Source organism: Colossoma macropomum, unplaced genomic scaffold (assembly GCF_904425465.1).
Source record: "Colossoma macropomum unplaced genomic scaffold, Colossoma_macropomum, whole genome shotgun sequence".
In the NCBI taxonomy this organism is placed as follows: domain Eukaryota; kingdom Metazoa; phylum Chordata; class Actinopteri; order Characiformes; family Serrasalmidae; genus Colossoma; species Colossoma macropomum.
Window position 1 is genome coordinate 32215214 of NW_023494803.1, and position 142934 is coordinate 32358147.

The 142934-nt window shown below is 38.4% G+C and overlaps 11 protein-coding genes across 13 annotated transcripts; 4 read left to right on the forward strand and 7 right to left on the reverse strand.

Moving 5' to 3' along the window:
* Positions 1–1295: 1295 nt before the first annotated feature.
* On the reverse strand, positions 1296–18332 carry prox2 (prospero homeobox 2). The gene is made up of 6 exons (XM_036593444.1): positions 18229–18332; positions 14784–16399; positions 13053–13160; positions 7629–7823; positions 1930–2093; positions 1296–1531 (listed from the first exon to the last, which is right to left on the reverse strand). The coding sequence occupies exons 2-6, from the start codon at positions 16296–16298 to the stop codon at positions 1522–1524; spliced, it is 1992 nt and encodes a 663-aa protein (XP_036449337.1). The 5' UTR covers positions 16299–16399; positions 18229–18332; the 3' UTR covers positions 1296–1521.
* A 947-nt stretch (positions 18333–19279) lies between these two features.
* dlst (dihydrolipoamide S-succinyltransferase) lies at positions 19280–31211 on the forward strand. The gene is made up of 15 exons (XM_036592592.1): positions 19280–19470; positions 21814–21847; positions 22088–22127; positions 22251–22312; positions 23484–23558; positions 23669–23724; positions 24103–24211; positions 24489–24662; positions 24990–25069; positions 25527–25624; positions 26688–26818; positions 28705–28778; positions 29125–29208; positions 30078–30245; positions 30356–31211. Exons 1-15 carry the CDS (start codon positions 19408–19410, stop codon positions 30488–30490), a joined length of 1383 nt encoding a protein of 460 aa, XP_036448485.1. The 5' UTR covers positions 19280–19407; the 3' UTR covers positions 30491–31211.
* Positions 31212–33447: 2236 nt separating this feature from the next.
* Positions 33448–47653, reverse strand: rps6kl1 (ribosomal protein S6 kinase-like 1). Its single transcript, XM_036592593.1, has 12 exons — positions 47378–47653; positions 46290–46382; positions 45300–45592; positions 41577–41701; positions 40186–40278; positions 39393–39440; positions 38725–38857; positions 36666–37982; positions 34802–34891; positions 34614–34696; positions 34294–34389; positions 33448–34175 (listed from the first exon to the last, which is right to left on the reverse strand). Exons 3-12 carry the CDS (start codon positions 45433–45435, stop codon positions 34065–34067), a joined length of 2232 nt encoding a protein of 743 aa, XP_036448486.1. The 5' UTR covers positions 45436–45592; positions 46290–46382; positions 47378–47653; the 3' UTR covers positions 33448–34064.
* A 4191-nt stretch (positions 47654–51844) lies between these two features.
* LOC118824044 (C-C chemokine receptor type 6-like) lies at positions 51845–53348 on the forward strand. Its single transcript, XM_036593951.1, has one exon. It carries the CDS (start codon positions 51904–51906, stop codon positions 53008–53010), a length of 1107 nt encoding a protein of 368 aa, XP_036449844.1. The 5' UTR covers positions 51845–51903; the 3' UTR covers positions 53011–53348.
* A 401-nt stretch (positions 53349–53749) lies between these two features.
* On the reverse strand, positions 53750–58231 carry si:ch211-173a9.6 (olfactomedin-4). The gene is given in 6 exon segments (XM_036593950.1): positions 53750–54683; positions 54950–55094; positions 57592–57804; positions 57917–58063; positions 58065–58085; positions 58178–58231. Coding segments are annotated over 6 exon segments (1383 nt in total). The 3' UTR covers positions 53750–53880.
* Positions 58232–62495: 4264 nt separating this feature from the next.
* On the reverse strand, positions 62496–65420 carry si:ch211-173a9.7 (olfactomedin-4). The gene is made up of 5 exons (XM_036593221.1): positions 65291–65420; positions 65047–65208; positions 63704–63916; positions 63437–63584; positions 62496–63361 (listed from the first exon to the last, which is right to left on the reverse strand). Exons 1-5 carry the CDS (start codon positions 65342–65344, stop codon positions 62529–62531), a joined length of 1410 nt encoding a protein of 469 aa, XP_036449114.1. The 5' UTR covers positions 65345–65420; the 3' UTR covers positions 62496–62528.
* A 1172-nt stretch (positions 65421–66592) lies between these two features.
* LOC118823994 (leucine-rich repeat-containing protein 74A) lies at positions 66593–75537 on the reverse strand. 2 transcript variants are annotated; one of them, XM_036593878.1, is made up of 13 exons: positions 75193–75537; positions 74781–74956; positions 74502–74609; positions 74059–74152; positions 73930–73979; positions 73760–73841; positions 72478–72563; positions 72122–72316; positions 71775–71870; positions 70263–70406; positions 69988–70092; positions 69797–69882; positions 66593–67421 (listed from the first exon to the last, which is right to left on the reverse strand). In XM_036593878.1, the coding sequence occupies exons 1-13, from the start codon at positions 75296–75298 to the stop codon at positions 66821–66823; spliced, it is 1929 nt and encodes a 642-aa protein (XP_036449771.1). In that variant the 5' UTR covers positions 75299–75537; the 3' UTR covers positions 66593–66820. The 2 variants fall into 2 exon arrangements, with proteins under 2 accessions (XP_036449771.1, XP_036449770.1); XM_036593877.1 differs by having other exon boundaries at positions 74781–74959.
* A 1287-nt stretch (positions 75538–76824) lies between these two features.
* Positions 76825–88135, forward strand: angel1 (angel homolog 1 (Drosophila)). 2 transcript variants are annotated; one of them, XM_036593874.1, is made up of 10 exons: positions 76825–76958; positions 79195–80025; positions 80840–81075; positions 81214–81283; positions 81937–82373; positions 83605–83737; positions 84749–84859; positions 86813–86843; positions 86998–87164; positions 87457–88135. In XM_036593874.1, exons 1-10 carry the CDS (start codon positions 76895–76897, stop codon positions 87591–87593), a joined length of 2217 nt encoding a protein of 738 aa, XP_036449767.1. In that variant the 5' UTR covers positions 76825–76894; the 3' UTR covers positions 87594–88135. The 2 variants fall into 2 exon arrangements, with proteins under 2 accessions (XP_036449767.1, XP_036449769.1); XM_036593876.1 differs by having other exon boundaries at positions 87001–87164.
* A 2118-nt stretch (positions 88136–90253) lies between these two features.
* vash1 (vasohibin 1) lies at positions 90254–103550 on the reverse strand. Its single transcript, XM_036593879.1, has 7 exons — positions 102470–103550; positions 99926–100014; positions 99286–99342; positions 98003–98077; positions 95648–96029; positions 92236–92345; positions 90254–91947 (listed from the first exon to the last, which is right to left on the reverse strand). Exons 1-7 carry the CDS (start codon positions 102806–102808, stop codon positions 91875–91877), a joined length of 1125 nt encoding a protein of 374 aa, XP_036449772.1. The 5' UTR covers positions 102809–103550; the 3' UTR covers positions 90254–91874.
* A 429-nt stretch (positions 103551–103979) lies between these two features.
* On the reverse strand, positions 103980–108002 carry fcf1 (FCF1 rRNA-processing protein). Its single transcript, XM_036593880.1, has 8 exons — positions 107903–108002; positions 106502–106566; positions 106279–106350; positions 106034–106182; positions 105872–105944; positions 105263–105350; positions 105064–105158; positions 103980–104476 (listed from the first exon to the last, which is right to left on the reverse strand). Exons 1-8 carry the CDS (start codon positions 107903–107905, stop codon positions 104428–104430), a joined length of 594 nt encoding a protein of 197 aa, XP_036449773.1. The 5' UTR covers positions 107906–108002; the 3' UTR covers positions 103980–104427.
* On the forward strand, positions 108002–126632 carry arel1 (apoptosis resistant E3 ubiquitin protein ligase 1). The gene is made up of 22 exons (XM_036593873.1): positions 108002–108150; positions 109098–109417; positions 109863–110031; positions 111166–111386; positions 111869–111940; positions 112314–112540; positions 113189–113426; positions 113895–114064; positions 114215–114395; positions 115851–116095; positions 116185–116262; positions 116349–116490; positions 117102–117223; positions 117330–117405; positions 117511–117620; positions 117847–118026; positions 120576–120701; positions 120910–121039; positions 121127–121185; positions 121393–121482; positions 122323–122498; positions 123893–126632. Exons 2-22 carry the CDS (start codon positions 109270–109272, stop codon positions 123993–123995), a joined length of 3063 nt encoding a protein of 1020 aa, XP_036449766.1. The 5' UTR covers positions 108002–108150; positions 109098–109269; the 3' UTR covers positions 123996–126632.
* Positions 126633–142934: the final 16302 nt, after the last annotated feature.

Genomic DNA, 142934 nt, shown 5'->3' on the forward strand with positions numbered 1-142934 from the left:
CAAAAAAGATGAAAAGATACGGAGAAAATGAGACTAACAACCATGCAAGACCTGGTAGACCACCAAAACTGTCCCTATCAGATAAACAGAACTGTTGTCTTTGAGAGATCAAGCTCCACTCTTGCTTCAGATCTGAAAAAATCCACAGGTGTTTCTGTCCATCCTTCCACTGTGAGAAGACAATGCAACACTATGAGTGTGAAAGGTTGTGTAGCTGTCAAGAAGCCCTTACTGAGAAAATGAAATCGAGAAAAAAGATGATATGTACATCAAACAAAGAAGCTGCTGGTGTCAAAACAATGGACAGAGTCCAGTCCTCAACATTGCTGAATGTGGGATAACTTGGATCATGTGAAGCAGAAAATGTAACCAACTGAACTTTAGAGGTGCGGAAAATATCCTGGCAGTTTTCTTTGAAAACCTAAAAGCGAGGATCCTGAAAAGAATGAAAGCTGTAATAAAGGCAAAGACCAGACACACTAAATACTGAAAAGGGTCTGTCACTTTTGCATAATGCTGTTGATACAAGTAGTAGTTCAAAATCAGATTAACACAGTTAAAGTAATATTTATTAAATTAGGGTAAAATTGAGAAGGATCCTCCAATGTCTTTAATGAACTCCTGTTAAAATCAATCATAAAAATTAAGAGTTTTGACACACATAAGTTTATTTTTCACATACTATTGCCTGTCTGCATACTCAAATCTAGTATACATTGAATGATTCATTTGTCATAGAATACCATACTACACAACTACATTAAGAAGCATATATTCAGACATATTTAGAATTCAGTACAGACACTTCATGAGATAAAAGTCGCAGCCTATACACATTATATCACAATCATTAAGAATTCCACAGATATATCCCAACTTAAAGGTTCACATGGAAATTACTTCATCTTAAACACATTTAATTACTTAAACACTTTTCTTTGTTTTATTTCAGACAAAAAATAAAACAACACAAACGAAACTTCAAATAAACACTCCAGCAGTATAAAAGCAAAGTACAATTCACTTAAAAAATAAAATAAGGGAGAACAAAATTAGCTTACGTTTTCTGAGATGATCTGGGATCACCCAAGTTGGCAGAGTCAACATGATGCAACATGACTACTGTATGGAATCAATCTGCTACATATATAATCATTTAAAGATGCATTTAAACAGTTTATTGAGGATATATTGACTTTCCAGTTTGCAGCAGGTAACACTTCACATGATCCCTGCTACATACATAACATTTACATAACTATGCCAAAAACATGTCATGTTGGATGTTATAAACTGTGATGAGTTGTCATGATACATTTTGTCCAGTAATATAAATGTCATGTTAGACACTTATGACATGTCAGATGTCATAATAAGTGGCCGGTAGCCAGCGACCAGAAGGTTGTGGGTTCAAATGCCAGGACTAACTGAGTATTCCGGACTGTGCCCTTGGTCAAGCAATTACAATCCCCACTGTCCCAGGAAGCGCTGCTCTGCTGGTGATGCTGTGCTGCTCCCAGACTAGGCATAGCTAGGCAGCGAAATAACAAATTTACCTTGTAGGATCAATTAAAGTATAACATAACATGAAACATGTTTAATGTCATGAGCACTAGCTAGAATACACAACAAATAGCATGTGACTTAAGCTGACATAACATCAAACATTATGGCATCTGTCATGGCAGTTATCGCTAATGGTAACATGCTACTGTTATATTACTAAACCAAAATTGTCATGACGGCTCATAACCACATATGACATCGCATATGACATGTTTATGGGATGGTTATATCAGGGTTCAGATATGGTATAACCACTACTACTTCCAAAGTCAACATGAAGCTGAAATTATCAGACTCCTCATCAGCTAGAAACCCTGTGGCCCTACAGACATCTTCATGTTTCAGTCAAAAAAATTTACCTACAGGTACGAAGGTGACTTGAATTCCTCAGGAACATCGCTGTCCAGTTTACAGATGACTTTGTAAATGGCTTTTTTCCAGGAGGGGTCAGTGTCTTTGTTGAGGGAGATGGCGTTATAAAATTCATGAAGTGTGATTTCAGCCACCTCCAGGAACCTGTCAGGGACCTGTCGTTCAGAGGATTATAAAACAGAATGTCTTAGTGATGGGCAGCTATGAAGCCTAGCCTATATTTTAGCAATGTAAAAATGAAAGGAGCCCAGTTCTTAAAAAGGGAGCGGGTGAATCGCATGCAGGCATCTGAACGCAAGCTCATAATATTCAGCACTGGTAGCAGTTGAAGCCAGTGGCAAACCACTCCTGGTCCAAATCAATAAATGAACCTCCAGCCTTTGATGTTGCAGCATGATGGCATGAAGTGAACGGCGAAAGGCAAGAGTGTTCTCCCTCTCTTTTAAACTGTTCATCAGCACGGCACTCTAAACCAACACGGTAGATCTCCCCATATTTATGTGCAATCTTTAATGCACTCACTTCAAAACAGACTGCTCCTTTCGCCTTTGTTCTCGGTGTGTATAAAACAAATACAGTGTCAGAATCATTAGCGGAGCGGCGTGGACGGATGCTTTGATTTTTGGTAGCCTGTTGCTTCGAACTTAACTGTTTGGAAAATGAATGAAAGAACTCCGGCCCTTCCCAGGAATTTAGTCTGTACTTTTGCGACACATCATTTGGTGAGATCAGACTGGTGGTGGAGGGGGCAGTGGGAAGATAGAGGATCTATCTGGTGCCATTATTTCCCATAGAATAGCTAAGCGAGCTGTTGATGGTCAGCACAGGCTATTTTCTTTCCCTGAGTCTCCAAGCACAAAAGCAGGCCCTGGGAAAGGAATGTCTTAGTCCCAAGGTAAAGACAACTGTCTCAGCTCGTTCCCATCGGCCGGCCCTTCGCCCTCGGAATCTGCGGCTTCTTTCTCAGCATTCCGCATCAGTAGCAATCCCAGCCTCGCTCAGGCGTGGCCAGCTCCTAATCCTGAGTTGTTTTAGCAGGATTCTGTGGCTTCCTCTTCCCACAGTTGGCTAAAGCGGCGCTGGGCCCTTGGATAATGGCTCCCGAAAGGCCGCACAGCCACAGGTGCAGTGACACACAGGTCAGGCCGAGGACACTGGCCATACATGATCACAGACTGACTGCACCAGTACCTGGTACTATAGTACATCACTGCTCAGAGGAACTGCATCTTACATATACAGTAGATCACCTGGAAGATACTGACTGGAATGAAAGTAATCAGCTGATAATCCAAGAAATCTTGGAAGTCACTTTTATCCCAGCTGTTACTGTTTACTCAGTAAGACTTCACTAGAGTCAGGAAGATCATCACTAACAGAGCCCTCTTTATGGGCCCATATCATAGAAAAACAAACAAAAAGTGTTCAATGTACTATGTGAACATTGTTGAAGTTGTGATGTCACAGAAATCCTCGTATTCAGCCTACAGTAGTTTAGCCCCACCCATTTATGCAGAGGCTATAAGATGCGTGTCAGCCGGGACTGCTTTTGAATGAGGCATGATATAGGGCAGCCAATCAGAACAGAGCTCATTTACATACATCATTCTTACAGGCGCATTAACAAAAATAGCCTGAGTTTGGAAAACAGTCCTGTAAAAATGAATTACAGGAGTTTTTGTTCATAAACCCACATAAACGTGAGTGGACCTCAGGGAAAAAACCAGAATACAAGAAATATGTAGAATATGGGCCCTTTACTGTTTCCTCTGAGTGCTAACTGCATATGCTGATGTACAGTCGTATGCAAAAGTTTGGGCCCCCTGGTGAAATGACATTTTGGTGATATTCTAAGTGGAAAAAAGTTTACACATCCTCTACAGAGAACACACTTTGTAATGTACAATTACTACTTGTTTGTTGAATTTAACATATAAGAAAACACAAAACTATTAAATCTGAACATTGTTCATCTGCATCACACTATACTGAGTTTTTCACATATTCATACTAATGTGTCATCATGATAGGCTTCTAACAGCAGTCTTTGGTTTTCAAGGATTTCATTTTCACTGTGATAAGATTCTAACTGTAGTCACTTGTTTTCATAGATCATTTTCTCATTTGTTACTTTTACAGGCCTCTAAACGTAGAAGTTTAGGTTTACCTAAATACTTCTGTCCAATGACAGGCTCATTTTTTCTTGATTCCATATTCACTGTTGTATATTCATTGTTAATTCTTTTTTCTTTATCACATTGCGTTATTGTGTTGTTTTGCTATCTGGTGTTAATCAGAGGACGATTCCTCTTTGAGTTTTGTGTGCTCTAAAGTTTTCTTCCTCTTACTCTTAGGGAGTTTTTCTTACCACTGCCACTCAGCTTGCTCATCTGTGGTTTGGACTGGGATGTAAAGCTGGTTCATGATGACCATTCAGTGCTACATAAATAAATCTTGAATTGAATTAAATTAAAATATGGCACATTTTGTATTTTATATTTTGTTTTTCCAATTTGTTAAACTCAGAAAACAAACAGAAATTGTGCACTAAAATGAGCAGAAAATGCCAAAGTGTGTTCTCTGTAGAGGATGTGTTAACTTACTTTCACTTAGAAAATCAGCAAAACATGTCATTTGAATGGGGATGTTCAAACTTTTACACATGGCTGTTTACATTTTAAAGCACTCCCTTTTCCCCCTCTGTGATCTTTGCCATGACTTTCTCAGATTTGAAGGCCCCAGTGTGGATACTTTGAGTATCAACTCTGCTTTGGGCTCTTAAACTTGTTGTAGACATTACATCTACATTCTCAATTGTTTGCATATTTGGATAATGCTTTTGCTGTATGGTTGTAGTATGGGAAGATGCTGTGTGACTGAAGGAGAACTTTGGCTGGAGTTCTGCTTTAAGCTAAAAGGCTGGATCCTCACCTTTTGATGAACAGAGATAGGACTGAGAGAGCACCGAGGAACAGACAGGAGATGAGTCGGGAGTGGGGTGTGAAAACTTCGTCACAGGAAATGGAAGGCAGAGATGAAAATTTATAGGATATTACATTGGAAGAAGTAGGAGCTTGAGGCATGGCCCTCCTCCCAGACTTAAGTTATTTAAAAACTTTATTTATTTGTTCCAAAGTATTTAGCCAGGACTGGATTTTTAGACAGGAGTGGATTTATTTACGCTGTATATGTTCTTGCCTTTTCTTATATATCTTATCTTATCTTATATCTTATAGGCTAATGATCATTTACACAGCAGGCCAAAAGAATAGAAGCAAGCTGTGACTTTTTAAAAAAATTAAAAAATAAAGTCAAATTGGTAAAACAAATTACTAACACTGACATCTTGTTTAACCAAAGACGTTTATGTAAAATATTGCATTGGTGCAGTGATTGATTTTAGTATTTTACTCTAGTCTATTCTATGGGAAAAGGCTCCACACTGTCTGTTGATAACAGCCCCTCACATTCACCAGTTTTTAATTATTTACAAACTCCTAATTTAATACTCATGACTGATTAAGCCTTCAGGAGCATCTGATTCAGGGAATCTAGTGAATATAATTAGGGCTGTAATAAAACTTTGCAGACATTTAGTCAGTTAGAGTTGCTTCAACCTCTTGGCCTGTAATGTACATCTAAAAATGTCAGCCTGTATTACCTAAGATTCTGTTTGTTTGATTGGATGGTTGGTCATTTTTTGGTGGAGGTGTTTATCCTTAATATACATATCTCCATTTTACAGATATTAGTTCACTTATTAGAATCAGATATAAATCATTCTTTTCCAGTTCACTGAAAACCATCACACAAAATTCTCCAAAAATGGACGTCATTCACACCATCTCTCATACGGCCTAATCCTGTGTTTCCACTATGTTACTACTCAGCTCTTGCAGTAGAATGGTTCACTTTGGGGTTAAATTTTACTGGGTAACCTTTTATACAAAATAGTTAGAGCTCATTAGATAAACTTTAAATGTTGATTCACATTTGTATTTTAAACTTCATTCTGCAGTGTACGCCTACATGATTTATGAGAAAGAGAAAAACATTCATTCACTTCATGCTCATTCAAGCTAATTCACTTCAAGCTGCCAATCCCACCTCTTTGATTGTACTGCCATGCATGTAATGCTGGAACACCTCGTACACCTATAGACATTTTAGGATACACCATTTTTAGCATTTAGAACACTGCAGCCAGTGTCACACAAGCTCCTCTACCTCTCTTCTTTTTTTTGTATGATGAGTCTGTACTGCATAGAAAAAGATCTTACAGCAAGGAATTCTCCTGATTTACTGTTAACACTTACAAGGATAGTTAGTCATTGTGCTGTTCATGAAATATATACAGTGAAAAAAACAAATGTAATGAAATTAGTTGGTTTCCATATGGATGAAATATATTGCATCAACACAATTTTGTCTTTGTTTACTTATATTTGAAAATAATGGCATTGATGTAATAATATGATGTACAGTACCGTGCAAAAGTCTTACCTGAGCACATTTCAAACCATTAATCTGGGCAATAAGTGTGTTTTTCTTGCAAAAAACACCAGAAAAACAGTGAAATGTAACAAAAAAGCAGTTGATATCTTGTGAACTGATCAGAAGAACAGTTTTGTTCTAGATTTCTCCTCAATGCCTCCAGCCATCACATGCACTTTGATAAAATCCATCACCAGCACACTTGATTTAACACAATGAAGTATTGCTTAGCCAAACCAGGTTATTGATGATAACTACAAATAGCTTGCATTAATTGTATTACTGTTATATTAGTGTTTTTTCGGGCAAATAAACACTCATTTCCCATATTAATAGCTTTTTAAGTCTATTTTCTCCTATTTATTGTAAAAATACACTTATTTTAAGTCTTTGCACATGTATAAGTAATTTTAATGCATCACTTGTTTTAGTGCACTAGGATAAGCAAACAGCAAAACCATCAGGACATGCAGACACTTTAATTCTGCTTTGAAGCTTCAAGGGAAACTCAACCAATTTTTCAAAATGTCTGCATTATTAAATTATTTTGGCGTAATTAAATGGCTGAGACATTCAGAGTGGTCTGGTGTGAAATGTTTCGTTCTAGAGAAACTGGTTGAGTCAGAATTGTTCAAAGTAGTGCTGACAGAAACCAGACGTTCACCTCACAGAAAGTTATTACCTTAAATGATGGTGAATACTCAGCCTGATGTCTGAGACAGTAGTTTAGTGATAAAGTTTTACTCTAAAACGTAATCAATTGATTTTAATCTATGCATGGTGGAAGGATACATGAAGGGTGTTCTAAGGCAAAATAGTCCCAAAGAAAACTCTTTTTCAGATTTATTTTACCATCACCAGCATTACATATAAAAAAAACTGGTGGTTTTGGATGGTAAATAAAATTGCTATATTTGTGTTGTAGACGTCAGGACCCCTGGTTCCCATCACTGTCAGTAAGTCAGTAAGTTTCTCTACAAATTAACCATTTCACATCAAACCACTCTGAATGACTATGTTTACATTTCAATCACTGAATTATGCAGACATTTTAAAAATCATTGGAATTCCCCTTTAAATTCTGAATTGGTTCCAAAACCAAAAATGAATACAGCGTGCCATAATACACGCAGTATCATTTGTCTTAATTTGTAATGTAACTGACTCATTACAGCCTGTAGAGAAGGAAGAAGTACCTGGAAGTCATTGGCTTTGTTGTAGTGCATGTTGAGAGCGCGGAAAAGTTCAGAGTCTCTGGTAACAGCCAGGTCTTTCACATCACTCACACCATCCACAATGGCCTGGCGGGCAAACTTCTCCATCTGTATGTAGTAGAACTCTCTGAAGTTACTGAACCACTTAATAAGCTGGGAGGTGATGCAGCGATTAAACTGAAAACAGATAAGAAAAGAGAGGGAAGACAAGTCAGATAACATCAACAAAAGCCAAAAATGCATTAAATAATAACTCCTTCATTAATTAGGTAACTCATATTGCTCACTTTTCCTTTCTGTGGTCAAGTTCTTCTTTTGTGGCCAAAATGAATGCAAAAGCATTTGCATTCTTATCTGTCACACTGTTATCATTGATTATATGGTCTGTTTCATGAGTGCTCATCGATCTTTTTAAGTCATTACCCAATTCCTCGTTCCCACCAGCTTATTGCCCCTAAACTAGCAGCTATAAAAACACTGGGCTAAACTCAGTCTTGACATTAGCCTTGTTATTATATCTGCTCATCCAAAAACTGAGAGAAAGAAAAAAGGAGGGAGGAAAAAAAACGCCCAAGGGCTGAACCGCCATCAAAGACATTTCTTCCCTCGCTGTGCACCGGGTGAGAAAGCCACTGTGTAAGAGGCCAGAAGGAAGCTTCCCTCTCAGTGACTTTGGCTGATAGGAATGGAATCAGACACTGGGATTAGCTTTGCCTTTGTTCACCGTCACTTCCCACACAAGGGTCGGCCCTGGACAAGGAGGAGACTCGGCCAGGCTCTCCTCGCCGACCTCTGGAGGTCAGGGGAACCCAACAGTCCCATCAGCCCCAGCAGGAAGTGCTGCAGGGGTGGAAGGAGCCACACCAGACAGGATGCTGTCTGCCAACCTGCTCTATAGCAGTCGCCCTACTCACTATTCCAAAGACGCGTCTGTAAGAGCTAATCGTTTAATGACATGGAAAGTTCGATTGCAGTCACATTTTGCTGCAGCCATGTCAAAATGTCATAAATCCATTTTTCCCGCTATTGAAAACACCAGCTGCCTTTTACATCATGTGAACACTTCATGATGAATGTGCCAATAGAAACTGTCTCAAATTAGTTGATAAAATCTTGTTACATTAATATATATGTACATATTAAAGTTAAAAATGTTGTTCCTTTTTCCATAATGTTATTTCACAGATAAAAGTTTCTGTTATAAATGACAATACGATTAGATAATCCACTTGCTTAAAAGAAGGGCAACATAAGGAAGAGAGAAAGGAAAAAAAAGTGGAAGAACATAAAGCTTTCATCTTTAAGAGAGAGGAGAAAATCAAGCTCCACTCTTGCTTCAGATCAAAAAAAATCACAAACATTTCTGTCCGTTTTTCCACTGTGAGAAGACAACTCAGCACTATGGGTCTAAAAGGATGTGTTAGCTGTTAAGAAGCTGTTACTGAGAAAAGCAAACAAATTAGACAAAGATTACTTGGATTGAGAACTTCTAAGACTGAACTTTGGAGGTGTGGAAAAATATCTCTGCAGATTCTTTGAAAAACTGAAAGAGTCTCCTGAAGGAATGGAAGCTGTAATGAAGGCTGAGAGTGACCACACTAAATACTGGAACACTGATATTATATTCTGCTTGTTTTCCTGATAAAGAAAAGTTCATAGTTGTTTTGTTTGGAAATTTAGGAAATAAAGTGTCGTCTCTGATTTATGGACAATAATGTATGTAGCTCCTTTGTGCATAACTGAGCTTAGTAACATTTTAATAATACAATATGAGTTAAAAGACACACAATTCAGTGTATATTTATTTATAATTGCCATTTAAGGCTTATTCTTAAATGCTTGAAACCTATTTCTAAGACAAATGTCAATTTCAATGTTTATATGTATGTATAAAGTTGTTTACAAAACAAAACCTCTAAATTAAAATATATGTATGTTTTTTATTATCTGCTCCAGTCAAAGCAGCTAACAAATGCTCAACATGTGCAGGAATTTCTTCAAGACTGCTGGAAAAGCATCCCAGGTGGCTCCTTGTGAAGCTGCCAAGAATGTGCAAATCTGTCATCAAGGCAAAGAGAGGCTACTTTGAAAGGTCTAAAATATAAGATTGTTTTGATGTGTTCAAGAGTTTTTTGGTCAATGCATAATTCCACATGTGCTCGTTCACTGCTTACTATTACTCTAAAATATGGGAAATAGTAAAACTAGTGCATCGTGCTATGCAGTTGGATAGAAAATACCAGTGCTGTTACTGAGCCCTGAAGGTTTTAATAAATGGAAGCAATATAAAACAAAATTCTGTCTGCTCTCTACTGTAAAGCACAAATATAGCTCACTAAATAAAAAAAAATAGTCACCACATTTCCAAAGCCCAGCCTTCCCTGTTTATAACGTTTATAAGACCAATTATGGAACACTACACCTCTGAGTATGTGACAGACAATAAACCCTTCCAAAAAAGTGTTGCTTTTTGCCGGTTTAGATGAGTCATCCCCAGTTTTGTGCCTCAGGACGTATAGCACACTCACAGGATGTTATGCTAGTACAGGTTGTTGTTGCAGGGCCTAAACTCCTCTTTTCTTTCCAGCGTTCAGCACAGCTCTATTGTTGCCTATTGAGAGGTTGCTGGCTGCACAGCACTGAGGGGTTAACTCTGAACACAGAAGGCAGCAGCCTCATCTCCTTTCTCTTTTTGTCTTCTTTTGCTGACTTGAGGAACTTTTTTAAACCTGTGTTAAAGATAAACCAGGAGCCCCTGTCACCTAAAGTCCTGAAGCCCTAAAGCCTTTCAGTGAGCCTTAAACTCATACCTGATATTTAGTTTGTGAAGTTCTGTGTTGGAAAACAGTGTAATTGGGACTGATTCAGTTTTAAATGCAGTAATGACACTGAATTTAGTGACAACAGTTTACATTTTGTTAAGCTGCAACTACAATACCAGTCAAAAGTTTAGACACACCAAACAATGTCTGCAAATTTGTCTTTTTTTGTGAAAATAACTCTACAGGGAACAAACTTAAATATGACATTTTTCTGCAAAATTTAGCCCACAATTTTTCCAAACAGGGGCTCCTTTTTTTCATAATCATAAAGACATACTGACTTACACTTAAATGCTTGGGATTTGTTTCTAAGACAAATAAAGAGATTCATTTCAAAATGCTGTATATCCATCATTTTTTGAAAAGAATAACAGTTGATGAATAATGTAAAACATCTTTATGTCCCTAATAAAAGTAGCATTAGAAATAATATTGATATTTCTTTTACATGTAAAGCCCACTCTCGACATACTGTATATCATGAAAAAAATCTTAAACGTGGCCTATAATGTGTTTTGGAATGAAACCCTTTAAAATAAATAGTGCTGTTGATTGATCAAAACTAAATATTATTAATATAAGTTGAATAAAAGCAGTTAAATTGCTTGTTTGTACATGTGTATATGAAACAGGAGTGCAAATTTGGTCTGACAAGTGGGCGGGACCAGGGAGGCTATAGAACACATACAACAATTCATACACAAAACTTGGTGAACAGAATACACCAAAATATTTTAGCTAAATACCTAAATAAAGATAAATTTGATCATAATTAAGTAGAAATAAGAAAGACTATTAATAACTGTTATGATGATCAGCCATGACATTAAAAACCACCTCTTTGTCTCTGTCTACACTCACTGTCCATTTTATCAGTTCCACTTACTATATAGGTGCACTTTGTAGTTCTACAATTACAGACTGTAATCCATCTGTTTCTCAGCATGCTTTGTTAGCCCCCTTTTACCCTGTTCTTTAATAAAGTCAGGACCACCACAGGTCCACCACAGAGCAGGTATTATTTGGTGGTGGGTCATTCTCAGCACTGCAGTGACACTAATGTGGTGGTGTGTGCTGTGCTGGTACGAGTGGATCAGACACAGCAGTGCTGCTGGAGTTTTTAAACACTGTGTCCACTTACTGTCCACTCTATTAGACACACTTACCTTGTTGGTCCACCTTGTAGATGTTAAGTCAGAGACAGTAGCTCATCTGCTGCTGCACAGTTTGTGTTGGTCATCCTCTAGTCCTTCATCAGTGCTCACAAGAACGCTGCCCAAAGGTTGTTGCTGGCTGGACATTTTTGGTTGGTGGACTGTTCTGAGAGTATCAGTGACAGTGAAGTGCTTAAAAACTCCAGCAGCACTGCTGTGTCTGATCCACTCGTATCAACGCAACACAAACATGCTACCACCACCACATGAGTGTCACTGCAGTGCTGAGAATGACCCTTTTTTAAAAGATTTTTTTTAACATTCCACAATGTTCTTAAATTGCCTCATGCTGAATTTTTTGAACGTGTTGTCGGCATCAATTTCAGAATGAGTGTATATTTATAAAAAATAATGAAGTTGAAAGGGCAAAACATTACATATCTTGTCTTTGTACTGTTTTTGTTCAAATACAGGTCAGGGAAGATTTATAAATCAGTGCTTTTTGTTTATTTAAAGGATACCTACATAATGACTTTATGAAATATGCATAGGCATTTCAGATATTTAAAAAGTAATATTTGCATGTTAATGAACAGCTTTAATTCCTTTAATTAGGTATATACCTTGTAAGCTCAGTTACATGAGAATGATGCTTCATAACAGTGTTATAAATAGAACAAATGCCTTTCACTGTAACCCCATTACCCCAGGCTTATTACATACTAAGGCTTATTATTTAGTAACTACAGGGACTTCAATGCAAACTGGCTGAGCTAGGCCCAGGCCATTTAAGGGGTTCATTTAAGACTTGTAATGTCAATTCAATGTCATTTACTTACTAAAACATCTTATGTCTTCTTGCTCATACGAACATAAGTGGTTTATAAATAAAAATAAAGTATTAGTTTCTAAATGTTATGTAGTGCTCATGCATGTGACATGAAGTCCTTATGTAGGTCTCCTTCAAATATTGTCTCAATATTTTTTTAAACAAACTGTAGTTTTCAGCAGCTAACAAATGCTCAGCATATGTGGAACTTCTTCAAGACAGAAAAGCGTCCCAGATGGCTCCTGATGAAGCTGCATAAGGGAATGCCAAGTGTATGCAAAGGCAAATGGTGAGTTACTCTGAAAAAACTAAAATAAAATTTTTGATGTAACATTTTTATTGTCACCACATAATTGTTTGTGTTATTTCATAGTTTCAATGTTATTCTAAAATGTGGAAAATAGTAGAAATAAGAAAATCTCTTCAACAAGCAGGCACATCCAGACTTTTGACTGACCCAGTATATGCTTCTGTGATAGACTAGACAGGAAAAATCCATAAAAAATAAATCACATCTATATAAAAATATGTATTTGAAGTTAACAGAAAGGAAGCGGCTTTGACAAAGACAAAGGAGATTGTGTGCAGATGTATGGTGTACCTTGACGTCAGGGAAAAAGGTCTTCAGTACGTTTGAACTTGGGTAGCGTGTGTAGAAGAACATCAGTTTGGCTTTCTTCAGATGGTTGGGGGTTAGACCCTCTTGGATGTAGCACAGTTAAGGACCGAACAATCGCTTACAGAGATACATATTCATTTTGCAAAGGAAGAAACGTAAAAATAATTTACTTTGAGACATATTTAACAATGCATGAGATGATTCACTCAACCAAAAAAAGTGTCAGACCTGTATACTTCCGTTAGATGCAGTACATTCACTGGTATTAAATTTAGTCACGCAACCACATATGCAACTCTCTTTAACTCTGGAGGATTTAATTTGACACTGGTGACTTTACTGTGCAGCACAAATGAAATATATTTAGACAGCCCTACTCCAACCATAGAGTCAATTAACACACAACAGCATGTGCTAATTGGAAAAAAGAGCTAAACAAATTAGATTAGGGACTTCAATTAGAGACTTCCACTGAACGCATTTAGTTTCATGTCCACCAATAGTAACTGATTTGTTGCCAAAACACTGAGAAGACCAAACGCAATTTGGATCTCTTACACCCGCAGCAGCACTTAAAAACTCTCTAATTGTTTAAATCGAGGAAGGGTCCGCCTGCATTCTTCCCGTTCACTGTATAGAAAGGAACCACACCTCAGGTAATAGCTTCTTATCCACTGGAAGGTCATAACAGAGCAGGCATTTATTAGGAAACAGTGCCTTTGAAATGGGGATACTGAAATAAAAGATTGATGAGAATTTGTTCAAAGAGAAGCATGCTGTAGCCCAACGCAGAGGAAAGATAAAGCACATCCTGAAAGAGAGCTGATAATGCATCTTAAATCACTCCGTCCATGGATGGAGTCCAGCTCTGACCACTCGCTGGAGCTGCAATAACAGTGAAAAAAGTGAAATTCACCACTGTGGTAATCATCCTTTCAAAAATACTCTCGTGTGGAATTTAATGATGATAAAAGGCCAAACGTCCAATGCTCTGAAACATGTGTACATAACAATATATGCTGTATGCCAGGCACCAAGGTTGAAGAATAATGACAGCGGAGAGCTTCCTTTTCACAAACAACCGAAAGTGACCTCTCTGATCCATTCCAATCACATTGAGAGTACAGAAACATATTCCGCACCTTTTCAAGTCAAGAGAAAAAAAATCAAGAGAATTTCCTGAACAGAAACTGCTGCTTTTTCTGCCTTTGAAAATTGGCTTTTGTTCCTGACAATTCTTATCAAAGCCTTGTATTCCTTTTTATTTGTCTTTTTCTGGACTTAAAGTCATTACTGGGCCCAGATTAAAGAAGATGCTACAATTTTCTTTAGGGTTACCGAGATCAAAGTAAAAATTCTCCTTGAAGTCTGTGTTAGTGGAACTGCTCAGCGCAGCACTCAATTCAACGAGTCATTGTTCACCAAGGTAGGGTTCAGAGCTGGTAGTTTGTTCAGCTGTTCCTCTGTGTTAAATCTCATATATACTACCACATGGCAAATAACAGTAAATTAAAGAACAAGCAAGGCAGTTTCAAAGTAGTTAAGCCAAATGCATGGGTATTTGCACAAGTATTCACTTAAAAGGATGTGCAACACAACATTTTCTTGCAAATAATGCTGCTAATAATATACTGCATATGGTCAATTTGTCACTGCTGTTTCATTACAAAACAAAATGTCAGCCTCCACTGAGTGAGCTTTGAAAAAGGATATATTCAGTGACATGAAGGTGCTCCTCTCTGCCATGCTCTGCAGGTCACCGCACTCCATCTTAACGTGAGGGAGGCACAGGCTGTCTACTGTGACTTGTCCGAGTGCCCCAGGGCGATGGTGCTGGCCAAGGTGCCCAGAGCTTACCTTGGACCTCATGGCAATGCTTTCCCAAGGAAGGTCCATTGAATCTGGGGACGACCGGTCCAGGGACGGGGGGAGGCAAGGGATCCCACCGAAATTAGCATGAGGTCCATACTTCAGGAGATGCTCCAAGATCTGGCTGTCATGGAGGGGGGCACTGTAACTGAACTGGAAGGGAGCCTGGTGGAGTGGATATGGCCTCTTCACCTGCTGGCTTACTGAGCTCAACTGGTTCAGAGTGGGTTTCCGGACCACTAGGGACAAAGCTTCAGTCTGGTGCTCTGGGCTGGGGGCGGGGGTGCTCTCATAGAACTCCAGAGGCCTGGACTTTGAGACATCTTCAGAGTCGGACAGCTCTGGAGCGCAGGCTTGTTGGGCTCGTTTCTCCACATTTGTGTATTCTGGGCTTTGACATACTTGTGGCTGTGGCGACAGGGTCATGGAGAGCTTTCTGAACACCATATCAACACTTTCACTTACAGCCCTGGACAGCTCACACTTCAGCATCTCCTGTAGGCTCTTTTGATCTCTCTCTGAGCTCAGATAGCTGCCGTCCGCTTTCATTCTCTCCTTGTTGCCAATCCTTTTGTTGTCAGAGTCGATGCTCAAATCCAGCTGCGCCTCACTGATGTCTTCCTGAAAATCTCCTTCCCCTTTCTCTTCGTTCTCAGAGTTACCATGGTCATACATCTGGAGGAATTTCTCCTGGAGTTGGCGCAAAAGGCGCTGCATGCTCTGGAGTTGCTCTCTCAGCTTGTGGCACTCTTCATCTTTGCTTGTATTAGCGCTGCTAGTCATGGTCAAAGTTGTAGAATGACTGTGTTCCTGGTGCTGCGGAAGCTTCCGCTTGCGCTTGCTCTCCTTGTAGACTTCTGTGCCGTACCTGCCGGCTTCACCTTCCACGCCATCTCCTTCTCCATGTGATCTGTCACTAGGGGAACCTGCCATGCCACGTATGATGTTCTCCACTCTGGCCCGTTTGGCCTGGAGGTGCTCGCTCAGTGGGCGTTCAGGTTCGGCGCTCATTCCAGATGGGTGACCCCCAGGGGACGATGACTCCCCCAGGCTGTCCTTGGAAGACATGCTACTCCGATCCTCCTGAGCAGACTCAGCCAAGGTGGATCCTGAATCAACCAATCCAGCTCCAGATACGGAGGAGGGCGGCAAGTAGAGGTGGCCGCTGTTGAGAGCGGGCCGCTTGCTGTGGATGGTTTTTCGCAGGAGATGAGAGATCAGGGATCCACTGTGGTAAGAAGAGAGAGGTTCCTCATACATGCCTCTGCGAAAACAGGGCAGCATCAGGTCTGCTTTGCTGTCCTCCAGACAACCATCATTAGGCTTATGAATGCTTTGGTCCGGTGGAGTTAGATTCATGTTTGCAATCAGTTCAATTCAATTTTATTAAACTCAATACTTCAGTTAACCAACGAATTGCGCAGTACAGTGACTCCAAATAGGCTATTAATTTGGTGTACCTAAAACAAAAAGCAATTTAAATAAATAAATTAGTTGTTATTATTAATATTAGAGGCATTTTCACACTCTTAGAAAATCACGTACAATACCAGTCAGACATTTGACCTGACTGAAAGTATGTTTTTCATAATCTTCAAGACATTGTGATCTAAGGGTTTACACTAAAATGCTTGAATTTTGTTTTCAAAGGCAGCCAACAAGTGCTCAGCATATGTGGGAATTTCTTTAAGACTGCTGGAAAAGCATCCCAGGTGGCTCCTCATAAAGCTGCTTGAGAGAATGCCAAGAGTGTGCAAAGCTACATTAAGGCAGGGATTCTTCTACTTTGAAAATTCTAAGAAAGAAGATAGTTTTGATTTCTAATACTTTTTTCCTCATGGCATAATTCCACCATGCATGTTATTTTACAATTTTTATGTCTTTGCTCTTATTTTAAAGCATGGAAAATATTAGTGTAAAATAAAGAAAAACGCTTCATAAACAAACCTGTCTGCAAGCAAATGTAAGAGGTACTTTACCTTTATGAGAAACACGAAGATGTGTTTCATTTTATCAGTGTTAGTAAGACACACTGTTAATCCTTTTTAACTTAGTTTACAATGCCTTTTACCAGCTACATACAATTTAGTTTATACATATTATACAGCAGAAGACAAAGTTGTATTTAATAAATAGATTTTTTTTATGTAAAAAGACAAAAAAGGAGCTAAAGCAGCTGTTTTTTCTCCAGCTTTAGGTAGACTGAATATAGAATACAGAATGAAATAATAGGTGAGTACGCAGTGACAAAAAAGGGATCAATGATTGTTGATGATGAACCTTGTTCATACAATTAATAAGCAAGTATTAAGCTGATAAAACAATTAGATGAAAGGCTACTGAATAACTGAAGTGAATAAAAAAATAAATTTCTATTTTACAAATAATCAAATCCCATTTTCTCAAATGTCTGTAAATATCAAATTAGTAATATTTAAACATTTTTATCTCTTTTTCTCTCTTCTACCACAGAATGTATTTAAGAAATGTGGAATCACTTGTGATGTTTAAATGGAATATCATAGCAAACATGCAGGGAATGATCGGTTACCAACAGGGACCTTAAACGAAGAGACTTACAGAAAACAATGCGGAAATGAAATGTACACCTTTATATCTAATTCAGTATAACTCTTAAACCTAAACATATATACATATATACATTTATATGTTTAGGTTAACAGTACATAGAAATCTATTTCTTTGAATCTCTATAATTTGCAACTGTTTTGTATTCTGCTTTGAGAAGCAGTATGTTATGTTGTATAACATACAACAGTAAATCTGTAACTCATTTGTAATGCTCAGCAAAATGGAATACAGCACATTCAGTGAATTGTAAATTCATATTCAGTTTTCCTCAAAAGAATTACTGCTTGTAGATTAATAAATAAATGTAGAAAATAAATTTCCAGCAATGATCACTGACCACACTGTGTATCCACAATATTATTATTATTATTATTATTATTAATAACAATAATAATAATAATCTTCAATAACAACAATATTCTTCATTGTTATTGCTTATATTCTCTGTAAAGCATTTTCAAAACTGTGCCATATATAATTTAGCTAAAATATGCTCAAGATAATAGTTCACTTGCAGATCGTCTGAAGGCTTTGAAAATGGCAACAAAAATTTCCCAAAGTCTACAAAGTATGCAACATAATTTTAACATGCAAACCGCTATGAAAACAGCTAAAGGCTTTCAAAGTTGCACAGGCCATTGATGAGATAAAACAGCCTCGGAAGAGCAGGGAAGAGCGAGGAGAAAGCCCGTCTTACCTGTTGCTCTGCGCGGTGTGAGTGGCAGTGAGAGCCGGTGGGCTGCGCCTCCAACCCCTCTGCAGGATGGAGAGGAGGAGCCTGAGCATCAGAGCACAGGCAAGGCCAACTCACACGGGGCCTGCCTTCACATCACTCTGCTCACTTTACTGCTTTACGAGGACAGCCTATCATATAATGTCGTCAACGAGGAAGGACCGTAATTCTAGATTACTGCTCATTTGAAGCGCTCTGCTATGATTTAAAGAACATGTTATGTACGTGTAGAAACGTGGGAGCCCTATTTGCGTTGTAGCACCAGATTCAGATATTCTGTAGTATATAATTTATAAATTATATAAAAACTATTTTGCAAACGTGTTATTTGAAATACATTTACGTCTTACTACAGGGCTAAAACACATCACATGTTTATTGCAATATAATCTGACCAATTCGTTTATTAATAGGTGTCCTACATTTTGTACAAAAGTATTTGGACACCCACTCCTAATCAGTGAATTCAGCTGCTTAAGGTGCACCCAATGTTACAGGACCTGTTTAAAAAAACGTTAAGATGACTGTATTAAACAGCTCAATAGTAATACAACTTAAAAGTAAATAAAAACTAAAAATAATGTGACGAAGACCGAGAGAAGTAGCGTGAACCTACTCAAATGAATAGCCAATAGAATGGGACGCTCTGCTCTGGAACAGCCACACATGAGCCTGTGGTCACCATGTGCAATGCCAAGGGTGGGAGATGAGATGAGTGTAAAGCCCCCCGGCACTGGGATGTGGAGCAGTAGAAGTGCGTTCTCTGGGGTGATGGAGCTCCAACCAGTACCTTTGGGATGTTAGAGATCCAATATGAGGGTCTGGCTAATGCTCTCGTAGCTAAATACCATCAATTCCTCACAGTATTGTTCCAACATCTAACTTGAAGAGCCTCCTTAGAAGAATAGAGGCTGTTACTTCAACAAAGTGGTGACTTTGATTTCGCTGGCTGAGCTGGTGTCTACAAACTTCTGGACACGAAGTGCATGTTGGTATAATCCACCCTGTTCCCATCCTCCCCCTTCCGCCGGCTGATGGTTCACCCCGGCGTGGTTGTGCCGCTGTGCCGCTTGTCCTGTTCCCTCCTGCGGGCCTTTACCGCTCTGTGTACGGGAGGCGCGGATTGCTGGCTTCGCAGCCGACATGTTTTCCCGTTCCCGCTGCCTCACTCGCACCTTCGGCCGCTCCATCTCCGCCCTCCGGCAGGTACGTATCCGTAGCTTCTCATATTTGCGCCTGGTTTTGTGCATTTTGCGGTCAGCTTTACTGGCAGCTGCTAAAGGCCATGAATGAGTTAGCGTAGGCCTCGCCCGCAGGACCAAGGACAGCATGTCACCGCTACTTATCTGCTACTGAGGCTCGTTGTTAACCTTTAATTTACAAGTGCAAAGTGTTGTACTGACATTAGAGTCTCCGTTATTTATGTAACGGAAACGAGAGCCCCCCTTTCAGCCTTAAATTCAATGTAGTCAAGGCTTTACTGAGGTCATTTTGGGAAAAAAATGAATGTGCCTTCTACGTTAGCTTGCTAGCCTAGCCACCAACCTTAAATCTTCCTGTCACCTCCCGTTTGTGTCCACTCGCAGAGGTCAGACATGACTGCGTTAGATTACACTGGTGGTCATATGTGTCCACAGTGAAGCAGCTTTTGGTTTTACTCTTTAAAATGTGATATTTTATATCCTGCTTTGTGTTGTGTACATTGGAGTCAACTGAGAACACGATAGCTAGTTAGCTGGCTAGCTAGTTTCACAGGCTGGTGGATAGCTAAGGCTAAGTTTGTTTGAGTGTACGTTGCTTTCACATATTCACGGTACCTTGTTTTTAAATATGTTGATAGAGCAGTTGTTTGCCTTTAAAGTCAAAAGTAAATGTTTAAACAAGCACTTAGTGTCCAGTAGGTCCAGGTTACTTCTTCCTGTCCGTTTTCGTAGGCCCACATGTCAAAGTCTTCCCGGTCTTGGTTACCTTATTTAAGTTGTATTACAATTGAGCTGTTTAATACAGTTCTCTTAACGTGGTTTTGAACCAAGACCTGTAGTTTTTGGTTATGCATGACGGAATATCGGTTACCACCAGTGTAAACTACAGCGCTTGGTTTTACATGTCAGTATGTTGAGTGACCTCTTAGCCTCCTCCATGTCTACCCATTACACTGCTTAGACGAAGTCGTATGGCCTGAATGGTTAACCTGTCAGCTAAAATGCCTTTTCTCCATTGTAGTTTTGCCTGTAGGCTGCATCAGTTTTTGACAAGTCCAAACAAAGTCATATGACTTCTGTCAGTGACCGGATAACAGATTGTAAAGTGACACATACACAGATTAGAAGCCTTTGTTTGCTTTTAATTAAGTTAATTTACATCTTCAGAAAAACAAATGTTCTGAAACGGCTGGCAAGGAATATGTCAGCAAAATCATTGTTCTGCTAAGTAACGTAAGGAAGTTGTCTGCATCACTATTGATTACAGTGCTCAAGTTTGGTTGAATAGAAGATGTTAGTGTTTAAGTATGCATACAGGGGCACTTGAAAATAGGAATTACTCTGCCATCTCCATCTGTCTATCTCCTTCATGACCTCTGTACCTCTGACCTCTGTACCTGCCGCTGGAGCTCATTCCAGCTGTGTGCTGCAGATTTGCAAGCCTTTCAGTCTTGTGTTGTTTGTTTCTAAAAGGAAGATGGTGTTCAGAGCCAAAAAACATTCCTGATATTTTACATGTAGACGTACCGTTTGCCTTTACTTTGAGAAGAAAGCATTGTTATTTAATTCCCTACTCCAGGGGCAGGGGCAGCGGCAGCATGTCAGCTGTGCAAGTTAAATATAGTTTGGTGGCTGCAAGAGTTTCCTTAGGTTAAAGTACATGTGCCTTCTAGCAGAGTGGTGTTTGTTTTGTAGCAGATTACATATATTATATGACCATGTTATGCTGTGGTTAATATGGTTATTAAGGCTACAGTGGTACACTGAAGTGATTAAAGATTAGCTTGACAACAATGCTTGACCAAAATATTTTTATGTACGTTTTATCTAATATATCACTGCTGTCGGAACAAAAGCTCTTATCTCCATTTTTGTTGTTTTTCAGTTTTGACATAATTAAAAAAGATGCCTGTTGGTCTTTACATTGTGTGTAAATTTCATGATTAATGAACCAAAAGGAGCTGGCCAGAATTACTTGGAAAAAATTCTGGATCCATTGACTTACATTAAAAGTAAAGTGTTTTTTCTTTATCCTGTAAATTTACCATTTTGGAGATACAAGGTTTTGTTCTGACAGCAGCGAAATATTGGTTATGTCAGATCAAAACCTTGTAGCTCCAGTTTTTTTTCATGCATCATTTGTGCACATGGATAGACCAATTGAAGTGGTCCAAAATTAGTTTTTGTTGCATCAACCAGCATTACAAGCTAAGAATGTTTGGTCTCCTCCTGTAAGATTACCATTTAAGAGAGACATCAGCAACAATAAAATCTATCACCCATAAAATGCAATGCTTAGTACTGGTTTGGCATAGATTTTGATGCATTAATGGCCTTTCATTTATAGGGGAACAATGTCCTAGCAAGACGAGCTGCCTCGGGTAAGTTCCCCGTTTTACTGAACTCCAGTTCTTTTAGTACATTTAAGTTTACCTATACAGCATTTAGCAGGCGCTCTTATCCAAAGTGACTTACAAAAGTGCATTACTGTCTACTTGAAAAATGTATCCTTAATCTAGTAGACCAGTGCTTGTAAGAGTTCACTGCAATTCCATTTTCCAGATAATTTTTGTCTTTCACCAGTTAAAATTCTTAAGTTCTTGGGGTTGTTTGTCTTGCAGGCATATCATCTTCTCAGTGTGTCACCTTCAAGAACAGTTTGTGAGTATTTTATTATTATTGTTTTTATTTTTGCTTAGGATGTTTATATCTGACTTGCGTAAGTTTTTACTTTATGATTGATAATGAGATTTCATATTATTAACTTTGTACCTTGAATTGTAGGAAGTGTGAGGCCAGACCGAGCATCTTTCAAATCAGATACTTCAGGACCACTGCAACCCACAGTATGTACAGCATAATGTTATGGCATTGGGTGGGTGCACCATTATCCAACACAATGTAGTTTTGGTAGAGTTTTGTTTTTTTGTGGGGGAAAAAAAAAAAATCCTATGTATGTTAAACTCTCCAACTGTACTCTTAAAGTGCTGTTCTATTCTTGTCAGTGAGATGCTCATTTTTCTGTGGCATATATTGTCATGGTTTCCTCCGAATAGAGTTAACTAATATGACAATGCGTAAAACCTTAAAGTTCCCATGATTTTCTTAACATTGCTTTATTTACTTTATCCACTACTTGCAAAAAAGTCATTTGTACCTCTTGGTGAAGTTGGAGTCGTCAGCTGCTATATTTTACTATGGGCACTCACCACTCATCTGTTTATAATTATTATTGTAGTGATTCATATTATTCTGGTGAATCACTCTATTGCTGCATGAAAATCCTTTACGTAAATTATTTTCTTTAGCGGGAAGAGCGAACATGTTCTAGTGGCAGTTACTCTGCAGGTTTTTTAAGCTACATACTGTTAATTTTTATTTGTTTTTTTTTTTTATTTCTTGTTAATTATTGTAATTATTATTGAGTTAATGGACAGAACATGTTCTAGCTGCATAGTTAATCTGAAAGCCTGATCTACACACTGTTCATTATCATTTCTAGTTAATTATTATAATTATTTTTAATAGTTGTAGGACGCTCAGCAGATCTGTACAGAATTTTGCATGAAATCATGTCAGCAACTTTTGTCATTGCCTCAAAAATTGAACCAATGAAGGTTGTTTACACATTACAGGAAGATTTAAGTTCATTATGGCTGATGCTAGACAATAACATAGAGAACCTCCAGTGCCAGATCATCATGCTAAATGTACAGCTGTGAATAAAATGTGTAAAAAGTTGATACAGTGTCCCTTTCAGTTGACCAGATTTACAGATACTGTGTTTGAGTGGTTCCATTGCTCTCGACTCTTAATGTTTGGTTCAGTGTTCTACAAGCCATGCCAGAACAATATAGACATCAAGCTTCTACCATCCAGACTTGTAGTTAGCAGTTTGAAAAGTATTGACAGTAGAGGGACATTTCCTGCTGCTTACTCAAAGGAATGGGCCTTTAAGGTATGTGAGTGGTAAGGGCATCTAAGTTAATCATATGTGTTTATTTTTATCTTTTGCAGGGAATGAAGTTATTACAGTCAACACACCTGCTTTTGCTGAGTCTGTCACAGAGGGGGATGTGAGGTGGGAGAAAGGTATAAATGTTTAATTTTACCTCAGCCCTTTATAACATTCATAGCATGTGTTAACATGATAGCATGATGGGTTAATTGGGTATTACTCACTATTTTGTCTTGTCTCCTAGCTGTTGGGGACACAGTCACAGAGGATGAGGTTGTTTGTGAAATTGAGACTGATAAGGTAAAATGTTGAGCTTTTTTTTTCCCCAAGGATATGATTTTTTTGTAGCAGAGATTAAGCATTAAGGGTCTAGAGTTATCGCTGTTTTGCTTTGCTTTTGAAATGTAGTTACGTAATTAGTTACATTGTTACAGAGTTACGTTTTCTTTTGCTTTCGATTTCATTGTCTTTCGGTTTGCCTTCAGTAGTGAGAGGTTTGAGCTTGCGCTTGTACAATGGCAAACAATGTCAAGCTGGGCAAAAATAATTGTATTACTTTAAGTTACGCCATTAACTTTACTTCGGCTTCTAAAGATTAATTTCAGCAGGCAGTGCCTATGCAGTCATTTATACAGAAAACATCTTAAACGTTAAATGCTTTGCTCTCCTTTCACGCAGACATCAGTGCAGGTGCCCTCTCCTGCTGCTGGAGTGATTGAGGAACTTCTAGTTCCTGATGGAGGCAAAGTGGAAGGAGGCACTCCCCTGTTCAAACTAAGGAAAGGAGGTTGGTATCTGAGCAGCAGTTCACCATATTGAGAGTTTTTCCAGCTCCTCTACTGACTGTCATACCATCTATACTTAAACAAAATACTGTGCATTAAGCTTATGGTAGGGTAGTACAATAGTAAAAGCTTAGTGAATACTTAAATTATTATATCATTATAGAATATAATGTATTGTATAATGATTTCTTCACCTTATCTGGATATACATTGTCACCAAAAAGTAGAGAAAAATTGATGTGCCTGATGTCTTGTTCTGTGGTTTCATGCTCTCCTCAGCTGCTGCTGCTAAGGTGACCCCTGCACCAGCTCCAGCAGCAGAAGCACCTGCGGCTGCAGCACCTCCCCCACCCCCTCCACCTCCTACCCCTGCTCCTGCTGCAGCCGGGCCCATCCCAACCACCATGCCCCCTGTGCCGCCAGTGCCAGCACAGCCTATCGCTTCTAAACCAGGTGAGCCAGACACAGGGCTGAGAGGAGCACTGCATGTGCCATTTATTCACCAAGCAGTAATCCTGGCTTTATTACGAACGATATTCCCTTGACCTTGCTGTATGATCATAAAAGTGACTTTAACATGTTTTACTGTCCTGTGTAGTCAAATCTGGACATTGTCTGTACGTTATGCAGAAGCTTTTGAGTCATATGGGTTTCATATTTAATCATATGGGAAATTATATTGGGGCGTCAAGTTGAACGGATTTTGATACATGATTTTGTTGCAATGCCATGTCTCAGGGCTGCAAAAGAAGCTATTAATCAATTTTTTTTTTCCTGAAGTTTCAGCCATCAAACCAACTGCAGCTCCTGCTGCCACACCCACAGACACTGGAGTCAAGGGGGCCAGGTCAGAGCATAGGGTAAGAAAGCAAATAACATAAGAATCTTTCCTTAACGCACATGCTCATTTATAAAGCAACTGTAGAGATAGAGTTGAGCAATGTATTGAATATTTGTGATGTATTTGCAGTATTTTTTAATACAGCCCTATTAACAAAATGATCAAGCGATATTGTAACGCATGTAAAATGACTAGATAGCACAGTGCATTACTCCACCCCCCCTCCCTGCCCACAGGAGTGTGGGGTTCAATTCACTGTTCAGGAAGAAACCCAGTACTGTGTTTATCTACCATATTAGGCTTCACTGGAGAAGTATGTCTGCTAGAAATGTACTGAAAAAGGCTAAAAAAAATTGAAATACATTTTTAACCATTTTGCCCAGCTGTATGTAGAGTTTACTCTGATGCTAGAGCAGTGAAATAAGTAAAATGTTTCACATAAATTTACAAACTACAAACTTTTCTTTAAACTGCAGGTTAAGATGAACCGTATGAGGTTGAGGATTGCTCAAAGGCTAAAGGAAGCCCAGAACACCTGTGCCATGCTGACAACTTTCAACGAGGTGGACATGAGGTCAGATTCACCACCAGCACTCCTTCTTTTTGTTTAAAGGGACAATTATTGTTTTTGCCAGTACAGAACAATAGATCTATCTTAGAGTCACAGACAGAGGTCTGGTCAATAATATGGAAAGAAGTCTTGTAACAGCGCAGTGAAAATCCTGCTTGTTGCCCAAACCTGATTAGAACTTCAGCAATGCTAACACAAATGGTTATAGATTGGAATCTGCCCTACAGGAAGAGCTTTTTGAAACCCAATGCCCACTTAAAACACGGAATGTAAATATTTGGTACTAATGTCGGTAAAAACAAAGATAAGATTTGGGTAAAACATGGTTTATTAATTTACAAGGAAACGTTAATGTCCTCAGAGCCCCTCCCTCACTCCAGAAGATGACACTTTGAGGATTTCTCCCCGGCGCAAATGGTGGTGTCAGCTTTCGGCTGCTCAGGGGTTTCGTACTCGCACAAATCTAGTTGGCATTGATGGGATGGAGGAAGACTCCGCAGGCCAGGGTTAGTCTGGAGACGAAGGAGCACGGTCGGTCAGGGGCCAAGAGCATCTGCCCAGCTCTCCCCTGAGAGTGGCCCTCAGAGAGCGGCCAGTCTGCAATGTTATGGGCTTTTATGACAGGCCAATAAGATTTGAGAGGTTTGGAAAGTGAAGATTTTTATCTCTTGTTCTCTCCTTTCTCGGAGAGTGTGTGTCTTGGGACGGTGCTAATTCCGTTAGCGGAGAAACCCTAGAGCCTGAGCGGAGTTAGAGACAGGAAAACAGACAATTAAAAAGAGCTGGGCAAGTGCCCCATTTTTATCATACACTCAGACTACTGTCAGTAACATCCCTGGTGTAAGACTCCAAGGTTGTTGCTTCTACTGGAAATTTTGCTTTGCTGTCAGTTGCAACCATGGGAACTATTTATCACAAGAGTCTATCTAGCTCATTTTCTATATACTAATGCTAATAAAATGTAAGAGCTACTTTAGCCATTGAATGTGACTCAAGTAGCTCTTTGCTGCAGATGTCTGATGTTTGCTTTCCATGTTAAATTCGTCCTTTTTGTCCCTGACTCCAGCAATATCTCAGAGATGAGGAAGGTGTACAAGGATGTGTTCCTGAAGAAGCACGGCATCAAACTGGGCTTCATGTCTGCCTTTGTGAAAGCTGCTGCCTATGCTTTGACAGACCAGCCAGCAGTCAATGCTGGTATGTTTCCCCGCCCCAGCAAGTCGTGTTTTTAATGTCACCACTTCAGAATCGACTGATAGCAAGTATGCGTGGTTATTGTGGTTCTGCATTCCGAGTCTAAGATCACGATTTACAGACTACCTTTACCCCGCTGCTTCCTTCTGAACCGCAGAAGCCTGGCCTACATAGGCAAGCCACACTAAACCAGGTTTCATCTTAGTAGCAAACCAGTATGTACAGCAGCTGAAAACGGCCAGCGGTTTTCCACTCAGAAGTTGTATCTGATCTTTTTATTTTCTTAAATATAGTCATAGACAAACTTAGGCAGTAATTGCATTTATACGTCGATAGATTTGGGTTCTTAAGATTATCATGGCACTTAAATAGTGCATTAATTAACTGTCATAAGCCTGCTGAAAAGCCAAGATAATCCCACAGATATGTCAGTCATTTTGTTCTTTGAAATTACATACTTCATGAATTAAACATGTTTTTAATTATATTAGAATCTTGGTGTAATCTGAAGTTAACTAATCAGATTTTTATCCAGTTCCAGAGTAAAAGTAGTTTTAGATATCAGTTTGGAATTTACAATGATTGTCTAACTACTTGATTCCTAAGCTTATTATTTTGTTATTTAGCCCCTGACCCTTTAGGCTTTATAATTTTTAAGAATAATTCCGATTAAGACTATTTAGTAGCTACTTAAAAATGTCCAGGAACTATTGTGGAATTAATATGTGCTTTGCTGTCAAAAAGTATTTGCCCCTTCCCTATTTCTTCTATTTTACGCTTATTTGTCACACTTGAATGTTTCAGTTCATCAAATGCTGTTTAGGCCTACCTGGCCCTGTTTGAAAAAGTAATTCCTCCCTTAGCTACTCAGTGAACCAGTTAACCAAATTTAAATGACTGTTGCGTTCAGTTTCACCAGCCACACCCAGGCATGATTATTGCCAGACATGTTGAATCTAAACATCACTTAAATAGAACCTGTTTGGTAATTTGAAGCAGGCTAAAAGGTGTCAAAAAGCAGCACATGATGCTACGTTTTAAAGACATTCAAATACAGATGCAAAAAAAAAAGTCATTGAAATGGAGAAAACTTGGAACAGTGGTGAACCTGGCACCCATTGGAGAATTGCAAGGCATAAACCACTGCTCACCAAAAAGAACACAAAGGCTCGTCTTGCATTTACCAAAAAACATCTAGATGTCCCCCAAGACTTTTGGGGTAATATTCTGTGGACTGATGAGACAAAGTTGGAACTTTTCAGAAGACATGGGTCCCACTGCATCTAACAAAAAGCTAACACAGCATTCCACTATAAGAACATCATACCACCAGTCAAACATGGTGGTGGTATTGTGATGTTCTGGAGCTGCTTTGCTTCTGCAGGACCTGGATGATTTGTCATAATTGATGGAACCATGAATTCTGCTCTCTGTCAGAAAATCCTGAAGGAGAATGTCTACCTGTCAGTTCATGACCTAAAGCTCAAGCACAGTTGGGTTATGCAGCGGGACAACAGTTCAAAGCACACAAGCAAGCCCAGCTCTGAATTAAGGTTTTGGAGTTGCCCATTCAAAGTCCTGACCTGAATCCTAAGGCAAAACCTTAAATTGGCAGTTTATGCTTGAAAACCCTCCAGTGTAGCTGAATTAAAACAAGTCTGCAAAGAGGATCATTTAGAAACTGCATTTTGTATTTACTCATGTTGTCTTTATCTTTTTATTACAATTAGTTGGATGATCTGAAACATTTAAGTGTGACAAATTAGCAAAAAGAAAAGAAAAAAAAATACTTTTTCACAGCACTGTTAGTTATGTAGATATGAGAGTTTAATGGAGTTGAAAAGGAATTATGGTTGGAATTTTTATGTATTTATTTATTTACTTTTTAGTCATTGATGACACAACCAAAGAGATTGTTTACCGGGATTATGTGGACATCAGTGTGGCAGTAGCAACACCAAAGGTAAATTGAAGAGCTTGTCTTATTAACCATTCTTTGGAAACAGATTGTACTAATACACTACATCATGTAAAGACTCGATGTGTGAAGTTAATAAATGTTTTCTTAGTCTTGTGAATGATAGTTCATTTGATGTATTTTTGTAGTAATGCATTATACCTTTGGTACAAATGACTCCCAGTTTGACTGGAGATCCTCGGTTTCTAACTTGCTGGTGATTACTTAGGTTGGAAGCATTTGGAAGTACTATTCTCATGTGGGCCACCATACGGAGTCCTGAAGAACTGTATATGCCAAACGGTTCAAAACCCATGCATTAATCTGTGTCGTCTGCCTCTGTTCCTTACAGGGACTAGTGGTACCAGTAGTTAGAGGAGTGGAAGGAATGAACTTTGCTGACATCGAAAAAGCCATACATGAGCTAGGAGAAAAGGTAGGAATCTTTCTCCTCCCTGAAATGAAAGGTTTTCAAATGTGCGTCAGACTCAAATGCCATAGCTAAAATGATATTGGCTGTTTTCAAGCTTTCATGCTTTGTACTTTGTACCATTAGCTAAGACCCAGTCAGTACACTCTGAGTACGGAAGTACAGAGCGAACAAACAGTGCCGTGAGACACCGGTATCTGTTGTAAATGGAGCAACTAACCAGAAGCCTTTTTTTAGATAATTAGTGAAATGACCTATATTAATGGCGGTTATATTTTGGGCTAAGCAGATGTTAAGTGAAGGGGAAAAAAATTCAGACCATCTAGCTTCTGAAAAACAAGTGGTTTATCTCTCAGTGCCCTTTAGCGCTTGGGAACAGAACATCAGATTCTTAATACTTTAGTCGTATTACTTGATCCAATGAAGTTCAGAAATGGAAGGTAACAAAGCATTATAAAGTAGTAGAGCATTTGTTCTACATTTTGACTGCAGTTTTCAAAAATACGTTAAGTGGTGTTAACTTGCACTAAACCAATTAATGCTGTGAAAAGTATTCACATTTTTCACAATATAGTCAGTCACATTCAAGATTAGCATTCGATCCTGCTGACCCCAGTCAATCTTCATCAGGCTTTGATCAGTGGCCTTACGGGCTTATCATTGGTAACATCTTTGCTGAAGCTCATTGTGTAACAGCACTGATGTTAAAAGCTGTGGCCATACTTTCCAGTATTGTGTTTTCTAGGCAGGTTACACCTAGAAATGAACTTGTGGTGCCTGACCGTTGTGGAAACTCTGAACACAGCCCAGCCAATAAGATTTTATAATATGCTGTTTTGTGTTCTGGAGCTAACTGAATGTTTTATTTTACACAGGCCCGTAAGAATGAGCTGGCTGTGGAGGACATGGATGGTGGCACGTTCACTATTAGTAATGGTGGAGTGTTTGGTTCCATGTTTGGCACACCCATCATTAACCCGCCACAGTCTGCCATTCTGGGCATGCATGGCATCTTTGACAGGCCGGTTGCTGTTGGAGGAAAGGTTGGTTATAAGCTCTTTAAGGGTTGTTTGTTTCTATTTTGTTTATGTAGCCCTTGATTTTTATTCTGTCTGTGCCTCACTGCTTGGCTTCGCCTTCTCTCCATTCTCAGGTTGAGATCAGGCCCATGATGTATGTGGCTCTGACATACGACCATCGTTTGATTGATGGCAGAGAGGCCGTCACCTTCCTTCGCAAGATCAAGTCTGTGGTTGAGGACCCTAGGGTGCTCCTCCTGGACATGTGAGGTGTAATTTTAAAGAAACGCACATGAATGGCTGACTTCCTCAGAATACAAAACGAGTCCCTGTCTCGCACAGAGTGGTCATTATCTGCCCTGATACTCTTTACTGCAAATGATTTACTACTACTGGTTAAATAGGGAAAGAACACTGAATGGTTCATTCACTTAAAAGCAAGAGAAGGAAACTAGAGCTTAAAATTGCATGGGCTAGAATGGTGAAAGGGTATTAATGTACAACATTCTCAGCTGGGATTTTTTTTTCTTAGGAAGGCTGTCATGCAGTTCATAAGTGCTTTGCCATTTTTTAACTTAACTTGATCTATAACAGTTGTAACACCTATACAATTATGTATAAGTGTTACACTTATTATACATTTAGTTAAGTTGCACAAAATATCTGTCCGGTTATTTGTTTTCTGAATGGCAAAGCACACACAGTAGTATACAGTATATTGTATGTTTCATATTCTCTGTGTAAAGAGTATTTGAAGAAGTTGTAATCCATCAAATGAACGGCAAACCAGAAACACTATGTTCCATTATGTTCGAGATCTCAAGTAGGTCTTTTTTTGTACACAGAATGGTACATACATAAAACTTGTGGTATGTCCCTCAAACAATTTGAGATCCGATACATAGGGAGCAGATTCTGTCTATGCTGTGTAAAGAAACTTAAATATTTAAGGAGGAAATAAACTTTTAAACAACAAATAGAAGAAAGTTATTTCTCTTTTCTTGTCTCATGTTTAGTGTTTCGGTTTTTTACTTCCCCACATCCTCACACCAACATTACGGGTGTGTTGATATAATTTTGGATAACGGCAGTAGTGGATCAGCTGCGTTCTGCTTTTTCTTCTACTTTTATTAGTAGGAAAGTCCAGGAAGGCATGTAAACCGTGTGGTTTAAAATAGTTGCACACTGTGGGTAAGTGTGCAGAGCTTTGGTGAATCTGAAAGTAAACACTCATAAACTCATCATGCCACTGACACATCTGTGACTTAAGCAGCAAGACAGGATGCGGTAGCTGTGCTATTAGTTTGGACGCTTGCTGAGGGGGTCTTGTGGTAATATCAGTGCCTTTATTCTCATGCTCAGAGATCTACACAAGCCCAACTGGAAAGCTGGCTTTACAGCTCATCAGTTCATATTATGCAGTCAAATGTATTACCTTTTAGATCTTACATCTTTGATTGAAGGGACTGTTTACTAAATATATATGAATACATTTGTATGCAAACATCTTAGTACCCCTGCTCAAATTGTACATTTTATTGATTTTTTACATTTTTTTAAGTGAAAAGATTTGAAAACTTTTTTTTCCTGCAAATGTTAATGCACAACTACTTTATTTTTCATTAGTGCAAAAACTTTGATAGGTATACAAACTTTAGTTACTACACAAGTCAGTGCTTGAGCAGATATCAGAACTTGAAATGCTTTTTGTAGCAAGAAAATAATTTGCACTCACTCTTTCTTGCAGAACAGTAGTTCTACGATATTCCTGGGTCATCTTAAACTATTAAACATGCTGTGGATTTGAGATACAGTTAATAAGTACTAATAAAATTACACCAACAAACCAATCAGGAGTTATTTTATTCAGTTTTTGTAATGAAAGAACATGAGTGCTTGTCCAAAATATCAGTCAGTAAGATGTGTAAAAACTGTACTGGCTTTACTTTTTCGTCCTTGGAAAACATGATCGAATGCAGTGCTAATCAGTGCTAATACTGACAATATTGCATATCACTTGTACGTCTGCCAAACACAAGTGCAAAAATATTTTAACGCCTGAGATGTCAGTACAGGCTACTAATAAATGCTTACAATTTCAATAATGTAGCCTGGATTTCAGTAGGTTTCATTAATGATGCAGAATTTGACTAAGGACATGGTTGAAAGGTCCATTTAATTTAACAGAAACACAACTGATTAAATTCTGTAGCTGACTCAACTGCAAATGGTTTAACTTGATATGTTAACACTGAGTTGCCATTTTATCTAGTACACCTATTATATAGTTGCACTTCGTAGGTTTACAGTTACTGGCTGTAGCTGCACAGTTGGTCAGCCCACCTTTACTTCATTCATCAATGGAAAGTAACCACCGTAGGACTAACACTGACCAGATGTTATTTAGGTGATGGACTGTACTCAGCAGTATGTAGAGTCTGTGGCACTAGTACGAAGGTAACTCAGAGATTTAAACCTCTTAGTGTCACTACTGGGTTGAGAGAGTCTGCTAAAGATCCAACTGCGATTTTTCTGACCAATAGCAATAATGCAATTGAGATTTAAATCAGATTATTTTCTATTAATGAAGCTTCAGGCCTCCCCCCCCAAGAAGACCAGTTCTGGTACTTCACAATCTCTGCATTATTAGGTTAAATTTCACCAAATAAACCTGTTTATAAAATGCTGAATAATGTACAGCACTGTGCCAAAGTCAGAACCCACCTTGCATTATTTTGATTTCCATTTTTTTAATTTTTCAAAATTTCTGTGTAATTCAATTGTTGAGATGTAAACGATTAGAAATGTTCCGTTCTAAAGAAATTTTGCAGCTTGGACGGCTTTTCCACTGGTAGAACCAGGGATCGTGATGTCTACAATGCAAATACAGCCATTTTATTTATTATCCAAAATAACCAGTGAACCTACAGTTTTTACATTTAATGCTGATAATGGTAAAATAGTGGTAAATCTGAAAACAAATTTTGAGTTAGAACACCCAACATGTGCACATTCTGTCATGAATGTGTTTTAAAAATGTTTTAGGCTGAAACCTTAACCTCAAATCTATTGTGAAACAGTGTCTCAGACATCGGGCAGCGTATTCACAACCATTTTGTGTAATACATTTCTGTGAGTGGACTTTTAGGAACAATAAACTCTTCAGATGTCTGGTTCCCATCACCAACACTGTGAACAATTCTGACCAGGTAAGTAACATGCAGCATTTTGCATCAAACCACTCTGAATGAGTTTGCTTATATCTAATTTTTCAGAAAATTTTTAAAAATTGCTGGCATTCCCTTTTAAGTACAGTACATTTTGAACACCCCAGCTCTAACCACATACCAGCAAGGTGGACCTAGAGAGTAGGCATGTCTAATAAAGTGAGCAATATGCACTACCAAGATTACAGTGTCACTGCTGTGCTGAGAACGGTCCACCACTGTAATAATATCTGGTCAAGGGTGGTCCTATGCTGGTCAAGAATCTTGAACAGCAACAGATGGGCTACAGTCAGTAACTGTATACATGTGAAGCACTTGCTTATGGTAGCTGTACCTAATAAAATGGCTTCTTACTGTGGGTACAAGGAAGGTGCACCTTATAAACTGGAAGCTCAGTGTAGTCAGCTGATAATTTTCTGGTTTGCAGTTAGAGGCGCTGGCAGGGGAATACTGATGCTCCATCTGTTGTACTCCACCAGGGGGCAGCAGAGATGCATTCATGAGGTAAGCCATCTCGCAAACCACTGGACACAGTTTATCCAACAGTCTCTAATGTTTTGAAGGCATGCAGGTACTGTGTTAGGTGAAGGAGGTCACATGTCCACCTCCTTGTCCATTAACTGTCCAGTGTGTGCCAAAGGATAGAGTTAAAGAAGGGATGACACTTAATATCACTCACTCCTCCACCTCCTGAGCCCAGTCGACAGCCAGCGTCATACTGAAGGAGCTGTGACAAAAAAAAGAAAGACGTGCTGGTGATTAATTTGGTTTATGTACATTGACATAATTGTGCTTACAGTTTAAATGCACCTGTCTTTTAACTCGAATTTGCCCAGCAGGCTTACCTCTGTGAGTAGGGAGGCAGCTGCCGTGCTCAAGTGGTCTGGAATGAGAAGTTGTGTATGTGGATGCACTCCTGTGGGATGGCACTGCCAGAGAGGCTGACAAACAGAGGAGAGACAAAAAGGCGTATTTGAAGAGTATTTGTGGCAGAAAACATCCAATTTGAACCCAGTGAGTTCATTAAGGCTTTGTTTACAGAATAAATATGTATGTTTCAGGTAAATACAGACAATGTGTACATTGTACAGTTTTATGAAGGACCCTCTTCGAGGTTGAGGCTATAAGGTTATTTCACTCGCTGAGGTAAACAGACTTTGCTTACCGTTCCAGTAAGAAGTTCAAACAGTAAAGCTCCCAGACTCCACCAGTCACAGGCTTCTGTGATTTTGGATACACCCCCAATTTCTGTTTCCAAATTATTAATTACATAATCATTAATTACATTTATCTAACAAAGTTTTAAACTTTCAGTTAGGACTTTATACAGGAATTGTTCTTATACATGCTTACCTGGTGCACAGTACATTTGCTCTACAGCTTTAGGGCTAATTTCAGGCTGAACTTCTGTCCACTGTCCAAAGTATGTCAGGCACACCTTTCCTGTTTAGAACAGATGTCATTAGGTTCAGATACACACAATCCATCCTGTATGTGTGTTAAGTATAATACATGTATAAACATCTGTAGTATATACTTATAGGGATGCACTAAAGGTTTAACGATTTCAATACATATAAAGAAATCTCATTTTAAACAGTGTGTCAACTTTTAAAACTGTATGGCTGGCACACCCCTCACTCTCTTCCGAGGGTGTCTCATTTAGATCTTTCATTGAAACCGCTGTCAATTATTTGAACTAGGCATCTGGGTGCATCCTATGACTGAGCATATGACTGAGCTTTTAATACATCAATATAAATTCTAGGGGTTGTCATTTTTGAGGTTTATAGAGGGCGGTGTGGCAGAGAACTTTCATTTATCGGAATCAAATCCATCCGTTTAAAGCTCTGCAGAATCATTTTTAAACGGAGCCCCTGAAGGAATGTGGTGTTTTTTTGGTTTTTTTTTCACCAGATACTATCAGGTGCGTACCCGATACTAGGTGGTGAGCACCCAATACTATCAAGTGAGCACAAGATACTAAGTGGTGGGCACCCAATAGGTGATGAGCTCCCAATACAATGTGGTGAGCACCGGATACTATCAGGTGAGTACTTGATACTATGTGGTGAGCACCAGATACTACCATCTCCTGACAGTACCTGGTGCTCACCACATAGTGTTGGGTGAACACCACATAGTATCGGGTGCTCACCACATAGTATCGGGTGCTCACCACATAGAATCGGGTGCTCACCCGATAGTATCTAGTGCTCATCTGGTGCTCTCTGGTACACCACACTTCCCTTCTGGGGCTCTGTATTTTATTATATTTCACACATAAAATATCAAAAGTCAAACTGAATTTTGACCCAGTTCAAAATCGCACCTGAAAATATGTGCATTGTTACAGCTCTAGTGTGCACGTGTGTGAGCTGTGTGCATGGTGTAAACATTAACACAAGGCACACATTCAGGCACTCCTTCTTTTTGCTATATCAAAAATGTATCGCCGTGAAACACCAACACATCACACTGAATCCTGACAGAGTATGAGTTTTGCATATTGTCACACCCCTAGGATGCGTGACTGGAATTTTTGCTCCAAACATGCAGTCGGCCAATGTATTATTTTCTTATTTTAGCCAATCTGTGTTGCAATTTTATCATGTAAATAAAGTGAGTGGGTAGGTGCATTTGCACTGTATTTCAAAACACTTTATTTGATTAATGTTCTTTAAATATGTAACAGATTTTTCATTTATGAATTTAAAATGCCAGTATAGTTCATTAAAGAGCAAATAATGTTATTTATATTAGTTAATAGAAAATAATGGAAATGTGCTGGTGTGTTTCACGCGTTAATTTAGCCTGCACAGTGTGAGCTTTGTGTTAAAAAAAGCTTATAAAAGTTGGACAAAAGAACATGATGTATACCTAGTTACTATTATTTTCTTGACCATCAACAACGATTATTAAGTATTCGACATTTTAAGTCAGTATTGAATGATTGAGATCATAATAATAATATTGTTTGCTAATCATGGCCTTTGCAGTACTGACAGGCCAGAAGGCTGCAATATGCAAAACATGCTGGTCAGTCTTTAACCATAGCACACCAATTCAAGGGTTCATCTAGGTCTTTTTATTTCAAGGCATTTTACAAACTGCTATATGGTATTTTGTCTATGTTGTACATTCCAAGATCAAACCTATGAGAAGAATATTGTCATCTATGTTTTCTTTTTTGTAAACTGTCCAGTGACACACTCACCATTGCAGTTGAGCAGGATGTTCCTGGGGTTGAGATCCTGGCACACAATGCCTTGCTCATGAAGGTTCTCGAGGGCCAGCAGGATCTGAGCACCCCACATTCGCACCTCTCCCTCAGGGAGGCCCCATCTTGGTTGGGTCTTGGTTCTGAAGCTCCTGGCTCCAGACTGGGGCTGGTGATGAAGGCCATCAGCCTCTATGATCTGCTCAACATGTGGTCCCTCTGGTCCAGTCTGCCCATGAGAAGAGCTGCCAGTGTTGGTGGCAGGAGGACTGGACTGAGGATCCTTTCTACACAGAGGACTGAGGACTTCCCAACTCTCCTCTCCAACTTCCACACATTCTCTCTGCACCTCCTTCACTCCATCCTTACTTACATTCTTCAACCAAGGAGCCATTTTCATGAAGTCTACAGAGAAACTTACAGGTCTTTCAAGTTTTTGTTCCTTTGGAGATACTGTGCATGGCTGAGAATTTCCTGAGCTCAAGCTTGCCACAAACTGGGAGCTTTCAGTGTTCATGACAGTTTCTGAGTTACAAACACTTTGTCCATGAGTAATGTCCTCATGCTTTTGGCTCTGCAGGGGTAAATGCAGGGTATTGGGGACTATACGAACTTTCTGCGGAAGGACATTGACAGTGCTACAGAGGGTTGGCGGTGTGTCCCCTCCAAATAAGGAGCTCAGAGTGATCTGAGGTACACTGTTGATTCCTAGAATATCTGAATTTGACCCTGTAGCTGTTAAACCCCTGTAGTCCTGAGCAAGTTCAGCAGCATTCCAGGCTTTGTCAAAATCCACGCTGGAGTCAACCCACTCAATGCGGACATCATTTCCTAAAAGATCAGAGGTGACGCTGAGCGGATCTCGAGTGTCCACTATTACACAGGGCTGAACAGGAAGGGGCAAACTGTCCTGAGAAGCGAGGCGATTAGCTGGACCAACACAGGAAAGAGAATCTGTCCTTATTGCACCAGAGTTTGAGGATTTACTTTGCTGGAATCCAACCTTGTCAAATCTGGAATTCTGCAGACATCCTGTCTCCTCACAGTAGGAATGAGTTCCACAGCTCTCTAGCTGATGCTGGGTCTCATTCCAAGATGCCAGTGAGTCTGTGTCTGGACTATCCAAATTCTCCATTTCAAGAACTGCAGGTATCCTGTGATTATCCCCTCCATTCAGGTGGTAGAGCTGGCTGAGAGCAGGGGAAGTGTAGCTGTTTTTTAGCTGGATCTTGTGCTGGTGAGGACTGAAGCAGTCTGGATGTTCTCTGGCTACCTTACTTCTGATCTTGTGCAGTTTGGAGAAGAGTCTACTACCTGAAGGATGATACAAATAATTCTTAAAAAAACAGTAGGATCCCAGCACCTTTCAAGTTTGGATCCCTAATAATGACTCAGTTTGTACGAGAGGTGGGAATCTCTAGGCACCTCATGATTCAATTTGATATTGATTTAGGCTGCCAAGATTCTTGACTTCTGTATCCTATATTGTTCATGGTTGTTTCTTCTGATTAAATGATGCAAACAAAAGCAACTTGCCTGCTAATAGTGCCCCCTGCAGCAGAAGCTCCAGACTGCAACATGTTTTTGTAAATAAGTGAGTTTCCAAGCCAGTCTATGAGCTTTACTTTTAAAAATAAGGTATTTTCCATCATTACAGTGGAGGCTCCACGGAAGTCAGCTATGGATCCCTATGTGACTAATGAGTGATTGTAAACTTGTGTATTAATGAGATCCTACATTTCGTCCTCCACCAAGCCAGGCTGTTCCAAAGTATCCTACTTTGTAATGTCTCTGAGGGTGTGTGAGTCTCATTATTTAACATAAAAAAACTGATTTATGTTTTTGTGAATCAGTTCTTCCAAGAATCGACTATTTTTTCCATCCATAGTCTGTTAAATCTAGTGTAGTGTCTTGTCTATTTAAGTTATATTGCAAGAACTTCTACCCACAGTGCATTTCTTTACTGTGAGTATTTCACTGACTTCCTGTTTAAAGAACAGTTAGCACTTTGTACCACATTGACCACTTGCTTCGCACAGCACTTTACTTGGCTCACCTTGAACATGTTCTAAATGCAGGAACACTGAGTCCTCACTGATGTAGTACCTCAGTAACTTCACCATGAAAGGAACCCCCTGAGGAATGATGGTGGGACGGTCTCGACTCTCCCAGCTGGACTTAGGCAGGCTCTATACATTAGTAAGAATTGTAGGTTTATGTTATTAGCAAGTATTGTAAGTATATGTTGTTATGCATGTGATTCCCTTGCAAACAATATAGTACTAATAGTATACAAGCAGATATTGTCAGTTATAACTTTATTTGAATCAGATGATTAATTGAACATACTATATATATTAAATTTTGAAAATATAAAAAATATACACATAAGGATGTGTACTAACATATCATTGTTCATTAACCGCAATTAACCAGTGCATTTATAAATATACAAAATTAAGTGGAAGCTGTCTGCCTCCAGAATCTTGTTTCTGGCTTTAGAAACATGAGATGCTTTGGACTAAGAGGCACAGGAGCTTTTAAGTGGATCAATGTTGACAGCTTCATGCAGAGAGTAGACCTAAGAGTATTCCCAGAGATGTTATCAGCCTTCTGGCCAGACAGCAATACAGCAGAGCCGTGCGGTCAGAGCTTTTTGGCTGAGCATCTAGATTCTAAACTAGAGTTATAGCATTAGGACATGGCTGCTGGCTAAACACCTACCTTAATCACAAATGTCTCCTTGCTAATCAGGTTTTGAACAGTCAGAACCTACAGATGCAAGCACAAATACAGCTTTAAGAACTGGGGTTAACATTGAGTAGGTTGTAACACAATAATACAATATTTTATATTTTATTTTGAAAATAACCTACTACTTTTTCCGTGTTAAGAAAAAAGCAAAAATCATACATTGAACACACAATTATACCAAAGCCTTAAAAAACTAAATATACTATCAGATCATTCAGCATTTACAGTATCCATACTTTGCGTTTATTATAGCTCACAGTCTTTTTGGAAGACTTGCTTACAATTTTTTAAAGAAATTCAGTTCACATTCAGTGATGTTGAGGTCTGGACTCTGGGGTGGTCAGCCCATTGTTTTGAGAAAACCAGCAGCTTCTTTGTTTCATTTGCAAATTGTCTTCTTGTTCTTATTTTTTTCTCACTAAGGGCTTCTTAACAGCTACACATCCTTTCAGACTTACAATGTTGAGATATTCAGATATTCAACAGAATAGACTGACATTCAGGCCTCACATAACCATGTAACAAACTGAAACAGTTCAGTTCATACTGAAAGATTTGACTGTTTCAAAACAGTCACAAAAACAGTCTAAACGTCAACAGCAGTTTTGTAGTTTCACTTCTGCTTTCTTGTGAAAACTCAGACACAAAAAAAGCTATTTTTAGAAAAAGATGGTTTGTCTTCTGCTTCGGTTCACACCACAAACTCACCTGGCTTTCAGACAGTGAGCAACTGTACTTTTTTTAAGACAGCAGATTAATTTACCTTATCAATAACCCCCACGACTTTGCACATCTCCAGATCCTCCACTGGTGAGCTGAGATGTCTGATTGACCTGAATCTTAGGCTGCTGTAACCCTGTTGACCAAAACACACACACACATACACAAAATCACATTACTACAATCAGGCATTACTAAAGAAGAAAAGCTATTTCAGCTTGTGCATGACCTCAACGCCATCATATCGCCTTCACAGCTCCAAAAGGAGGCACACATCTGGGGATTACACAACATGTGAGGGCTCAGAGTTGAGTGCATTCAGAATTAATCTCATTCTTCTCCCTGGCAAAGTGAAGGAGGGAGGGTGCTCTATTGCTGTGCAGTTTAAATCCAAAGAGGAAGAGACAGGCAGCTAAGACTGGCTTTATTGGAGGAGACATGAGTTAGACTTTGAGTAAATGGGGGATGATGCGGATAGCCTCATGATACACCCTTAGCTCCGTGCTTGCCTTATATTAATGAGCAGTGCAGAGTAATATTAGGAGAAGGAAAATGATGAGTGAGAGCTGATGGCTCACAAAGCAAGAAATATCTACAGACTGGATGGAATAAGCAGAATACGGCAGTGGAAATGTGAGCATGACTGTCACATCTGTATGATGGCAGCATTACCCAGCATGGGGAAATCCATGACAACACAGAATATATAGTACTGTGTAAAAGTCAGAGACTACCCTTCATTTATATAATTTCAAGCAACAGCAGCCACTGAAACAGAGAAAAATGTGACTACAAACAACTGTGCAAGACCATCAGATAGACCGTACTTAAAGCTTCATCTGTAACAGATGTTTGGGATTACTTGGATCATGAGAAGCAGAAAATGCTACCAACTGCTAAGACTGAACTTTGGAGCTGTTGAAAAATATCGCTGCAGATTTCTTCGAGAAACTGAAAGCAAGTCTCCCGAAAAGAACAGAAGCCGTAGTAAACGCAATGTATGAACACACTAAACACTGAACAATTAGATATGTTTTACTGTTGAGGCTTATATGTAAATTTCAGTTAAATATATACTTCTTTCCTTGATGCTGAATGAAGAACTGGCACTTAATGGCTGTTTTGACTGGATATTAAATAAATGAAGTGTGGTCTGTGGCTTTCATTCACAGTACTGTTTGAAACACGTTAGTGGGGAACTTCAAAAGTTCATATATTATATATATTATCTCTGTCCTAACAAAACAATCATATCCAAAATAGTAACTATATAGAACAAGGAAAAAAAAAACATTCCTAATGCTATAAGTTTTTACTCCACATACATTTGCGCCATTTTTATTCGTCCTTTCATCCTTTTCACCTAAAGTGTTACATGTATTAGGATTACACTGATTTGAGGATAGAGAATATGTATGTATGTAGGTCTCATACCCCTAACTGTGTGGTGCCCTTGCTGAGATTATTCAGTAGATGAGAGTTGAAGATCTCCTCGGCTCTCTTCAGATACTGAGTGGTCTTCCGCTTCACAGCCTCCCGCCTCTCCTTGTTCGGATCCACTAGAAGACAGAAGAATGGTTCACTCTCTAATAAAGAATCTCCTTACCTTTATATTCAAGTATTATGTTCTGAGTGAATCACCCAGGCCAATTCTGAAACGAAAAAGCCTTGGTGACAAACATTGTCGTGCACTGTAGGGTTCAGATTAGAACACAGCAAAGTCTGCAATTGTGTGAGGTGCTATGTAGATTCCAAACTTTGTTTATTATTTTAAGGATCTGCTAGCACCTTAATTCTGCTTCTGTTGAGTGAATGTGTGCCAGTAGGCCTACATGGCTTCTTTAGTATTAATCATCAATTAGGAATGTATACAGGAAGCAAACTGAAGCAATTTGCCTATTGCTTTCCAACATGCTCAACTGGAAAACCTCAGCAACAACAGACTTGTTGCTTAATACACTAAAAACCGTTTAAAACTACTTATCTTGTCAGAATGTATATTTTTGCCTGTAAAACAAAGGGGCCAGTTTCCCGGACATGGATGAAGCCTAGTCTTGGACTAAATTGCAGTGTTGTTGGAAATTCTTTTTGGTCTAGACTTAATCTGGGTCTGAGAAACTCCCCTGTATGACATAAGAATAAATACAAATAAACATACAATAAAACCTGAAATATAATGTCTTCATTAGTAGAACGTAGTTAAAAGAACACTGGTTTGGTTTTTGATTACTCTTTTGTTGACTTCTTGATTTGTTCAGTTGTCCTCAATTTAAGTAAAAGTGACAAGTTTCAGTCAGGCTTCAGGGTGCATCACAGCACTGAGTCAGCTCTTCAGAAATTGACAAATGATTTACTGCTTTAACTTGAATCTGGTAACTCTGTCTTTTTAAATAAGCTTGATCTGCCACATTCAATATAATTGACCATTATATTCTCTTGGATTGTCTAAATCGTGGGGTGGGCATTCAGAGAAAAGCCTTGGCTGGGTTTTCCTCTTACCTTAAAACTGCACATTCACTGTTCAGATGGCAAGACTTACTTCGTCATCAGCACCCATTTCATATGGCTTACCTCAGAGCTCTAACTTAGGGCCTATTTTATTCTCTTTATACATGCTTCCACTTGGCTTCCGTCTGAGTGCATACAAACTATTGGTGACCACCTGCGTCCTTTCTTTTCTAACTTATCTAGCTGTGCTAAAAATCTTGGGGTCATTTTTGACTTATTTCTTAAATCTGATAAACAAATTCAGTCCTAAAGATTAATTTTTAATCATCTGAGGCATATTTCTAAATTGAAATCAGTCCTCTTACTTCATTATCTAGAGATAGTTTTACCAGCTTTTATCACAACTTTTCTTAATTATTGTAATTCTCTATATGGGAGTCAACTTGTCCAAAATGCTGCCACAAGACTCCTTACTGGCACAAAGAAAAGAGACAGCATTTCACTGTCATGGCTTCTCCACACTGGCGTCCTGTCAAGATTTTAAATTTTAGATTTTAAAACTACTTTTTTGTTTTTAAGGCATTACATGGTCTGGCCCCACAGTATATTTGTGATATGATTAGCCCCCATTGATCCACTAATAAATGACTGCTCACTGTCCCACGCTCTCGATTAAAGCTTAAAGGAGATCATGTGTTTTCAGAAGCTGCCCCTGGACTGTGGAATAGTTCACCTCTTAATGTAAGATCTGTATTAACTACTGGTGAATTTAAATCTTTCCTTAAAACTTCTCTCTTGGCTTTGCTTTCTTGTTAACATTTGCTTTCTAAAGTCTGCCCTGTGCTGCCGTCCTGTCCCCAGCATCCTCTTTTTGAAAGCCAAAATATGGTCACCCTAATATTCAGTGACCATGGCCATCATAAATCTGATGTAGATTTTTGTAATTAGTCACCTAATCAGCAGTTAAACTGTGCTATGCAAATTAGTGGGCTGTACTACAACACTGTGTTTATGGGTTAGCAAATTAGTTCCTTTAGCTGTTCTCAGAAAATCTTGAACTAAACCCAAACTGATTCTGAAGATCTGAACTAGCTGCCCCCTGTACAGGTTAGAATGCGATTTAGCATTATAGCTACTGTGAAGCAAACTTATTGCAAAAGTGCATGTTGAAAGCATCTGTTTCACTTATGCTCTAGCAAGAGTTTTGTAACAGATCTCGTTCTCATTTTCTCAAGTTTGCTTCAGAGTTATGGACTCACGTTCCTGTTTCATTCTATCTTGTCAGCTAATGCAGATTTCCTTACTGACCCTCTGCCCAGAACTCCAGCCCAGGTTCTCAAGAGTTCTCTCCCCTCCTATAGTCATACAGTCCCCTTTAATAGTCTGAATTAGTAAATTATGATTTTTAGCATAATATGCTGGAGACTATAGAATAAAACTATGTCCTAATGTTAGGCCGGTCACAATTATTACGTAACTGCCTAATCACAATTATTAAAGACTGCAATTATTTTTCACCTTTGTTAGCTTCCACAATGTTAATATCACAAAAAACAGAATGTGAACTGGGTGCCTTTTCTTTAGTGGGGATGAGCTAAATGGGAATGTGAAAGAAAAGGAAAGCTGAAAATGCATTTATTGAGACACTCGAAAACAACAAAAGTTCTAACTTATGGTTTGGTGCTATAACACCTTCAGAGGGCAGCAGTGAGTGATGTTTTTTTATTTGAGCTTGAGCGGTGTTCCAAAACCACATACTACCACATTAAATAGCATGGGCATCATCATTAGAAATACTTTCAGTAGTATAGTATGTATAGCATGGTAGTATGTGGTTGTGGATGCAGCCTAACAGTGTGTCCCATTTCAGGGGCTGCGTCCTTCGGAGGCTGCCTCTTAAAGCTGATTGCGTCACAGTGGCACGACTAGGCTGTCCCATTTCGAAGTCTCCTTCATATGCGGCCGAGAAATGGCAATGAAGGATCCATCGGGTGTATCCTTCGCCAGCCAACATATCCCGAGGTTCATTGCGTGCCGGCAAGAATGGCGGCATCAACACAGAAACGAGTGGCGGCTGAAGAGTACACTTTTAAATATAAGTACTGGGTTTAAACTGAGGCGAATGGCTAACAATACAAATGTTAACAACAACAATCTCATCAGCAGCTGGCAGGGAAGCATCTCCAGCTCTATTGAATGAAAAAATAAAAAAATAAAATTAGTTTCTGGCTCCGTCTTTAAAGAACTATAGAAGAACGTGACAAGAGCTGTGTTTCATGGCGCAACGGTAAGGGCGGGAACAGGTGCTGTGACGCAAACAGAAAATCTGCCGTAGGGCTGATGTCTCATTTCGGTTCAGCCTTCACGGGTCTAAGCAGCCTTCATAGGACACGCCTTCATAGACTGCGTCCTTCGAAGGATCCAGCCCCTGAATTTGGACACACTGTAAGTATCATTTAATCATTCCACACAATGAACAATCACATTGCAATTATATATCAACTGTAATTTCACTTTCACAAGCTTAGAACTGAAGGCGTCATGTATGTATTCTGACCGAAGGTGCTTTTAAGTATTCTTAAAATCTGTGACACGTGCGGGACTAAGAAATAAAAGTACTCATGCTGGTGAAATGTTAACCCATCTATCAGCCTGTTTTATGCTTTACCACATACAGGTATAATATGCTGTGAAAACAGAACCTGCTACCTTGAACTCCATTTAGCAGCAGGTCCACACCGTTCTTGTAGTAGCTGAACGCAGCCTCGTAGTCCTCGTTGACCTCCCTGTCCAGGGCCATGCGGATCTGCTTGGCTGCATCCACCAAGTAGTCTCTTTTAGCCATGATTGCCCTCAGAGAACCAGAGTCCACAGAGAACTGGAAGATATGACGGAGGGAAGTCCTCTTAGGAATGACCACATGGCTGAGGTGGAATCACTCCTCCACCAGCCTCTTCACACAGCACTGCTCCATGGGTAGCTCCCTCACAGCAATTCCCCGTCTGACAAGTGAGGAGTGAAACGTGTGAATGATGGTAATAAGCACCTCATCCAAAGACTACAAATGAAACAGTTTCTATGGATAAACAACCAAATAATTAAAGGTGAATTCAACTGATTTTTCAGCATAATTCAATGGTTGAAATGCAAGCAAAGTCATTCAGAGTGGTGTGATGTGAAATGGCACATTGTAGAGAAACTGTAGATAAACTTTCCAACTCTATTTTCTTTCCAGGGGTGGTACCAGCGGTCGTGATATCTACAACACATATACAACCATTTTGTTTACAATCCAAAACAACTAACGATCCTACACGTGTATTCTGAGGTTTTATATGTAATGCTGGGTAAAATAGTGGCAAATCTGAAAAACTGTGTTTTCTTTGGGGACTATTTTGCTTTAAAACAGCCTGCATTTTATGTAATAACTTTCTGTAAGAGATCTTTAGGAGGCATTAAATGCTTTGGATGTCTGGTTCCTATCACCACCACTGTGAACAACTCTGTCTCACTCAGATAGAAAGTGTTTCGTAACAAACCACTCTAAAGGACTGTTTACATCTCGACCATTTAATTTTGTAGACATTTTGAAAAATCGATGGAATTCCCCTGTGCTGCGCAGAGCTGCTTTTTCAAATGAAAAACTCCACATCATTTTATATTAAAACCAGAGCCAGTGAAGTACCTGCTAAGACTCACCTTTGTCCCTGAACTCCATCACAAAAGGAAGTCATGCTGGAGTGCAGTCATTAAATGCCTCTCTCTGCTCACGCTCCACTTTGCAACAGCCACCTAAAAGTTAAAAATCAATAAAACATCATTCTCTGCATGCTGTGCCAGACCACAGGCTGGCATACAAAATCAGCAATGGAATGAGGATGGACGGTGTAGGCATGACTCATGTCCTCTTAGACTTGTCACACTATAAAATGCCTACTGCTTATTCTCTGAACAGTCACGAAGCAAAACAAACCCCTACAAAGCATTGCATATACAGACCACAGTGGAATGTTCATTTTACTGTAGATCAGTAACCAATGTTTATAACTTACACAGTGCCCCATCACCCAAAGGTCTGTTTTGTTGCGTTACTCTGTTCTCAGGATGCCAATTTTATGCAAAGTACACAATTCTTGGAAGCTGTTTCCTCTTACGAAGTGAGTAGTGAATGTTTCTTTCATTTCAGGTTGGGATGATTTTCAAGAAAGCAACTTCCTTTACAGCTATGCCACCTTTTGTTTGGGATATGAGTATTTTGAACCACAGATCAGGTCTACAAGGGAGTCTGAACACTTCCAGAAGAACTCTCAGCCAGGATAGAAAACTATTTCCCATCTCCAGAGCTCTGATTCTGATTCAGAGCCACACAGTCCTCATCTGAGGAGCACTACTGGAATAACATGCTTAACCTCCATGGATAATACTACATGGAGCTCACAGCTAATTAAGAGACACATAAAAAACATATACTATAAACTCTCGTAGATGAATCTTTAGTAAAGAGAACATACAGGTTGTTCTATATAGCACCAAAAAGGGTTCTTCTATTCTACTGTTCGGATGTCAAGCTTACAATAATACAAGTGCTACATAGTTATTATCAAAAAGGTTCTATATAGAACCATATACAACACATTCTCCATCAATCTGAGGAACCACTTTACCAAGCAAAGAACCACTTAAGCATTTATAGAAATAGTTCTGTATAGAACTATTTAATGCCTTTAATAAAGAACCCTTGAAGAACCATCTTTTTAAGGAGTGCACTGTAAGGCGTGTGTACACACATGATGAAGCCTGTGCAGAGGGAGGGGACTGCAGTGCAGCCTCCATCCCAGCTCAGAGATCACATCCACACATCCAGTCCAGCACATGCAACACGGCCCATCATCAGTCAGCCATTTCCAACCATCCCACCGCGCCAGTCTGAACCCAGTCTGACACCCGAACAGCCTTCCTGCCTTCCAGCCTCCAGCGCGCCTCACGCTACTGCGCACACAGTAAACAGAAGCAGCATCGCCTTTACACGTTAAGGACCTTTAACGGCTGAAATGCATGTGTGTCGGTACCTATCTGAGGGGCTGTGAATCCCGCCCGGCGGGTCCTCTCCTCATCTCCAGCAGCGCTGCGGAGGATCTCTGAGCTCAGTGCTGATCAGCGGAACCGTGATTCGGTCCGTGCGGCGCTGCGCGCGTCATTCAGCGCGAGACTCTCGGCAGCTGCGGAGAGGCGGAGCCACAGCGCCGCTTCCTATTGGCTTCTGGTGATGTCACTAATACAGCGCCCTCTAGACTCTCACCAAAACAAAAGGAGTAAACAGTTCCAGCAAGAAAAAAAAAATACATGATACATTAATTATGCAAAGAGTTATTTACATAACTGAAGGGACTGTAAAACGCTTTATAGACCTTTTCTTTTTCCTGATATACGTTGTTGGGAGTGAGTTTAACTCATAAAAACATTACTACTATATTATAATTTATACCACACTAATTATAGAAATACAAATGTGTTTTCCATTCTTCGTCAGCTGTTACTCTTTTCAAAACTCCTTATATCCAAAATGGCTGTAAATGGAGACACAGCATTTTGGAATGAAACTTTCCAACCATATTAACAAACAAAAACAAACAAATAAATAAATATATCTTTATGATATACTATGAAAACAATCATTTTCAACAACATAAAAGCAATTTGTTTTTTGTTAAGTGTAGAAACTAATTCTAACATGTTAGTCCAGTGCAACTTCACACATTTCACATAATTAGTAGGACACTAGGAAGCTGAAAATAAAGATTAATAAAGAAAAATAAATTAGACTTGTCTAAAATGATGAATGGAGCCGTTCAGCATTCTAAAATGACAGAAATTCAGAGAATGAAATTATAATAAAGTTAATATTCAGAATTCATATTTCAAAACTGGAAGTCAATTTTCAAGGCAGATATCTTGACAGAAATATGTAAATAGACAATTGCAATATACTCTTAAGTCTTTATCGTTTTATTCTTTTCATTCCTTTTCATTCTCTTTTTTCATGGGTTTCACTGAATGAAACTCTTCTAAAATCTCTTGCTGAACAGTTTTTTTATATTTAAATCCACATTGTATGCATTGTGTGTATACATACTTGTAAATAAAATAACAAAAAATATTAATGTGGTAAGTGATTCCAAACAGTGCTGTATACATACACACACACACACATGTATATATCGCTGTTGTCAGAAGAAAACCTCATATCTCCAAAATGGTAACTTTACTGGAGAAGGAAAAAACGTACTTTACTTTTAATGTAAGTCAATCATTTTGGGTCATTTCTTTCGGTCCATTCTTCATGAAATTTACGCACAATGTAAAGGACAACAGGCATTTTCAAATTATGTCAAAAACTGAAAATTGTCAAAAATTGAGATTTCTTCTGAAATATTGTATGGAGTATAAAACGGTTAATTCTGTGACCTGTGTGGGTTACTTTGTCCCCAGGACCAAAGCTCTGATGAAAAGAGCTCAACTGTTGGGGAACAAGTCAGGAGTGGTTTTACCATTTTACAATATCTTGGTACCCATTAGGGTTGAAAAGCCTTCCTCGATGGCACAATGGCAGGAGAAAGGCAAAGACAATGGACCCTGCAGCCAGAGTTGAGTATGTGACATGCACGATAACTGATTATATAAACAATGACAATCCAAGTAATGTATTTGACAAACAGTTGTTTTGTTTTAGTATTTTTAACACATTTTATCACTCTATGAGAGATAATTAGAGAAACAGACTCAGACACTCATATATACAGGAGGCTTCCATTCAAAGGGCAGAGAGAGAGAGTGCTGTAATGGTGTAGGATGTCAGGGAGGTGCAGAGTCTTGAGGGAGCGGGTAATTATTGCATTTGCAGAGACCAGCTGGGTCCAGGAAGTCCCGAGACCACAGAGAGGAGGGGGCGAGCTGAGGTTGAGGGGGCTGTGGGGTATCAGCTTACACAAAATTCAGCCTATATCAGTGTATCACATCTCTCCCTGCATCCCACTCCTTCTTTTCTCGTGATTGTGTGATTAAGTACACATGCACAAAATGTATTTCAATATTTCGAAGAAAATTAAAACAAATTGTTTTCATTAATTCATTTAGTCTGTTATTTCGTCAGTTGACAAACTAATTATGCATTTCCACTTAATAAGACATTGCCAGTTTGCTAGTTTGTTGTGTGTAACTTTATCCCAGCTACTTTCTTTTAAAGGGCACACATCACAGAAAAATGATTTTTTTAATGTAATTTATGAACACTGTTAAAGTTTGAAACCATATGTTCCCTCTGTAGTCCAAATGTGTCAGGCACCAGTCCTTGCAGGCCAAAATACTGCAGACTTCAGCACACTGCCTTATTAAACACACCTGATTCAGCTCATCAGCTAATTAGCAAGGCCTTCATGAACTGAATTCAGAGTGTAAGACACTCAATAGGCAGCCAGTCAGAACCTAGCTCATTTACATATCAGTCTTAAAGGCAACAAAAACAGCCTGTTTAATTCGGTGTAAAGAGAGGTTGGAAATTTGTCATATTAAAATGAATTGTTGCTGTTTCTTGGAACATAAAACTATATAGATGTCAGAAGTTGACCTCAGGGGTCCACTTCAAAAAAAGCCGTTTCAATGTCTCTGTAACAGTATATACATTTTCTATATTCCTGTTGCACACATCTTTGCAAGAGAAATTTCATAAATACATAAAATTAATCAAAGGGGCAATTTTGATTGAAATTCAGTCTTTGGTCTTTGTACCATTGATTGGAAAAGCACTGAAAAACACTGCACTGCTATGAAGGTGCCAGAACCAAACTATGGAAGGGGGGTTCTTTTAAAGGACATCTCTGTTTGTGTTTGTGAACTGACCTGTTAACCAAAACACGTTTTAGATAGCTTTAAATATGTCGCCAGATATTTAGGTCTATGCTGTCATAAGGGCTATAAGGGCAAACGGCTGAAAAATAACATGTAGGAAAAGAAAATGGCACTGGTAGGATGTTAAACTACTACAAGTTCTGACAGAAATTAGGTTTGTGGCTGCAGGACCAGAGCGGATGTGGCAGAGAAGCTGTTCAGACTGGCCTTTCTTACCTTCATTTTAAATGCTCTTTCTGTATGTTTATTTAAGTGGATAGTGAAGCTCACTGAGTTATAATATTACTTTGTATTTGTGTGCCTCAGTTCTGTGACTATTTTTCTCTGGAAAAGGGTCAACTGGCGGGTTGCTTTGGCATTTTATGTTGAGTTGGTTGGGCACAAACCAAAACGAGGAAGTACTTAACCTTTAGCCAAACTTGCACCCTCAGCACAGGTATGGAGTATGGAGTGTGTTAAAAGAATTTCTTTTGGTTAGTTTTACTCATCATTTATAGCATAAGATGATCTTTATAAGTATGTAAATCTAAGTAATAATATCTGCTTATGTATTATTATTTGAGAGTATGTGATGTGTTTATTTTGATTACCAGTCAAACTGTGTACAGTACTAGACAACTTGAGATTGGAGTTGGCTGTATTCAGTCACACAGTTTCATTTATACTGGTTTATATCCATTATCTTAAAATGTATTATTATTATTATTATTATTATTAATAACAATAACAATAATAATAATAATAATTAGGGATGTATCAATACCGTTTTTTTCAGACTGCAGACATTTTCTTGTTTTCTTGTTTCATTGCACTCAAGCATACATGAGTGCAATGAAACATTGACTTTGCATGGACTTTGACTGGAACAGTGTTCTCCACTGGCTAGGACCCCCACAAGACCACCTCAGTGTGGGTATTATTTGGATGGTTGATCATTCTCAGCAATGCAAAAAAGAATTTGGAAGCACTTGTATGGCTGTAGTCCCAAATCTTAAAATCCCAGTGATTGACACATTGATCTTGTTTTTTCATGTCTGGTGCAGTCATCGAATCACAGAAGTTCACTGAATCACTGAATTCAGTGATTAACCCAATATGGAAGAAAGTATATGTACATATTTTTGCTCATGTTGAAAACATAAATGTGCTAAATGTATTTAACTGTGCCAATTTTAATTAATATATGGGAATATATTACAAACGTAGACGCATATTTTGAAAGATATATGGAAATGTATTTCATTGGCATATGGGACATATGGAATCATACCTACTTTGGAGACCACTGCAGTACTCATGAAGGCAGAGCTTAAGATGCAACTCAATGATGCAGCTGTTGTAAGGTGACATAAATATGGTGCATAATTAATCATTTCATTCGTTTCATTCACTCTTCTTTCTTTACAGGATGTCGCAAGACTTGGATTTTGGTAATGAAACAGATGATAACTCTACATTTTATGACTGGGGGGGAGATGATACATTACCATGTGATCTGAAAGGTAATCATGGACAACAAATGACAATACAAACCTGTGTCTACTCTTTAATATGTGCCCTTGGACTAGTGGGCAATGTTTTGGTTCTTGTGACATATGCATTCTATAGGAAGGTCAAGACCATGACTGACATCTACCTAGTCAATGTGGCTTTAGCAGATCTCCTCTTTGTCATTGCCCTGCCACTGATCATATATAATGAGCAGTACAGCTGGAGCATGGGCAGCTGGGCATGTAAACTATTAACAGGAACCTACAGCATCAACCTGTACAGCAGCATGCTCCTGTGGACCTGCATCAGTGGAAACCGCTATGTGGCCATCGTTAAAGCGAGGTGTTCCCTTGGAATTTGCTCAAACAGTTATATATACAGCCGACTCATTTGCTCAATAATCTGGCTTCTTGCCGTTGCGTTATCTATGCCAACGTTCATCTTCTACGATCGGTATGAGGAGAAGAGCTTTGATGGAATGGTAGAAGCTGAGTGTGTCCTCTTGGAGACAGGTACAACAGTGAATCTGATGAGACTCCTGGTGCCCAGCACACAGGTCACTGTGGGTCTCTTTCTGCCCATGTTTGTGATGGGCCTCTGCTACTGCAGCATTGTGTTAACTCTGCTCAGGGCGCAGGACTACCAGAGGCACAAGGCAGTGCATGTAGTTCTGGCAGTGGTCATCGTGTTTATCCTCTGCCATCTCCCCTATAACATCCTCATTCTGGTCCACACTGGCAATCTGTTCGGAGAGAGAAGCTGCGAGGCAGAACAGAACATTCTGTTGGCTTTGTCTGCAACCCGGTGTGTGGCCTACCTCCACTGCTGCCTCAACCCTATCCTCTACGCCTTCATCGGAGTGAAGTTCAGGAATCATTTCTGTAAGATTATGGAAGACCTGTGGTGCTTAGGGAAGAGATACTTCTCCTCAGCACGCTCCTCCCAGCAAACTTCAGAGCTCTACATTCCAGCACACCAATCTGACGAATCAAATCATGAGAGTTCCTCCTCATTTATGATCTAAAGTGCATTAGTAAAGGGAGCAATGAACGTTCTCTCAGCTGCCATGAAATGTTTGAAGTGGAAAATAGTAATAAACTTGAATTTTGTCTTTAGTTTGCGTTTTTGTACCAAAAATGGTGCAAAATACACTGGGACTGGTTTCCACTGGAAATGATCATTAGTAGGCAGTTCAGCCTTTAATGACACAATCTGTAGGAAAGAAAAACCTGAAAACAGATTTCTTTAATATCTCTGTAAATTTTCTTAGAAAACACTGAGATCCAACATACACTCCAGACAAAACTGCATTTCTTAGATAAAAACTAAAGTAGCATCCTTCTTCAAGCCTAAATTAAGTCTATTTGATTTGGTGTAATATCTGGATGTGGTTTGAGGCAACTGTGTGATGATTTTGGCATACATTTAGCATAGTGCTAATTGGGCATTACTTGTTTGCTACTTTAGCTAAAGAAGCAGACAATAAAAAATGTGTCTTGGTTGATTGACTACAAGCTAAGGGCAAAACTGTGTTGGTTTGATTTTTCACTATTACTTTAATGCTTACCAGTGACCTTTTGAAACGTTGGGATGAAAATCTGTGGGGAAATTCTCACCACAGTTCTGTCCTGTACCACCCCCGCCCCAATAATCCCCCCATTATTGTGGTTTACATAATTAAACAGGAACAAGCACAACAAAGAACATGAACAAAATCAAAGGAGTTTAACTGTGAACGTAATTACAGATAAACAGCCCAAAAGTGCAATGCTTAGATTCAGTTTTATTTCTGAGAAAAGACTAAATTTTATTGGTGCTTAAAATCCAGTAATTAATGCATTAAGCTTGCATCTTTAAACAGACTTTTCAATCAAACCAGCCTGCCAGAGAGCATCTAGGCACTCTTGAACTTCACATGATATGAGACATAGTAGCCTTTATTGTACATGTACAGTTTCTGATCTGTGGGGTTGTAGTCCAGGTTGACATAGAAATCCAGGAACTTCTCAAAAGGAATGCTAACATAGCTCTCCTGTCTTGTATGAGTGTCATAAGTGTAGAAGATCTCTTCAGTGTGGATGTCTACAGATCGCGTAGCATAAAGAACACCACAAATCATGAAGGTGTTAGTCACAGACTGTTTGAAAATGCTGGTTTCCCAAACCTCTGACAATGCAAACGCAGCCTCGTCTATCTTCCCCAGCACCAGTTTACCCTTCGATTCCTCTGTAGCGTACGTTACCCACAGTCCAGTCTCATCTGCTGCAAAGTCTAAGTTCTGATTGGCTGAATATTGGTAGGAAAATCTATTGCTTGCTTTGGGGACCACCCTGTACTCTGCTGTCTGACTGGTCATGTTGTACTTAGCCATGCTGAAAGGGTTCGCGAACTGATAGTACAATGTGTTATTACGTATGATATAATTATTACCTGTACCTCGCCAGTCCTTCTTTGGATCATAGAGGTCATATGTTTTCTTTGCCTGTCTCATGATCAGCCTGTAGTAGTCAGTATAAACGCTAATATATCTGACCACTGTATCAGTGGAAGCAGAGTACCAGTACATATTTTCAGAACCGGGCAGGGGGTTGGTGTCTTTTCCCCATCCTCCATAGGTATAGCCAGTGTTCAAATTTGCATTCAGCTGGCTGACAACAGGTTTGCCAACTCTCAGGATTCCTCCATGCTTGCAGGAACCTGACAAGAAAAAGCAAAGTGAATATATTCACAACTGCTTGATGAACATTTGAAAAATCAGTCAAGATTGTAATTTGTCTCATAAATATTTTATATGTATATATATATATATATATATATATATATATATATATATATATATAATTGAAACAAAGGCTCACATATGAGTGCATTGCAGCACCAGAACTTGTGTGCACATCAAACCTAATTTCAGAATAAATAGCTAAATTAAATGATCTTAAATGAAGGCGATACATCAACGTTACCTATCTGTACATTGGAGAAGTCGTCCTGTTCATCTCTGCATTTCTCCAGCTTCTTCTGAAGCTTGGCAAACTCAATGCGAATCACCTCTAAGTTGCTCTGGTCGTAGCTTTCCAGTTGATCTACAATCATGCTCATATTGCGAATCTTTAAGAGATGAAAGGGAAAAAAGGGAAAAGGGAAAAACACCAATTTTTCAAAATTTTCTTCATAACTCAGTGGTTGCGTTGTACATAAAGTCATTCAGGATGGTTTACTGTGAAATAGTTTGTTAGAGCGCAACGCAAATATAGCCATTTGATTTACTATCCAAAACCATCAGTGAAACAACACGTGTGTCTTTATATGTAATACTAATAATGGAACACGCCCTACGTGTCCTTCTTCACCATGAATGCGTTTTAAAAACTACATCTTAGGTCAAAACCTTCTTGAAAGTTTATTAAAACAATATTTCAGATGTCAGGCAGCATATTCATAACCATAATAACTTTCTGTAAGGCCTCTTAAAGTATTCAATTCTTCAGAAGCCTGGTTCCTATCACCACCACTGTAAACAATTCTGAGTCAGTAAGTTTCTCTAAAATGGAGCATTTCTGAAACCAAACCACTCTCAATGGCCTTGTTTACAACCATTTATGTATGCAGAACCTTTGAAAAAATATTTGAATTCCCATTTGATCCAGTTCAGCTGAGGTTCAGTTTATTGAGCTGTGTGTTATCCATTTGAATGATCAATCATTACAAATATTAAATATAAATTGTTGTATTGGTTTATTTGGATCCCCAACAGTTGTGCTAAAGGCCACAACTGTTCTTTCTAGGGTCAACATGAACAGAAAAAACTAGGCATGCACTGATACGGGAATTTTGGACTCAATATCAACTAATATTTATTCATGTAAGGTACAGCGAATACAGCTGCAACAGTAGGAGAGCTGGAACAGCGTGTATATCACTAGCTTCAAGTGCCTTATTTGTGCTGCACATGCATTTTAAATCATCCTCTTTGACAGTGGGAAGTTTCAGCTACACATTCATACAAAGACACCGGCAGGGGGTTATTTTTTTCATTTTTTTTATCATTAGATGGATCCCTGTGTCTGAATGACTGTAAAATCATTTATCTGTCTAGTAAAAATGTCAGGATATTTTATGAGAGACTGTGTAAGGGGACAGCTGTAACACAGTTTTACAGATGTACTCAGCGTCAACAACAATTGCAGAAGCTCCTAAGTCCAGAATAAATTAAATCAATTTGCATGTATAAAAAACATTAAAAAACATAAAATTGTCATTTCTGTTATTTATTTACATTTACTGTTATTCTTATTTTATTCATTCATTATTTGTTTCTTGTTATTGCTATTACTGTGCTTATTATTGCTACTATTTACCTTATCAATTAATATTTGCAATTATGTATAAAATATCCAATAATATGCAAATTAAAGAAATCCTGACTGTTTCCTGAGTATAGAGTAATAAACAAAGCTTGAAGAATTAGTAACTTATTAAAAAAATTTTTTTGATTGATAAATAAAGAAATCGTACACATTTCAATAAGAAGATACGGCCACTGCCAGATCAGAGTATAAAAATTCATAAATAGATTTCATTTCTGTTGTTATTCCACAGACCAATTCACAGTATAATGAGTTTTATCCCCAGGTATGGAGATAATTATACTAAATCAGCATTGTGTTTGTGCCAAGTTATTGTGTTAAACATGAACCATGTAGACATATTTCTGGCTCTGAATTTCTAAACAAAGAAAATCATAAAAAAAAAAAATGAAGGTGATTTTGTGCAGTAAAAACAAAAAGATTAAAAATGAATACCCTGCATATCTGCTGATGGTGATGCTGATATCTAAACACTTTTAAAAAGGTAGATATTGAGATTACATTTATGTGGATTAGCATTAAAGAGAAATATAAACTGTAAACAGACCCTGAATCTAGTTTCTGGTCCTGGATTTTGCAATCACTGATAGTTAATAGAAGTATAAATGAAACTGATCAGCCATCTAGCGTCAAACCTACCAGTCACTATAAATTCCAGAACCAGAAACTGGATTCAAGGTTTGGATTTAAAGGAACGTTCTGCTCTTTCAAAGAACAATAAAAACATCATCAAATATTGGTTTGCCGATACTCATACATTTTGGGTATAATCATGCATCAATAATAAAATTAGTAATAGAGATTTACAAATCACAGGACACTGTTAGAAATAAAGGTACTGTGCTGATACATTTTTTGTTCATCAAGGTACAAACAATTTAAATGTACCCTCAAAGGTACAACAGTGGTTTTAAGGTATAATTGTGCACCTTAAAGAAGTTTTTCTCAGGTGAAAAGTACAGATTTGTACCTTTTCATAACCTAATGTTTTAAAACAGAGCAATAAAATAAGCCTGGAGACGAGACGGGGTGCGTGGAGATAATACAGCTTAGAAAATATAATTTCAATTGATTATGGTACAATTCTGTTCCCTGACTAAAGGCACTGAGATGTAGCCTTGAGGGGACCACCCCAGAGACAGTTTTGTACATTTTTTTCTGAGAGAGTACAGCAGTAGAAATTGAAACGCTTAATGCAATGCAAACACAGTAAAACATTCACTGTAAGAACTTCCTACCTCATTGTAAAGGCTGTCAAATGCTGGCGAGGAGGAGTTGAGAGACGTTTTCAATTCTGTGACCATCGCTTCAAATTCTCTCAGCTCGATCCTCAGCAGCTCAAACTCCAGTTTCACATACTTATCAGGTCCACTCTCCACCACTTCCAGACGGAGAGTCAAGTTGGAGAGCTCCTCGAGAAGAACAACCAGCTGCGCTTTGAAACTAATCAGCTGAAGGGGAAGAAAGAACATTTCACATGATATCAGATAGCAAAAGGCTAACAGGGTTACAGTTTGTATCCTCCACCCCTGCGTTTATAACAGCATGTACTGCAGAATGCACCTTGCTGATATGGAGCTCCACGTCCACGGTCAGCTTATTGGAAGATATCTGGACACTCTCCACACGGTCTGCAGGGAACGTAGTGTCAGGCAAGAACACATGGCAGATACACTGGCCAGATTCTCCCACAGAGCCGGTCACATTGCCCTGAGCCCCAGTCCTCCAGTGGCTGGAAAGAGAAGGATAAAATGAGATAACTGAACTTAACGCGCTTGTTTCATTTTTCTGGAAGCACTGACGTCTAAAGAAAGAAGTTCCTACCAGCCATGCGTATGTTGGGCTCGCAAAAAGGATGAGCAGAAGAGAAAAATGCATTCTGTCTCAGGCTTTTTCCAGGGAGTGAATGTGGCTGTCCTAAGCCATCGACTTTTAAAGCTGAAGTTATCAGGTACATCCTGAACATCTTTCACATTCCCATAGTTATTGCTGAATGATATTTCAAGTAAAGATTGGCAATAAACTTTGGTAGATGACTTAGGCACACATTCATATTTGCTTGCAGCACTGTGGCAATGCTAATTTGTGTTTTATTGGTGGACAAAGTTGGTCATTTGCAACATGTGTTTCATGTGTTAGGTTATATGGGAAAATGTATTGCATCTAACAGCTGATAACATAATAGGTACTACGCTGGCTGTGTCATTGTATACTAAAATGGAACACAATGTGTAGAAGAACATTATGGTTCTAAACCCACCTGATTCAATAAGGAATCATCGGAAAAACACACCTCTCTATGTAAAGAAATGTAATAAATTTGATCGATGCTGGTTGAAAACACTCAACGTCAGCATGACTGCAAGAACAGGATGAGTCAAGTCAAGGTTTATTTATATAGCGCTTTTTACAACAGGTGTTGCTGCAAAGCAGCTTTACAGAGAAAAATCCGGGTCCAAGCCCCCATGAGCAAGCCAACGGTGAGGACAAACTCCCTAAGAGCAGGAAGAAACCTTGAGAGGAATCAAGACTCAAAAGGGGACCAAACAGCAAACAATAACAAAAGAAGAATATGAACAGAGCACCAGCACTCCCAGTTTACCATAATACTCTTCGTCCATAACCTCCCCAGATCTGCACCTTTTGTCTAACAGTGGAAACTAATTACCCAAGCCTTGACTAAACAAGTAAGTTTTTAGCCTAGACTTAAAGACTGAGGCTGTGCCTGAGTCCCGAACACTGACTGGAAGGTTATTCCAAAGTTGGGGGGCTTTGTATGAGAAGGCTCTCCCCCCTGATGTAACTTTATTAATTCTAGGTACTAATAGTAAGCCAGCACCTTGTGATCTAAGTAGGTGTGATGGTTCATCATAAGAAAGAAGTTCACTCAGGCGAGGCCGTCAAACTTTCTAGTTCTTGTAAAGACTCTGGCTGCAGTGTTCTGGACTAGCTGAAGATGAGTTTGCTTCTTCCAGATCATTTTAGTAAAAAAAAACATTGCACCTGCACTGTAAAACTAAATAATTGCAATTTTTTGGTTTACTTTACTTATTTGTTAAAATTACTAATACAAATCTAGTAACACATACTATTTCTTGTCTAGTCCTTAGTTACTTATATAAATCTAATTAAGATAATTCATTGGGATCCGTTCTACAGAATGACATCTTTTTGTTATTCTCACCATACTTAAATTCTTAGAAATGGGAGGTTGTTCTTTTATCAAAGCCATTTATTCTTCAGGGCACAGAACAAGTCATTTAATAAAATGTAATTGTTTTGATTGATGCCAATACATTACACAAAGTAGATTATTTGATTTAAATAAAACTAACTAATTCAGAAGTGAGCAGAACTTAAAAGTAGAGCACTGCCAGCTCAGTGAACACCATTTACAATGACTGAGCTGTCTGAGTTGACCTTACTTGCTGCAGAACTGTGGATCACTGAAAATTAGAAAGTAACTATAATTCATATGTAGAGTTATTTAAGCTTGAACCTGTTAAGTAACTTTACTTGATTTTTTCAAGGCGGTATGTTTGCATGGTTTTTTAAGTAAAATCAAAAAATTTAAGTTTGCAGTGTAAGCTTTTGATTTATGTCACTAGCATTCGCTGATAAATTTTGTTTGCTGGTACAGAAGGTACAGTACTGAGGTACAATACTCTGCCACAGTTGGAGACCATTTCTTTAATTTCCAGTCAAAAGTTTGATTAAAGACAAGTTTTTCATTTTTCAGGAAATATTTCTGAGGAGATTAGATATAAGAGAATCCACTTGCATAAGAAGGGAAGGGAAAAGAGACAGCCCTTCATTTATTTCATTTCCAGTCATACAGCCAACAAGTGCACATTATTCAATTTTCAGAAGACTAGAAATAGATTAAATTAAAGATACTCCACTTGTATAAGGAAAGCGATGTCAAAGGAAAATAAGTGAAAAAGCAGTTCAGAGTTTTCAAAACCAGAGTTTAAAAAAGAATTCAGAAGTATAGAGAAACTGTCACTCAACCTTGGACGACCTAGCAGACCATCAAAGCTGTCCCCATCAGATAAACAGTACTTAAACCTTTCATCTTAGAGAGAGAGGGCAAAATCAAGCTCCACTCTTACTTCAGATCTGAAAACATCCACAGGTGTTTCTGTAAAAAAATCTACAGGTGTTTTCTGAAAACAAATTGTTTTATATTTAGTTGTTGAGGCTTCAATGTAATTGTTTATTAAATATATGTTTTCTGAATAACTTAATGACTAATCTAGTGTTTTTATTTATTCTTTATTTACTTTTATTCATTCATGCAAGCTACAGATAATTTAGTGCCAGTTATTTTTAATAGATTTCAGAGTAGATGTTGCCGCATGTTTCTGTAGGGAATGATTACTTTATTTATTTATTTATTTATTACAATTTTAGTGTGACCAGAGATTCAATAAGTACATAATTCAGATCAGAGTAGCTATAAAATAGATTTCAAAATTACCCTTAACAGTCCAACCTAAAGCAATCTATTGTGTCTTGATGCGACCAGTAAAGAAATTAAGCACTTAATGAGCTGTGTTTGAGTATTTGTTAATACAGTTTGGTTATTTCTGTTTATGTAAAGCACCTGTGGTGTATTATGAACGGCATCTGAATAGGCAGCTGAAGGCAGCTGTGTTACAGTGTGTTATATGTTATATGGCTGTAACCTCCAGTAGAACAAAGTGAATATGTTGCTAGCTGTATGTATTTGAGATATATGGATCATTCCACACCAACTCACATAGTCCCTGTCCAGTCACGTCATAGTTATCCACGAAAAAATGTAAAGCAGTGCTCTGAGTAGTTTTTTAGTTATATTAGTTATAATTTTAAAATTTACTCAGGTTCTAAACTGCATATTAAATGTTACGGGTAACTACTTACAGAATGACCGCTGAAACATTAACTGGGTATAAATACAACACTATGAATAATATTTGACTTTAAAACTGGCTTTGTGCTAATAAATGCCCTCAATAGGTGGATTTACCTAGTAACTACTGAGTATACAGGAGGTACAGGAACAAAATGATTTCAAAATTTGTAAATCTATGCATGCATGTATGTATGTATAGCAAATCTGTGAATTATGCAATATTTAAACAGCCATTTTGTTTTATAATAAAAGCTAATTTGTAAATCCGGTGTTTTTCTTTTTGCAGTTTTAGTTCTTATTTATTTACTTATTTTTGGTTATTTTATCTAATTTTCAGAATATTATTAAACGATGAAAAGATCTAAAGATTGTTCTTTTTAGTGTCTTTATTGAGTAAAAACTTTATTAGTCACTTTTGAAAAACATTAGACCAAACATCGGCCTACAAAATTGATTTTTAGTTTTTAGCCATTTTGAACCCAGGGTGTAGCTGTAAATCCTACATGCAGACATTAATGAATCACAGATTTTCTAGAGATGTAGAATGTCTGCATTATTCATTTGATATTTCATTCATTAATTCAGTCATTCTGCAAGTAGTTCATATTATTTGAGATGCAATTTAGATCCTAATAGAGCAAACCTTAAGAAATCATAACTTAAAAATGAAGTGGAGCACAGATTAAAAATTTTGGGGACAGGGTTGAAGATTTTTGCTTGACATTTTTCCATGGACATCCATCATTTGACAGGACATGCTATAGGACAGCTGGCGTGGAATGACCCTTATTTTATTGATTTCTAAAAGCTCAGAAATATGAAATCAATTCAAATGACTTGTTTTATGCTTATATCATATTCAGATCTGATTCAGATATCTGTTCTCATAAATGACACAAGTGCCTAAAGAACAGTTTCTGTTCTTTAGTTTCCCTTTAAACATCTAATGTAGCTTATGTAACATATTTAATGTTTTCCAACAGAATTTGTGATTATAATTGCATTATTACATGTGAATTTCATCTGAAAATATTACTTTTAAGTGCATTGGACTTAATGTTGCGTTTTCATGAGTACACTAACTGCAGCCTGTTACATAAACACTGTTAACCGGAGTATAAAATAACATTCAAAAGGAACTCACCCAGATATGCTGCTCATAAGATTTTATTATCAGGACTGAAATGCAATTAAGAACATTTTAGCGTTCTGTGTGTCTCAGTAGATACACCACCAAACGCCACATAGATTTTCAGCTGTATTTTAATCAAACCAGCCTCATATCAGGAGTTGTGGTTTATTCGTTTGGTTGTTCTGATTGAACCAAACATGATAGCTGACATAATACCCTCTGTTGTACATGTACAGTTTCTGATCAGTGGGATTGTAATCAAGGTACACATAATTCTCCTGGAACTTCTCAAAGGGAATGCTGACATAGCTCTCCTTCCTTGTGCGAGTGTCGTATGTGTAGAAGATCTCTTCAGTGTGGATGTCTACAGATCGCGTAGCGTAGAGAACTCCACATACCATGAAGGTATTGCCCACAGATGGCTTGAAGACGCTGGTCTGCCAAACTTCCTTTAGTGCGAACGCGGCCTCGTCTATCTTCCCCAGCACCAGTTTACCCTTCGATTCATCTGTAGCGTACGTCACCCACAGTCCAGTCTCATCTGCTGCGAAGTCTAAGTTCTGATTGGCTGAATAGTGGTAGGAAAATCTATTGCTTGCTTTGGGGACCACCCTGTACTCTGCTGTCTGACTGGTCATGTTGTACTTAGCCATGCTGAAAGGGTTCGCGAACTGATAGTACAGTGTGTTATTACGTATGATATAATTATTACCTGTACCTCGCCAGTCCTTCTTTGGATCATAGAGGTCATATGTTTTCTTTGCCTGTCTCATGATCAGCCTGTAGTAGTCAGTATAAACACTAACATATCTGACCACTGTATCAGTGGAAGCAGAGTACCAGTACATATTTTCAGAACCGGGCAGGGGCTTTGAATCTTTGCCCCACCCTCCATACGTGTAACCTGCATTCAAATTTGCATTCAACTGGCTTATGATTGGTTTACTTAGTCTGGAGATGCCACCATGGTTGCAAGATCCTGTGAACAAAAGACAAAAGCTCAGAAACGGACCAAAAATATGTAAATTCTGTTAATATTTAAAAAAAGACTTACCGATGTTAGGATTAAAGATTTCATTGTGGCGTCTCTCGCATTCCTCCAGTTTCTGCTGAAGCTTGATGTATTCCCTCCGTGTTACCAGCACCAGGTTCTTGTCATATTTGGTCTCCAGTCGAGTCAGCACAACAATCATAGAGGTGATCTATAGGGTGAATTTTTGACTTTATGAAATCGGCAATGCATGAACAATCTTATTTCTTTGATCTTGCATTCAAGACCACAATCATTCAGCACAAAGTCCAGTTCTTGTATATGTGTTACCTCTTTGCGGATGGTAATGAGCACTGTAGAAGACGTCTGAATGGATGCTTGAAGCTCCAGAATCAGGGCCTCCACCTGCTTGATCTGAATCTTCACCTCTTGTATTTGGAGCTCGGAGTAGGAGTCAGGATCGTCCTCCATGATCTTGATCAACACTGTGAGGTTCACAACCTTCTCCATATAAATGGTAAGTTTGCTCTCAAACATCTCAACCTGGCAAAAGGAGAGAAGGCAATTAGAGCAGCACTGCAGACTTGATGTCTTCCTGCCTTCAGTTTCAGCTCCTCGAGGCTTGTGCAATTATTGAATGGGTTGAATTAACAGTGTTTAAAGAGGCTGCTAAACCCTGCAGTGCTGTTGGCTTCCAGGACTGAAGTCTGACTCATCTGCATTAGTAAGAACCTCTGCTGACTGTGGAGCAGGAGTCATCAGTCCTGGATGCCAAAGTCATGGTGATTTCACTGCTCTCTTAAAAATAAACTTTCCTAAAGGGTTATGGGTTGGATGTACAGTTCTAGGAAAAAACCCAGTTGGTAGAATGTTAACATAGTTATCATCATATCGCTGTGACTCTAGATTTTAAAGTGATTTTTGGATTTGGGGAGTTTTTCAGTCCATTTGTTTGTCCTTATGTACTAACGTCACATGCACATGCTCAAAAAGAAGGTCCTCAATGTTTATGCTTCAAATGCAAAATCAGCATTATACTGATGATATGATGACAACAGTAAATAATTCACTCACATCCATGTTTTGACTGAGTTCTCTCAATGCACCCTTAGTGTTCTTTCAATGCACTCGCAATCATCAGATTCAGATTCAGATCACTCTTATTCTTATGTTCTTTAATCTTTTGAAAGGTTCTTCAGACTCGTAGGTTCTTCAGAATCTCATTTACAAAAAATCTTCAAAGTATCATCAACTGAAAGGTTCTTTGGCTAACCTAAAGTGCATTGCTCAAAAGAACCCTTTTTAAGATCATCAGTTAATTACCAGGTTTACTTAGTATGTTACAGTAAGTAAATCAAACTGTGCTAGACTACAGTCCTCTAGGACCAGAATCAATAACACCTTTCGACTCTACACTCTAAACTCTACACTGTAGATCAGGCATGTCAAACTTGGGACCTTCTGGGCCAAAGTGCTGTGGATATTAGCATTTACCCTCAACTAACGCTCTGCATTCAGTTAATGAAGGCCTTGCCAATTAGCTAACAAGCTGAATCAGGTGTGCTTAATAAAGCAGTGTGCTGAAGTCTGCAGTGTTTTGGCCCGCAAGACACTGGAGCCTGACACATGTGGTGTAGGTCGTTCAGGTTTCAGTGTTTGAGCATCTCCTTTACCTTCACGATTTCCAGGTCCAGCTTGTGGCTGAGCTGCACCACCGTCTGTTCAAGCTGCACCAGCTCTCCCATGGGGAACGTGCTGCCAGGCAGAAAGGCCTCACAGCTGCACTGGTCTCCTGGACCCACAGTACCATTCCTCTCAGTCCAGAGATCCACAGGCTTTGGGAAACACATTAGATAAAGATCGTTTTCTAAAAACTACACTTTGCTGATGAAGTGGAGGACTTGGGTTATGTCTTACCTCCAAGGCAATGGTGGAGCTTAGAAAGAAGAAAGAGAGTAGTGTTGTTATCATCCTGAATCAGGTAGTGTGTTTCTGCTTCAGAGCTCCAAGCTCTATGGCTTTTAAAGGTTGGCTGTCATAATTTGAGTGAACCAGCACCTGGAATTTTCACACAGTTATTTCCGTGGAAAAAACTGCATGTATCCTGTTCGTTACTGATGTAATAAACTGTATGTCCTGCAAACAATGCACCTATGTAAGTCTACTGAGTAAAGGATACAGGTGCAATTGCATACATTTTCCCCAGCTTGCCATAAACTGACATGACTGCATAATCCATCCAGGTGAGGATTCATATTTGCTTTTGTCTCTTTCTGAGGACAAGTGGTGTAACTAATCGCCAGTTAGCTTCCAACACCACTACACCAACAGTCCTAACATTTGCTTTCCTATGATTTAAAATCCATCCAGAATCTAAACAGATTCTTCACAACAATTATTTATTATTTTAATATCTTGAAAGATAAACATCATTCTATTCAAATCATGTGTCAAAATCTATTTCTTTTCAATGGATGTATGTACATATTAATGTGAATTGTAAGTTTTTTTTTGTCAGCAACACTTACAATTATATTCATAGCCTTTTCCTGCAAGCCCCCTAGAAGCCCTTTGACCGGCAGAATAAAAAAAACTGATGCTGACATTTTTCATTTATATAATTAAATAAAACACTTTTCTATATAACTCTTATCATATTAACTAGGACACTATTGGCTCTCTGTGTATGAAATGTTTTGTCTCTATGAGGAGTAAAAGGAGAGGGCTGAGAACACATTACCTCTCTACAAAGACGGCAATGCCGAGATAAAACGGACTGCACAACTGCAGCTTTTTAGATATCAAAAAATCCTCCACAACTGCCACAATAAAAACAGCTCATAAACACAATAAAACATAGTTTTGTGAATCAAATTTTCATAAATAATATATTGCACCAATGTTAGTGAACAAAATACACAGCTCATTTTATGGCTACAGTGAAAAGGGGTTGAAATATTTTATTCCAAAAAAATTTTTAGAGTATGCACACACTGTGCTTTGGATAAGTCATTGTGAGTAATATAATCTAGTGAACTGTTCATACAGTGTTCCTGCATAATTTACTTCTGTGCAAAAGTTTAGAATTAGTGTTTCAGTGTTCTGTGTTTTTAATAATATAAAACCAATGTAGTTTCATCATCACTAATTTAGTTATAACTAATTTAACAGCCAAAATGCCTTGGATTTGAAAAGATAACGTAAGAGAGATAACTTGACAAAAATATTGTAAACAGATAATTACAATATATAATAACTCACTCATTTAATTATTGAACAGAACATAAAATAAGTATTAGAAAGCTAATTATTAATGTAATAATTGATTCCAAACTTTTGAACGGTAGCTAGTTTCTGAAAGTCATATGTCTAGATTTGAACATTCATAGATGTCATGTCATACGTAAAACGATCAAGTTCATTACACTGTATTCTTTATTGTTACTCTTAGATATTTTGATTCTTGGAAGTTTTATCTGCTCGTTTTTTAGTTTTCTTTTTCTTCCCCTTGGGCCCTTTTGTGGCCGGCTGTTTGGTGTTTAGCGCTGGCCTCGATGTGGTCAGATGGTTGGCAGTGGGACTCAGCTTGCTGGTGTTCTCGCTTGGGTTGGAGATGGAGTGAATTCCCTGGGCAGATGCAGGTTTGGTCAGAAATGGCCGAGGTCCGCTGTCCATCAGGTTGGGCTGGGAGTAGGAGCGCATGGCCGGCGAACTTGTTGGCCTGGAGGACGCAGTGCCTCCTATCATGGGGAGGTGGATGTGCTCATTGCTCAGGTTAGTGACAGAGTAGCGGCTGCTGTTGGACATCATGATGTGATGCCAGGAGCTGAGGGGCGTGGCTGAGAAGGGCTGCGGCCCGCTGGAGTCTTCTTTAGCGCCGCCTGGGGAAATGACCATGGAGCTGCGTGGGGTGACCGCCTCCACGGCTGTCTGGAAGGTTTTGAGGATGCGATCACTCTTCTGCTTCTCTTTCTTCTGACGGGACTCCACTTTACGCAGCTGCCGCCGGTGGTCCCGCATCATCTGCTTCCTGGTGTCAGCCAAGCCTCTGCAGGATGGCCATAAGGAAGACTGATTAAGAAGATTTACCTGATACTTTGTTTCTGCTCTTTGTGTGTTTTTATTATTTGATTATTTATACAACATAATACGACATTGTTATGTAATTCATCGTATGTGAATTAATACTAATATGTTTGTAAATAATAACAGCATGTTTAACTGCTATATTTGTGAAATTTGTGAAAGTGTTGTATGCCTGAAAAACATACGTTCCACAAACTCTGTGTAGAATTGCTGTTAAATATATACACATTAAAAAACAGTTCTCTCATGGCCTGCATTAAAGATGCACATAAAATGATTAAATCCATCACATAGAAAAAAAAACTATTTAAAAATGTAAATAAATTATGAGACACTTGTTCCTCAATTTTATGTCATTGGTGTTACTGTTTAAAATGTCTTACTTTAACATCCTTAAAATTCCAAATACAGTTCTTTCTGGGGTGAAGTTCACAAGTATGAGGGATTATTACAAGGAAGATGTAGTAAGCCCACTCATGCAAGGTTATAAACTTATCTTCAATTTCTGTTTTCAAGTAAGACTGTTAGATGTGTCATTGGTGCTATTCATTTTAACACATGAGAAAAAAAATGATTTTCATTCAAATAAATAATTAACTGACATCATTTGTTGAAATACGTGTGATTGATGAGGTGTGGTTTGAGAGACTGTGGAATCCATCTTGGGAAAATCAAGTTCAATGCCAAATTGTCACTTGTTTGACCGTCACTGGTGTAACAGATTTTGCTTGTTACACAAATGGCAGTAGATTTTTGAGGTCTAATATATTCAGAACTTAACACGCTAAGAAATAACTGCTTCATTGGCACAATACAATGACCATTTTTTTTCTTTTCTTTTATTTTATTTTTGTTAAGTGGCGTTAAAAGTGGAGTTTCTAAGTGGCAGTTTCACTGAATGACCAACTTAACATATCCTAAACAAACAAACATTGTATTCAATGTTGCATTACAGTGAACATACACTGACATAATGCTGGAAGTCATTAAGAGCATGAAGTTAAAATGTGTGCAGAGAAATGGTATTTACAAAATTATTGTTTTTTATTTATCATTTTTATGGATTAAAATGAAATCTGATAAACTGTAGGTTTTGTTCATGTGTTGTGGGGCCATAAAGTACACACTTGTCATCACAGACCTGTTTCAGTGTTTGTTACCAGTTATTGTGATGAATGTGTTATAGAGTTTTAACAGGATAGATAATAATAATAATAATTAATACCTAATGTTATAAGTAGTAATAACATCCTAATGTAGTGTATAAGGTTTAGTTCACTGTTACTTGGCCTTTGGCGTGCACTGATATAATATGAAGATTGAAATAATATCGTGATGTCATTGGTTTTACACTGTGTCATTGGTCTTACATGATGGGTTTGGTCAGTTTCAGCTCTACGAATGCTGCAATGTTTATTTTATAGGTGTTTAATGCATTGAATAATGCTTTTATTTCAGAGTAAACATTTTAAGATTGCCCATAATCCGTTTTTATTGTCCAGTTTCAATTATTGTTAATTATACAGTTAATAGAATAGTACAGATAGAAAAGTCCTTCACAGCTGACATTTATATTGTTCTAATTGCAGTATATAAATGACAAACATCATAATACATCATAATATCATTACCAATTTTAAATTGTGTCATCTCTGCAATTTAAGAGGCTAACTTGCATTCTTTATAGACTGATTTTCATTTATAGTGACTGTAACACCAATGACAGAAAATATAGCTCACTCATGATTTAATTAAGTATTCTAAAATTATTAAAAAATAAATAAGCCACCATTTGTGTGGGTTCGGATTGCAGTTATATTACAGACAAATGTGGAGCATTTTCTAAATCAGAAGGCCGCCCTATTCAGAGAATAACCCACATAATGTTCACATAAATATTTTCTAATTTCTCTTAAAATTAAATAGGCTGTTTGTTACTGTGTCCATAAGACTGATATAGGTACATTACTTGTTTTCTGGTTAGTGTTTTGTTTAAAAAGCAAACACTCTTTATAACTTCAACCTGATTGGGCAGAGCTAAACTGCTGTAGGCTGAATAGGAAGATAAATGTAAATGCATTGAATGTTTTGTGACATCACAAAAACAGCACTGTGCTTGAGAAAGTGAAAACATGTTGGTTTTCCATAAAATGGGTCCTTCAATTACCCTACAAACACTACTGAAGAGGGAATCATTTATTTTGGATGTGAGAAAAATCCCTAGATGATCCTAAATGAGCAGGTCTTGCTCTGAGCAGTGAAATCTGGAGTGACTAACAAGCCTTCAGCCTTGCAATGGCTTTATTATTATGCAAAGAAAAGTTTAAATGACCCCACCTATAGTCTACACTTCCTGTTCTTTCCCTGTCCAGTCTTTGAATGAGCTCTTCGATTTGGAAACGGTCCAGAGGGATGCTTGATTGCTGTAATATAGGAACAGAAAATAACACATTATGCAGTATGATTCAGGGCACTGAGCCACACTGAATGCATTAGGAAATGTCAGTGACTAAGACATGAGTCCTTGCCTGTACAGCCTTCCTGAACTCCGAGACAGGAACATGCATCGTCCCATCTTTGTCGATATTTCGGAAGAAATCCCAAAGGCGAAGCTTGCGCTCATCAAGGTAGTCCTTCATAAACAGAAAAAGAGATTCTCCACAGAGGTTCATCATACATCTCATACAGCTAGTCCTCTATATTGAATCAGCTGTGTCAACAAACCGCACATTTGTCTACAATGATGATCAGTACTGTAGTCGTGTTCTCATTATATTTTTGTATGTTAAAATCCCTCCAGTACCTGAATGACTTTCATTGGGTCGGGCCGTTTTGGAGGTTTTTTAGCAATAAAGCCCCCGACCCCACCATACTGCACCTCTAGGCTGGGGTGTTCCTGACATGTTAACTCCAGCAGCTGCACAAAGTTTTCATTCACCAGCACATTCTACAACACATACATAAAGCAAAGAGCATTTTTGTTAAAAAACAAAAAAAGGGTTAAAAAAAATAAAAAGTAGATTTACATATGATGCAGCCATATTTTTGAAAGGACACTCTGGCCAAAATGAAAACTATTGCTACATCTGTTGAAACAATGCTTATTTGCATAAGCATATAAGCAGTGCCGTAATAGTCTCTAGATCAGGGGTGTCCGATCTCAACCACTAAAGGGGCCATATTAAAAATCTCAACAAATCAGTGGGCCAGAGAAAAAATGTTTTTATTTCATTTTTAACTAATGTTGTTCTGTAACCCGAACTGGCTGTTGTTTATTAAAAATACGCAAAAACTTCAGCAGTAAAATATAGGCGCTTGTAGTAGACCTTAAAATATTACACGGATATTTGAAATGTTCAAAATTTAAATGTCCCCAGGTGTTTGGTCTTTTAAACCTACCTATATGCTTCAATTAGACACCTGGCATCCTTTCTTTGCTGCAAGTTCATTAATACAACATTTTTGAGATGCTGAGCTAACGTCAGGTGTTTATGTTGGTTAAACTGCAGCTACACTTTACATTGCAGTGCATGCTGGGGACTGTAGTGCAACGCATTGTGAAACGGGCTAATATTAACAGAAAATTAAACTACTTTGCGGGCCTGATCTGGCCCACGGGCCTTGTGTTTGACACATGGACTCTAGATTGAGATTTTCAGATTTAAAGACTGTGACAACCCCCTTCTGATGTTGTATCTTGAAGGTGGCAAGAACTTTTGAAAAACTACAACAGCTTGGGTGTGTGATCTTCAGTGTACGCTTTTTGAGATGTTTTTTCTTTAGCTGGTGAATGATAATGTTACTGCTTTGAAGCTGAACATCTTATTGCAGCTATAGAACTGTATTAACCTTTAAAATCATTACAATGGAAAGAATAGATTACACAAACAACAGAAGTGATGACCACTGTTTTATTAACAGTGTTGTTTGACAACTGAAGTAAGAATTACACTGATGCTAGCTTGGTTGTGTTTGTTAGTAGCTTATTGGTTGACACCACAGAGATTCCTGATGGTTGCATGATGTATTTGCATAGTGCATGCTGGGTATTGTAGTGCACTAACATTAATAAATGAAAATATTAAAATTCTAGTGAATTCTGTCTAGCTGATGAAGCTGAGATGTAATTCTGTGCTGCATAACACGATCAATAACATGTTAAAATCTAGTCCAGAATGCACCTTTAATGTAACAATTCTCTTTTCTAAAGCAAAGCCTAACATCGAGTATACATATCTCGCTGCAGTATGAAGAGCTGCGTTATGTTATCTTTATTGCCAAGTGTTCTCTTGTTAACGTCATACATGAAACTCACACATATGTTGATCTCCTCAATGGCAGTTTTGGGAGTGTTCCTTACGACACTGATCAAGGCCAGGGCCCCTTCCACTGTCAAGGAGTTATAGGCCAACTGCAAGAAGATACAACACTTACTCTTATCCTATCCTTATAGTTATGAACATCCTGCACATTGTAGGCTATAAAGAAGAACAAACACATTTGTGACTCAGGCAGGTTTCCAGAGGTGTGCATGTGCTTAATAACATGTGAGTAAAGCCATGACTGCTCCCACACTCCACAGTTCAATTTACTTTGTATGTCACATCACAAACACAGATGTGTTCAGCCTCACAAATTAACTCAAATCTCACTCAAACTCACCTTCAGTGTTCGGAGTGTGTCGTTCACCTCAAGTCCCCTGCAGAGCATGCCTACACCTTCGTTAGTGATGCGATTGTTACTGAGGTCCAGGTACACTAAAGCGTTGTTGAATTTGAGTGCCTCACCCAAAGCCAGCGCTCCCTCATTACCAAAGCCGTTCCAAGAGAGGTCCAAATGCTTCAAAGTCACATTGACCTGACAGACAACACATACTAGGCTGGATCAAAACCAATGCTAGTTATATGTCTTATATGTAAAAACTCATTATCTAATCCCTACTTGGACTTGTTTTATTCTGCTTATTTGAAACGTCATACATGTTGTACAAATTTGTGTTCTTGTGTAACTTCTCATACTTTGAGACCAGCGCAGAAAGCCACAGCACCCTTCATTCGGAGATGATTCCAGCTTAGGTCAAGGAGCTCAATGCCCTCATTGTTAGCTGTACCAAATATAAAAGTAATTATTTTATTTTCTCTTCACTGACCACATACATAATATGTAAAGTGCTGTGCAAGTCAGAGACCTTTATTTATTTAATTTCTAGTCAAAACGGCCATTAAGTACAAGCTATTCATTTTTCAGCACCAGGAAAAAAAGAAAAAACATACGCACATGTATATATGCATATATATATATATATATTCAGAACCTAATGATAATGAAAGACACACCTGTGGATTTTTTCAGATCTGAGTGGAGCTTGATTTTCTACTCTCTCTCAAAGATGAAATTGTTAAGTGCTGTTTATCTGTTGGGGACAGTTTCGGTGGTCTATCAGGTCCTGCACAGTTGTTAGGAGGCCCAGTTCCTCTGTAGTTTTTAATAATTTTGAAAACTCATTCCACTTATTGTCCTTTAATATTTCTTTTCTTTATGCAAGTGGATCATCTTGTATCCAGACTCATCTTGTATCCAGAGCTCAATGCCCTCATTGTTAGCTGTACCAAATATAAAAGTAATTATTTTATTTTCTCTTCACTGACCACATACATAATATGTAAAGTGCTGTGCAAGTCAGAGACCTTTATTTATTTAATTTCTAGTCAAAACGGCCATTAAGTACAAGCTATTCATTTTTCAGCACCAGGAAAAAAAGAAAAAACATATGCACATGTATATATGCATATATATATATATATATATATATGTATATATATATATATATATATATATATATATATATATATATATATATATATATATATATATATGTATGTATTCAGAACCTAATGATAATGAAAGACACACCTGTGGATTTTTTCAGATCTGAGTGGAGCTTGATTTTCTACTCTCTCTCAAAGATGAAATTGTTAAGTGCTGTTTATCTGTTGGGGACAGTTTCGGTGGTCTATCAGGTCCTGCACAGTTGTTAGGAGGCCCAGTTCCTCTGTAGTTTTTAATAATTTTGAAAACTCATTCCACTTATTGTCCTTTAATATTTCTTTTCTTTATGCAAGTGGATCATCTTGTATCCAGTCTCCTTTAAAATCCCTTCTGAAAAATTAATAGGTTGTATTTAATGGCTGTTTTGCCTTCAAATTAAATGAATGAAGAATGGTCCCTGACTTTTGCACTGTAGATACAACATACATATCATCATATCACCATCAGTCATTGATGTTAAATCATACGTACCCAGCATTTGGCCCAAATATTCCCCACCTCTTACACCGAACTGATTGTGACTCAGATCTAACTCCTTCACTCTGTAGTTGCTCTAAACAGAGAGTTCAAATAAAAAATGATGCTTAATCAGTGATTCATATAAGTGCAATATGCGTACAGTGTGTTCTTATTGAACTTACTGAAAAGGCCTCTGCAAACCATCTGGCATCATCTTCAGCAAATTCATTTCCTAATAACAAACAAAAGGACGATCTTTGACATCTAAAAAAAAATCTAGTTTTTGAATGCCAGATAAATAATATCAGTACCTGAAAGTTTGATTGATTTGATAGAAATATTGTCCAGCAGCATTTTTGCAACACATTCTGCTCCAGCAGATTGGAGATGGTTGTTGGAGAGATCCTGCAGGAGGTTAAAGAGTATTGGCAGACTTGAAGACTATGCTGCACTCTTGTGGACAAACATAGCTATTGCCTTTTTTTTAATCTAGACTCTTAAAATAGATGGTTCTTCAAGAGTTGTTTAGCTAAAAAAGGTTCTATATAGAACCACACTCAAAGAACACTTTGCATAATTAAAGGATTCTTTGCATAGTAAAAATGTTCCTCAGATTGATGGAGAATGTGCTGTAGACGGTTCTTCATAGACCCCTTTTTGCTAAGAGTGTGTTTCTATTGTAGTAAACCATCTTGACAAATCATTAATCCATCCCAATAATAATAATAATAATAATAATAATAATAATAACAACCAAATTTTGAATAGTGAAATTAGCTCTCAGCATTTCCACGATACATCTTGCTCCCTCTGCCAACAAAAAATTGTCAGCCAGTTCCAGTCTAGTAGTGTGCATGTCAGTCTGTAGAGAATAAAGAGGCACTTTTAGCAAATATGAGCTGTTTAAATGTTCAAATTTCTATAAATCTACCTCCCTATTTTATTTCAAGTAACTTGTTTCTTGTCTAAGTTAGTGCTCAACATCAACACTGATGTCTAGTGAATACAGCTGACCACTAATCTTGTCATTTACCACAAGGGCTATGGCCAGTGCTTTTCCTCCTAAAGGGCCGAGACCGTGGTGGTTGAGATTGATGGTGGTGCGGCCGAGGTTTCTCAGGAAGTAGCTGACAGGAACAACCCCCACCAGCTTACAGGCCTGCAGATACAGCTCTGCTGTGGACATGTCCTTTCTGCTGGGCTTTAGCTCTGCTACAACACAGATGTCTCATCACCTCATGAACTTAAACCATTATTCAAATCAACCACTTCCCATCTGCCCTTTTCCCTCTGGGAACAATACAGAGGCCAAAGTATTCATCAGTTTTCCACAGAAGAGATTCATAACACTGAAAAAGACTATTTTAGAACACTTCCTCTGGAGAAAACCTCGCCAACGATGAGCAATAGCCTGGCTAAAAGGATGTGTTTCTGAGTTCACCTACCCTCAGTTTCCATGTCTGTGTCCCACTCATCCCCCAGTTCAGCCTCATATGGACTGGTTCTTTCTGCCAGGCTGAGCGAATCCAGCGACAAACTGGACTTGTCCATTCTAAAATCCTCCAAACATGTGGTCAGATGCGGTCTGTGAACTGAATTTGCCCTTAGAAATTAATTACCACAAAGCATGATGTTCTTTTCTTTTCCAGAGTGATGTGCTCCATGTCTTGATGTGTGTTGGTGTTGATCCCAGGATATATTCAGTGCTGGCCTGGCAACGCAGTTCATGTGATACCTGTACTGCTGCTGGAGTGCTTTTCAGTGGCAGCTCTACTCAGCCATGCAGAGTCATGAAACATTCATGGTCTAACCACAAGGCAATCAATCATCAGATTTCTACAGACAAAGTATTTCAAGACAAACATTCCAACAGACGCGTCAGAGTTATGGAAACAAGATGTAAACCTCTAGTCAAATTTGTGAATAAATTTAAGCTGCTGTGAAAAACTGAGTTCAGATGGATTTATCAATACACAGCTAAGAATGCTGACATGATTACTGAAATTTTTTGGTAAGTAATGTAATATAATATAATATTGCACATTTTTACAAGTGTACAAACATGGAATATATAACAAACATCTATATGGAATAAACAAATGTAGAGTTTAATTCCAAAATGATATACCCATTTGTAACAAGAAGAGGTCTGAAAAGAATAACAGCTGACGTATAACACACTTTGTCAAAAACTCATTTTATTTCCTCTAATAAAGGTGGTATTAAAGGGGAATTCCATCTTTTTTTTAATTTGCATAATTAAATCTTTACAATATAAACAATATCATGGTACAATATCATGAATCAGAATTGTTAACAGTGGTGCTGATAGGAATCAGATGTCTGAAGTCAGATGTTTAATGCCTCTAAAAGCTCCCTCACAGAAAACTATTGCATGAAATGATTATAAATACATTGCCTGATGCCAGAGATATTGTTTTGGGATTGTTCTTAGATGAGATTTTGGTCTGAAATGCATTTTTTACATACATTCATTCATGCCAGAGAATTACATGCAAGGTAGCCAAATATCACACCTATCATATAATTAAGCCTATGTGTAAAGCCCACCCCTCAAAACATGCATGCTTTTAATGTGTTTTATAGTGAACAGTATGACATGATCTCTCTCTCTCTCTCTCTCTCTCTCTCTCTCTCTCTCTATATATATATATATATATATAAATGTAAAAATAGTACATAACTAAAGGTCAAACGTAAACATAGAACATAACTAAAGGCTACACACACACTCACACACACACACACACACACACACACACACATATAAATATAAATATACATATATATATATATATATATATATATATATATATTTATATTTATATGTGTGTGTGAGTGTGTGTGTAGCCTTTAGTTATGTGCTATGTTTACGTTTGACCTTTAGTTATGTCCTATGTTCACATTTGGCCTTTAGACGCCTCAGATTTCAATAGAAGTGAACGGCTGTTACCCACAACTCTGCGCTTTGTTTACAGTCGTGTCCGTCCTGAGAGACGGAGCACGGTTTCTGTTCTCTGATTGGCTGAAGCAGGTCCACGTGATCGCAATTCACAGCAGAGTTCACTGCTGCCAATAAAATATTTTCCTCTTCTCTGAAACGCTGAGGTCACTGAAACCTGCAACATGATTGGGAGCCTTATTTATTATGCCCTCTTCCCACTCACAAAACTTATCGGTAGACTCTCAGGTAAGGTACGACCACGAAGCTGTCTGCGTTTCTTTGCTATGCGTGCTTTTTGTTACTGTTTGTGCTGTTGTCACCACTGCTTGCCCCTGTTGAGTTGCTAGCATAGCTAGCTAATAACGCTGTCTGCCGTAGGCTGAGTCTCAAATGACTTCATACTCCCTACTTAGTGCACTACGTAAGTCAGTAAATAGAGGCTTCTGCGCTCAAATCGTGCACGAGGTGTACTAAAGGGAGCTGGCTAGACATCGACTGTAAGACTGAATCGCAAACACTTCCCTACTCCCTATGTAGGGAACTATTATAAGTCATTAAGTAATGACTTCACCCAAAGTAGTGCACTATGTATATATCCATGTGAGAGCCATTTGGGATTCAGCCTAATGCTGTTAGCTTGCTAGCACTGCTGTTTATGCTCCACAGGCATTGCGCACATGGCGTATGTGCAGTGGATGTGAACTAGTATGGAATTAAGAAAAGAATACGTTGACTAACAGTGGCCTTGCTTGAGTCTCTTTAAAATTATTTAATTTATTCAGGCGGCAGAATGCAACTGCTGCACCATTTAAGGTGGAACGGGGGAATTAGAACGAGAAGCTGGCGAATAAAAAGCCAACCTGGCTAACCTAAGCTAGCTGTTTCTTTGATAGAACTTGGTATTACGAAAATATTTATACTGGAATATAACCCAGGAAGTATATAATACAGAAAAATATTTTACTATGGATCTGGAAAGTTCACTTGTTAACACGTTCACTCATACACACTCATTATATACACATACCTTGTATCTGCACCCATTGGCCATTTAATCAGGTCCACTTGCAATATTGTAGTCCCTCTTTCTGTTTGCTAGTACACATTTACCTAAAATACATGTGGTCTAAAATATTCTTTACTAACTTAATGCTGTTAAATTTACCTCATTCATCCTGATAGTCAGGGCCCCCACAGGACCACCACTGAGCAGGTATTATTTGAGGGGTGCATTCTCAGCACTTCAATGACACTGACATGGTCATAAATGTAAACAGTGTTTTGAAGCACCGCTCTGTGATTCACTCTGTGCAGCACACGCTAACGTGCCATTCCATGTCAGTGACACTGCGGTGCTGGAATGATCTACCACCCAAATAGTAACAGCTCTGTGGTGTTCCTGTGGATGGCTTGACCATGGTTGAACAGAGTAAAGTAACTTATTCCTTTTTTTCAGCGTTGGGGCACACAGAAAACATTTAGTTTTTTTTAAACATTTAGTTTGTCCGCTTTTGGCTTTATTAGAGCTTCCCTTGTTTCTAAGAGACTTGCTTTCAGTTTTTCAAACAAATCTACAGGGATTTTGTCTCACACTTCCAAAGTTCAGTCTTAGAAGTTGGCTTCATTTTCTGCTTCTCACAATCCAAATAATCCAAAACACATTCATTGATGTTGAGGTCTGGACTGTGGGGTGGCAGCAGCTTCTTTGCTTGATTTGCAAACTTTCTATTTACTTTTCTCTGTAACAGCTCCTTAACAGCTACACATCAGACTCATAGTGTTGAGTTGTCTTCTCACTGTGGAAGGATGGACAGAAACACCTGTGGATTTTTTTTTCTTTCAGATTTAAAGCAAGAACGGAGCTTGATTTTCTCCTCTCTCTCAAAAATGAAAACTTTTTTTTTTCTCTCTGTATCTTTTTAATAACTTTTTGAACTCCAGTTTTGGAAACTCCTGTTTTTTACTTAATTTCCTTTGACTTCCCCCTATTTTATGCAAGTGGATTATTTTATATCTTTTCTTATTTTATGTATTTTATATCTCCTCATCTACTGGTAATAAATAACTTGTAGATATTGGCCATTTTGACTGAAAATTAAAGAAATGAAGAGTGTCTCTGACTTTTGCACAGTACCGTATTCGGCAGGTGGACTTGTAAAATGGACAGTGAGTCTAATAACGTGGCCACTGTGTTTATAGTAAACTGGCAGCAGAATGACAAAGGTACAACTGGAAGATCTGTCTGTGCTGCATGTAAAATCACTGCCTATTTGAAAAATAGTGCACTATAGTGTGTCAGCCGTGTTGTAGTGTTTGTATTCTGAGGAGTAAATCTTTTGGTCGTTCTCCAGTGGGTTGACTTATATAGCAAACGCCGAGTAGTGAGTGAGTTAACAACTATTCAGAACAGAGTGACTGAGAATTCAAACAACACCAAAACATTCAGAAACCAGCTTCTCACTGTTCTAACTCTTTTCTACAGAGTCGTGGTGGAAGGTTCATCCAGGTCATCCTGTGTTCATTAATGGCAAAGAAGTGTGGGATGGTGGTGGAGCTCCTTTCAGAAGGCTTAGTGAGCAGCAGACAGCCCTGTTGGATCAGTGGCGCAGCACAGGGAGTGAACCTTTGGAGAAGCCTAAACCTGCTAACCAAGAGAGGGGAAACGCTGAGGGACTGGTGGAGGGTAGATTTGTTCTGGAGAGGGAGGAGGTAGCTGAGGTGAAGCAGGAGCAGGAGGAGGACTTGCTTCACAAAGACACCGGGAATATTTGGTCGGCAGACCCAGCGGGGCCTGATCCCGAATCTTCAGAGGAGGCAAGAGCCTTCAGTTCAGTAATGGAAAATGATGCAAGTGACCTACCTGAAGTAAAAAAGGAAGAAACCATCCTATCAGGAAATGAAAATGATGGATTGAACATTATGCTGCATGAAAAAGAGGAAGTAGAGAAGGAGTTGTTCTCTACAATAGCTGCTCCTGCTCTGGGGAGTGAAGGAGAGGTTAGTTCTGAGGAGGAAAGGATGAATCATAAGGAGATAGATGCAATGACAGCAGATGCCCAGCCTGAAGAGAAGAGCACAGACACTGGAGAAAGTGAAGCCCAAGTCAATGAGGGCAGCAGTGTGTTTAATCTAAGCGCACTGCTTGCAGATGGTCATGCAGAGTCCCTGAATAGTTTTACACAGTTTCAGTCTGTGCCTGCTGGCTGGCATTTCCCTGTGGGTCTTGGGTTGTCTGAGGCGGTATGTTATCCCTCAGTGCAGTTTCCTGGCATGAGCTACTACCCTGCATTTCAAGAGAATAACAATCTTGAAGGTAAGATTTTTGGAAATTTGACAAAACTTTTAAAATATTGCATAAAACTTACAATTTTTCACTGTGCAAATTTGCTATTGAAAACTTTTTCCCAGATCTGGGGTCAGTGTGCTAATTTCTTCCTTACACTTTCGTACATGCACAGATTTTGTGTTGCAGTTTGTATTGGTCTGTTCTCTTTATTATTGACTATTCTGTCTTCATGCTAGACTAGGACTGGGTATTTTTGAAAACTGACACCAGTACTGATACCTTGACTTCAGTACTGATTCCTTAACATAGGGGTCAGCAATGTGGTGGTGTCTTTATTGTGAGAAATTACATCACAATATGCCTTTTTGAGCACATTGGGGATACCATTAATATTGAACACTGACCCAGTGCATATTTCAGGGTATAATTAGACCCGTTTAAGAGGATTTACTGTAGCACAGTATGTGAAATGCTGAATAAAAATGATTGTATTAATAGTTATTGATAATATTTTTAAAATTTGACACTAATAGGGCTTTTTTTGTCTGTTTCAACTTATCAGACCTCAGAAAAACATAAAATTCTGATGCATATAGTTTATAGTCAAAATGCCTTCTTGTATTGTGATATTATATTTTTGCCATATTGCACATCTCCATTCTGAACTGCAAATGACTGTAGACTAATCAAGGAACACAGACATAAAAAATGTGCATAAGTAGTGTAATTTAGACAGCCAGTCAGCAGTCTAGATTTTGGAATGATCATGCTTTATTGGTTCACGGATGCTAATAAGACTGACAATTCATTTTTAACCAGACATCTGTATTTTCTTTCTTAGTGATGTGGAGAGTGTGGGAGGACCTCAGTGAAACCGCTCCCTATTCTATAGCACCACCCACAGCTTGCGCAGACCTCTGTAATAAGTTCGCCTTCACTGTTATGTCGTACAATATCCTGGCCCAAGACCTACTAGAGGCTAACTCTGAGCTGTATCTGCACTGTTCAGAGGGCATGCTAGCATGGGAGAATCGTCTTCATGCTATCCTAAAGGAGCTTCAGACCTGGGAGCCCGATGTGAGTTTACACTCAGTGCCTCCTTCTCTGAATTACACCTGTGATTGTCAAATGCAGTTCTTTGTGATGCACTGCATGACTCAACTATTTAACAGGACATTTTATTTCATGCAGTTTTGGATTTGTATGTTTTCACAGATTGTTTGTCTTCAAGAGGTCCAAGAGAATCACTTTCTGGAGCAAATACATCCAGTCCTGACTGAGATGGGTGAGAGGAAATCCTTCTTTACTGCATGAACATCACCTCTTTAACTTTTACAGGTTTAGATTTCCAGGCTGTGATTAATCCTCATGCACATGCACATTAAACCGTTGTGTTTATAACGAACAGCCATTCACATGGAATTTTAGGAGTCAAGTAATTGAAGTTTTTAAAGGTGGAACAAGAAATCGAACTATGTAAATAGAAAGTATTTTTTTAAAGGTAAAAAGCAACATTGTCACCAATGCCTTCTTGTTAGTGGTTTTTGGACTAATAATTGCTTTATATTATTGATATCTGCGAGTATGATTTTGTTTCTTCTGCAACTTTTCTTTTTTCAACAACTAAGTGACTTTTCATGCGAGTGATGTGTAGAAGTCCACCTCAGTCAGTCCCTGTTCAAAGGATCTGGTCCAAGAGTTGTTGCTATCCAAAATCCTGAACCTGTCCCAGAGCAGGTTAGGTGTACAGCATAGTTGGCTGTGGTGTTGTAGCTTGGTAAAAAAAAAGAAGGAAAATCCAGGCTTAAATCAAACTGAGCTGGGTAAGCAAGAAATCTTGCTTTACGAGACAAGCTGCTAGTCTTGCTATGTTGCTGCTGAGCTGGACGTTATGTGGTCATCACATTCACTATCTTTCTCCTCCTTTTACATTCCCAGGCTACATTTGTGTTTACAAGCAGCGCACAGGCACCAAAACGGACGGCTGTGCAGTGTGTTACCACGGTGATCGCTTCATACAGCTGTCTGTCAGTCTGCTGGAGTTCCGGCGCCATGACTGTGAGCTCCTGGACCGGGACAATGTGGGGATTGTGCTGCTCCTCCAGCCAATCAGTGAACATGGAGAAGGCCTGCAGTTTAGCCCCATCTGTGTGGCCAACACACACCTGTTATTTAACCCTAGAAGAGGAGATGTGAAACTGGCTCAGCTGGCCATAATGCTGGCAGAGATTGACAGTGTGATCAGGCAGTGTAAGACCAAAGGAAGTGACTGTGAGGTCGTTCTGTGTGGGGACTTAAATTCCTTACCCAACATGCCCCTGTACCAGCTAATCGCCACTGGCCAGCTGTACTACCATGGACTGCCAGCTTGGATGGTGTGTCTTAAGTTACCATCTACATTTGTTTATCTGAAAAATATCTTAACCTAATCTCTTACAGCTGCATCTGTAGCTTACAGTCTACCACAAATCAGGGGCATCACTAAACTTAGTTAACAGGGGCGCCTGCCCAAGTGCCCCTCTATAATCATGTCAATATGTAAGCTAAAGCATTTGATGAACTGCACAACTTAAAAAGTATAAAAAGTAGGTGCAAGTTCACTACAGACACTACATTTCCCATAATACCCTAGGAGCTTTTTTATGATCACAGACACTACATTTCCCATAATACCCTAGGAGCTTTTTTTATTTCAGTTTAAACAAAATCCCACTATATGCCAGTTGTTCTCAAAACTGAGCTAGCATACACAAATATTTAACAGCATAGATATACAAATGTTTGTCTATCTGTGTTTAACAGCAGCTTAACCACTGAGCTGCCTGAGTGATGCTAAAACTTTTATTTTAGGGACTAACGATTGTAGCCTACCAAAAATGCATATTAGATCGCTAAATCAAAGGCCTTAGTAAAGTTAGCAGCTTATGTGGTCTAACTGAATTTGATACATCATTAATGTCGTATTTTATTTTTCAGATAAAAGGGACAACTTTTCCTAGTTACAGTGTTTAGTCAAAAGAGATGCAGCTCTCTTTTTATGCAGATTGTTCTGCCCACTAACTGACCTTGCACTGGGCTCTCCTTAATTTAGAATGTGCCTCAGTACAACCAGCAGTCTAGAAACACCCCTGCCAAAAACAAAAAATGGAAACATTTTCCTGTACTTAGAAAAGAACAGAAGAACACTCTTATAATAGACGCCATCAAGCAGTCGCTGAATTCTGTCAGTAAAAGTTTGAACAAAACACATTATTAGGGAGACTAAAAAGCTCAAAAGTGTATTGATATCAAACAGATGATTAGATTTGAATGATAATTCAAATCAGTATTTGACGACTTTTGCACAGTACTACGTATTGTAGTGATTTTAAATGGTTTTTCATAGGATTCGGTGACTGTCCAATGGTTTTTATTGTAGATGAGTTTATATTATAACAGGTTTTCTTTTTTAAACGTAATGTTTTGAAATTATTGTCCATGGTGATTGATAGTATTGTAGATTTAGGTGTTGCAGATAGAAATTAGGTTGAAAAATGCTGGAGTTTTTCTTTAAGGCGTTAACTTTCAAATGGCTTATTTGTATTTTTATTTAAATGTTAATTACAGGTGTCTGGTCAGGAGGACTTGTCATACAAAATCCATCACAGAAGGCTATACGCCCCCCTGTGGCCCAGCAGCCTGGGAATCAATGACAACTGTCAGTACTCGTCTGTCTGTGAACCTCACACAAGATCATCAGGTCAGTGTAAAGTGTGTACATGGTTCAAGCATACCCACATGAGGGTGAGTGTATGCGAAAGAGTATGCGTGTCTGTGTGTGTTTGTAACAACCACATGAGCATGAGCATGTACCAGGGGAATTTTGCAGGGCTCATCTGAGGTTTTGCTCTGTTCAGATCCTCTATGTTCATGCTCCCTTTTCATTTCAGATACTAGGTACAGTACGGTGCAAAAATGAGAGACCACTCTTCATTTATTTAATTTCCAGTCAAAATAGCCATTAAGTACAGTTTATTAATTTTTCAGTGTTGGGGAGGATATTTAACAGAAAACAACTTCATAACTAAATAATATAAATATATGTAAGAATAAGTGTATCAACTCTTTGCCTTTATTGTAGCTTCCATTCATTTTTGGAGACTTCCTTTCAGTTTTCATAGAAATCAGCAGGGATGTTTTTTCACACCTCCGAAATTCAGTCTTAGAAGTTGGTTGCATTTTTTTGCTTTTCATAATCCAAGTAATCGCAAACATTCAGTCATGTTGAGGTCTGGACTCTGGGGTGGTCAGTCTACTGTTCTGAGACCATGAGCAGTTACTTTGTTTGAGTTAACTTTTCTATATATAATTTCAATGATTTTAAAGCTCCATTTTCCACTTAATTTCCTCTGACTTTCTCTTTTTTTATGCAAGTGGATCATCTTATATCTAATCTCATCAGAAATATATCTTGAAAAATGAAAAACATGAACTTAATGGCTGTTTTGACTACAAATTAAATAAATGAAAAGTGGTCTCTGATCTTTACACAGTTGTGTATTGTGTGTGTGTGTATATAACTGGTAAAGTATGAATTGTATGCTTTGTGAAACTACTTTAATGTGAGCTTGAAAGCAAGAAAACAACTGTTTTTAAACACATAAAGAAGGCTGATGACTGTGCATTTCCAGTGGTCAGTGTGGTGTAGCTTCCTTTTAAGGCATGTGTGCTGTTGTGTCTGTGAGCAAGACTATATTTACCCTTCCTGCAGGGAAACTCCAGTACAACCATGACTTCCTCCGGCAGCTGCGCTACTGTCAGGCAGCTTGTGTGCGGCCTGCGGATCTGGAATTCATACCCGGCGTCACCGACAACAAACCAAGTATCTAACTTAACTAACCTAACATGGAATTTTACTTTCCCTTTAGTTTTGATTGCATATATAAAAAAACTGTCTTCTACTGTCTGCAGGTTCTACAAGGTGTAGAACTGATGTTATTTGCATAAGGAATAAATTACTGTAAAATAAACTAATAATCCAACCTTTTTTCATCTCGAGACAAGTGCTAGTTTCATTCTGCAATATTACAATACAGGCTCAAAGCTATGGCGGACAGTTTTGTTTATTTCAGCAAATACTGTGCTTTAATAAATATCAGAAGGGAATGAATTATGAGATTAAGGCCTTTTGTTGAAGCCCATATCATACATTTTTGTTGTCCAGTAATAACTTTTGTGTGGTTTTATGTACCAAAAACAGTCATCATACATTTTTACACGAACATTTTCCAACCTCTCTATCTCTTAGAATCAAAACAGGCCATTTTTGTTACTGTTTCTTTAAGACTGATTTATATGTAAATGAGCTTTGTTCTGACTGGCTGCCCTGTATCATGCCTTATTCAGAAAGCAGTCCAGGCTGAAACACTACTTACAACCTAAGGGTGAATGGGTAGGGCTAAACTGCTATATGCTGAATGGGCAGATATATGTAAATTATTTGGTTTTGTGGCATCACAAAGACAGTTCATTCAAACGGGCTGTTGTTGCAGTTTAGTTTCCATGTGGATTATGGATTGTATGGACTGGGGAGTAATTGGCACTTTTTCAAACTTTAGAATTTACATGTAACCTCAGTAAGTGTCAAGTAAAAATATCATTTTCACTCGTATAAATTCGTATATAAATTCCTTTCTAAAATCCATTGTAAATTGAAAAACAGGGTTAAAAGCCAAAACTGCTGCAATAAAACCAAACATGTACCACCCTGTTTCCAAAAAAATCTGAACACTGTGCAAATCGTAAAACAGAATCCAATGATATGCAAACCATATTATATTTAATTGAAAATAGTACAAAGACAACATATGTCAAATGATGAAACTGAGAAATTTTATTGTTTTTTGAAAAATATATAATAAATATATGATCATTTTGAATTTGATGCCAGCAACACGTTTCTAAAAAAAAAAAAAACAGTTAGGACAGGTAACAAAAGATTAAGTAAAGTTGTGTAATACTAAAAAAACATCTGGCTTACAACTAATTAGGTTCATTGGCAACATGTCAGTAACATGATATGCATTAGTGCACATCTGTAAAGGTACTGTTAATGTTGAACAATATGTACAGGTTTTGGAGCAACATATGCTGCCATCCAGATGATGCCTTTTTGCTTATTTCATCATGACAATGCCAAACCACATCAAATGCTCTGCATCAAATTCAAAAATGGACATCAAACCTACTGTCCGTTTACAGGAGGGGAATTCACAAAACAAAACATTGAATTAGATGCTGAAAAATTATTTATTATTTTTTATTATTTTTAAGTACAGTGCCAGTTAAAAGTGTGAGAGGAATCTGTTAATAATGTCTCTGTAACACCTACTTTTGCATTTCTTCTGGAGATCTGAAATCTTGCTCGTATTCTCTTACAGCAGCAGTTGGAACGGTTTGCCATCCAGTCAGATCAAAACGTCTTTTAAATGTAATGGTTAATCAGCTGAGCGGATGAACTTTCAATTAGTTGATTACTTGCATGTGACCAAAAATTTTTGGAAACATTGTATCAAATGTAATTTAAATCATACAACATCGCGCAAGCTGTAAAACTCGGCCACACTTCTCGTTTATGTACAATCACATGTGTTAACGCCACGCTGTTTGCTCTTAATATCACGGTAAATCTGGCAGTGCATTTTATGAATCTGGCCAATTGTCACAACTGGTTTGAAATTGGGATTGTATTAAAGCACATTTTACTGTTACTTTATTTGGCATGTACCAATTCCTTATCTGGGAAATAACACACATTATGTTCTCTTCCTTCCAGATCCTGAAGAAAAGCAGTTATTTTCTCCAAGGTGAACTCTTTGAACTGTACTTTCCCCATAAGCAAGATCAGTTAACTTTAAATACTTTCACAATATCAGTGTTTACTCCATAATATTGCAGTATATATTGCCTGTTTTCTGTAGAGACTATTTATTTATTTATTTATTTATTTATTTTTTCCAGCAGGTTCAGAAACACTATATGTCATGAATTAAACCTGAGTTCAGTGTACAGCCCATACATAGCTGATACTGAGCGCTGTGCAGTCACCACATTACACTCGGAGGGAGCTGCCATGGTCGACTATATCTTTTACTCTTCAAGACGGGGCTTCTCGGAGGACCATAAAGGTGGGCAACAGGGCAGCCATGCCTGTTAATTAAAGATTATTTTTTAACATTTCTTAAGGCTGATTTTCTAGTCTCAGTTTAAGCCTAACCCTTGACTAAATGGGATCTTTAATGGTGAAACGCCATTGACATTGTTTAGTCCAAGACTAAGATTAATCCATGTACATGAAAACAGCCTTAAATATAAATAAATTAATCAGTTGTCCACTACACTATTTCAGGTAAAAGCTTTGTTGTTTGTCTGTATTTATTAACATCATTATATGGATGCATCTCTTGTGCTTTTATACAGAGGGGAGGAATGGTCTGAAGTTGCTTGGCCGTCTCGCTCTACTGTCTGAGGCAGACCTCTGGTCGATGAATGGACTCCCAAATGAAATGTTCCCCTCAGATCACCTCAGTCTGCTGGCCAAGTTTCAGCTCGGCTAACTGTTTAGGGCACCAGCCAGTGAGACGCAGTAAGAGGTACTCAGATGGTTCCAAATTCAGAGTTAGCTTGTGCTTGGACTGATATTCTTTGAGGCCTTAATCAGGATGTTTATGGTTCTGTGCATTCGAAGTCTTTTCTTCCTGGCAAAGGTAATGGCCAAAAGCTGAAGGTTTTCTATTGTTTTAAATTTTTCCTTACGTTGACTGGTGAAGTCATAAAAACATTTTTAGTCAGATGCCCTTTTTATACTCTCTGATAGCTTAGAATATTAGAGTTGGTTTTAAATCTTGAGTTGAACCAAGATGGTATTGAAATTGGGCATTCAGATGTTAAATATGGGGTTAAGGGCATTACTTTGGCAAATAGAACGTACCATGGAAGAAAGAATTTTTGCAGTTTTGTCACCAAAATGTGTTTTCAGTCTGAAAAGTGTTGAATGTACATAATGGTGTGTAATTTATTTTTGAGACTATGTGCTTTTGTTTTGAGCGGCTTATTATTCTTTCAGTGGAAGAAAAAAAAGTAAATAACTTGCCAAAAATAGTATTGTTTTGGTATTATTTCTGATTAATACATGTTTTGACAGCCCAGCCCAGATCAGGAACTGCTGCAGACTCAAGGTTTGTGCTCTGTAACAAAGGCCTAAATAATTAAAATAAAAATAATATATTTAATATATACAGTAGTGTGCAAAAGTCAAAGACCACCCTTCATTTATTTAATTTACAGTCAGAACAGCCATCAGATACAAGTTATTCATTTTTCAAGAGACATTTCTAGGAGATTAGATGTAAGATAATCCACTTGCATAAGGAAGGGGAAAGTCAAAGGCGTTCACCATTAGATAAACGGTACTTTAAGCTTTCATCTTTGAGAGAGGAGAAAACCAAGCTGAACTTTGGTAGTAAAATGGTGGAAAAACATTCCCGGAGAACAACTGAATGACTTGTACTTAATGGCTGCATATATGTTTCATCCATACCTTTTCCATGTGTTTTGGTTAACAAACTGAGAGCTAGTCTTGAGCCTTGAAGCCTTCATCATCCTTGAAGAAGACTTTCGTTTATTTTTATGAGAGCATGGGAGGGCTGTTTATATCCATGGTGCAGTATGTCTTCATGATATCATTATCTGAAAAACCAAGCTAGTCTGTAACAGGCTCAGATACTTAGAGCTTCCCAGCTGCTTCCACTGGGGTGTGCTCAGAGGAGATGCACACAGCATGAAAGAATTATTCATGCAGCCTTAGGAGCCAGGGAGATACTGAGAATTTGTGTGTGCCTCACTAAAGGAGGCGACTGTTTCAGGCTTCTGTTGGTGAACAGTATAAGGTCTTACATAGCCAACTAAGTGCAGCTGCTCCAAGCCCCCTTCTATGAGCCTTTTATTGTTCACCATTGAAGGGCTCCAAATCTGAGCTTTAGTTACAAAAGACAGAAATTTAAAAGGATGGATTACAAGAGCGATTTAAAGTACACCACAGCAGGCAGTGGCTTTAATGCTATTATCCTCCCCCAATTCAGATTATATTTTCACTGGAAAAAAAAACATTCTGGCATCTGTTTATGCAGTAAGTTCAAGTCCTCTATAATGACACAAGCAAGGCATTTAAACAGAAAATAAAGAAAGCAGCAGAGGGTTTGTAAGTGTGCAGTGAAATGACTTTCTGCTTACCTGTAGTGGATTCTGAGGCTGTCTGTGTGTGGGAATACAGACATTTCCCAAAGGAGAGTGCACATGTTCAAGAAGTGGGTCAGTAGGTTTCTAAAGTAGGCCAACATTCCTCATGTCTTACTTGGTGCTGAGGAGTGTTTTTATGATGGAGTGTTGGACATTTGGCTTGCAGTTGGATGCAATTGGTTAATACCACATCTGACAGTCTACATGATGCAGATGAAGGCACCTTCTAAGTAGTAATGCAACTATATATTCCATCTTGCACACCTACAAAATAAGTCACCCAAAATTGATGTGTTCATCACTTTAGTTCAAAGGTATAGTACTGTGTAAAAGTCAGACCCTTTAGTTTATTCTATTTCCAGTTTTTCAGTGTCAGAAAAAAACAAGGATGAAGGAGCTTGAAAAGATCACCAAATGCAAAATTTGTCTCTGTAAAGATCAGAATTGTCCAGGGTATGGTCTTCTTTGTATGGATGTGAAAACTAGACAATAAAAAAAGCAAGACAGGAGAACTATAGATGCTTTTGTATTTTGGTTTTGGTGAAGAGTTTTAACAGTACATGAACGGCAAAGAAAACAAATATCTTGTGGTCTCTGGTTTTTGCACAGTACTTTAGGTGCTGTTCCATTACATTAAAACCTGCACAGTCAGAGAACATCTTTCATGCTGGTTTAAATTTGATCAGTGATTTTGATCAAATCTTCTGCTGAAAATCTGCCCTCTACTGTCCATGTAGTTTAGCCTAGTATAAACACCATGTGAACTGAACTCTGCCAGGCTGGAAATCTCCAGGATGTACATTATGCATGCCTGATTCATGAATTTGTCTACATTCATACTTACCACAACATATGCTGTATGGACCTTGTGAACTGCACCCTGTTTTGTGTAAGCAGTAAAACAGTGAATAATGTTGTTGTGAACACGTCATACAGCTCCTGTCTGGGCCTCCATAAAAAATGCTTACATTTTTCCACCTCAGCAGTACATTGTTTATTTTGATCATATTTCAAGTGTCAACAGTGAAGCAGGTGATTTTGTATTTTTGTCACAATTCTACTTTTCCTTACAGGAAAGCTAACATTACAGTGCTATGGCATCATGGTGTATCACAACATTTTGTTCTCAAGAAATGAAAACAGCCTCCATTGTGAGGGGGTAATTGCCAAAAGAGTTGCCCTTTTTCTCTTCAACAATCAGCACTGTGCTGCGTTTCACAGACTTTCAGATGCTTTGGTGAGAGAAATACTTTTCTCATTAGTAATTTTGACAGCTCTATTTGAGCTACAGTGCCTCTACAAAGTGTTGCCTTCAACATATGAGAGAGACAGTAGTAGAGCAATCCCACTGCATCTATTTGCATGATGACTAAAGCGTAGAGCACGCTTTCAGTGGTAAAGGCCGAAGAATCCTTATACTTTAAGGCCCAGTTTTCCATACATACAGACCTGTATTGAACCTCCCACTGATGGTATAACTAGTCCAAACTGTGTATTAGTGATACAAAACTTGTTATTGAGTATAGGTACTTGTGAGTTACAGGTGAAGCTACTACATTTAAAAGGAAGTGCAAGAAAAAGTGATTATATATAAAAAGTAATATTAAAAAAATGAGAATTTAACCTCATACAATATGGTGTATTTTAAATGCCATTTGAATTGTACTCCTTAAAGCTGAATGGGTGATTATCAAAACATGAAGTCATTTGCACTGACTGATGCCAGTCCCACTGCATATTCACACCTTTAAAAAAGTAGAACTTCTAGAACTTTACAAACTAGGCCACACTAGTCCTTCTATTGACAGAGCTACCCTCTAAACATAGCCTTTAACAAGATATTTAATAAGTTAGGGAAAAAAGTTAAGACTCACTGTTTGCATTGACTGCTTAAAATAATTAAACCTTGTCTTATAAAAAAAACAACAAAAATTCAAGTGTTACTGTTCAAATGTTACAGATGGATAAGGCCAAATTAAATTTAAGATATGTGAACCGTGGAAACTACAGTCTGCCTTTTCTACACATTCTCCTGTATATTTGGTTTACAGAAGTAAAAATAGCAGGTTAAGTTTCAAGTCATTGGAGTAGGCTGATGTTAAGCAGATACTGGACGCCTGCCTTAGAGATGGCAGTGCCAAGCAACACAAACTCTACTAGTTATGCTAACAGACGGGTGGAATGATGCTGAGTTGTATAAAAGGCACCTGTTTGTAAGTGTATTACAAACCAGTCTCAACAAAAGCCAGAAAAGCAGTCAGCTGACTTAGAATATACACTGTGATATTTACACACCGAATGCTCACAATTAGGACAGAGCCAAGTGTCTACAAAAGTGATCGCTTGAAATGAGGCTGCTCAGTTGATTGGTTCGTTAAAGGTGACATGGTGCGGTGTCATTTTTGCACACTTTCACATCACTCACACGTTTCATTCATTGCATAAACGTCTGCAACTGGATATTGTTCCAGACACCCGTCTGTGTCCTTTGAAATGTTTTCTTCAGACTTTTTTGTCCTGTGTCATTTCATCCACCCATAACAGTTTGGCTGCATGACTGGTTGTTGTGAGCAGTATGGTTTGGAAGCCAGAGAGCCAGCTCACACTCTAATCTGGTATCCATTCATATCCGCAGGAGGTTTTGGCTCCAAAGCCTTCTTTTCACCCGATAGCCTATAAAGAGAAAGAAATGTATCACTGACTGTTCTGTAATGTCGTTTCTCCTATAAAAGTCAGCAGTAACCCAAGTTATTCTTTTAAATACACATATCTAACGTTTCAGTGACGGCAAGGTGAACAACAGCCCTTTGTCTGTAGTTACCTGGCTTGTTTTCCCTCAGGTTTGTTGATATAGTGCTGCCTCTGCTGTCTTGTGATTTTAATCGCTCCGTAGAGGTGCATGTAGAAACGAATGGATATAAACAGTGCCCTTGTGTTTGAGGTGAATGCAGAATATGGTACCTTCTCTCACTGCGGCTGTTCCTGCGCATGGGGCTGCCTGGGTTACGCAGAGGAGATCCCATGTCTTTCCGTCTGTCCTTGGTGGGTGAAGGAGGTGCAGGCTTGCCGATCTGCAAAATATTGATCATCTTGATTTAGTAGAGAGTTTATCCTACTGTGTTATGATGAAAATGCATCTCATTATGGCACAACAGTGAAACAGTGGCTCGTTAAATGTGTTTAAACTGTATTTGTCATCTAAACTGAAGCTATTGATTTTATTAGTAACCAAGTCATTTCCTGATTATTTTGAAATGTAATCAACTAGAGGTTTAAAAAGGTCAAGCCATAAAAAATGTACTAAATAATAGAAAAACATGCAAAGCCTTTCAAAGTTTCCAAAATAAGTTACTTCACTGGAAAAACATAAACAAGAAAGTCTTTAAAAAGACATAAAATTAAGTTAGGCTGCAACAAATATCCAATGATAGTTGATAAATTCAATAATTACAGTATTAGAAAATGGAAAAATCATCTGAATATTTGAAATGTGTACTACTTTTATGATTCCACAAGCGTGTTTATCAGGCTAAATGCTAACAACAGTTAGCAATAACAACAACAGCAATGACAATAACACTCATAATAAAACCAACTATATTTTTCCCTATTTTTTACATAAAGTGGAAAGGTCTTGAGCTTTTCTTATTCTTTTAGAATATTCAAACATATGAGATAATATTCAATAGAATATTCAAAAATGAACATTTTTGAGAGTAGCGGCCATAAATTTCATTTATTTATTTATTTATTTTGTTAAATCACATAACTGTAATTAAATAATTGTGATGGCCAATCTTCAACTATAGAATTTTGGGAAGTCCGCTCCTTCGAGAAAGGCTGTCTTACCTTCAGAAGACTGGGAAGTAAGTTCTTCTGACCAGTATTAAGGCACCCATTTGAAAGGCCATCCAAACATGCCAACTATATTAACCCTTTATTAATATTACAAAGATTTAATAATCAGTAGCTTCCATGAAACAAGCTGAGGCCCTCAGGTTTTAAGGTGTTGACACGACCATTTTTCAGACAGTATTATACTGTAGACCACACAGTGGCAGGTGGGTCTGTCTACATAAACTTAATATCTCTCTCACACCGACTCAACCACTTAAAGTGATGGAGGAGCAGACATGCTCTACTGTACACAGACACATAAAGAGCGCAGCAGTGGAATGTGCTGAAGGAGGCAACATGAGAAGAGCTGATAGATAAAATCCTCCCTTCACTAATGGAATTGCGTCCAGTGAGATGGCCGTCCTAATAACATCAGCTATAAGTTGATGGTATGAGTAATGTGTGATGCAAAATAGTAAAGGGAAAAGCAATAAATTAAGTACATCTCAATTAAATTAAGTACTCTGAGTGGAATTTCTTTTCGGGGCTACTTAGAATAGTGGCACAAGCGGAATTACTAGAATAGGAAAAAGTGAGTATGATGAGTCATGATGTCAGAATTAATTTATGGGTGCATTTTATACACTTTTCTTTTTCTATTGCTCTTGATGGTTTCTTTATATGTTTAGAAGTGGAGGAAAGTAGCTCATGCCTGCACACATTTTATAGAGCCCCTCGCCTACATTTTTCTATTTATTTCTCCTGAGGTCCGCTTATGCCATTTGTTTGGGTTTGCGTACATAAAACAGCCATAATTTGTACATGACTGTTTACTAACCTTTCTATATCCCTTAGAATTGAACATGCTGTTTTTGTTATTGTGCCTTTAAGACTGATATATGTTAAAGATCCTTGTTCCGAATGTCTGTGCTGTATTGTGCCTCGTTCAAAAAGCTATCTGGGCTGAAACACTCCTTATAACTTCAGCATTAATGGGCAGAGCCAAACTGCTGCAGGCCGAATAGGCAAATACATGTAAATGTGTTGGTTTTTGTGACATCACAAAAACAAATGTTTCAAAATGGGGTGTTTTACAGCTCAGTTTCTATATATGAACCGAATGGGCTGGGGAGTGAAGGGTACACTTCAAAAGTAGTGTTTACATACTACATCAAAATTAAATGAGATTTTCCATGATATACGTCCTTTAAGAGACAGTAATAATGGTAGACAACTCAAAACTAACAAAAGTTAGCCTGTTTCTGATAAAAGAGTGAACTCTTTCCTGCCACGCTATGAAAAAAGTTACTGTACTCTTAAATGAAAATGTCTCTTTACTTTAGAACTCTCCAGACCACTGACTTTAGAAGCCCGTGTTCACAGTTGGCTTGAAACAACAGATCTCTTGTTTTTCCCTGTAACAGATACAACAGCAAACACTTTGGAGTACACTTAAGACGAACATCTAACATTTAAATGTGTAATGGAGTGAAATACATCTGGATCTGTCCTCCATGCAGTCACTTCAGTTATGGCCATATACAGTATATCATTAGGGGAACTGCTAGACTGTTAATTAACCCTCCAAACCACTGAGATAACACATCTGTATTTACAATTTGGCTGTAACAGCTGGTCTCCAGCCAGTTTTGTTCTTTTCTGCACCTGCTGCCACTGAATAAGCCAAAAGAGAGCTGATCTTAAATTACTTTGCTAAATTACTGGTGCCTGTTGACAATCTAGACATACATTCACAGTTTCACCCATGTGCTCTCATACAAGTAGATTTGTTGCAATGTAATTCATGACAGGCACTGAAAATGGAAAAAAAAAAACTTAATAATGCAAAACTACACTTAAGATGCCAAAAAGGATGTGTGGACCAATGCCAGAGAACCTTTATTTAAAGGGGAATTACACCAGTTTTCCAAAGTTTCTATCTAAATTGGTGACGTAAACAATGTCATTCAGAGAGGTCATTAAAGGGTTAATTGTAGAGAAAATTACCAGCTCGGATTTTCCTTACAGTGGTGGTGATAGGAACTAGGGGTCACAAAGTTATTTCATGCTATGGTTTGTTTTCTTATCTCAAAACTATCATAAAACAATGTCTCAGGCATCTGGCGCAAACTCATAACTGTTTCGTATAATAGATTTCTGTGAGGTAGCTTTTAAAGTCATAATACTCTTCAGACGTTTAGTTCCTATCACTACCACTGTGGACAGTTCTGACTTTGTAAGTTTTTCCACAACTGAGCATGTCACATCAAACTACTCTGAACTACTTTGTTTACATATTGATCAATTATTTATGCAGAATTTTTTAAAAATCAGTGGAATTCCCCTTTAAAGAACTACTTTTATAAACAAGATTGTGATTGAGATGTGATAGTGAACGAATCACGTAATGTCACATAATAAGAATCTTCACGTAATGTGCCGGTTTTAGACTAAGTAAAGGATTGTTCCTAGACTCGTACATTCAAGCCAAGGACCATTTGGGAATGTCTTAAATATTCTCAGACTTGTTGCTCACCTTCAGCCTCATGTCGCGAGTGTGTCTCTCCAGTTCTTTCCTCAGCTCCTCTTTCGAAAGCTTGTCAACGTCCAGTACAGAGTGCTTCCATTCGATCTGCTCCACGCTGTGTGGGTCGTGTGACACATACTGGCCAATCTTGACCTTGCGCAGTGTGTGCCAGTAGCCCTGGTAGGCAGTCTGAAACTCCTGCAGCAGGTCAGCGAGTGTGCGATACTCCAGAGGCTTGAACATCAGGTCCTCACGCCGGCTGATGCCCAAGGCACCGAAACGGCCGCCGCTGTGGATTCCCAACACAATGTGGCGGAAGTGGCTCCCTGAGAACTGAGTTTTAAAGCTGATGGGGAAGCGCTCCACAGATGGCATGTTGTTGGTGAGGTAACTGGTGCAGGAGCAAGATTAAGGAATTGAATTCACCTTCAGGCAGTGGAGTTAGGACATGAGTGTCCAATCTTATCTTCAAAGGACTGGTGTGGCTGCAGACTTTCACTCCAAACAAGCAGAAGCACACCTGATTCCACTTGTTTAGTCAAGTGGCTTCAGTCATCAAAGAACTGATTATGTGTGCTTCTGTTCTGTTGGAATGGAGAGCTTTGAGGATATCAATGCAGATGTTTCTCCACTGTAGCAAGTACCACTAATGCTGTGACAGTGCACGGTGAAAAATGTGATATAATCCTTGATATTCAAGAAATATATTGATAAAGTCTTTAGTCCATGTTACTCCACAAAAACAAAGACATTACTATCATTTTTCACTCTTTTTTCATGCTATGTAGTTCTGAAATATCTTTCTACAGGGTCAGTTTCAGGACTACACAGTTTTATTTTAAATATCTGTATAATTCAATAGCTAAGATGTAAATGTCTTTCAGAGTGGTCTGATGTAAAACGCTATGTTTACTGAGTCAGAATTGTTCACAGTGATGGTGATAGGAACCAGACGTCCAAAGCATTTAATGCCTCTAAAAGCTCTCTCACAGAAATCGATTACAAGAAATTATTAAAAATAAAGTACTTGATGCCTGAGATATAGTTTTGTAATACATTTTGGCCTAAAACATATTTTAAACACATGCAGGATGGAGCGGTACATGCAAGTACAAGGGCATTGTAAAAAACAGTACACTGTAAAAATGGCTCATCAGATCTACCTAAAAAAATGACTTCATATGGTAACAAGTAAATTAGCTAGTTTTATTCCACCTAAAAAAATACTTTAAATGAACAATTCTTTCAATCAAAGTAATCTGACGAGCCATTTTTTACAGTGTACTTAAAGAAAATGTATGTTTTCAGATTACCTCTATCAGCATTACATATAAAACTCAATACATGTAGGCTAACTGGTTGTTTTAGATAGCAAATAAGATATTATTTACGCTGTAGATGTTGTGACCCATGGTTTCTATCACCGCCATTATAAAGAAAGCCAAGACGGTAAGTTTCTTTACAATCCACTATTTCACATTAAACCACTCTGAATGACTTTGGTTATATCTCAACAAATGAATTATGCAGCGACTTTGAAAAATTAGTGAAATTCTCCTTTAACTTTGGAGTCTTGCTGTTTGCTGTGATATCCTGAGTCTAATCGAGCTTTTTGGTAAACGTTGACAAAAAAACAGGTGTTACAGAGAAAGACAGTGGCTACTTCTGGTCTTGGACCTGATAACATACGATTCAACTTACATGTACCTTTACAAATGTTTATGAATGATTTAAAAATAGTTTATTAATGGTTATTAATTAGGTCATAAACAACTTAAAATCATTAAGTTACATCTCATAAATGAAAAGGGCAACAGTGACCTGTTATATCTTATGAATATGAATATCTGATGAAGCTAGCAGGTTTAACGCTGTCTGATGGAGAAGACAAAGTAAGATAAGGAACCAGCAAAAACTGAGGTTTACCAGTATAAATTAATCTGGGATCACTTCATGCCACTTCTTATTTATGTGTATAACTGCTTATTAAAGATTTTTAAAGTATTTATGACCAAATCAATAGCCATTAATAAAGTACATTACTAACTATTAATACCTATAAATAAAGAACCATTCATGCACTCTTTCTAAAGGTAGTCTCATTGTAAAATGGTACCACCTTCATGAGTTGAACCAAGTGTCTTAAAATATGAAACATACTAAAACTCCCCAGAGATTTAAATGACTGTCAACAAGCCAAATCTCAACTGTGTAAAAAACAGTATTAGTCAGTGTTTCCAGCATGTGCAAACTTGAACGAATAACACTGATATGATCTGACTACTTCAAGTAATGGAATTTAGATTTTCCTACCAAACAACCAATGGAAAGTTTGTGTGCAGTGAACTCCACAAGGAAGGATACATGCCAAGGATTACAGCCTCCAGACATTTGATTGGTAGAGATTCTCTGGTCATTTCCTTAGCTATGTCCATCAACCTGTGGAAGAGACTGCACTTTTAAACATGGTTAAAAAAAACATCAGCATGATCTACTGTAGTGTGAACCTAAATGAATCTACCACAAACCGATATTATCGGTTATCAGAATTTTTAGCCCCTTAAAATAGGCGTTGGTCACAAAATGTTCCTATCTGCTGGACGCTAATGGATACTCATGTTTTGTAACAAATCAAACACAACTGGTGGAGTGTGGTGCTGAAATCTGATTTCCTTTAGTTGATGTCATCATCTCAGCTCTATCATCTCCTGATCAGTAAACACCCTCAGCTGCTTCCTGCATCTGTGTCCCATAAGCAGCAACAGGAAACAGCCTCTTGCTGAGATCGGAAGGGATCACGGCTGAACTTACAGAAATAGTGTCCTGCACCAAGTAAAGCCAATTCACAAGCTAGCTTTTAACTTTCTGGTACATCAGAGCATAATTTCATACTGTAGTGTGTAAAAGTCAGAGGCTACACTTCATTTATTTATTTTTCAGTCAAAACTGTCCATTGTGTACAAGTTATACATTTTCTGGAGATATTTCTGAGTACATCACACATAATATATGTGTATAAGGAAGGGAAAGTTAGTGAAAAAATAAGTGTTTCCAAAACTGGAGTTAAAATGTTGTAAAGATACAGAGAAAATGAGACTCATAACAGCCATGCAAGACCTAGTAGACAAAAAAATTGTTTTAACTTTTACATTTTTGAGTTAACTGAACCTCTAATAGTACGTAACCAGAACAAAAATCTGTTTTATGCTCTGTCAGTGCAGTTCTGTTAGCTATGTTTAAAGCAGCACAGTAACTAACTTTTTAAAGTTAGAACAATGAACTTACCACCCCACAGTCCAGACCTCAACATCACTGAATGTGTTTCGAATAACTCTGATTATAAGAAGCAGAAAGTATAACCAACTTCTAAGACTGAACTTCAGAGGTGTAGAAAAATCACTTCAAAAGTGGACACACTAAATATGTTACATTATATTTAGTTGTTGAGGCTTCTGTGCAAATTTGTGCTAAATATATATTTTCTGCTTTTTTCCTTCATAGTGAAAAATGAATAAGTTGCACTTAAAGGCTGTTTTCACTCAACATTAAATAAATTCTCTGACTTTTACACAGTACTGTACATTGAACTGTTAAAAATATAGTATACGACAAAATCTATGGTATACGGTTTTAGACAAGATGCTCACGCTGTGAGAGGTCTGCTCTTCTTGATCTCAAAAAACTGGGTTCCAGTGTGATTGTACCTGGTTAGTGCTGTTAAGTTAATTATAATTTCTGGAGAGACATATAATATCCAAAAAATGTCAGATTTAAATGACATTAATTTGAACCCAAACTACACAGCAATCTTACACATAAAAGCCATAATCACATTTATATTTACAAAAACAACCCTGGTTTAAATTTGTACACAAATGTTCTTTATAAACACAGTAGAAGAATCTGCCATGAAGGCTGAGAGGGCTGTAAATTTCAGTCTCTTCTTTAGAGCCAAAACACAAGGCCTATTAAAAGATACACAGTTTATTACTCCTGTCTAAGCACTGGTAAATATTTCATAGATATAGAGACGACCAGTGTCTGCATTATATCTCTCTGGCCTACTTTCCATGTCTCTGACATGAGTTTGCACCCATAAATGATACATGATGTATAAAATCAACACTCAATGGCAATACCAAACACAGCTATACATCTGTGCACAGAATAGCAGATGTAGCAGTAGTAGAACAATTCGACAGCTTTCATGAAGCCTGTATTAATGCAAAGTTAAGCTTCTGGACAGCAGTCATTCAAAATGTCAGTAAATAGTGGCTGAAAGGATACTGCAAGTCCCTGATGTATTTCTGTATGGCTTCCAGGCGATGGGGAATACTGGTGGTTGGCTGGTATGTAGGCACAGTCGGTATTGGAATCTGTGGGGTTAGAGGAAAGCACGCGATCAATGCAGTGCTCGTACAATCACGTTAACTCCAGCTAAAGAATATCTTCTTGTTCTGTCTGACACTAGGTCCACTCTTTGGGGCAAAACCCATGCTCAGAATCTTAATTGCTCACTTGCAAATCTTGTAAAGAATCAAATAAATTCAAATAGATAAATGGAGACATTCAGGACAGGCACAGAGACAGCATTTAGAAGGAGATGAATCTGCTAAAATGTTAGATTGACCACATGCATAACCTTCTGGCCCTTTGGTCAGGAACACTGCATTTCTGCTTTAACGGAGAAATTGACAGATTTATTGCGGTCAGTAACATTTTTGTATTTTACTTTCTAGATTTGTTTGCATTTTCTTATTAAAGTATTTTTTTCTACATTGTTATAAAGTGCACACTGAAAAATAAAAAACACAAACGAGCAACATTTGAAAGTTTTTCTTATAATGATTTCATTATTGCATTTTCAAAGTAACAGAAACTGAGACTTTTCCTAATGCATCTTTTTTTCTCAGTGCTTTTAAATTAATGATTCCTTATGGGTTTAAAATAGAAGTGATCAGGAATTTGAAGATGTGTATGTGATAATCATGATGTCATGCTGTACAAATGACTAGAGGAAATGGATACAGGCTCATATCACAGTCTGTTACAGCCATTATATCTTCCATTATAGTGATATATTGTGTGTTACAGGACAATACATTATCTTAAGTGTTTCACTGCATGATGCTCTCTGTTTGAAAGGACTGGATTGCACTAGAACAGGACAGCAATGTGTACATGCCTGTCTGAAAGGCATACTGTTAATGCGGCTTGTGCCTAACGTAAATGATGCTGCTAATATCTGGGATAATAATAGAGCATTACTGCAGGGTGGGTATATGACGTTTCCCTTGGAGCTAAGTGCACGTATGGCGAGCTTTGGGAATTCTTAGTCTACATTCAGACAACAGAGTGGAAGGCTGCAAACCATTTTTTAATCTAGTTGGACCTGTGGACTGTGATTTAGTGAATCTGCATGTGATCATTTGCTGAAATCTCTATGTGAGTACAGTCCAAGTCTGTAGAAAGACCTGGTGTGACAGGATTGCTTTTTGCTTTGACTCTTAAGGAAACAATCTCACCTGTTTTTCACAATGTGCGTGTGAATGTTCAGTCTTCATGAAGACTTCTGGTAGTTTATTGTGATCTAAATATTAATTACTTGATATAACTGGTCTTTACATATCATCTCTGTCCAAAAAAACTCTCCATTTTTGGTGATTCTGCATAATTTGAGCACAGCAGCTGCCCTTTACATTGTGTGAAAATTTCGTGATGACTGGACCAACAGAAATAATCTAAAATTCCCTGGAAAAAAATCTTTACATTAACTTACATTGAAAGTAAAGTACTGTAAAGTTACCATACTTTTTTTTTGCTTTGGACAGCGACAATACATAGTATGTCTCAGAATTTGATATAAGAGGAAAAGGTGAAAAAATATATGTATATAAAGTACTTCCCATTTTACTATTTTAATATTTTAGAGTTTAAGGAGAATTGGTGAGAATACGCACCATGGTCAAATGACATGTTCTGTTGATTTTCTAAGTAAAAATAAGTTAACACCTCCTCTATAAGGATCAAATTTAAATATATTAGCACATTATTTGCAAACAATTCCTAATATATTTAAATTTGATAATTGTAGAGCACAATTTGTATTTATTATTTTTTAATTTAACATAGTGAAAAAAAAATTAAACCTCAAATTTAAAGTGGACCATGGCTTTTGTACGTCACATTTTATTTTTAATATTTTCTCCAATATTTTAATTTCAGCAAATAAACAGCGACTGCTTTAAAATATGCAGAAGGGTGTTCTCTGTAAAGGCTGTGTGCGTATTTTCCATTGGAAAACCAAAACATGTCATTTGTCCAGCAGCGTCCAAACATTTGCATTCAACTGTATATAAAGATAGAAGCACTGGGTTAAGAGAGTATTATTATGGAAATAGGAGAGAATGTATGGAATATATGGAAATAAGGAAATATATCAGGGTAGATCATCACCAGGACCAGGGCTGGGCACCCCTGATATGAGAAGAATAATTAAGAATAGTTAACGAAAATTTGAGAATAAATATGAATACAAGGAGAATATATGATAATATTTAAGGATATAATAAGAATAGGCGAGAATTTCTAAGAATATAACAAGGAGAATCAGTGAGAGTATATAAGGCTATGAGGGAAATATGTGAGATATTTATATAAGGATATAAAAGACAATAGGTGCTCACATATAAGAATATAATGCGAATAGGTAAGAATACATAAAAACATAAGATGGATAACTGAAAACATAAGACAATAAGGGACATATAAAAGTATATAAAGAGGTAGGGAGAATGGGTGAGAATATAGGCATGAATAAAGAAGAGGTACCTTAGGCAGGTCGGTGGCTCCTCGAATCCTCTTCGCCACTGCCTCTCCATCGGGGTGAATCCGGGCCACATGCCTCCACATCTGCTCCCATGTCTCCTCATTGACCGGCAGCCCACCCCGGTTCACAAAGAAAGGGATGCCCCCATCCCGCAAATCCTCCTCTCCCTCGTCCTCTTGTTCCTCATCTCTCTCCTCAACCCCCTCCAGACTGACAGCAGTCCTCAGCATGGAGAGCCCGGCGCCCCTCGGCTGGCTTAAACACATGCCAATGCCTGCCTTGTCCATCAGTCTCTGAGGAGACTTGCAGTGATGGACGCTCCCGCAGCAGATCACTGGCATTGGCAGCTCATATCACACTCAGAGCACTGAACTGGAGCATTAGCTGCTTAAACCCACCACCAATCCTCGGACTGTTAACACAGATGGTCCCACATGTTTGCTGAGGCCACTGATGAAGCTTTAAAACACATTCAGCACAAACACTGACAATCCACACATGTAAGTGTAGCTGGTTAGCTGCAGTCAGCAACTTGGGGAAGTGGGGCCCATTGAGACCGACAGGAGAAAAACACGACTGTTAGCAAGCTATGAGGATAAATATGCTCAATTACAGTGACAAATTCCTGTCAGCGAGCGAAAATACAGACAGTTTCGCCATTTAAAGGGAGCTAGATATCTATTCGCTTACTGTGACGAAAAAGAGAAGGACCCGTGTCTGCGTTCGGCCAGACTGTCAGTTAGCAGAAGCTTCGTGGTTTCTAAGCACCAGATACAATGATACTCGAAAAGCGGTACAAAGAAGGCAACCGTGTATGTTTTAGATGGAAAACTGAAACTGTCTGGCACTGAGGACAAAAAAATCCCCACTTCACTGATGACCGGTACCGGTGGTATATTCCAGAGGTCGTTCACTCCAGGTCCGAACTGCCCGACAGATTAACCGCCGTCACATTTCTTCTGCACCCGCTCCGTTACACGGTCACAGCCTACGGTTCCCTGTTCACTCTGATTATGCTAAATGTCAGTCAATCGTCCAGCTGTTAACAGTTACAGGAGCTGATCTGAGTCCAGCTTCATTCAACACCGCCTTCAGTCACGCCCATATCCCGCTGTACCGCGCATGCGCACTGTAACCGGATTACTCTGCTGTGATTAGGGAGAGCCTGTAGCTCTGCTCCTAATTAAACTCCATATATTTGGAACAGAGGTACTGTACACCCATTTTCACACATGGCTATTTCTACTGGACTTAGCAAAAAAATTTAGACACAGAATAAGATTTAATTCATGATTTTCATATGTAATTTTATTATGGTACATTGGCGACAGCATCTTCTCTGCTTTGCAACTGTTCACGCCTCTGAATTTTAAGTTTTACCATTTTATTTTACATTGAGGACATCAAAAAGACAAGAGAGTCTAACAAACCTAAGTTCTTATGCTGACAGATGCAGATAGCACTAAGAATGTCCACTCACTTCTACAGGGAACTCAGAACTCTTACTTAGTGTTCACTAGGTAACAATACAATCACTTGAGTATGGGTTAATTTATTATTTAATGGCAGAATTTTAAAACATCAATTATCTTTAAAAGGCATTTGTACAATTATTGTACAAAATAATATTACACCGTCCTCCAGATGGTCAAAGTGGGCCATAACTGTCACCATTTTTCATAATTTGAGACCATAGTTTACAATCAAATGTAGTCTGTAGTATAAATTTCACTCAATTCACTACAGATTTATTTTCTTCAAAACAAATACATACATGGCTCAGTCTGGAGCAAAAAAAGAGAACAAAATAAAAATAAATGATGAAAAAATAAGAAAGAGGCAGGAAAATAGCCAAATGTGCAAAATCTTTGACACGCTTGTGGTTTGATATACAATGTTCTAATTTATTAAAGAATTCAAATACAAAAAAAAAAAACAAGGCAACTCAATCTTCAATATGTTATAACCTCGGTGCTCCATAATCATCTGGCATTCTTTCAATGTTATACCTGGTGAACAAAGAAAGTTACAAATATTAGCAGTGGATATTTAATATAGTTCAACAGACTTTACAAGCACTATTTATCATTCACAGCAACACTTCCAACAAAAAAACAGCTATAATATTTATCATCAAGGTGCAATGTACAAGGTACATGAACTGACAAACTGCAAATAGCAGTCCAGGAGGTTTACTAACAGAGCATGGAAAAGACAATTTACCTGCTGCACATTTTATCATTATTTTATTTTAAAAATATCTTTTCACTTGGACTGTAACCATGGTGTTTGCAAAAATAATGCTTTATTTTACATGTAAATCAGCAGTACATAAATAGTACAATACAGCGCACAAATCAATAGTGTGTTAGGCGCCCTCTACTGGCCAACGTACAATGCTCTAATTTATAAATGCTCTAACAATATGGTTACTTCAATATTAGCATTTTAATGATTTGGTACTTCAAGAGAAAAGAAATTAAGTCATCAGATGTAAATAAAGCACTGAACACTGGGTAATATCATAAACCTTTTTACTTCACCATAGAATTTTGTCTCTTACGTATATATTGGATGTATACTGAGGACTGTTTACCTGTGATTAGAGATGTACATGATTGGGACACCTGGGATCTTTCGAATCCTCCTCTTCAGGTCTCTATCCACTGTGGCCACAATGTAACACTTGTGCTAATGCAAGGACGAGAAGTAAAGATATTAAATGGCACTCTTCAATTTACGTAATGCCTTTGTAACTGAATCAGGTGAACAGGCAGATGGCAATGCTGTATTACCTGAGTTACCCTTTGGACTAAGCAGTCATCAGCATATGTTCCCTTATGTGAGCATGGCAAGCGTTCAAAGCGAGGATCCTTGGCTATTCTACAAAGACAATTCAAAAGGTCATGAAATTCCTATAAAGCAAAGAACATTTCATGTACCACAGCACTTCAGATTCCTGTCTCTGCAGCCTGCACCCCATCTCCCTTAAAGTGTGGGTCTACACACTGAAGCGTGAATAAGACAGAAGGTTTTGGGCCACAGCTGATAAAATTTGATTTATTTATTTTTCACATCAACTATTACACTATATCTAAAAATATGAGGTTGTGTTATAACCACCATATTTTATTCATAATATATTGATAATGTATGTTCTACATCATGCAAAACTAATAAACATACATTTATGTTTTCATTACTTTTGCATAATGGATTTTTTATGCAATAGATTCACATAACAGATTTTCACAATTTGATCATTTCTTTCATCTTAGGGTAAAAAAATTATTTAGATATCTATACTACAAATACTCACTGGAGTAACTCCAGGGTGTAAATTAATATCGCATTGTTGCTTAAAAGACAAAAGTATACATGGACAACTGAACGCAGATTGTTACCTCAAGGCAACTCTGTATTTCATCCCTAATTTCTCAAGCTCAGCCATGACACAGTCTGTAATGCAGGGAATGCCTGAATAAAACAAACACAAAATTTAAGGAATATTAGTGATTTATGAATAAAACCATCTGTTAGGAAGACAAACTCAGATTAAGACTCACATTTAGCATAAAGGCAGTCCATCATCGATTGGACTACATCAAGTTTTGCCTTTATGGAGAAGTTGATGAAGTTTGTGTCCACAAGGATGTGATAAGGAGGTCCAAGTTGAGTGTTGTACTGGAAGAACATACAGGACGGATACTTTGGCCTAGAGATTATAAAGATATTGCACTGTTGATGAGCATGATGAAATAATTACTTGATTTCCCAAATAAACTGCAGCAGTCTACAAACACATTCTTACACTTCATGTTCTTTGATGGCTGAGGGGTCTTCTTTCTTCTTTTTCTGTGTTTTTGCTCGATCCTTCTCCTTTCTTGAAAATAAATTGAATTAGAGTCAGCACAGCATCACTGTACCACTCTGTATCCTGTTAAACTGGCTGTCCGATTCAGTTAAACAGACAGAACTCACTTAGTTATTGCCTATGGTGTGATGAATGCACTCTTAGATAAGGAAATACTTACAGTCTTTGATCCTTTAAGCTTATCATTCTTTTCATTGCTGCATATTTCTGCTTCTTCTGCTTCCCCTAATAGAACAGAAATAAACACATAGCACTTGACTCCCTTTTTGTTAAGGGGGACTTCCACCATTTTTTTCAAATTTCTGCATAATTCAATTACTGACATGTAAACTAAGCCATTCAGAATGGCCTGACATGAAACCTCTACACTGTAGACAAACTTGCTGACTTGCAAGACGTGTGGTGGTGAAAGGAACCAGAGACTGTAACGTCTACAACACAAATATAGCAATTCTTTTTGCTATCTAAAACCACTAGTGAACCCACAGGTTTTTGTGTTGATAATGTTAAAATATCAGTAAATCTGACAAAAATTTTCTTTGGGAGCTATTGGGGAAAATGTTAAGCCTTTTCACTTTGACACTGAACATTATAGGCCAGTTCCCCAGACGCATATTAAGTAAATCATTTTTTTTGGTAATCTATGTCTGAACAGTAAAAGATGAAGCCTGTGAACCTAAATGGATGGTGTGCTGACAGTACTTATACTAAACAAGAGACTTGTCTTAGGTTTCAAAAGTCTTAATAGTTATCTGCAATATTTTTTTGTGTAAAACAAAACTTAAAAGTGAATGCCCTGTCCATTTGGCCGTGGTCTCACAAGAGAGAGATTTAGAGTTCCTTTTTCTAGAGGACATGGATATGGTTCTTGTACTAATCCAGTGAGAGAGAAAAGGGACAACTTCAGTTTTTACACCTAGGTTACATATGTGGCAATCGATTATTTCATTCCTTGCCAAGTATTCCTGAATAATAAGACAATATCCCATGCTACACGGTATCGCTGACCACTCAAAACAGAATACAGAAATGTTCTTCCTTTGCACTTTTGTGTTTCAACTCCTGAGTGGCGTATTTCTAAACGAGGATGAAACTGGCTTCCTCTTCGAATTTTCCCGTTCTACCTTAAAGACTACAGCAGTTCCATTCTTTCGCATGAGGCCAGAATGTAACTGGTGCACCATTTAAGGTAGAACGGGAGAATTCCAACAAGAAGCTGGCGAATAAGAAACTGACTTCAGCTTCGTTGTTTCTAAAAACATAGTCACAGTAATGCACTTAAAGAATGACCTACAGGTACAACACAACAGCACTAACTGTAGCTTGTGTCTGATAGGTAAGTTCTCCGTAGGTACGCAGAGTAAGCGAAACATATGTGCGCGAACTAGTTAGCGTTAGTTAGCAAACAAAGCTAGCTGAGCGAGCTTAGTGTGTTTTCTGCCTGAAGCCAGCACCCGGAATTAAACATTCAAGTTGCTATATGTCAACTGAGAAATGCCAACAGATAGTCCACTTCGGTACATACATATTTACATTTTATTTTTCTTGGATTAATGCTTACCATTGCTAGTGTGTGTCCGGATAAAGCGCCGTCTAATACAACCCTCGTGTGTCCATGGAAGTGATGGAACGTTTGACGTCATCCACGTTCGACGACGACGACGGCCTACAGCAGCCGCAGCAGTTCGTCCAGTGTGTGTGTGTCGGTGTGTGTGTGTTTGTGTGTGTGTCGGGCTTAAAGCAGACAGACCGGGTCAGAGCCTGCGGACTAGTTCAGCACTTTAGACGTCAAAAACACGCACACGCCTGGTAAAATTGAATTTATTTCGGCCTTTAAGGTTCCGACGTCCGTTTGAGGCTGTGCTGATGCTAGCTAGCTCTCTGCTAACGTTATTCCACTGGCGCCTGAAAGGACCTAAAGACAGTTAGCTAGCAGGTTAACCGTGTTAAACGGTCGAGCAGCTGCTCTCACCATCAGTGCCGCGGACGTTTCAGAACGGTTTGTTGGTCGTAGACGATCGGTTTATTGTGCTCGGATGTTGATTTTTTTGTCTGGACAGCTATGTTAGCCAGGCGCTGCTTCTGGTTCCCTTTTTCATACCAGCGTGGTTTCCAAGCTTGCTTACTGTAGTGTTTTTGTTTCACAATTGGGAATCAGCAAGCTAGAGTTCTCGAAAGAAATTCCACACTTTTTACACTGAGTGGTTTTTAGGAATGAAATCCAGACACTATTGTGCCTTTGTGGATAGCAGTTTATTTCAAGCAACCTAAACCAATTAATATATCGAGTTATGTCTTACCAGACTGTGATAACTATCTCTTGTATTCCATAAGGTGTAGGACTTTTGTTAGGACGTTTGTAACCATTACTCTTCCAGCTCAGTTTGGTAGATGTAGAAAGACATATGGATATGCTTAGTTTGCTCAAACCAATGGCAGATGCTGTGTAATGCAAAAAGCAATTCCAATAAATGTCAAAAATGTGCCATAAATTATGCACTGGTGTGATGCTAGGTCATTATAAGTAATGATACTTTTCATCAGGTTGGTTCATGCATATTGAATGCATCTGAGTTACATGCTTCTACCACCCCTGTGTGTCACTTTTTAAATATTAAATTACTTCGTCAGAGACTTCTTTGTACCTCTGCAAACTGCAGCTTTGCATTTCTGTTTTGAAATGTCATGTAATGGAATTGTTTATAACTAGTGTACAACAACATAATCTTGAATTTTGTGTTATGTCTCGTCTACAGAGGTGCTGAATTGCTTGAGATGACATGGGAAGAACACTTAAAGGTGGATAGGCTTACTTCTGCAAACAGCAAAACCGGAGATATCTGGAGAGCGAAAAAGAGAAAAGCCCTGTCCAAATGAAGTCCAATGTTACAGAAGACGGAAGTCTGAGTTAAGACTGAAGATGGTCTGATGGACCGCCGCTTCTTGCTGACCTTCATCTTTTGTTCAGTCTCGTGGATTTTCTTCTGGGAAGTGCGCTGGAAGAAAAGCAAGGAAAGTCAGATTGAAGAATGGCTGCAGGGGCATAGCCTGTCTGAGTACAAGGATTTATTTGAAGGTCAGTAGAATACAGAAATAAGTGTTGTTTTTTTTCTGCAGGAATGTTTAATTTGTATTTTATTTCATAGTAATTTTGTTTATGGTTAAGACTTATTGGCTGCCTTTATGAAAAGAAACTGGACTAGGAGGTCATTGTTCAGATTAGAGTAATCCATGATGTTTGGACATTTCCCAGAAACCAGAAATGGAAGTGATTACAGTCCTATTCTATATTCATTTGCCAGGTGTCCCAAATCACTGCTGTTTTTCAGGTTGAGTACTGTGGCAGTGCAAGTATTTCACATAACAAGTGAATGGGCAAAAGGCTATACTAAAAAACAGTACTTAAGTTCAGTGGCTAGGCATAGGCTTGTCTAGCACAGTATATTTATCATTGCTTGAACAGAATTGCCAATGTTGCCGTATCTTCAGCCATGTGTACAGCTTATTCTATCTGTGTGCAGATGTCCAGTCTCTGGAAGAGCTGAGTCTTAGTGTGTTGGCTCGTTTGAAGGAGGTGGTAAAGGAGCACCGGCGCTGGAGGGACATTACTGAAGCTCACATCCATCTCCTCCGAGACTTTGCTTTTCAGGAGTGGCTGTGCTCCCAGAGCCTGGAGCACTACTACCACACGTAAGCGCATAAATACACCGTTTCTATCATGAATGAAACAGAACTTGATTGAGATAATTTTAGCCAGGCTTATCCATTCAATGAAGGTGGTTAGAAGCTTTGAGGATTGAATGATTTTGTTCACACTATTGCCAAGAATAGGCAGGATATTACTGTTGTTTGCCCTTCAGTCCACCTGGGGGCAGTAGGGGCTTTATGTGCTTGAACTGAATGCCATTGAGCTCTGGCAGCTGCAGTGAAGAGGGGGTCATTGCAGCAGTCTTCTTTAAGGGTTGTTACACTCAGAAGCAATACGTATTGAACCTCTGCAATGCTGCAATATGTACTGAAGCATGTTCTTTTTGCCAGAATACACACTTCATGAATAGGCTGATATTCTTGACATTTTTAGAAATAAGGTGGACATTAACAGCACAGTTTATGTATCATCGTAGTTAGTTAAGAAGATTTTGTTTAATAGTTTGATTTAATTCAATGCAGAATAAAGACTTTGAGTCAATTCCAGACATAAATTTCAGTTAATTTCTGTTTTAATAAGCCCAAACTGACTCTTGTTGTTTTTCTCATTTTGTAAATGCAGTTTATTCCACAATAGACTTTTATTATTTTAACTTGTCTAAGTATGTCTTCCTCATCGAGTTCTTGGACTGAGTACTTGGCACTGCACTGCTTTTCTTACACTTTTCTCATACAGGTCTTTCCTGTTTGTCCTGTGCATTGCATTGTTGTGTTTTAAATATGTCAGCTATGATGCGGTGTGTCTCAGCTGAAATTATGTTACATAATGTGTAAATGTGTCATCAGTGAAAGCGTTGATATTTATACTTGGTCAACAGTGGCACTTTTCACTTGATAAAAGTATTCAGATTGATAAAATGTTATCAGTATTTGTGGTACGTGCTGGTACCTAAGATTTGGTACTTTAATCTCTAGGCACCTTTTGTTTTTCATAGCATAACCTAATAGTAGCATTCAGGTAAAATATAATCTTGCATCAAGCCTTTTTTATTGCGTGTACTTCCTTATTATATCATTATGTTTGTATTGTATTTGTTGAATAAGAACATTTACTTCCGAATGTGAATGGAGTTGTTATATAGGCTAAGCATTGCCTTGTCTTTTGTCTTTTGGCAGTCTGAAGGCCCTGGGATGCACTAATCTGGATGATTTAGCTCAGTTTGACAGCCAGCTTCAGCTTTCTTTGGCAGCCTGGGGCTATTACTACGAGGATTACATCAAACTGTCTACAGGAGTGAAGGTTCTACAAGCTTCCAGGGGCAGCAGAGACCAGGACTACGAGATTCAGTTGGTGCACAGCCTTGCTGAGAGGCGCCTCAATGAAAAGTGGTCCATTGGTGAGTACCGTCTGTAACTTGTGGGTATCGCCTTGGGTGAGATCAGAGTGGGGTGTTGTTTGTGGACAAAACTGTTGTTGAATATAATTGTCTTCTTTCGAGCTTATGTGCAGTACAGTGTTAGAAAGTAGATGAGTAAGATTACCACACCACTGATAATATCAAGAATGTGTGCACTGTCACTCTTGACTGCTCACACCCATTCTCTTCTGTAGCTAATGGGAGTAGCTGGGTTTTATGTAAATTTGTAGACATTGTAATGTATAGTTTCTCAGCTGAACACAGAAGTAAGGTTTGCTGTCTGGTCTGTTAGAGAGCAAAGAATATCAATGTAAGATAACCAGGATAGTTAATGATTGTAGGTGTAAATGAGGCCAGTGTCAAGAGCCTGAATTCTGTTGCAGTTTGTTCTGTTCCTGTTCAGAGTAGCACTGTTTCGCATAAGGTGCTGAATTTTAATGTCTACATATTTTGTTCTTCAGCTGGAGCAGTGATATTTGGCTGTACTGTTGCACTGTGCTTTCTGATAAGGGACCTCATGTTTTACGTGATTGGTGAGTTATTTTATTCCTTTTTTCTTTAGTTTTAAGATTTGATAAATGTATACGGCTGTATCTAGCTGCCTGACAACTGTTAAATGCCTTAAAAATCTCCATTAGTTTTCAAGAATGCTTAATTTTGCATTGTGATATTGACAACAAAAAGTCTGTAAGTAAACCTGTTTTTTATGTTTTGAGTTTTTAAAGGTTTGTAGTTAGTTAAAACCAACATACTCAGTCTTGGGCAGCATTTGTGATTTACCATGAAGAACCTGAAGGGCTTGTTTCCTGGCTGTCTAAGCACATACTTATTCTTGTTGGCATTTGCATTCAGCTAAAATGACAATGTGGTGCTCAACGTCTGCCCTTACGTTTCTGTCCCTTATAGGTGGAATAACTGTTTCCATCATTGCATTCGTCTTTACCATCAAGTTCCTATGTGAGCTCGCTGCACGGGTGGTCAGCTTTCTACAGAATGAGGATCCTGGACGCCGCGGTGATCGCAGTATTTACGACTATGTGCGAGGGAACTACCTGGACCCACGCTCCTGCAAAGTCTCCTGGGACTGGAAGGAGCCGCAGGAAGTGGGCCAGACTATGAGCTTTCGAGTGCAGGTATGCTCAATATTCCTTTATTGCACAATAGTGTGTTGTCAGAGGTGGTGATTTGTTGTAAGTTGATTTGCATTTGTAAATGCTGCTTCTTCACTTTGTTGCTAAAAACGCTCCAGGTATGGTTTTCTATTATGTAGTGTACGTGTTTATGTATGTTAATAACTAGTATTTTATAATGAAACATTACCCCCAAAAAACGTTTTACAGTCATTTTACCACAGTTAAAGGCTGCTAGTAGGAATGACTTGAGAAATGAAATTAGTAGGAATGAGTAGGAAAAAGTCTACCTACAACCCCCTTAACTGTGGTAAAATCACTGTAGCACAGAGCTTTATGTGGCTTATTACATTTATTAAACAGGAAAGAAATGTAATGTAGATAAAATGCTCCAATGATCAGTCAGTCAATAAAAGTATCAATTAATCAGTATTTCAGTTAATAATATTGCAATAAATAATTCTTCCTTCAGGCAACCCTAATGTGGTTCACTAATGATTGCCTATATTCTTTAGGCAACGTAACAGTCGAAGATTTTTCCTTGAACTGCTTTATAATAATGTGGCACATTACTAGAGAATCAGATTTTAGATTCAAAACTAACCATTTTATAATGCATATTAACTTATTGATCTCTGTCTTTCTTCCTAGCTCTTCTATAAGAATGGCCAGCCATTCCCGGCCCACAGGCCCGTGGGCTTGAGAGTAAACATAACTCACATAGAATTGGCTCTGGACATTCCTGTAACCCAGGAGGTCCTTCAGGAACCAGAGTCCAACGTAGTGAAAGTGACCTTCACTGTGCGCAAGGCTGGCCGATACGAAGTGGCTGTTAAACTTGGCGGCCTCAATGTGGCCTACAGCCCCTATTATAAAATATTCCAGCCAGGTAAGATGAACTGTATCTTGTTTAAGATTCAGAAAGTACTGGTATTTAGAACTACATGCAGGCATGTAGAACTAGCAGCATCTGTTTTTCCTCCTTTAGTCAGGTGTTTGTGTTTCTTTTTGCAAGGTTTATAAAAAGATCCGTCTTGTCAGTCAGTTGTGTTTACAGACGTTCTGTAGTACAGTGCTAAAAGCTGGTTTTGACTTAAGTTTTATTTGGAAGAGATCAATACTGTTTGCAAACATTTTTGTTGTCTGTCATGTTTACCCAGTTTTGATTGAGCTGTTTGGTTTATGTGTACATGATACCCGTTTCATGCTGATTTGTGCCTGGTACATGATGGAGAGTCCTTAGAAAAGAACCTGACTCTAATTTTGGAATCAAGTTTGTTTCTTTCTGTTGAGATTACTGAATATTGATTACTGAATGTTTTGTCTAAATTAAACGACTTGTGTGTGTTCATTACAGGGACAGTGGTGCCATCCAAAACAAAGATTGCTTACCACTTTTCCACTCTGGTGCTGACATATGGTCAACAGCACACACTGCAGATTGATCCTCGGGATGAGTATGGCAACCCTACTAGTAACTCCGTCTCCCTCGTGGATGAGGTCAACTACAGTGTACATATTCACCAAGTAAGAGCTCTTAACAACTTTAAGATTAAAAATTACATAATATCAATACTGTCAATACTTCGTATTACATAAGGGGCTCACAAGGTTACATGAGACAATAGCAATGATGACTGTACTTCCTTTTCGTCTTTTCTTTCTGTTCTCTTTTAGTTGGGCACTGTGGAAGAGGACAGTTCTGAAGACTATTATAATACAGCTGTCTCTTGTAATAAGCAGCAGTGTCAGGTTCTGCTGAGGCTCACTCTTAAGAAGAAGGGCTGCTTTCGGGCAAGAATCACTTATAGGGACCAGCCTCTCAGCAATGGAGAGTTTGACATCATTGTGCTAAGTGGTGAGTGCTTTTTGTGTTTTTTTCCAGGACCCTTCTGGGCTGGAATTAAAATTTGATGTGATTTAATAGCTGTGGATTAAGCAGGTTTGTCAATTACTCTGCTGTTGATGATGCCGGAGAGAGAAGCGTATTTGTATCACACAAGGGTGGGAGGAGTGACAAGTTTATTTTAATATCTGTATACTAGCATCCCTATTACATTTGAACTTGCAGTTATCTGCTTCGTGCGTATGTTTGCAAGTGTGAGCGTGTATGATTGCCTGCTTGCATAGTTTGCAGGTATGCGTACATTAGTCAGTATGGTTAAGTGCTTAAAGGGAAAATCAACTGATTCTTTTTTTTTTTAATTCTGCATTATTCAATTGTTGAGATGTAAATTAAGTCATTAATTAAGAAAAGTTAAGTCAGAGTGGTTTGATGTAAAATGGTACACTGTAGAAAAATGTATCAGCTTAGATTTACAGTGGTGTTGATAGAAAGTCAAGTCAAGTCAAGGTTTATATAGCGCTTTTTACAACAGGCATTGTGACAAAGCAGCTTTACAGAAACATCCAGGTCCAAGCCCCCATGGGCAAGCCAATGGCAATAGTGGCAAGGAAAAACTCCTTAAGAGTAAGAGGAAGAAAGCTTGAGAGGAATGAAGACTCAAAAGGGGAACCCAACCTCCTTTGGTCGACACCGGATAGCAAACAATAACAAAAGAGCAATATGAACGGTGAATAAGGTTTTAACATTAGTATAAAATATTCAAATACGGAAAAGGGAAAAACACCGGTTAAGCAATGGCTATGATTAAATAGTTTGAGTCTATGCAGCAGGTAAAGGCAGGTAAAAGTATAAACCTAAAGCGGCCAGATTGGCTGATTAGCTATCGATACTTAGCTCCCAGCTGATGACAAAAAAAGCTTGGGCTCAAGTAAACATTACTTACTGCTGCCTTCTAAACATGTTATAGCACCAAATCAGAAGTTGTAACCTTTGTTGTACCATGATGTGTCTCGGTAAATTTTCTGCTTTCTTTTCATTGCATGCCTTTGCCTCCTAGTGGATGAATGGATAAAAATGTACCCAGTTCACATTCTGTTTCTTTGAAGTTAAACATATGATTGTGAGAACCAATAACTGTGATTAATGGTGATCAGACAATTATGTAGTAGTTGTGATAAGCCAAGTGGTAGGAACTAGCGGGCACAATGTCTACAGTGCAAATATATGCATGTTATTTACTACACATAACAACCAGTAAACCTGCACTGTGTCTTCTGAGCATTTATATCTGATGTTGATAATGATAAAATAGTAGTAAATCCAAAAAAAAAAAGTTTTATTTAGGTAGTTTTCTTACAAAGCCCTGCATGTGCCCATCCACCATTCATGAATTTTAATAAATATATCTTAGTTCTGAGGTCAGTTTTTAGTCTATCATAAAACAATATTTCACAATAATTGTCACAGAGAATGAGAAGAGCTGTGTGGAGAAGAATGTGTCCACTCCAGGCATTAGTATCTACTTCGAGGCCTACCTCTATGGCACTGGCAACTACAGCAGCTCCCCCTGGCAGTTCCCAGCATCCTCTTTGCTGGCACCACAGAGACGACCCTCCATGGGCGATGATGAGGATGAGCATGACTCTCCGGTAGAGGGCCAACCAGAGAAGGTCAAGAAACCAAAAAAGGTCTACTGCTACATATCGCCAAAGGTTAGTGTCTTGTATTGAGGTTTGCAATACCATAAGCCTTTTTTTCTTCTTTGTATTGTTATGTTTATCTGAGTTGTATTCTATTTCAGCAACTCTCAGTCAAGGAGTTTTATCTGAAGATTATTCCATGGCGCCTTTTCACTTTTCGTGTGTGCCCAGGAACGAAGGTTAGCTCTGATTTATTCAAGCTCGAGATTTATGACGCTGAAAATGGGTCATTTTTCTCAATTCCTTGTTTTTTTTTCTCTGTTAGTTCACATACCATGGGCCGGACCCAATCCATAAGTACCTAACTCTGGTGGTGGATGATGGCATTCAGCCTCCTGTGGAGCTGAGCTGCAAGGACAGAAACATCATGGCAGCCACGTTTATTCGCTTCCTTCACAAGAACATTGGTGAGTCTGACTGCTAATATACATGAACATTGAAAAATTTGGAATCTAAATCCAAGGTTGGAATCTTTTTTGAGGAATATAAAACCTATTGTGTTGTAAGTACCTACAGAAAATGATTAAGATGCTACTACTCTACAGGTATGTAGGCTTCAATTAATTAGTAGAATGCTCTAAAAAATTAAGAAATGTTAGATGTGCCTAGAGTGACGGACACACCTGTATATGATTCCATAATGACTGAGAAAGCCGTATTGCATTGAGGATGAAGTTATAATTAATATGTATATAATATATATTAGAATGCTTATACTTGAAAAGTGCTAACTTATCAGAAACAGCAGATAACTAATGGAGAAATGACGACAATGAGTAGATAATTACTATATATTGACTTAAAATATTAAATGTCTTAAAGTGTCTTCTGTTGTGTACCTCATAATATTTAAATCTACACTACGCAAGTTATTATTGAATAACATAACACTAATTATGTATTTATTATGTATGACTAGTGATTCCAAACTTTTGAACGGTAGTATACATGTAGCTAAATTCACATATATGTGTTGGTGAATATATTGATTGTTTTCATTTTTATCTTTGGATGTTAGGAGGCTCAGAGACTTTTCAGGACAAGGTGAGCTTTTTCCAGCGGGAGCTCAGGCACATTCATTCCAAAAGGCTACGTACAAAGACCTGCCTGAAGATCAGCCGCCACTCGATCCTTGACACAGTGGGTAGTCTGTCCTGATGGAGATTTTCAGCTTTTAGAGTGCTCCTTTAAATGTGAATATTAATGATCACATGGAGTAGACCAGAACTGACAAGCAAATCTGCAGTCTCTTAAGGCCACCAGGAACTTTTCTGTATCAGATTGGAGTAAGAACTTTGAGGTCGTGTTTCAGGATGAAGAAGGTACATCAATGAATGCTGTTTCCTGTTTAAATGGTACATTGTGTGTGTGTGTCTGTGAGGACCAGGTTCAATACAAACATGGATTGCATTGTGTATGTGTCATAGCTCTGGACTGGGGCGGTCCGAGGCGGGAGTGGTTTGAGCTTGTGTGTAAGGCTCTGTTTGACACCAATAACCAGCTCTTCACGCGCTTCAGTGACAACAACCAGGGTCTGGTATGCATTAGGCTCCTAGAGCTTTCACTTTTTTCCTGTCCAACTTTCAGAGACCAACCCAGAGAGTACAGTAGATTTTTTTTTTTTTAATATAATCTGATATTTAATCCTACTCTAAAATGATGTAATGTGTCAGATGTGTAAGTCACAGTCTATGGGCTGATGTGTAATGTGTGATGTGAGTTATGGCTGAGGAGTGGGCATTAACTGTGTGTGTGTCTGACAGGTCCACCCTAATGCAGAGCGACCTGCCCACCTGAGGCTGAAGATGTATGAGTTTGCAGGGCGCGTGGTGGGGAAGTGCTTGTATGAGTCAGCTTTGGGAGGGGCCTACAAGCAGCTGGTGCGAGCCAGGTTCACTCGCTCCTTCCTGGCCCAGATCATTGGCCTGCGCATGAATTACAAGGTGATGCACAGCTGTTGTGTCCATTTGAAACAAATCTATTATGCAGCATGCTCATGAATTATAGATATACATGTGCTTTTGAATACATACACTGTGGTTAAAGATGGGGATGCTCTTATATTTTCATGTACGTTTCTACCAATGGAGGTATGACACGTAAACATTAAAAAAATGTAGTTTGGCACTAGACTAGGGGTGCAACGATTATTCGACTTAGTCAGCTAAAATCGACGACCCAATTAGACCCAACTAATTTAGTAGTTGAGTAGTTGGTGACATCATTACAAGTCTTTCTCGCGCTCACTAGGAACGTTTTGACTTTACCGCTTACTGGATAGTTAACAACAGCGCGATGGCAGCCTCGATAACAAAATCGTCAAAAGTGTGGGAGCTAAACTCAGAAACAAAGGTTGTCAGTTGTGCTATTTGTATTGCCGACCTTAGCTGGCACGGGAGCACATCCTCCGTGTTGGAGCATCTGAAGAGGAAACACATCGGTTCACTGGATGAAGAACATTAATCTCGGTAGGATACGCCACGTCCCAAACTGTATACTAGCACACTAAATAGTGTGTAAAAATAGTACATATACCATTAGAAGTGCACTCGTTAGTGCAGCGTGTGAAGTGCGGAAGTGTGTGGTTTGTGCTAGCGAGCTAGTTAGCTAATGCTAATGTTAAAAGCCGTCCTACTTCATGTGAGCTGAGCTGTAACATTTGTATTTTGAAATGCTGTTCTCTGGAATTCTTAATGGAGTTGGAACAGAGGAGCAAGTAACTGTTATTCACAGCGACCCTGTTTACTTTCCAGATAACGTTTACACTTTTAAACACTGCGTCGTCTCGTTTCCAAGCAGGTCTCTGTTCTCTGTGAACGTTTAGCTCCACTCGCTAACAGTTTAAGGAGATAGTTCTCCGTGAACACACAGGGCAGCTGGACGAAGGGTTACTGTTGAAATTAAGCGTTTACACAAAATCGTTCTAATTTAACTGCTCATAGAGAAATTTGCCACAAACATTCTCCACTTTTCCATCCGCTCCATCAGAGCGCGCCTCCTCTGCAGCGGGGAATATCTGCTCTCAGAGGAGGGCGAGACTCCTACAGGAGCACGGAGAGATGCTGACTTTCCTCCGTTTCAATAAAGACCTGTGATTGTAGAGTTTAGTTTCAGCAGAGTGTAGACAGCAGAGCACAGAGCACAGACTGCACTGTTTAATTTTTACATTTAAATTTAGATTGATTTTTTTTTTTTTTTCATTTACTTGATTAAAAGAAAACGGGTGTAGTTTTGTTATATTTTGTTGCTGCTACTTTGCACATCCTTGGTTATAAATTTTGACAGGAAAAATACGTTGGAGTTTTATCTTTTTATCTTTTGTATTAGCAGGAAAGTTCATTAAAAAAGTTCATTAAAACAGTGAATTCTTGAATGTTATTCATCTTTATTGTCTTCATTGTTTGTTAACAAATGCATAAAACAACCTCCAGCTAAATTTATAAGCTAATAGCTACGTATAAGTTATTTGGTAATGTAGTGATTCATAATCCGAATAATCGATTTTTCGTTTCAGTAATCGATAGATTATTTGTTGCAGCCCTACACTAGACCCACTTGGATTTGCATGTCAGAGAAATCTAACATTGATTTGCAGAGTGTTTCAAATACACAAAAATGAATAAACTGAGGAGATTTTAGCACAGAGCCCAGCATCACCTAAACATTGTGCTCTTCTGGAGTACAATACATTTATTATTAAATATCGATTTTAAATATTAGTCAAATCTAAACATTTTTTATCAAACAATTGTGCTGATATAAATGCGATTCTAATATCATGTATTTCTAGTCATATCTGTAGGAAATTTTTGCTTTACTTTGCAAGTAAAGGAAAAAAATTGCAAATGTATAGAAACAGGAACATAAGTATTTACTAAAATTGTGTGAATATGCCCAGCTTCAGGTCTTGAAGAAATTTAGACAATATACCAGGGAAGTGTCTCTGCAGATATGACTATGCACGTTTTATTTGTATACATTCAATTGAAAAAAATAGTCATATATATGTATGTATGTATGTGTGTGTGTGTGTGTGTGTGTGTGTGTGTATATATATATATATATATATATATATATATATATATATATATATATATATATATATATATATATAATATATATAAATATAAATGCCTGTTGCGTTTTACCTTGTGTGCCTACATATTAAATATGTAGTTTTCTTCTAAAGTCATACATCTGTTATTTGTCCTTAGAGCCTGTATGCTGCTCAAACAGTAATGTCAGCACCTTTCTGCTTGTTAAATTTCTCAAGAGCCTCCTACATTTTTTCACAAGGCCATTCTTCTAATTCACTCCTCCTTTTCTTTCATTTGAGCACAAGCACAGTGTTGTGGTGTTTATGTTGCTCATATTAAATACCTAACGGCATTTAGCGCTGAATAAAACAATGTGCATTGTTTCTGACAGAAGCAAAGCATGTTTATTTTATTTCATGCATCTGACTGGTTTTAATTCACTCTTCCCATGGCAGTACTTTGAGACGGATGATCCAGAGTTCTACAAAACAAAGGTCTGCTTCATCCTAAACAATGACGTGAGTGAAATGGACCTTGTTTTTGCTGAAGAGAAGTACAGCAAGTCAGGACAGCTGGAAAAGGTGATACACCCTCATCCAAATTACTTTGCCCTTTGCTGGCACCTAGAATTTTCTGCTATTTTAAATAAGTGCAGCTGCAGTCATATCAATACAGGTTGCGAGGATGGGAAGGAGAATGACTTTAAATGACTTAGAGTTATGTATATATAGCTTTGTAGGTTTGTGCATACTGTGAATGTGTCAGAAAGAATGTGATCCTTCTTTACAGGTGGTGGAGCTCATATCTGGTGGTGCCCAAATTGCTGTGACTAATGAGAATAAGATGCATTACCTGAACCTGCTGGCTCAGTATCGACTGGCCAGTCAGGTGAGGGACGAGGTGGAGCACTTCCTTAAAGGTAAGGCCTCCTCAAACACAATCTCACTCCATTAAAGCTTCACTAAATAAACATGTTCAGAGGTAACCAAGGTTTTGTAATCCTCAGGTTTGAATGAACTTGTTCCAGAGAACCTTTTGGCCATATTTGATGAAAATGAATTGGAGGTAATCCTGCCAATGTTTGTATTCCTGCCAGTGTGGAATGATGATTGTTTATTGCGCTATGTTGTGTACATACGATAAGAACTCTGTTCGACCTCCCCTGAAATTATGAAACAAAAAAAATGACTGACATTTATTTGAGTTTGAGGTTTTGTTAAGAAGACATTGTTTAAGCCAGTTTGTTGTATATCATTTTTCCTTTGTATACAGTTGCTCATGTGTGGAACTGGAGATATTAATGTGCAGGATTTCAAAGCCCATGCTGTTATCGTTGGAGGCTCATGGCATTTCAGAGAGAAGGTGGGATGCTAAACATCAGTTGGTACTGTACCTTTTTCAGTGCTTGTTTTTCTTTTCCTGTTAAAGGTTAAGATGCTGTTGCTTTAAAGTGGAAAGTGATGAAAAAGGTCATATTGATAGAAATACTATATTTATGTGAGGTTTTTGTATACAGAGTGCATTACTGCTGTATCCATTTTGTCCATGAATACATGATACTTGTTTTAAAGGACCTCCATCCTACATTAACATTGTTGTTTTTTTGTCCCTGTGGTCCACCTGTAACATCTTTATGGCGTTATGTGTCAAAACTTATAAATTGTTTTTACATGACCATTTTCCAACTTATCTTTAGCCCTTATAATTTATCAGGCTGTTTTTGTTGCTGAACATTTAAGGCTGACATATGTAAATGACCTCTGTTCTGATTGCTGCCCCTGTATCATGCCTCATTCATAAATTAGTCTTGGGTTAAACACTTCTTGTAACTTCAGCATGAATGGACGGGACTAAACTGCTGTAGGCTGGATGGACAGATATATGTAAATGTGTTTCATGACATCACAAAAATAGTGAATTTGGTGTATGGACTAAGGAGTTAATGGTACATTTTGAAACTTCAACAATGTTTACACTACGTCAAACTCTTATAAAGAAAAAAAAAAAAGAAGAAGAAACATTTCCCATTATATGGACCTTTTATTTGTCCTTCTTGTAATTTACTTATGGAAAACTTCATAATGAGCAGCGAAGGCACTGAGCCAGACAGCAGAGGGATTGAGTGCCTTTTAAAATGCACACCCTCTTCGTCTGTATTGATCTGAACTTGATACTAGTGCATTTGTATGGTTGTGTTTACAGGTAATGAAGTGGTTCTGGGCTGTGGTGTCCTCCTTCACTCAGGAAGAGCTGGCACGTCTCCTGCAGTTCACCACCGGCTCATCTCAGCTCCCCCCAGGGGGCTTCAACACACTCTGCCCCTCCTTCCAGATCATAGCAGCCCCCACACACAGCACTCTGCCAACCGCACACACCTGGTGAGTACACACACACTGAAATACACCTACTCATTCTTACACACAGGTCTATCTGTATGAAACATAATGCCTCATCATCTTCATGTTTCAGCCTACTGCTGGGTTTTAATTTATTTGAACCTCTGTAGAACACGTGTTCCCAATCCTGATCCTGGAGTATCCCTGTCCTGCATATTTTGGTGTTTTCCCACCTCCAATATACTTTAACAAATCAGCTATTTAACCATTTAAATTCTGTGCTTAATAGTGGCTACATTACATACATCCTTTATCTTTTTTTTATTAAAATATAAAGACCTAAATCAGAAGAGTAATCCAGTTAAACTTAATCCAAATTAAATGTATATCTGATTGCAAGATGCGGTGTGCGCCTTTTAATAATCTGTTGGAATAATTACCATTACATTTGAATCCGAACATGTTCACAATCAGAGTCTATGCATATATTCTCTGCCTGTGCACTGGCATCTCATTGTTATAGTAACTTTTGGCACTAAATGCTAGTCCAAGCAGGTGCATAAATTATGTTTGGATTAAATAAAATACACATAACTGAACATTTAGGGGGCATGTAAGCATCTCCAATAGGAATGCATTTGGATTTAGAAAAATCTCTGCATGCAAGCATAGCCATTTAGATATTAATATTAAGCATTGCCACTATGAAACTTCTGTGTAAGTAGTGTAGTTATGAACAATAAACAATAAAGTGTGGACGTACATACAGGCCCATTATTTAACATTTAGAGTAAAATAAGCCTTTCCTGAGTTGAGGTCATTGTTACAATACATTTACATATGGCAACACATCCGTGCTCTTCAGTTGGCTGTTATGAGAGCGTCAACCTGCAATATCCAATTAAAATTGTCATGCAAATTTAAAATTTGTGTAGTTGATGCTTTGATTTATTTTGTGTTTTATATCAACATCCAACCAATTATCTTCCCACTCAAAGTGCTAGAGTTGTGTTAATTTGTGGCCTGTTGCCGTTGTTCTTCCATGTCACATAGGAACATGTAAAGTAAGCTGTGGACACTAATCTCCGAATTACCACCTGCCTCCTGATTGAGCAATTGCATTGGCCAGATTCATTTGTATGAAATTTAGCTGTTTTTCAGTTCACTGTACCCCCAAATTCCATGCTCTGCTCCCATCATACACCGCACAGCCTTGTCTGACAGGCACGACACTGCCCATTGAAGTGGAATGGGCCCTATCCGATGTGTTTCTGCAGCAGACCAATGAAGTTGAATCTTCCAGCAAGGCAAACACTAAAATATGCAGAACACTAAAATAGGCAGAACAGGATCAGGATTGAGAACCTCTGCATTGGATCTGTTGGTGCTCAACCCCGTTCGTGTTAATTGTCATCTTTTCCCTGGTTCATTTTCAGTTTTAACCAGTTGTGCCTCCCTACCTATGACTCCTATGAGGAGCTGCACAAACTGCTGAAGCTGGCCATCAGTGAGGGCAGTGAGGGCTTCGGCATGCTCTGACCGCATGCTGGCTCTGTCTTTTGGATACACTGGGGAAGTCTCTCTTTCTATTTCTTTCTCTTTCTCTCTCACTTTTTCGTTCCCTCTCTTGACCGAGTGAGCTGCTGTATATGAGCCAATGCACCTTTTGCCTCCAATAACAGACCTCTAAGCTTAAGCTCACCTGGACATCCAGATTTTCTCTTTTAAGCAGGACCTTCAAAGAGGACATTATACATGATCCTGAGATGCCTTTGGCTAATTCCACTGGATGCTGGAGCTCTGTAAATATGTAAACACTGTTTCTTTTTTGTATTGTTAAAAAAAAGGAGAGCTATGTTGAGTTTTATTCTAGGTAGTACATTTGCTTCATTTTATGTGTGAGTTAGCACATTCATTAAAATACGAGGGCCCATGTAGGCTTATATTACATTTTGCGGAGTTAACAAAGCTGGGAACATTCAAATGGAGTGTAGCAGCCTATAAGATGTGTGGTTCTACTACACACTCACTGCACTTTGGCCTTAACTGATCAGGGAAGGTTACTATGTATATATTGCTGTTAATTTTTTTTTTTGCAAGTTGTGTATGTAGGAGATGTAGATGTGTTCATTTCTTTATGAATCTTTTTTCATTTGATATTTAAGCAGAAGGGACTGTTTGTGTGTGAACAAAACAAACGTTTCAGTCACACATTTCATTTCTGCATTTTCTGTTTGTGTTTTGAGTTATTTTGTAAGAAAATACATGACTGAGGTGGTTATTGAATTGTCATTTGTCCAGCAGCAGCCTGACAGATGAACCATTGAGCAATCTCAGTTGTTACTTCTCTTAGTAGCCTGCCTTCTTACAGCCTCCTATTGGGACTAGGAGTGAGACTGTCCTAAACTGATTTAGGTTGAGCTTAGGTGTTTTTTCCATGTGGTCACCATTGCAAAACTCGATGATGCACATCCATAATGATCTGGAGCGCTGGATGGGAAAAGAGCATGTCCTCCTTTCTCCAGTGTTGCTTTCAAGTCTCTGGGCAGCATCTATGCATTTTTATTAACCAGTCCTATAAACAAAGAAATATTAAGTTTCTGTAACATGTACAGGACAAAACTGCATCAGGACAAGGGATGTTATACTGTGATGCAAAGGGTTTCAAATTTGTTCTGAGCTTTTGAGCTTTATTTTGTTATTTATGATCTTATTTATTTGAACGTATTTTACGTTTTCCACCGACCAAAATGTCACGGTATGCTTGTGTTCTTGATAGGTGCTAAGTGAAATGAGAAGCTGTAAGCCACATGACTGTTTCTAAGTTTCTTTAGTTTGTATGTTTTGCATCTGTCCATTTGTTACAAGCAGTTATTTCCAGTAATTAAATGATTGTTTAATTTCTAATGTTCATAATGTAATATTCATAATATAGCACTGCATTGAGCATTTGTTTTTCTACCATTTGATTTTTTCCCACAGTTCATTGTGTTTATATCAAAGAAGATTTTTTTTTTTTTAATGATTTTATAAGAGGACCCATCAAAGCCAGCCAGAGATTTACGCTTATACCTCTTTGTTGAAGTGTTTATATGTGAGCGCTGGTACTGTTGTAACATCCGAAAGAATTGCCTCGAAAGAGTGATCTTAGAGCTGAACAGTCATGATGGAAGTAAGCTTCGTTCCACTTGTAACTCGGGTACAGCTTCTCACGTGAGTGGAACTTATTCAGTACACCTTGTGTTACATGTTACGTGGGCACTCATTTGCAAAGCCTACACTGTTGTCAAATGTGTTCTGACATATACTGCACATGCTATTTAACCTTACTGCAAGGCAAAAACACAGTTGCTGTTAGCTTTGGCGCTAAAGTCCAGCTCAATAATCTATAGAGAATTATGTCATACAGAGTATTTTAACCTTATATCCTGAAAGAACATATTAAGTGACAACGTTAAACTCAGAGTATACGCTATTGGCCTGCAGTCATCTCCACCCTTTAATGCCACCAGGAAGCTCCTCATATGATCTCACTTTAGGGATGGTGCACTTTGACCCCGAACAGACAAGTGGCGTGTTCAGCCTGCGGATTTTCCACTTAGTCCAGCCGAAGAGCCTGCAGGGTGTGGTTGGACTGAGAATGAAATCACAGCATATGGTTCTTGCTGTGCATGATGGCCAAGGCTTATCATGATCACCTTATTTTAAAAACACGGTGGCTAAAAAGCACTGCAGCACTGTCACTGTCACATTGCGTGCATACTAGGAATGTTATTTCGTAGCTACAAGCCGTTCTCGAGGGATAAGAAATACACAAGGGTAACATTGATCACAGCTTAGAGCAGTTCTGGCTATGTTCTGGTATTTTTGCTTCCTTTTAAGTACAAAGTGTTTGAGTTTAAAGGTTTGGGAATATGGTGAGAACTTGCCTAAGAGGTTTTTTGTCTGAAACTGAAGTTGAAAAATAGTTTGGGATTTGAATTTGATGTATATACTGTAATATACTAGCTGATGGTTTGAGATTTGATTGATGTGGGTTTTTTCTGCATGAAGTGGGAGGCTGTGCTGCTCTCACCTGCAGTGTGAATGTCTCTGGGTTTTCAGCACTCTTCTGTTGGCTACATCAGTTCCTCTTTTATTTATGTGACAAAATAAAAAAAAAATGGGGCAACTTTATCACAGTCATATCAATCAGTTAATAATGTCTTGATATGTTGGTCATGTTTGAATTTGATTCTTCTTCTGCTAGTCAGTTAACATTCAATTCTATGCAAAAGTCACAAACCTCCCTTCATTTATTTCATTTCCACTCAAAATATCAGTAAGTACAAGTTGTTCATTTTCCAAGAGACATTTCTGAAGAGATTAGATGGAAGAGAACCCTCTTATATAAGGGGAAAAGTGAAAAACAGGAGTTTCAGAAACTGGGGTTCAAATAAACAGTACATAAAGCTTTTATAGGAAATAGGAGAAAATCAAGCTCCACTCTTTTTTCAAATCAGCAAAAAATCCGCAGGTGTTTCTGTCCATCCTTCCACTTTTAGAAGACAACTGAATGCTATGGATCTTTAAGGATGTGTAGCTGTTAAGTAGCTGTTACTGAGAAAAGGAATGAAAAATCAAATCAAACAAAGAAGCTGCTTAACAACAGACTGGCCATCCTAGAGTCCATCACTGAATGTGTTTGGGATTACTTGAATCATGGGAAGCAGAAAGTGCAACCAACTTCTAAGGCTGAACTTTGGAGGTGTGAAAAAATATCACTGCAGATTTCTTTAAAAAACTGAAAGCAAGTTACCTGAAAAGAATGAAAGCTGTAATAAAGGCAGAGACAAAGGCAGAAGACTTTGACTTTTGCATAGTATTGTATATTAGAAGGTACATCAGAACAAACATCAGTATGGTGTATATATTGTGCTGTAGATTAGTTTGTTTTTATTTTTTTAGCCTTTACATATATCTATACTATCTGTACAGTTTATCAATGAAACATACTACATTTAGCTATGATTAGTTGTGATATCTTAGATGGTCAAAGTAAAATTTATTTTAAGGTCCACAGACATGAGAAAAACTACATCTGCATAAAAGTGAAAACATGGTTCCATTTATGAAGATAACATGCTATAATATTGACTAGTGTTTTGTTTATTACCTAACCTTGCTGTTGGTGGAACCAGAGAGTATGACAGAGTAGTTTGCATTTGAATGATACAGCAGGAAATGATTTGCTACATTTGTTCATATGGAAATGTTACCAACTCTGCTCAGACACAGAGGGGCCCATCAGGACGCCACATCACAGTGACTGATACCTAACAGTTTCAATGTACAGAAGATTGTCAGATTTTCCAGTTGAAATCTTTGTCTTGCACTGGAAAGAAATGTCTGCTCCTCGTCAGTTGGAGCAGATTACTCCCTGAAGAGACCGCAAGGGTCATCCTTTTTCCACAGTGCTATTCATCTTTTACCGTGAGATATTCCACTTGTTATCTAGTAAGAGAAAGTTGGATCTATATACAGAAAAGAGTGACACCAGAGGCTTTGTGTATAAAACAAAAGATTTTCCCAGTGCAACAATTGAATGCAATTGAAATATTTGATTGAAATGCAAAAGCAAAAATCTATAGAAACTTTGGCCTCCACAACCTGAGGGCCTGTATGTTGGGTTATGGCAGGTGCAATGCTTCCTGTGGACTCAAGAGGGCAGTTGTTGTGCATCAGAGACAGAGGCTCTCCCGCTTTCACTGGCTTGTTGCTCACACGGTTCTCACTTATCTAATAATGATGGGGCTTTCCTGTCAAGGGCAAAGTCTCCACACCCCAGACCCACACCAACACATTCACACAGCAATTTAAGTCATTGACAGTAAATCCTCGACTCATTCATCTTGTGAGTTGGAATCAACAGTGAGTCGCCATTACTCACTGTACAAGTTAGATTTGTTTGGAACCCGGCCTCTGCCGGGTGATAGTTTAACGAGTTCAGTAAAATTCTCAGGAATGTTTTCCACCTCTCCAGTTTGGGAATGTTTTTTTATCACTTAAAATTGAGCCATTAACTTTATATATGATTTTTACTAGTTACGTGGGCCTAGCATGTAATTTGTCTACAGGTATTCTACTTTTGTATACGTGCACAGTCTTTGTTACTTTGCAGTTACTTAATACATTAAGCACTAGCCGGTTCTGTTTTAAGAGAAACACATTTTAGCCTTTTCTGATGTCACTCAAACCAGACAAGTCTTAGAAAGGGCTGCAATTTTTAAGCCATTTTTAATTATTCTTATTTATTCCAACTTTGCGTGATGTTTAATATAACTTGTGATGTCACTCAAACCTTTTAAGTGAATAAACCGCCTTCGGTGTTTTGTTGGGCAAAACCTGCTCTTCTTACCAAGGAAGACACTTTAATGAACGTAAAGCTGTTGCCAAATATACCCAAGTTTCAAGATTTGAAATATTCAAGAAGGTAAGGGGTGTAGCTTGGGGCCTTGGAATTTTATGTACATGTATTTCCTCAAAGAGCAAAAAAAACAATGTAAATATGGTAAAAATTTGTCAAGAAAACCAAAATCTTAAGCCATTCACTCTGGACATCCATGCTTAGTGCTGTGAAACGTATGATTCTAGTTAATTAGCCAATTTTTGCAGTTGTATGCTGTCACATGTTATAATAACTAATGTTAGCCAGTCAGTTAAATGTGAGGTCAGCAATTGTGTTGTGTTTAATATTTAAAACTGTTTTCCCCCATGAATATAGTAATATTTGGGGAATTTACTAACAATTTAGCTATAAAGAATTGCTTAGCAGGTGGTCACTATCTTCACTATGATAATGCTTTAGGGCTTTAAAGAACCTACATAGGTTAATTCTGCTCTTATAGGCACACAGTATACCTGTACAAATTACGTCCTATTAATAACTTTCAAACGCCCATAAAAGGCCAATGCAGTTTACCAATATTCTTCTCTCTAGATGTAAAGTCCTTGTCTTGGGTAGTGCACAAGTAAGCAGTATCCTCACCAATCACACGGCCGGTTAGGGTTGTCCCGTCCACACAGCTGTAATTTCAATTGTTTTGTGTTCCCCAAAAGTCTCCTTTCTATTCCTTTCTTTTCAAGAGGAACTTACCACAGGAAAGCTAACAATACACAAAAGCTAAACTGCCAAGTATAACTGTCCAAGCAAGAACATCGATCTGTCCGTTAATAGGGTGACTGCCCACACCAGCATTCCCTGGACAGATATCCAGCAGTAACATGAATAAGAACCTTACTTTCTTTAAGACGTCGCCATATAAAATCTGGATAATGTTTTTAGTGAGTCATGTAAATGTAGCCTAGACAAGTCCTAAAGGGCTGATAAACAAATTTTAAGCCATGATTTATTACATTTCTCTTTTTTTAAATGATTGATTCCAACTTTAAGTCCGACAATGCCTAATTCTTACTACCCCACTGCCAGGATTGGGAGGTAACGGAATACATGAATTGAGAATGCGTATTCAGAATACAGCAATTAGGTTTCTTTAAGTTACATTTGGTAAAGGCAGTATTCAGAATATAGTATAGTATATACCATCTTTAGAAGAAACATCAATGCTTGTTTATTTACTATTTTAAAATCAGGGCGCGGCATGTAAAGACTCTAAAGAAGAACGCAACAAGTGGCTTCTCTACAAATATTCTTCCTGTTTCTGCTAAAGCCTGAGTAGACTGATAAATCAATGTAATGATCAGTTATTAGTCTCAGTGCTACTGAGCTCTGCTAAAGCCTGAGTAGACTGATAAATCAATGTGATGATCAGTTATTAATCTGTGTTACTGAGCTCTGCTAAAGCCTGAGTAGACTGATAAATCAATGTAATGATCAGTTATTAGTCTCAGTGCTACTGAGCTCTGCTAAAGCCTGAGTAGACTGATAAATCAATGTGATGATCAGTTATTAATCTTAGTGCTACTGAGCTCTGCTAAAGCCTGAGTAGACTGATAAATCAATGTAATGATCAGTTATTAGTCTCAGTGCTACTGAGCTCTGCTAAAGCCTGAGTAGACTGATAAATCAATGTAATGATCAGTTATTAGTCTCAGTGCTACTGAGCTCTGCTAAAGCATAGACTGAAATCGTGTGATGATCAGTTTATCTGACTGCTCCGAGTAACTGATAAAAATGTAATGATCAGTTATTAGTCTCAGTGCTACTGAGCTCTGCTAAAGCCTGAGTAGACTGATAAATCAGTGTGATGAGCCAGTGATCAGCTTAGCATCAGTGGTGTGCAGGACTCAAGTCATGCGTTTCATGGCGTAATCTACATGTCATGAACTGAAAATCACATAACTGCCCACTTTATAGTCAAATTTGCAAGGTTTTGTTATTGTTAATTGTTTGCTTCAGTGTATTCAGCCATCACTACTTTTTCATAGTGTTTTGCTCATCTCTGGCCACTGCAAATGTATATATGGCAGTCTGAGTGGGTGTTAATTGTCCTCTGACTGGAAGAGGACTTGTGGGAAGTGAGTGAATGAGCATGTGAGTGGGAACTTTAATCCGCATGTGGGTTTTCCAGTTACTCATGGAGCCATGTTTCTACCTCCTCTTCTCTGTCTGCTTCTCACCTAGGCTGGAGGTAATGTGTGTCTCCTAACTGCTGTCAAACTTCTCCCCTGGCCTGGCAGTTCTGTTGTACTGCAGACACCAGCTATAGCAGCACTTACTGCCTATTTTAAATACATATCCCCAATTAGATCAAGGCCTTACAAGAATTTACTGCTAAAATATGTTTATGCTGCTTTTTCCATTTGTTGGCTTTTGGGTCAGTGTTAAGCCCTAATGGAGCCAACTGCACTCTCAGCCCACACTAAACTGGAGTATAAACACTGGTAAAGAGAGAGGAAACTGGTGTATTTAAAGCGAAAGCAAAGAGATGTCATATGTTGTGAAATATGTACAGTACTGTGCAATAGTCAGAGAGTACCCTTCATTCATTTAATCTCCAGTCAAAACAGCCATTGAGTAAAAGTTATTCGTTTTTTCAGGAGGTATTTCTCAGGATACTAGATACAACATACAAAAAGGAGAAGTGAAAAAAATAGGAGTTTCCAAAACTGGAGTTCAAAAATTGATTAAAAGACACAGAGAAAATGGGAGTCCTAACAACCACGCAAGACCTGGTAGTCCAACACAACTGTCCATCAGATAAGCAGTACTTAAAGCTTTCATCTTTCAGAGAGAGGAGAAAATCAAGCTCCACTCTTATTTCAGAACTGAAAAAATCCACAGGTGTTTTTGTCCGCCCTTCCACTTTGAGGAGACAACTCAACACTATAGGTCTAAAAAGAATGTGTGGCTCTCAAGAAGCTGTTACTAAGAACAAGAAATGCTGGTGTTCTCAAAACAATAGACTAGCAGCACCAAAAGTCCAGACCTCAACATCACTGAATATGTTTGGGATTACTTCTGTTGTGAGAAGCAGAAAAGGTGACCCACTTCTAAAACTGAACCTTAGAACTGTTTACAAGAAGCATGGAAAATGAAAACTGTAATAAAGATTTATGTAATTTTCTGTTGAATACACAGTATGTTTTGCTTTTGTTCTGAAAAATGAATAACTTGTACTCAGTGGCTGTTTTGACTGAAAGTTAATAATAATAAATATATGAATGTCTCTGATTTTGCACAATGTTGTATATATTCATATTCAGGGTGTATTAGAACACTAGTGTATATTTTGGAACATATTCAGTCTTTCAGTGCTGTGTGAGTTTGTATAGGCTGTGTGCGTGTGTAGACAGGTTCACTTGCCTCTTCCCCACTGTTGTTGTGTTAAGCCGTGCAGGATCAGGCCGAGGCATCTTGAAGCACTTGGCACACAGTGGCTCTGGTCCTCCTTCCTTGGCAGAGCTCTGGCTATTTGCATAATGGTCCCTCTCTCAGTTTCCCCTTAGGAATGTGCAGTGGGCAAAGAGCAGACCTCTGACCAGCAAACCACAAAATCCACTGCTGGCTGTCTCTACAGAGGTACCCGGGTTATTTGTTGATCCCTGTAAGTTCTTATTTTATGTGCTTCCAGAATATTCCACATTTTACCCTCGATTGCTGGTGCCGTTTGTCTAATCTCTTGCATGGCTTCATGATTGATCCTTTGGTTTGACGTTGAAGTTGTCTCGGTGGGGCAAAGAATGCACAGCGCAGCCAACACTGGGATCATGCAACATTTCTGCACTTTCATGCATCACACAGAGCCCTGCTGTAGAGCTGAGGAACCCAGAGGTCAAAATATCTTTGCAAATTTTAATATCTACAAAATAATTCTTGAAATAATCCTTTAATTACGCTTAGTTTTGTGATACACTGGTATGTACACAACCTGACTTTTGGCAACTGGCTTTGATTTATATGACTTAAATTGTTTCCACATAAATCAGTCCATCAGAGCTTCTTGTGCTATTAAGGGAATGTCTGTGCTTTTGCCTATAGCCTCTGTGTCCTTGTGAAAACAAGTATGATACGTAGATTAAGGCATGCCAGGTAAGACAACAGCCTCGGGGAACTGTTTAGAGCAATCCCAAATAAATCCAAGGACATACAGCCACACACATGCTCTGTACTACCCTGATAGTCCTAAAATCAGTTCTTATGTAATGAACCTTGGACTGCATCGTGGAGTATGTTCTTCTCATGATGGCTCAAATCATTGGATTGCATGCTGGTCATTCTAGCGTTGCGGTGGTGAATGGTATCCTACAACAAATCAGCTCAAAATAAGAATAAACCACATTAAGTTGAAGTCAGTATGTTTTATTCCTAAATTAACCAATAAAAACTGTTGTTATTCTTCTTTTCATTGCATATACTGCATGAAAACAGCGTGTCACACAAGTGACCCAACAGATTCTAAGATTGTTGTCAGTGGTGTGACAGAAACATAAAATGCCATTGGACAGAAAGGTCTTTTTGAATGACTTCTTGCATTGATATCTCAAAGGAAGGAAGACTAATTCTATGGTTAGTGATGACTCTTTTTATATCTCCAATAAATTAGGCTAAAATATTGACACCTCCATGTATCGCAAAAAGATTGTCAGTGGTGTTACTTATGAAACATTAAGTGATTCTAAAATTGAAATAAAATAACATAAAAGCAGTATTTGTAATTTTTTACAAATAATATGACTTTGAAACTAAAGTGGCCGTGGGCTACATTTTAGAAAAGCTAAGATTTTAGTACTTTGTCAGTGGTGTTATGATGAAAGTTGTAACGACTTTACTGATGTTTAATATAACAGACCACACTGAAAAAAGTTGTTAAAGTTACATGATTCAAATTCCAAACAGATATTTAAAACGTGTAACTTCATTTGGTGGGCTTTATGGTAAATTAAGTAAGTGATTTGCATGTTTCGTTCATATGGAGTCAGTGTACACATTTAAATCAAGTAAATTTAAAGCAAGCATTAAACAACCTTTTTTCAGTGAACAGTTTACACTTAAAATATAAGTCATTGTATTTTGTACAGCAGTGTGTTCGCTTAGTCATAGCTTGGGTTATAAATGTGTCCAAGTGAGTGTAGAACATGCCTGACCTGCTGGATACCCTCATGGTCTGGCTCTCTCCCAAAACCTGGTTACTGATTTCCTGATTAGAGGTGTTGACTAATTAGAAGACTGATGGGCAAATGAGCCTCTTCGATGCGATAATCATCTGTGTGGGCGCAGAGGAGTCCATGCAACCTGTAGGGCAGTAAATTCTCCAGGTTTGGCAGAATGTGGTCCCTCAAATGTTCTTTGTGTGCCAGTGATTTCACATGCCGTGCGACCGTCCTGTTAGGCCAGACTCCAGACCCTGGCAAAAGTACGCAGACCAGTCGATTCGTGAGAGTAAATGCTCTTGCAGCATGTAAGTGCTGGCCCGCTAGCCTGTCTCTGACAAGCTGATGGATGAACCAAAAGTCTCTGTGGATCTTTAGTGGCTGTTTTGTCCCCCTGGGTCTTTCCTCTTCCTGATACGAAGAGCCCACCAAACGACGTTTTATGGTATTATGACATTGTGGCTGTGTCACTGACGATATGCTGCCTGGAAATGAGTATGACTAACAATGACTAATGCTAAAGATGGGCAACAGACCCCACTGAAACACTGCACCACTTCTTGTAAACACTTAGCAGCTGATTCAGGATCAGCTCCTGTTCCTGTAGAGCTTATCCTGAAGCGTTAGGAGGCAAATAAGCAAACTGTCTGTGCTGCTAAAAGGGGCGATGAAGGGAGCTGGCAGCGGTAGAGTGGGAGGAATGAGGCTAGGGATGCTGCTGATTAGCAGAGCCTTTGCTCACTGTGAGCTGGAACTCATCACCAGCATAAGTACAGCCTGGGTTGAAGTTCTTCCTAACAAGACCCTGTGAACAATCCCCACAGCTTATAACCCTAGAACAGATATGCCTGTAAAGGAGGAAGAACAAAAAATCTATTCAACATATTGCAATAGTTTGGGTAAAAAAGGCCCAAGTATCAATGTTTTAAGTTAAGTGATTTTTCAACAGGAATTATTTTGCTGCCTAACCAAATACAGTCACTGCTTAGAGTTGGTGAGGAGTTAAGGCACACCCTTGACTATATATGAAAAATCAAAAGTGATTTTCCATCCAGGCAGCAGCACCTATGCTATACTAATAAGAGTCCCTGGGCTAGACTCCTAACACTACATTCGGCTACAATAGAAAATTGCTCTGGATTATAGCATTAGGTAAATATAGGAGACATTTGGTTGATCTACTTCACATTTCTGTTTTCCTTCGCTAAAAACATGTGAAATGAAGTGAAATGAAGAAAAGGTATGCATATATATATATATACACACCGATCAGGCATAACATTATGACCAAAACATTAGTCCACCAACCAAAAATATCCAGCCAACAGCGTCCTGTGACCACTGATGAAGGGCTAGAGGATGACCAACACAAACTGTGGAGCAGCAGATGAGCTATCGTCTCTGACTTTACATCTACAAGGTGGACTGACAAGGTAGGATTGTCTAATAGAGTGGACAGTGAGTGGACACAGTGTAAAAACTCCAGCAGCACTGCTGTGTCTGATCCACTCGTACCAGCACAACACACACTAACACACCACAACCACGTTAGTGTTACTGCAGTGCTGAGAATGATCCACCACCCAAATAGTACCTGCTCTGTGAGGGTCTATGGGGGTCCTGACCACTGAAGGACAGGGTAAAAGGGGGCTAACAAAGTATGCAGAGAAACAGATGGACTACAGTCTGTAATTGTAGAACTACAAAGTGCACATATACAGTAAGTGGAGCTGATAAAATAGACAATGAGCGTAGAAACAAGGAGGTGGTCATAATGTTTTTCCTTGATCAGTGTATATATAATTATATCGTATTGCAATATTCATTATATCACAAATCTTAAAAACTCTTAATAGACTCATATCATGGCTCAAGTGTCATGATAATATCACATCTAGTGATTCTTACCCCTAAGTAAGAGTGTTCTAACATACCCTTCGTCACAAGCCAGCATCTGTCTCAGTGCCTGGAGCCCAAATCTCCCCCTTTCCATATTTCCCTTCTTTGATTACTGCTGATCTTAAATGACTGGAGTATGCAATCATTGAAAACACAATCAGTGTAAAAGTACTGGCCGTGCAGTCACTGTCGTGAGAGACGAAGCAGAACGTCTAAGATTTGTTTTTGGCCCATTTTGGGTCTGGCATGTTTTTGCGCTTAGGATATCAAATACACAATGGCTTTTCAGATAGTATCTATATGTACTGAGATCCCTTTCCTCTTAAGAGATCTCTTCATACTAGTGTGAAATACATTTAATACATTCCAGGTTTACATCAGTTACATTAAATGGGCCAAAACCTCTCCCTGCATGACGCAACCATGTTAGTCTACTGAAATACACAATCCCATAAAAAGTAGACAAGCATATGCTTCAGTAAGTTACATAAAGGACAATGCTTATGTAGACCAGACTGGGGTCAAGTACACTGTGAATCTTTCACGCTGTCTGGTCCACAATACAGAATAAAAATGTCATTGTAAATAAATGTTTTTCGGGAAAAAAGAGTGCCCCCCTGCCTGGGCCTGGCTGATTTATATATGGGCTTAGGGATGACTACACTGATTCACGAGGCTAGCAGTCCTGCAGGGACATGCAGCCATATTCATTTTGTTCATCAGGAAACACTTGTGTTCACCATGTGTCCAAAGGCAAGGCTGATTACTCAGTTGGGCCTCGAGCCCCTTCTACCCAAGTTTTGAGGCTGTAGAAAAATGGTGGGTTGGCTTAGGAAGTTCATCATGAGAGTTTAAACATAAACATGTAAAGCCATCCATGATGAACAGCATTATGATTTATAAACAGGCCACAGATGATGAGATGTACGTTTGATAGGTGGGGCCCAGTGTCATTACTCCACACCCCAGTCCTGACCTGTTTGTTACAGTAGTCTTTTTCTAACCCTTTCTTTGATTTGAAGAAATTGGTTATCAATTTAAGGCACTTTTTTGTTCCACAGTAGTCACTCGCTGTAGCATAAGATGCTATTAACAAGGTGTTTAATCTGCTCCCAGAATCCTATGACAGTTTGTCACTGTTTGCAGAGAGTAATCTGGTTAAATTCAATAAGAACAAAATTAAACCAATCAACGTAAAGAAGTAGATGTCAAGTAAAGTGTGTTTTATTTGTGTTGAATGCAGGGCTGTCAAACAATTGAAAATAAATATACACATAGCAGTGAACTGAAATGAACCACACTTGTCTTTTCTGCAAAAATTTGGCCTTAAAGACCTTTTTCTATTTAAAAAACACTTTCAGTAATTTGATTATATTATTTTCATTATACTGCGATGGACTGGTGACCTGTCCAGGGTGTATCCTGCCTTCCACCCAGTGACTGCTGGGATAGGCTCCAGCTCCCCTCGTGACCTGCAAGGATAAGCGGCTTAGAAGATGTGTGTGTGTGTGTGTGTGTGTGTGTGTGTGTGTGTGTATTTTCATTATATAGGCTCCAGCTCCCCTCGCAACCCAGAAGGATAAGAGGCTTTGAAAATCTGTACATGAAAATCACCCCATCATCTTTTATTCAGCTATTCAACATGACTTTTTGTGTGTGTGTGTGTGTGTGTGTGTGTGTGTGTGATGAGCTATCGTCTCTGACTTTACATCTACAGGGTGGACTGACAAGGTAGGATTGTCTAATAGAGTGGACAGTGAGTGTTAAAAACTCCAGCAGCACTGCTGTGTCTGATCCACTCATACCACACTGAACACACCACCACCACGTCAGTGTTACTGCAGTGCTGAGAATGATCCACCACCCAAATAGTACCTGCTCTGTGAGGGTCCGGGGAGGTCCTGACCATTGAAGAACAGGGTAAAAGGGGGCTAACAAAGTATGCAGAGAAACAGATGGACTACAGTCTGTAATTGTAGAACTACAAAGTGCACCTATATAGTAAGTGGAGCTGATAAAATGGACAATGAGCATAGAAACATAGAAACAAGGAGGTGGTCATAATGTTATGCCTGATCGGTGTGTACACACACACATATATATATAGCGTAGTCTGCCGAATCATAATACTGTCAGCAACAGTGATGTGTTTTCTTGGTACTTTGGTGATAAATGAATAAATAGCAGTAGTAGCTTCAATCAAAAGAGCCATGCATAGAAGTTTTCATTTAAAAGCTATATTTGAACAAGAGGCCTATAGTTACTGAATCATAGCAAGCAAGCAGCTGGGCTTTAGCCTGCACTACAAAATAATGATTTGAAGGGTCAAAATGTGTTTAGAATGTGTGGAATTAATAATGTCAACACATTTTTAACATGTAAACTTTGACAGCACAAACTGATCGTAATACAGGCTTACAAGCTACTATTCATTTGTTAGATGCTCTTGCAGTCATTTGGGATGTGCAAACATTTTGTAAGTTACATTTAGCATCTTTATTTTCATGCAAGAATAGGTAGGGTAATACATTTATACAGTGTAAATATGCATGGGGTAGATATGAATTTTATGGACTAGTAAAAGCTATTTGGTCCTCATAAAAAAGTAGATTGGCTTCCCTGTTCTGCACTCCATGCAACAGGCCATGTCAAATTGCCCTTTTAACTACAAACGCATGTACAACCACAGATTTGAAGTGTGTGAATATTCATTGCGATCTCCTTGTGTGGGCTAAAAAATCTATCAGACATTCAAATAAGAGACTCTCAGTGATATCTCAACATCAAGGATTTTGAAAGGCATGGATAAAACCCAGAACAAGGTCAAGCTGGCATGCCGTGGTGCTTGCGGGTAAGCTTTTGTGCCAAAAGCTGGCAGCTCCCGGTGCCCAGGAATGAGCCTAGCGTTAGACTCTCTTCCGCTTTCCAACCGCAGCTGTTGCAGCTTTCACACTGTGATCCAACTGTCTCACAATCATCCAAACATTCAGATGCTGAATGTTTTTCCTCAAGTCCTGACACTCACAGGAAAGCTCATCTCTCATGTTTATGAACATCCTTAATATCTACTGATTTAGGTTAGTTACTCAAAAAAAAAAAAAACTTTGCTCAGACTGTACTGGGATTACTTTCCTTTTCACCAGGAAAAAGTAATCTCATTACTTATTGTAATCTACGTTACTCTCTAAAAACAAAACTAGTCCATTCAGAAAGAAACAGCCAGTCACAGTAAACATGATTTAAAACTTACTGTCTCTGCCTTTGAACCACACCAGCTTGTCATGCTGATTAAAATTGTGAATGGCTGATGCTGTTTGAAAATCTGGAAACTAACCACTGGAATAGGTCCAAAAACAGCTGCTGCAACATAAAAACTTTAAGAATGAAATGTAAAGCTTACAGAGCTGTTCCTGAACGAGAATCAAGTGGGTTCTGTTTAGGTGAGGTCGGAGCTTTCTCTTCTTTAGCACAGGGATTTTTATCCATCAGTTACAAATTAGCATGAGTAGACACTTCGACAGATTGTTAGTGTTGTTTCATTAAACAATAAAAGCTGTCTAGTTAGCTACTGCCTGCACTAAAATGTTTAAGTGTTTACCAGTACCTAATGACAAGTACAGTCACAGTGTATTTCTCAGCAGCATTGCACTTCTGCAACATGAACATGACAAGTTCAAATCATTACTTAAAATATTTTATCTGAACGTCTCTGCATCAGCTGCATCTGCATCAGTCAACGCTGAAGTAGACAGCCAACATGGGACCCCCTCCTGAATACCAGGGGCTATTTCGCACACTGCTCTCAGCATAAATAACACTATTTTACAATGGCTTTGAACGTGTCTCGGCCAATCAGATTTCAGCGCCTAACCTATCCGACCCAACGAGTACTGATGCTGCGTTCGAATGGGCTCAGAAGTGGGAAGTCAGACATCACAATTACATCATTTTTGACCTCTGTGCATTCAGACTTCAAAGTGGAGAAAAAACATAGACGCCTTCATGAAAGCAAATATTGATAGCAACAAGCTATGAGTGATAACTTTAACATTAATTATATATTCACCTTCTCCAAACAGGGAACTTTACGGTCAGTATTATAGTTTAACCTAGTACTGTGATTGTTTGTTGTTTGATCTAAAAAAATAACATTTAAAAGTAGAGTTCTTTATTACTATTGATGCTGTAAGCAGCCATGTTGATTCAGCATATGCTAAGCTTGGAATCTCCAGTTGAGAGTGCATTTTCTTTGATTTTTCCCAGTTGGAGGTGGGAAATTCCAAGTTATGAGCTTCAGTCAAATGCAGTATGACTGCAGGAGGGTGGAGCTAGGCGTAGCAGGCTAGTATTGTCACAATACTGAAAATTACTTTACTTTGATATGATACTTTGAAATATACTGAAATTCTATACCATTTTTGATACCAAAGGCAGATAAAATTGAGGGTCTTTTTTCAGGCAAACACAAGCTTTCTCTTGTAAATGTTCACACAAGCAGTGCAGACAGAATGACATTAGAGTCAAATAGAAATGCAGCTAATGTGTCAACAACCTTAATAACCAAAACCTTTATTTGTTAATGAACACCGGGTGCCTTCAGTTGTCGACACAAATTAATGCTGAGGCCATTATTGGATGCTTTAAGGAAACTTCAAGTTAGCTTAGCTGTTGTTAGCACTAATGGCCCTTAGCCCAAGAATAGGCTAATAAACATTTATGAGGATGACAGTTTAATGAGGCATCTTGTTAAATGTTTCAGTGATATTGAAAACAGGAGCAGTCAACCTCTTGGAACTCTCTGTACAGGTCAGCGTGCTGCTAAAATTTTCTGATAAGGACATTTATAGTGTCAAACTGTCCGACCTGTAGATTTAACACAAGGCAGAATTCGTCTTCCTATTCACCGGCTCCTTGTTCAAATCTTCCTGTTCCATCTTAAATAATGCAGAAGTCACATTCTGGTGCATGAGACATTATAATAATAACTGCTGCACTGTTTTCCAACATGGAACGTGAAAATTCAAGCAAGATGCTGGCAAATAAGAAGCAGCACTCAGCTTTGTAGTTTTATTGATGGTAGTATTTTTTGACAAGGTGATTTAAGCTGTCAAAATATCCTCCCTAAAGTTCTATGTAGGGTGCTATCTGTAAACATGCACTGCAGTAAGACATTTCAACAAGGTAGCGCAATTGATCAGAACAACCTTTCCATCCACGCAGCACTCCTGCTGTTTTCTTTGTCGACTAACACTTGTTGCAAAGGCTGTAAACTCTTTGCAGTTGCCATTTTAGCATTTCAATGTTCAGTATCAATATGTATCGATATATCTATAATTTTGACAACACTATCACAGACTTAACAATATTAGCTCAAATGGATAACGAATCTAGGGGCATATCACTCTGTCTAATGCTCATTTGACATTTATAATGTATATAGAAAGGAAATTTACGTTTTAAATGCATTGCGCAAAATTAATATTGTTAAGTTAGAGATGTGTAACACAAGTAACAGATTTTTTTTAATAACTGTGAGGTGATTACAATGAAGAATTTAAACTGTAATGTGTTGCACTACTTTGTTACAGGAAAAAAATAATCATATTACTGTTTTGTGTTACTTTGTATGATGTTACCCTCACCGGTTCATTAACATGTGGTTTCATTGCAATAGTTGAATGAGTGCTTATATCTGATGCTGAAGTAAAACTCTTCCCTTAAGGGTTAATAACGGACAGTTGTAAATTTGCACTCGCCCAAAAAATACTGAGTTTATCTGTCTTTTCTCATGTCCCACCTTTTTCATACTGAGAAACCTGTGCAGCTGTAATTTGATCCCATCCTGACCCGTAAGTGTTTATGGAATGGGTCTTTATGGTTGTCCTGCGCAGAGAGGGTTTAGGCTAGATTTAGTGTGAAATGTAGTCATAAATGTATGTGATTATAAATTCTAGTCCCCTGTAACATGCATTGCCTGGAATACATCACTGCTCTTCCTATAGGAGTAATCAGATCTCTGTCTTCTACACTGCGGAAGACAAAAACCTGCACAGCTACAAATTTCCAATTTAAGCGGTCACTCAGTGGGAGTTCAACTCCCTATTAGAGAAACAGTGCACTAAGTAGTGTGTCAGCCATGTTGTCATGTTTGAATTCTCAACAATAAATCTATCAGTCATGGTTGTTCTACAGTAGGTTCACTATAGAGCGAACGGTGTGTAGTGAATGCTGAAATAGTTAATGAGTGAACCGTTCCAAACACAGCGTAGGTGGCAAAATGTTAACATTTTTGTGGCAGAAATGATTTACAGGTCTACATTTTACATAACAGGAGCTGCAGACAACAACAACAACAGCAAATGTGAAACATCTGGCTACCAAATGTACCATAGATACCCCAGTGTGGTGTGTCCAGGTGGAGGACATCAGACACCGGCAGTATGTGGTTAATCCAATGGCACACATGCTTGTATTTTCTCGTGAGAGATGCTAGAATTGCAGAAAGTGTTTATAAGAAATGTGACATACACTATGTGGTCCATTTTAGGAAACATGTCTCTAGTGCTATCCTACTCTTCACTATTACGAGAACATTCCATTCCAAAGCCTGGCTAATGAACTCTTGACAACAGAGATGTTGTCAAGGGAAGATAACTGGGGCTAAATAACAACAACAACAAAAAAAAAAAGCATGAAAGAAGTTGCAGACTGGGCAACAGCAATGACAGTGAATGTTAGGCACCACACCTTCTGGAAACTGCTGAGTCCAGACAAAGTCCAGATTTTCCGTCTGCTTTAAATTTCGGTAAATTTCTGCTCCCTGCTCTCAACAGTGGATAAACGAGAATGAGACTTAGCATGAGATTGCCTTATAGTTACTTTACCTATAACTCTACTGTATCTATAATACTATGAAACCTTTGACCTCATTTTATTCAAGCACAACATCTATTCACCTCATCTAAACATAAACTGCCAGATTTTGAT

Bases quoted from the DNA above. Each gene is read 5' to 3' on its own strand.
- prox2 (XM_036593444.1), bottom strand. From the start codon at position 16,298: ATGAATCTAACTCCACCGGACCAAAGCATTCATAAGCCTAATGATGGT. The intron at 13,161-14,783 runs ATATCCTTTTTC...TAACTGTGCTAC, and splicing joins GCACCTTCATGTCACTGAAT to ATCCAAGAGGGTCTAACCCC. The intron at 7,824-13,052 runs GTACACCATACA...ATCTGTTTTCAG, and splicing joins CCTTTTTCCCTGACGTCAAG to TTTAATCGCTGCATCACCTC.
- dlst (XM_036592592.1), top strand. From the start codon at position 19,408: ATGTTTTCCCGTTCCCGCTGCCTCACTCGCACCTTCGGCCGCTCCATC. The intron at 22,128-22,250 runs GTGAGTATTTTA...CTTGAATTGTAG, and splicing joins GTCACCTTCAAGAACAGTTT to GAAGTGTGAGGCCAGACCGA. The intron at 26,819-28,704 runs GTATGTTTCCCC...TTTACTTTTTAG, and splicing joins CCAGCCAGCAGTCAATGCTG to TCATTGATGACACAACCAAA.
- rps6kl1 (XM_036592593.1), bottom strand. From the start codon at position 45,435: ATGGCTAAAAGAGACTACTTGGTGGATGCAGCCAAGCAGATCCGCATG. The intron at 38,858-39,392 runs GTAGGTGTTTAG...ACTAATGTATAG, and splicing joins AGGAGACATTTGTGATTAAG to AGCCTGCCTAAGTCCAGCTG. The intron at 34,697-34,801 runs GTAAGCATGTAT...ATTTGGAAACAG, and splicing joins GCAAATGTACTGTGCACCAG to AAATTGGGGGTGTATCCAAA.
- LOC118824044 (XM_036593951.1), top strand. From the start codon at position 51,904: ATGTCGCAAGACTTGGATTTTGGTAATGAAACAGATGATAACTCTACA.
- si:ch211-173a9.7 (XM_036593221.1), bottom strand. From the start codon at position 65,344: ATGATAACAACACTACTCTCTTTCTTCTTTCTAAGCTCCACCATTGCC. The intron at 65,209-65,290 runs GTAAGACATAAC...TGTTTCCCAAAG, and splicing joins GCTCCACCATTGCCTTGGAG to CCTGTGGATCTCTGGACTGA. The intron at 63,362-63,436 runs GTAAGTCTTTTT...TTTTGTTCACAG, and splicing joins AATCTTTAATCCTAACATCG to GATCTTGCAACCATGGTGGC.
- LOC118823994 (XM_036593877.1), bottom strand. From the start codon at position 75,298: ATGGACAAGTCCAGTTTGTCGCTGGATTCGCTCAGCCTGGCAGAAAGA. The intron at 74,960-75,192 runs GTAGGTGAACTC...TCTGTGTTGTAG, and splicing joins CACAGACATGGAAACTGAGG to CAGAGCTAAAGCCCAGCAGA. The intron at 70,407-71,774 runs GTGAGTTTCATG...TATGTGTTGTAG, and splicing joins TTGAGGAGATCAACATATGT to AATGTGCTGGTGAATGAAAA.
- angel1 (XM_036593874.1), top strand. From the start codon at position 76,895: ATGATTGGGAGCCTTATTTATTATGCCCTCTTCCCACTCACAAAACTT. The intron at 83,738-84,748 runs GTCAGTGTAAAG...CCCTTCCTGCAG, and splicing joins ACCTCACACAAGATCATCAG to GGAAACTCCAGTACAACCAT. The intron at 87,165-87,456 runs GTGGGCAACAGG...GCTTTTATACAG, and splicing joins CTTCTCGGAGGACCATAAAG to AGGGGAGGAATGGTCTGAAG.
- vash1 (XM_036593879.1), bottom strand. From the start codon at position 102,808: ATGCCAGTGATCTGCTGCGGGAGCGTCCATCACTGCAAGTCTCCTCAG. The intron at 100,015-102,469 runs GTACCTCTTCTT...CTAACCCCACAG, and splicing joins GAGCCACCGACCTGCCTAAG to ATTCCAATACCGACTGTGCC. The intron at 91,948-92,235 runs GTACCATATTCT...TTCTCTTTATAG, and splicing joins AACAGCCGCAGTGAGAGAAG to GCTATCGGGTGAAAAGAAGG.
- fcf1 (XM_036593880.1), bottom strand. The intron at 106,351-106,501 runs GTAAGTATTTCC...TTTATTTTCAAG, and splicing joins AGCTTAAAGGATCAAAGACT to AAAGGAGAAGGATCGAGCAA. The intron at 105,351-105,871 runs GTAACAATCTGC...TTGTCTTTGTAG, and splicing joins AAATACAGAGTTGCCTTGAG to AATAGCCAAGGATCCTCGCT.
- arel1 (XM_036593873.1), top strand. From the start codon at position 109,270: ATGGACCGCCGCTTCTTGCTGACCTTCATCTTTTGTTCAGTCTCGTGG. The intron at 109,418-109,862 runs GTCAGTAGAATA...ATCTGTGTGCAG, and splicing joins GTACAAGGATTTATTTGAAG to ATGTCCAGTCTCTGGAAGAG. The intron at 116,096-116,184 runs GTTAGTGTCTTG...ATTCTATTTCAG, and splicing joins ACTGCTACATATCGCCAAAG to CAACTCTCAGTCAAGGAGTT.